Source organism: Herpailurus yagouaroundi, unplaced genomic scaffold (genome assembly GCF_014898765.1).
Source record: "Herpailurus yagouaroundi ecotype Mexico unplaced genomic scaffold, PumYag 184, whole genome shotgun sequence".
Classification (NCBI taxonomy): domain Eukaryota; kingdom Metazoa; phylum Chordata; class Mammalia; order Carnivora; family Felidae; genus Herpailurus; species Herpailurus yagouaroundi.
Window position 1 is genome coordinate 33,735,106 of NW_024412415.1, and position 141,954 is coordinate 33,877,059.

The 141,954-nt window shown below is 50.3% G+C and overlaps 1 protein-coding gene, 1 long non-coding RNA gene and 1 pseudogene across 5 annotated transcripts; 1 reads left to right on the forward strand and 2 right to left on the reverse strand.

Annotated features, from left to right (window-relative positions):
• Positions 1–28,976: 28,976 nt before the first annotated feature.
• NOX5 (NADPH oxidase 5) lies at positions 28,977–72,512 on the forward strand. 3 transcript variants are annotated; one of them, XM_040493100.1, is made up of 17 exons: positions 28,977–29,167; positions 34,527–34,650; positions 36,301–36,451; positions 40,998–41,208; positions 42,825–43,059; positions 44,819–44,972; positions 45,157–45,335; positions 46,272–46,454; positions 47,941–48,073; positions 51,539–51,675; positions 53,684–53,875; positions 55,979–56,023; positions 56,424–56,548; positions 56,823–56,907; positions 57,578–57,677; positions 61,205–61,371; positions 72,406–72,512. In XM_040493100.1, the coding sequence occupies exons 1-17, from the start codon at positions 29,118–29,120 to the stop codon at positions 72,463–72,465; spliced, it is 2,331 nt and encodes a 776-aa protein (XP_040349034.1). In that variant the 5' UTR covers positions 28,977–29,117; the 3' UTR covers positions 72,466–72,512. The 3 variants fall into 3 exon arrangements, with proteins under 3 accessions (XP_040349034.1, XP_040349035.1, XP_040349033.1); XM_040493099.1 differs by lacking the exon at positions 72,406–72,512 and adding an exon at positions 62,400–63,194 and having other exon boundaries at positions 28,979–29,167; XM_040493101.1 differs by lacking the exons at positions 34,527–34,650; positions 72,406–72,512 and adding an exon at positions 62,400–63,194 and having other exon boundaries at positions 28,978–29,167.
• Positions 67,353–78,098, reverse strand: LOC121041909 (uncharacterized). 2 transcript variants are annotated; one of them, XR_005795902.1, is made up of 5 exons: positions 77,234–78,098; positions 75,525–75,702; positions 69,687–69,751; positions 68,566–68,726; positions 67,353–68,002 (listed from the first exon to the last, which is right to left on the reverse strand). It is a non-coding gene; the product is annotated as an uncharacterized LOC121041909 (long non-coding RNA). The 2 variants fall into 2 exon arrangements; XR_005795903.1 differs by lacking the exons at positions 67,353–68,002; positions 68,566–68,726; positions 69,687–69,751 and adding an exon at positions 72,825–72,936.
• A 1,295-nt stretch (positions 78,099–79,393) lies between these two features.
• LOC121041423 (suppressor of cytokine signaling 5-like) lies at positions 79,394–102,639 on the reverse strand (annotated as a pseudogene).
• Positions 102,640–141,954: the final 39,315 nt, after the last annotated feature.

Sequence of the window (141,954 nt, forward strand, 5' to 3'; positions counted from 1 at the left end):
ATTTTAAGAAGCTTCTCATTCTCTTTTTTTGTGATTCTAACTAAAGATTGTCAATTTTATTGATCTTTTCAAAAAAACAATTTAGTTTTCATTGATTCTCTCTTTTGTCTTCCTATTCTCTATTTTATTTATCTCCACTCTGATATTTATTATTTCCTTCCTTCTGCTAGGTTTCAGGTTAATGTGCTCTTCTTTTTCTAGCTCCTTAAGGAGTGAAGTGGGTTATTTATTTAAGATATATATATATATATATATATATATATATATATATATATTTAGTTTTAGTTTTACTTATTTATTTTGAAAGAGAGAGTGAGAGAGAGCACATGCATGCATGAACAGGGGAGGGGCAGAAAGAAAGGGAGAGAGAATCCCAATCAGGTTCCACACTCAGTGTGGAGCTCAACATGGGAGCTGATTCCCACAAACCATGAGATCACGACCTGAATCAAAATCAAGACCCAGATGCTTAACTGACTGAGCCACCCAGGCACCCCAAGATAATTCCCTTTTTCTTTTTAATGTAGGCATTTACTGCTATAAATTTCCCTCTGAGCACTCTGAAATTCACTGCTATAAATTTCCCTTTTACTGCACCCAATAGTTTTGATATCTTGTGTTTCATTTTCACTCACCTCTAAGTATTTTCTAATTTCCTTTGTGATTTTTTATTTGACCCATGGTTGTTTTAGAGAGTATTGTTTAATTTCCACATATTTCTTACTTTTCTAGTTTTTGTTCTGTTATTGATTTCTACTTTTTTCCATTGTGTCTGGAGAGAATATTTTGAACCATTTCAATTTTTAAAAATTTATTGAGACTTTCTTGGAGCCTAACATATGATTTATGTTTTATGTACCCTTGAGAAGACTGTATTTTCTTGTTGTTGGGTACAATGTCCAATATGTCCGCTAGGTCTAGTTTGCTTACAGTGTTGTTCAATTGTCTAAATATTTAAAATACAAAAACATTTATAAATCAAGTTTTGAAAAGTTAAATTTGTCCTCCTACCTCAAAAAATATATATAGAAGGTTAAGATTTAGAATTTTCTAAGACTCCTTGGAATCCACTCTGGAGTATGGTGGCCCTGCTCTATGGGTAAGGGCCTGGAAGAAGAATAGGTCTAAGGACAGTACTGGCCACTGTTGATGTCAGGCCTCATTTAGATAATCTAGCAGACTATTAATGCTACCCCCCGCACCCCCTCCAGGGCTTAAGCCATCATATTAAGTCCTGAATCTTGGGTGAGTGCACTGAAGTCAGTAAACTCAGTTGCTTCTAGGGATATGTTAGGACCAATGGGGTTCTCTGGTCATGTGCCCATTGTCATACTTCCTTCACCATAAAATGGGTACCTTAGTCCAAGGCGATGTAACACGGGATCCCATGAGCAGGCATTCTGTAAGCCCTCAGATGGCAGTGTTGGCATAAGTGCTGTGGGCAGAAAAGAAAATCCCCATATATAAAGAAGAGGAAGAATAAATAACTTCCCCCTCCATGATGAAGGGGTTCAATGTAGTTAGCTGCTTGTTTTTTCAAGAGATGGTACCACATTGACTGCTCAGGTTCAGTCTATGTTGTTGTACAGTCAGGCAGTCAGCAGTAGCAGTAACTAGATCAGCCTTAGTGAAAAGGAGGTTATGCTGTTGGGCCAACATATGGCCTTACTCCTTCAACTGTGGCTGTTCCATTCATGGGATCATTTTGCAAGCACTGAGGTAGCCAAAGACAGAGACTAGCTTACCTGCACTTGATGAATCATCGTTTTCACTGGGTTTCACAGTGCTCCTCTGAAGAGATACTCTCAGGTAGGCATTGATTGAGAGTCAAAGTTCCACACACTCATGCCCCCCCATATGGATCATCTATCTGTCTCTTTCCCAGAGCCGCTAATCTCCATTCTTTCTCCCTTCAGGCCATTTGTCACTATGCAGACACCCCCGTATATCTTTAAGTCATTTCTCCCTCCCCAAACTATTGTGTTCTCAAAGCTGTTCTCACTGAGAGGATTCCCCACCACCTATACTTTCTTTGGGTACACTCCTAACGGGGGATGTGCTGCAGCAGGCAGTCCTTCCTGCTTTATACCAACATACCAAGCTAACCCATCTATGAATCAGATCCGAGTTATTTCTCCTTCCTTTATCTGATTGTAGGGAACCCCTCCCCAAGGTTCAAGGTGAGGTGTTGCTGTGGGAATCTTGAATGTTTGGATCTCCTGTTCATGTATTGTTGCTGCGGGAATCTTGGATGTTTGGGTCTCCTGTTCATGTGAATTATCTGTGCCTTCCACGCCCACGTGAGCCCAATCCTGATTATGCCATTTCCGTGAGACAATGGATTACCGCTATCTATCCATCTTTTGAGGTGGTAAATATAATGATAAACACCTTATGACGGGTGTTTCACAGTCACTTGATATGCTATGGTTATGTGCTCAGTCTCTACTAAGATTCACCTCAAGACCTCTTTTCCAAGCAGAAAGAGTTTTTTTGTTTATTTTGGTTTGTTTTGTTTTTCTGCAGAAGGCCTGGCTTTGCTCCAAACCCTATAGGTCAGAATCATACGTTTCCTATCAGGCCTTGCCAGAGACTCCTCATTGTGTATTTATCTACTCTGTTTATCTCTAGTGCCTTGGATAGGCTGGGTCGTATGGCCCAAATGTCAGTGCTGTTCACATCCTAGAGCCAACAGAGCCCTCTCTTATTCTGGGCCTCACTCAAAATTGATAACCTGCTGAGTTACCCGATAAATGAATGGAAGCAATACCAAATGAAGTATACATTGTCTCCAAAATCCAGAGACCCATCACGTGCTGTGTCTCTTTCTTAAAGATACAGGGAAAAGAGGTACAAAAAATTGATATTATGAAAGGATGAACTGGCATGGCCAGACTATTCACTGATATGACACGCTTCCAAATTTTGGTAGGGTTCACCTCCTACCCTCTGGCACATTTCCCTAGAACTTCCTACTTCTTGTTTACTGAAACAGATTAACATGATGTTTTATCAATACAGTGGACCAGCACGATATTCTGTGAAATGCCAAAATTATCAAAATCCCTGAGGACTGTCTTGTGACAGAGAACAGGAGTGTTTAATATAGCTCTGGGTCAAGACAATGAATGCGTACATCTGCCTTTTTCATGTAAATATTATCCTCATTTGCTCTTTATTGATGGAGATTGAAAATACTGCATTTGCCAAAACATTAGTCACATACTAAGTATTAGATCTGTTGTAGCAAACCTGTAACACCTGGCCCAGCAGCTGTAATTAGAGCTACCACTTGGCTTAATTTTTGGTTGTACATCACGTGATGCCACAGTCTGTCTGGTTTTTGCAGGGGCCATAAAAGTGGATTGAATGGGGGATGTGATGGGGATTACCACCCAGCATCCTTTAAATTTTTGAGAGTGACACTCAGCAAATGCATAAAGATTCATTATTTCTACTGATTTGCCATCTTGGTTGTTGGGGGGGGCACTAAATTAGGAGCTTTCACTTGCCCTTCCTATATAATGACCCAAATGCTACAGGTCAGGAAGACAACGCAAGGACTAGTTGCTGCTAAGAAACTCTGCCTCAATATACTCAGGGACAGTGAAATAGCCAGAGGGTGGTGTATGGAGCCTTTGGAAGCAGTGTAAAACAAATATGAGCAAAGAATCAATTGACCACCTGGGGTCCTAAATCCCCACTCTAACCAGGAGCCAGGATGCCAGGCCAGGATGAGGGTGACCAAGTGGAGGCACCTAAAGTGCAGATTTCAAGGAAACACTCTCAGATGCCAACCCCGCACTTGCACAACCCTGCGAATATGTACCTCCTTGGATGCTGTGCCCAGACATCTAACTTGCTTCACCTTAGTCTTGGCCCTCTGTGATGGCCTCACACCGAGTGTAGAGCTTTTGCGTGTAGTACTTCCCCTCCCTCTTTTAACCACCTGCCAACTCACCGCACGGGATACTCTTAGTAGTTCTGAAGCTTCAACATACCAGGGGGCGCAACTGCCCCACTTACTACCAGCAATGAGAAGCGTGCTGCCATCTGACTTAATGACCCAGTTCCAGAATCTCATCCCAAGGGGACTCCTTTCTAGGGCCATTCCTGGCACCCATTACGTTCCTTTGGCTCCTCCCAGATAACAGAGTTTGGGACAAAGATGTGGACACAGGAAGTTTATTTGCCAGATGATCCAAGAGAGCAGGGATAAAGGCGTTTGAAGAGAAAGACAGCAAATGCAAAGGGTATTTTTGAGCTGGTGTTTCTGCGAGCAACCGGGGTTTAATCTCTCTGGGGACCCTCTAACAAATCATGACGTATATACCTCAGGCATGTGCCCCCAGAGGAAGTGTGGCCGTCTTTTAACTCTTACACGGCCGTCTCCCAAGTGTGGAGGGCAGCTCTCCGACAGGTCCAAGCTGGGTGTTCCTTCCATGCAGGCTGAGCACGTTCTTCTGGTGCAGGGGAAATGCCTGAGGCAAAAGGGTGGTGAGAACAAGGGAGGTATCTGACGCTGAAATCAGAGATGGGCCCAGAGAAGGTAGCCAGAGAGCACTTCTGATTTCCACCACAGCACTCAGGTGATAATTTGAGCATTTATGATACCACTATACTCTGTGGATTGTCTGCTTCGCCCCTTCTCCCAAGCAAGGAGTATATATCCTTGTGCTCCACAAATATGTGAGCACTCTCACCCTGGAATCCCATTCTGAGGGGCTTTCTGGGGGCCACATTCCATACCACTCAGGGAATCAGAGGGCCCTCTCAAATTAGGTGATTTTAGGAGAGTTAGTAAAGAAACTTTTACAAAGGTACGGGCAGGGATACCACGAAGAAGAGTGCGGCGTCCCAGGGCAAGTGACAGCGGGGACACCATTATTTCCCTCAGCCCAGAATGGGGAGGAGAAGGAGACTTACCAGAACCCGGGGACAGAGCATGCTGTGTGAGAGAGCTCCTAATAGGAGCTGTGACCTTAGATAGTAATACCTGTGACCTTAGAAGTAAAAGGTGGTCCGCTTTTCGTTATCATCATGCATGAGCAATTCCAAACAACACCAGTGATACGATACACCGTGCTCCACCATGACGGCCTGGCAGCCTTGCACGTATCCACATAGGCCATGCAGGCCATGGCTTGAGCCGCTAATCTGAGCCTTGAAAGAGTGTAACGCTCTGTACCTGGGCAAGGCCTGGGTTAGGTTTGGTTCTCAGTAAATGAGTCGTGAGTCGCCCCCAGCCCCGTGGGGACCTCCTCTCCCAGGACTCAGGGCTTTGCCTTCTCCGTGTTCTCTGTTCCTTCTCCTCTGTTCGCCTCAGCTCAAGCCAGGCTGGGCATTCCTCGCTTGCTCCTGACTTCCAGACCCATCTCCCTTATCCTTCCAGACCCATCTCCCTTATCCTTGTCCTCTTGCTTGCAAAACCTTAGCTGCGGTTTCAACTTCCCTTTTGCTTTCTTTTTAATTTTTTTAAATGTTTATTCATTTTTTGAGAGACAGAGACAGAGTGCGAGCAGGGGAGGGGCAGAGAGCAAGGCAGACACAGAATCCGAAGCAGGCTTCAGGCTCCGAGCTGTCAGCACAGAGCCCGATGCGGGGCTCGGACTCACAAACTGAGAGATCATGACCTGAGCCGAAGTCGGCCACTTAACCAACTGGCACCCCGCTTTTAACCTTTCTACTGGAGTCTTTCTGGTGCTCTCATTCTAGCAGTGTCCCTATCTGCTGGTTAGTCTTCTTTGGCAGTCCTGGGCGGGGACCCCTGCCTGAACACACAAGCTGTCTGCTAATCTTAGCTGCCATCTGAGGGTGGGAGTCTATATATCTGTCTTCCTTTATTAAAAGCATGCAGTTTCCCACCTCCCAGGGCATCCTGTCATATTTCTTGTCTCAAGTCAAAATCACACCCTTCGAAACAACCTCTTTCAATTTGACTTCCTTAATGACCTCACGGCATTCTATCAGCATGGTCTTGGTTGGTAGGATCTAATCCAAACTGCCGAAGGATTGAACCTGCTACTGGAGCCAAAAGCTAACAGTCAGGGAGCTATGGCAGGGCTTGTGCCTGGAACACCTTGGAAAGGTCTCCAGCAGGTCTGCTCTGGGAAAGAGCTTGAGGGCCAGGAACCAACAGTGTCCAAGCAGGGAGACAGCTGTCCTGGTGTGCCTGGCCAGGGGTTTTGCAGGACACAGGACTTTTAGGGCTAAACTGAAAAAGCCCCGATCACTCTAGTCTGGGACAGCTCAAGAGGCCAGAAGGGGGGTCGTTTCAGTTCCTATGTAGCACCAAGTCTCCTCCATTGATTTTGCTCAACAGATGCAAGTGTGAGCAGGGGTTTTGCCCGAGCCCAAGTGCTCTGTCCCTATCCAGGTAAGTGGTGACAAGAGACGGGCCCAGGCAAGCCCATGCTGGCCCTCAGCATCCCACCTGAGCACGTGGGGGAGGGAGACTCATACACAGGGAGAATGGAAGAAGTGCCATGTTGGTTTTAGCTATAGTGGCAAGGCCCCACCAAGACAAAAGAAACCCTAGTAAATAATGATATAGCCCATTATCAGGTCAGTTTGCTGTTGCCCAATGACACCCGTGTAGGAGGTCCAGAAGAAGGTACAAAACAGACCTTGTGTTTTCTTTTGTAAAAGTGAGGTTTTTTTTTTTTAAGTTTATTTATTTAGTTTTGAGAGAGACAGAGAATGAGCAGGGGAGGGGCAGAGCCGAATACAGGGCTCAAATTCATGAACTGTGAGATCATGACCAAGAGTCAGATGTTGAACCAACTAGGCCCTGCAGGCGCTCCCAAAACAGACCTTTTTCTCAGGTGGATACAGTGGGGAAAGGATCTGGAAATGCATCCTGGACGATTTAATGCATCTGTTCCACTCAATGCGCCTACGGCCCCTCCCTCCTCCCCCCCTACATATCCTCATCTCCGTGACCTTCGCCGCTCCTCTGTTTCAAACCGCAGCCCTCTCCTGGGCTTCCAGATGCACAAAGGGGCACTGAGACTCTTGGGTGATGGCTTTCCGTCCTGATAGCCTCCCCAGTCTCACAGACGTCTTGATGTCACCCTTTTATGACTGGGGGGTGCATCTCCCACTGCATCTCCCACTGAAGGGGTGGACTAAAGCATCGGTGTGATTCGTGTGTGCAGGCTGGAGGCCAGTTCAGATGAAAGTTAAAGCCTCCTTAAACGGTGAGGCCTGACAGAAAGCCAATGACAAAGCCACTCTTCTGTGCCGACCAAAGAGGCCCTCTGGGTGCCCACCAGGGGAAGGGGGCTCACTCAAGGACCTGCACGCAACATAGCATGGAGCTCTGGGGTCAAACGGTTTCCGGTCCTGGCTGTGTCCCTTACTGATCTGTGGCCTGGATAAATTGCTTGATGTCTCAGGGCTGTTTGGAAAGGCACAGGATAATGTCTACAGGCCTGTGGCACATGGCCTAGCAGTGTGATAAAAACGTATTAGGCATGCATCAGTGCATTACCCATGCCTTCTTCTTTTCCTTTTTTTCTTAATGTTTGTTTATTTTTAAAGGAGAGAGAGACAGAGCGTGAGCGGGTGAGGGGCAGGCGAGGAGACAGAATCTGAACCGGGCTCCAGGCTCTGAGCTGTCAGCACAGAGCCTGACATGGGGCTCGAACTCACGAACCGTGAGATCATGACCTGAGCAGAAGTCTGACGCTTAACCGACTGAGCCACCCGGGTGCCTCTACGTCTCCTTATTTTCTAAATTTAATCTTTGACATCTGGGGCCTTGCTGCCCCTAAAGGAACTGCCCCTCCCCGGGTGAGCTAATTGCTGGAGACAGCAAATAACTCACATATATGAGTGTACCTTTCAGAAAGATTGGGCACATTCAGGTGGTGTGGCCGTAGTGTGAGAGCACTTTTCAGTGCAAACCAGCCACTCTGGAGCCCCCACCCCACCAACCCCCTCCTCTTTGTGCTCTTGCACTTTGGGAAACTACTCACCTCAGGGCCAGGTGCCGGACAACTAGGGACAGACAGCCCCTATGTCCCAGAGCCTGCTAAAAGTATTCAAACTAGCCAATCCTGAGCCTGCTCACCCTGCCTTACCCACCCTTCCCATGGAAATGACCACAAGTCTCCTGCCCACCACTTCCCCTCTTCCCTCCACCTCCCCACTGATGCTGGTGCTTACCCATGTGGCCCTGAGAGGCATGGCATGCCTCCTGTTTCTGGGAATCTGCAGGTACAGGTACACTTCACTTGATTGCACTCCACTTTATTATGCTTTGCAAATATTGCTTCTTCTTTTTTTTTTTTTTTTTTTTACACATTAAAGGTTTGTGACAGCTCTGCATCGAGCAAGCGTAGGGGCACCATTTTCCCAGTGGCATTCACTCACTTTGTGTCTCTGTGTCACATTTTGGTAATCCTTGCAATACTTGGAACCTTTTCCTTGTTATTGTTATATCTCCTATGGTGACCTGTGATCAGAGATCTTTGAGGTTACCGTTGTAATTGTTGAGGCTCCACAAACCACACCCATATGAGATGGCAAACTTAATTGATACATATCTCATGTGTCTCTGCTGCTCCTCAGACCGGCCATTTCTCTGTGTCTCTCCCTCTCCGGCCTCCCTGTTTCTTGGGACACAGCAATATCACAATTGGGCCAATTAATGACCTGCAATGGCCTCTACGTGTTCAAGTGAAACCAAGAGTCACACATCTCTCATTTTAAATCAGAAGTTAGAAGAGACTAAGCTAGTAAGGAAGACATGTTGAAGGCACAGATAAGCCAGAAGCTTGGCCTCTCGTGCCAAACAGTTAGCCAAGTTGCGAATGTAAAGGAAAAGCTCTTGAAGGAAATTAAAAGCACCACTCCAGTGAACACATGAGTGATAAGAAAGCAAAATGACCTTATTGCTGATACGGAGAAAGCTTTAGTGATCTGAAAGAAAGATAGGGGCGTCTGGGTGGCTCAGTCGGTTAAGCAGCCGACTTCGGCTCAGGTCATGATCTCACGGTCCGTGAGTTCGAGCCCCGCGTCAGGCTCTGTGCTGACAGCTCGGAGCCTGGAGCCTGTTTCGGATTCTGTGTCTCCCTCTCTCTGACCCTCCCCCGTTCATGCTCTGTCTCTCTCTGCCTCAAAAATAAATAAATGTTAAAAAAAAATTAAAAAAAAAAAAGCAAGATAAACCAGCCACATTTCCTTAAGCCAAAGCCTAATCCAGAGCAAGGCCCTAACCCTCTTCAATTCTACATAGGCTGAGAGGTGAGGAGGCTGCTGAAGAAAATTGGGAAGTTAGCAGAGATTGGCTCATGAGGTTTAAGGACAGAAACCGATGGATTTGAAGGTCCCTGGGTCTACCCCTGCTTAGAAATCTCCGTCCAGAGATTCCCCACCCTTCATCCATTCCCCACCCTTCATCTGTCAGTTGAGGTTTTATGTTATAAGTAACTTCCGCAGTACTTGATTAGGCTATCAGGGTGTTCACAGATTGATGGAGAAGTTGAAAAGCCAGGGTCAGAGTGTTCACACACCTAAAGGAAGCTGGTAGACAGAAACACAGCCAAGTCACCTTCAGGAACAGTGTGATCTGGACACCACTTGGCACCCTTGTCCCTGGATTCCACCTCCGTGTTGCTATGTCCTTCTGACACTGATTGAGGATCGCAAGTCACTTTGGGGGACGATGAGTATACTTGCTGTTCAATGCGATGATGGTGTTATGGGTTATATGCATGTGCCAAAACCTCAAATTGCACACCTGAAATAGTTGTGGTTTATTGCGTGCAATCATACCTCAGTAGTGCTATTTAAATAATACAGTCTGGAGAGTTTGTGCCTGGAGCTGGGGGCCTACAGGGAGGGAAGTGGAGAACATAAGGGAGAGTGGAGGGCAAACAAAGCCCAGCTTCGTGTTTGGTACTGGCTGCACTGGCCCAGAGGCAGACTGCAACTTTTCTTCCTGGGCCTCTCGCTAGGCTGCAATTATCAACAGCAAGTTACATGATGTTAGTTTTTGCTACAGCCACCTTTCCCCCTTCCCTCTGCAGCCAGTCCCTGCTCTCAGCTCCTTTTCTTTTTCTTTTTCTAAAGATTTTATTTAAATTCCAGTTGGTTGGGGCGCCTGGGTGGCGCAGTCTGTTAAGCGTCCGACTTCAGCCAGGTCACGATCTCGCGGTCCGGGAGTTCGAGCCCCGCGTCAGGCTCTGGGCTGATGGCTCAGAGCCTGGAGCCTGTTTCCGATTCCGTGTCTCCCTCTCTCTCTGCCCCTCCCCTGTTCATGCTCTGTCTCTCTCTGTCCCAAAAATAAATAAACGTTGAAAAAATAAAATAAAATAAATTCCAGTTGGTTAACATACACTGTGATATTAGTTTCAGGTGGACAATATAGCGATTCAGCACTTCCATACATCAGCCAGTGCCCATCCCAACAAAGGCACGCCTTGATCCCCATCACCTATTTCACCCCTCCACCAAAAACCTCCCCTCTGGTAACTGTTTGTTCTCTATGGTTAAGAGTCTGTTTCTTGGTTTGCCTCTCTCTCTCCCTCCCCTATGATTATTTGCTTTGTTTCTTTTTAAAATTAAATTAAATTTTAATTTAACGTTTATTTTTGAGAGAGAGGGAGAGAGAGAGAGAGCAGGGGAGGGGCAAACAGAGAGGGAGACATAGAATCTGAAGTAGGCTCCAGGCTCTGAGCTGTCTGCCCAGAGCCCAACAGGGGACTCGAATTCATGAACCTCGAGATCATGACTTGAGCCAAAGTCGGACGCTTAACCGACTTAAGCCACCCAGGCGCCTTTGTTTTGTTTCTTAAATTCCACATCTGAGTGAAATCATGTGGTATTTGTCTTTCTCTGTCTTTTTTCACTTAGCATAATATTCTCTAGCTCCACCCATAATCGTTGCAAATGGCAAAGTTTCATTGCTTTTTATGGCTGAGTAATATTCCATTGTCTATATCTACCACATCTTCTTTATCCATTCATCAGTCAATGGACACTTGGGCTCTTTCCATAGTTTGACTATTGTTTATAATGCCTTTATAAACATTGGGATGCATGTATTCCTTTGAATTAGTATTTTTGTTTAGTTTATTTTTGCTTTTGTTTCTCTTGCCTCAGGAGACATATCTAGAAAAAAGTTGCTATGGCCAATGTCAGAGAAATTATTGCCTGTGCTTTCTTTAAGGATTTTTCTCTTTTCAGATCTAATATTTAGGTCTTTAATCCATTTCAAGTTTATTTTTGTGTATGGTGAAAAAGAATGGTGTAGTTTCATTCTTTTGCATGTGGCTGTCCAGTTTTCCTGACACCATTTTGTTGAAGAGATGGTCTTTTTCCCATTGGATAGTCTTTATTTCTTTGTTGAAGATTAATTAACCATATAATTGTAGGTTTCTTTCTGGGCTTCCTATTATTCTGTTTTATTGATGTATGTGTCTATTTTTTGTGCCAGTACCATACTGTTTTAATCACTATAACTTTGAAATATAAGTTGAAGTCTGAAATTGTGATGCCTGTAGGTTTACTTTTCTTTTTCTTTTTCTTTTTTTAATTTTTTTTTAACATTTTTATTTATTTTTGAGACAGAGAGAGACAGAGCATGAATGGGGGAGGGGCAGAGAGAGAAGGAGACACAGAATGGGAAGCAGGCTCCAGGCTCTGAGCCATCAGCCCAGAGCCCGTCGCGGGGCTCAAACCCACAGACCGCGAGATCGTGACCTGAGCTGAAGTCGGACGCTTAACCGACTGAGCCACCCAGGCGCCCCTTACTTTTCTTTTTCAACATTGCTTTGGCTATTCTGGATCTTTTGTGGTTTCATAAAAATTTTAGGATTGTTTGTTTAGCTGTGTGAAAAATGCTGCTGGTATTTTGATAGGGATTGCATTGAATGTGTAGATTGCTTCGGGTAGTATGGACATTTTAACAATATTTGTTCTTGCAATCCTTGAGCATGGAATATCTTTTCATTTCTTTGTGTCATTTTTAATTTCTTTCATTAGTGTTTTATAGTTTTCAGAGTACAGGTCTTTTACTTCTTGGGGCAGATCTATTCCTAGGTATCTTATTGGCTTTGGTGCAATTGTAAATGGGATTGATTCCTGAATTTCACTTTCTGCTGCTTCGTTATTGGTGTATATAAATGCAACAGATTTCTATATGTTGATTTTGTATCCTGTGACTTTACTGAATTCGTGTATCAGCTCTAGCAATTTTTTGGTGGAATCCTTTGGGTTTTCTATATATAGTATCATGTCATCTGTGCATAAGGAAAGTTTGACTTCTTCCTTACTAATTAGGATGCCTTTTATTTCTTTTCTGGTCTGATGGCTGAGGCTCGGACTTCCAGTACTATGTTCAATAACAATGATGAGAGTGGACATCCCTGTCTTCTTCCCGACAGTAGAGGGAAACATCTCAGTTTTTCCCCATTGAGGATGATATTATCTGTATGTTTTCCATATATGGCCTTTCTTATGTCGAGTTATGTCCCCTCTATTCCTACTTTGTTGAGCGTTTTTATCATGAATGCATGTTGTACTTTGTTAAATGCTTTTTCTGCATCTACTGAGAGGATCATATGCTTCTTATCCTCTCTTTTATTAATGTGGTGTATAATGTGGTGTATCACATTGATTGATTTATGAATATTGAACCAAGCAATAAATCCCACTTGATCGTGGTAAATTATTTTTTTAATGTATTGTTGGATTTGGTTTGGCAGTATTTTGTGTAGGATTTCTGGGGCGCCTGGGTGGCGCAGTTGGTTGAGCGTCCGACTTCAGCCAGGTCACGATCTCGCGGTCCGTGAGTTCGAGCCCCGCGTCAGGCTCTGGGCTGATGGCTCAGAGCCTGGAGCCCGTTTCCGATTCTGTGTCTCCCTCTCTCTCTGCCCCTCCCCCGTTCATGCTCTGTCTCTCTCTGTCGCAAAAATAAATAAACGTTGAAAAAAAAAATTTAAAGTTGTGTAGGATTTCTGCATTCATGTTCATCAGAACATGGCCTTTTTTGTGTTGTGTCTTTATCTGGTTTTGATATCAGGGTAATGCTGTCTCCATACAATAACTTTGGAAATTTTCCTTCCTTTTCTATTTAGTTTGAGGAGAATAGGTATTCACTCTACCTTAAATGTTTGATAGAATTTACCTGTGAAGCCATCCAGCCGTGGACTTTTGTTTGTTGGCAGATTTTGATTACTCATTCAATTTCCTTGCTGGTTATCAGCCTGTTCAAATTTTCTATTTCTTCCTCCTCAGCTTTGGTAATGTACCTATTTCTAGGAACCTATTCATTTCTTCTGGGTTGTCCAGTTTATTGGCATATAATTTTTCTTATATTCTCTTATAATTGTATATCTGTGGTGTTAGTTGTTAATTCTTCTCTCTCATTAATGATTTTGTTTATTTGGGTCCTTTCTCTCTTCATTTTGAAGAGTCTGCTAGGAGGTTATCAATCTTATTAATTTTTTCAAAGAACCAGCTCCTAGTTCCATCCATCTGTTCTACTATTTTGTGGTTTTTCTTTTGTTTTGTTTGTTTTTTGTTTGTTGTTGTTTTTAGTTTCTATGTCATTTATTCCTGGTATAATCTATATTATTTCCTTCCTTCTGCTGGTTTTAGGCTTCATTTTTTCCTCTTTTTTATCTCCTTTAGGTATAATTTTAGGTGTTTTTTTTTTTTTTGAGAGTTTTCTTACTTCTTGAGGAGGACCTGTATTGCTATATACTTCCTTCTCATGACTGCTTTTTCAGCATCCCAATGGTTTTGGACCATTGTGTTTTCATTTTCCTTTGTTTACATGTACTTTTAAATTTCTTCTTGGAGTTCCTGGTTGACCCATTCATTGTTTAATAGTAGTATGTTATTTAACCTCTATGTATTTTGTCTTTCCAGATTTCTTCTTGTGGTTGACTTCTAGTTTCATAGCGTTGTGGTCAGAAAAGTTGCATGGTATGACTTCAATCTTCTGAATTTATTGAGGCCTGTTTTGTGGCCTAATATGTGATCTATTCTGGAGAATGATCCATGTACACTTGAAAAGAATATGTATTCTGTTGTATTAGGATGGAATGTTCTGAATTTATCTGTTGAGTCTATCTGATTCAGTGTGTTATTCAAAGCCTGTTCCCTTGTTGATTTTCTCTCAACTCCTTTTCTAACCATCTTGCCTGATTGCACCCTTGGAGGAACTCACCAAGCCTCAGTCTGAGAGGGGGACCCTCCATGATGACACCCACCCTTTAGGAGTAGCATTGAGACAAATCTCAATGGCTAGAACTTGTTTGAGGACAACATTGCTCAAATGAATTCCCCAGAAGCGGGTACTGAGATGTGAATTTGTAAGCAAATCATTTAATAAGCTCCCAGGGAACACTTGTAAGGGGATTGATTGGGAAGCAGAACAAGGAAGGGGAAATCCAAGCCAGTGCAGCCTCAGACAACAGGCCTCACCTATCTCTTGAGTGCCACCCAATCCCACAGGGAGAGTCCAGAGTGTATGTGACACCTCACATGTCCCAAGCTGGGGCCAGGGAGCTGGGCTCTCATGCTGCCCTGCCCAGCATTCTTGGCCTCAGCCGTTTTCTCAGAAGAGGTGAGGGTGCCTGTGGAATGTGAACAGGGGCACAGAAATGATGAAAAGGGGTCTGTGTGGAGCAGCAACACTATCCACTATAAGCCAGTATCTCCTCAAATCCTAGCAAGCCCGAGGCTTGGTCTACAGAGACTGTGGCAGCCTCATTTGAAGGAAGGTTGGAGCTTGGAACCCTGTCTTCACTATTACATTATTCTTTCACTTGGTTGTATACTTTCAGTCCATCGAGCAAACCAGGCCACCCTAAGACATAGCTGGCAAATTTCTGTTGCTCTTCACATCAGAGACTTTAAGAAAGATCATTCTTCAAGAAGTGCTACATCTTCCATTTTAATTTGGCTGGTGAGTTCATCACACTACTATTATGTTCTGCTGGGAAACTTAGTGGGTATCAGCCTATGGGGCCGGCAAGTGAGAGGGAGGGGGTGACGGTATGGGAGATCAGCAGTTAGGAGGAGAGTCAGCTGACTGGTTCCACAAGCAGGAGCACATGCTGACCAAACAGAATGGAATGTGGGGACTGGAAATGTGTGGGATGTGTGGCCACTGGAGATCATTCAGTCCATGGCCTCATTTCCCAGATGGGGACACTGAGGCCTAGAAATGAGACACCCCTTGCTTCTTCCGCTTATATTTACTGAGCACATCTCTGTGCCAGGGTTTGCACCAGAGCCAGGAATGGAATACTTGGATGCAGGAGATTCCAACCTTGTTGTCATGTTCACTTTTTTTTTTAAATAATTCTAGATCCCCAGGGAGTGGCCAATACGGCACAGAAAGGTCCCAGGTACCCTTCACCCAGTTTCCCCCAATAGTAAAAACATACCATGTAATATTAAAACCAAGAAGTTGATATTGGTACAACCCCACAGAGCTTTGTGTGTATGTGTGTGTGTGTGTACTTCTGTGTATTGTTGTCACATGTATAGATTTATGTGCTCATCACCACGATCCAGGTACAGAGCTGTTCAGTCGCCAAAAAGGAGCTCCCCGTGCCTCCCTTTCGTCGTTGTGCCCTACCTTCCATTCCTAACCCTTGGCTTTCCCTTCCAGACGTCGCCTTTGGTGGGGGGGTCAGCCTATGAGGGAGGGAGATGCAGATTACAAATCCTGGCAATATGTGGAATATTAAGCATAAATATATGTCGACAGAAATGCCTAGGTAAATGTAGAAATGAAATCATTCCAGGTGCAGCTAATGTAACATTCCCGAGAGTGTCTAAATCAAGGAAGTCCATTGAAACGGGACTGGAAATGGGATGCTTGCAGCCACTAAAAAGAACGAGGTGGTGCGTGCAGGTGGCTCTGTGATCATCCATTGTGTGCAAGTCCACAAACATAACACCACGAATGCTCTCACCCCTGGAAACTGAGACCAGGGGCTGAGGAGGGAGGGGGGCTCCTTTTCCCTTGTCTCCTCTCTCGTGCTGTTCCAGTTTTCATTATGTGCATGCATGCATGCCTCGTTTATTTATTTATTTTTCTTCATGCCTGGCTTTTGTTAAAAGGAAGTTAAATCCCATTTGGACCCTCCTTAAGCAAGGTTGAACAAAAGTTCCGTATTGTCATATCCTTGCTTTCTCCTCTCCCCGGGGTTTGCAAAAGCTCCCCCTCAGGATTTAGCAGTCTGAAAAGGGGGTCTGTAGCCTCTAGTTTCCATGGCAGCCATTGCTCCTGGTGACACAACATATAGGCCTGGCCTGTGTGCAGGGGGCTTGGACACCCCCTCCCCCCCGGGACAGTAGCATCCTCACACCAATCTGGGTCCCAAGTGTTCAAAAGATGCCTCTAGTAGCACTAGTGTGTGAGTGAGTCAGCAGTGTTATTTTAGGAGGACTCTGTATTCTGTGCTCTGTGCTGCACGGTGTACCTTCTCTGAAGACAAATGTTTCTCATCTAAAAGCACCTTTATGGGAACCTGGGTGGCTTAGTTGGTGAAGCGTCCGACTTCAGCTCAGGTCATGATCTCGCAGTTCGTGGGTTCGAGCCCCGCATCGGGCTCTGTGCTGACAGCTCAGAGCCTGGAGCCTGCTTCCGATTCTGTGTCTCCCTCTCCCTGCCCCTCCCGACTCACGCTCTGTCTCTGTCTCTCTCTCAAAAATAAATAAACATTAAAAAAAAAAAAAGAGTTTACCAGGTAAAGAAATGAGGAGGAGAGCTATCATATGTTTGGTGCTTAAACCAAGGGCCTGACTCTATCTAGAGTCTTCCCGAACTATCCTATGCTGCCACGACCCCAACCCTTCCACATCTCCAGGATTTAAGGAGCAGGTTCAGGTGAACTCTGAGTCTGGAGAGAGGCAATGCCCTCTTGTCATTGGCTAGGACATGTTTGGTCAACACGGAACCTGTAATATGCCAATATACCCCGAATCACCAGATGCTCCATTGCTTCTCTTGTGGAACCAGCATTCTGGGCACAGGCTGGGCCATTGCCTTAGAGTAAGGCCTTGCCATTCACGCTGTGGTTCCTATGGGTGCAAATTAAAGGGTTAAAGGAACACAAGAGAAGGGACAAAAGGAAGGACAAGGCAAGGTAGAGAAATGAGGCAAGGGGGAAGCGGGGGGGGGGGGGGCAGAGGGGAAGTCAAGGCAAGTCAGCTTTGGTGAAGATCTCAGGCCACAATTCACGGTGGGAACCAGGGATAGGCATTCTCCAAAGTCTAATATCTGAGCCACGCTTCCTTCCTCTGGCCTTCCCAAAGCCTAGTGGCTCTTAACAAAACCTCTTAATGACAAAAGGGAAGAATAATATTTTTATTTCTTCCGATAAAAAGTCTGAGTTTACAGCTGCTAGCCTTATTCCAAGAACCAATTCTTAGGGAACCGGATTAAGATACACATCTGCAGAGTTCCTGGATTAGCTGAAGATTCTTTTCTCATGTAAGCTGCAAGTACCCCATCCTGTCTCCCTCCTCCTTCTCAATGCTGAGACAAGCCTCAGTTTTGCAGGCACCTCCTCAGTGTTAAGGCTACTGGAAAGAATGCTGTGTTAGGGGACCAGGGATCTAGTCCCAGCCACATCAACTCCCGAGTTACCTCTAGGAAGCCACACCCACTCCTCGGGCTGGGCCTCACCTTCCCCTTCTAGAAAGGAAAGGTTGTACTAGATCTTTCATAGAAAAAAATCTGTATGCATTTTTTTTTTTTTTACTGAGGTCAGTTAAAACATGACCCAAGGAGCTAAAAATTAATATTAAGTGTTTGGAAGCCACTGGAATACGTCATCTCCAAGGCTGTATGCAGACATAATTTCTGTAAGTCTCTAGACTTCTCCAAGCTCATAAAGCAAGGAGGAAGGAGGGGGAAGGGGTCCCCACAAACACCCCTGCCCGCCCATTGCCTTCTTTTACCGATGGGAGTGTGCCTCACACTTGTCACCTGAGCTGAACAGTGGGGGCAGCTGCTGTTAGCTCTGGCCGCGTGTGTTTCTGAAGGCGGCTGGGGGTGGCCAAGGAGGTGGTGGGGGTGGCCAAGGAGAAGAGGCCCTCACCCAGCCTTGGAACCCTGCCCCACTCTCTCTAGAGAACAGACTCCTCCAGGAGGAGAAGCAACGGGGGACAGGAGCCAGCATGATCCAGTGCCACCTGCAGAGAAGTGTATTCGTGGTGGCATCTCAGCAGAGTCCGACAACCTCACGGCGGCAGGGCTGAGCAGCCCCTTTTTAACAGGCAAAGAAAACAAGGAATAGGGAAAGGAGCGTGTTGGCCTCAGACATCAAGGGGTGGACCCAAAGCACCCATTTTGTGGGTGGTAGGGTGAGCTGGAGCATCAGGACCGAGACCCCTGGGGCGGCAGTTGAGGTCACGTGCACTCAGCTCTTTCTGCTTCAAGAAGACCAACTAGGGTTCTTTTTCAGGAACTTGGTTGAAAATAATCAAAATGGTCTTCTGAATGAGTGAAAACGAATTGAGTGTCTGTTCTGGGCCAGGCGTTTGATCTAATCCTCCCAAGCACGGAGAATGGTGGGCAGAGCAGACAGAGCCCCACTACCGAGAGCTTAGCCTTCGGGGGGTCTCTTTCCACCCACACACTCCTGTGCACCAGAATTGCTCTCAACTGCCAGGCAGCGAAATGAGTCCTTCTCTTCGGCAGCAAACCCTACCTCGGTGGGATCCTCGGAGAAGACCACTGGGCTAGGAGAGCGACTACAGACCTCTAGGTGCCTCGGTTTCCCCCTCTATGCCAAGAAATGTTCCCTTGGTGAGCCTTAAGGCCTCTTCAGGGCCTGAGGGCTTTGACCCTTTTATGGGTGGGCCCCCAAAGTATCCCCGGAGCAGGACCCAGAAGGAATTCCTTTCTGGGGTTGTCACCTAGAAGGTGCCCCACACAGACCCTGTCTCTGTGGTCCTTCCTGCTTAGCTTTGACCAGACCAAAGGGACACACGGTGCTGGAACTCGCCGGCTAGAGGCTGTCCCCATGAACTCTTGCCTGCTGGTTATATAGCTGGATTATATTGAGTTGTGTGGGGATATAAGGAATAAATAGGGAAAAAAAACTCTGTGAGGGCAGGAACCGTGTCTCCCTTGATCACCAGTTTACCTCTTGAAGGAATGGATGAATGAAATAAACAATGAATGGAGATGGTTTCCGCCTCTCTAGAGCTGATGGGCTAGTGGGGAAGAGAAGAGGTACACACACACACACACACACACACACACACACACACAAAGGGAAATTATGACCCAAGGACTAAATTACCATACAAAGCAATGGTATGAGATGTTGCAAGACAGCACGTGTTCAGGCCAAGTTTGTGGTGCAGCCAGTAAGGACTGCAGGAACACAGGACACTCAGGGCTAGGGACAGCAGTCAGGGTCTCCAGGAGGCCAAAGTTGGGCCGGGCCTTGACAGATGAGCCTGGTTTGCAGTTTGCGGGGCGGAGAGCTCCAGGGGCTTGCCCAGAAGAGAGGCAGTTCCTGTAAGGGCTCCGCGTGGCAAGCGAGCAAGGCACACTCAGCACCCAGCCGAGGATACATCTCTGCCGAGAGGGAAGGAAGCCCGGGCAGGACTGGCAGGGCTCAGAGCATCCTGGTCCGGGCTCTGCCCCTTAGTTTGTCTGTCTGACAGAGGCTCAGAGTGTCTATGCCACTGGGGTCTTATTGGGACTTCCTGGGAAATGTTTGCACAAGCATGTTGCAGTCTGAGATGTGGACTGCTAATGCTAATGCCCCCCACGATCCTGGGGGTCCCTGCAAAAGCTGCCGGTCCAGGGGCAGTATTTGCTCTTTCCACGTTTTCCTCAAACTGCGGGACAGCAAGGCAGGGGCCCAACAGACCGACAGGGACCAAATCAGCAACCCCTGGTGGAGCTGCTACCTGCGGGCCGAGCCCTGTGGGGGATAAAGATAAGGAAGACCTGTCCCAGCCTTCCAGGTCCTACAAAGGAGCTAAGAAAAGCTGGTGAAATCATACCCTCTGAAATACCCTCTGAAATTGTATATATCAGTCAAAATCATAACAGAACTTTCTGGAATGGTGTTAGGTGACCTTAACTGCCCTGTTTTTCCATGGAAAGATCAAGGGGAGGAGTTGGGAAGGATACACCATATATATTTCACGTCACAGTGGAATGAACCCTACTTACAGCAGCAGGAAATGAACTTCTGCATATATTTTTTTTGACCCCAGGGGTGCCAATCTGGGGGACAGGCTTCCAGGAGGAGCATTATCCTCAGCAAATGGTCTGTAAACAGAGCCTTGTGAGCCTTTCTCCCAGATGTGAGTTGCATAATGAGGTCAACTTGTTTTGGCTTTAAAATACGCATTTCCGTACCCACTCTTACACTATGTCCTGATTTAGGGAGCACAAGAAAAAAAAACGTGTCCATTGAGCAGATGAGAGACTGAGTCCTGGAGAGGAGGTGGCTCTTCCAGGCCATGCAGAGAGTTAGCAGGCTGGGCGGAGGGGCCACTTCTCCTTACTAATGCCTGGAGCTGGGTGGCCCTCAGTTCCTGCTGACCCTCCTTAGAACCAGAGTGGGGCATTGGGAATGGTCAGCTGGAGTGGGGAGATTCCTCTACAGGGTACTCACAGCCCAGGTACTGTGCTAGTCTCTAGATTCATTTGCTAATAAAACAGATAAGTCCTCACACTCCTGGAGCTTACATTCTAGTTGGGGGGAAGGCAGACAAAAAACAAACATAAGGAAGTATATTTTTGTATAGTATGTTAGAAAATAATACATGCTGTGGAAAGAAGAGAGCAGAGCGATGAGAATTAGCAGTTTGGGGTAAGGTGACACCCAATTTAAAATAGGGTGCTCTGCGTAGACTTCCACTGAGAAGGTGTGAGGGAAGCAAAAGCTTGAAGGATGTGAGGCAGTTAGCCAGGTAGATGTCTGGGAGAAGAGTGTTCCAGGTAGAGGCAATAGTCAGTGCAAAGGCCCTGGGGCAGAAATGTGCCTGGTATGATCAAAAAATACTGAGGGGGTGTCTGGGTGGCTCAGTCAGGTAAGTACCTGACTCTTGATTTTAGCTCAGGTTATGATCTCAGGTTTGTGAGATAGAACCTTGTATCAGGCTCTGTGCTGAACATGGAGCCTGCTTGGGATTCTCTCTACCCCCCCCCTCCTCAAAATCTCTCAAAATAAATAAATAAACATTACAAAAAAAGAAAGAAATACTGAGGAGGCCAGTGTAGCTGGAGTTGAATGAGTGAGGGGGAGAGCCCAAGATGAGGGCACCAGGTCATGAGGCCATGTCATGGAGGGACAACAGGGGGGCCTTGCAGGACGAGAAACCACGCAAAGACTTTAAACAAGGGAGTGATTTCATCTAACTTACATTTGAACAGAATCTCCAGGGCGGCTGAGTAGAAAACAGGGGTGGAACAGGGAGGTGAATGAGGCTGTGAGAGTCGTCCAGGTGAGTGGTGATGGTGGCTTTGGCTGGGGTGATGGCCGCAGAGAGGCAGTCAGATTCTGGATCTATTTCCAATGTAGAAGCAATTTGCTTGTGGGTTGGATGTCCAGTGTGTGGAAGAAAAGAGTAGATGAATACTCCGTTGTTTATCGTCAGAAAAGCTAGGTAAAATGGAGAGGGGATCATTCACTGAGATCATTCACGCCGGGTGACTCAGAGTTAAGGACACCGCGAGTCCAATTTGGGAGGCATTCGGTCTGAGATGCACGTTGACATCTAAGTGGAGACACGGAGCAGGCACTTAAAAACCATACAGCTAGATGCACTTAGCAGGAAGCTAACCTATAGAGAAAAGAAAAGAGGTCTGAGGACTGAGCCCAACTTTCAAAGTCAGATGAAAGGACAGTATGTACCAATAGCAGGAGACCGAGAAGGAGACAGTGAGTTAGAAAGGACACCAGGAGAGGACGAGATCCTGGAAGTCAAATGAAGAGCGAGGTTGAAAAAGGAAAGGGCGCCCTCACCTTCACTGAAGGCTGCTAAGGACTGAGAATAACCCCTGGGCATAGCCATGGGCAGGTTATTGGTAATCTCATTAAGAAAGGCTTCTTTTGGGATAGAAGTCTGATTGGAGTGGGTTCCCACCCTCTCCAAAAAAAAAAAGGAAATGAGGAAGTAGAGACTGAGTATAGGCAACTCGTTCAGGAAGTTTTGCTATTAAGGAGAAATTGGGCAATAGCCGGAGACCTCGAGGGGGTAAGGAGATTCGGGCTCCAGGACACAGGTGGCAGACTAGCCACCCAGAGGAGCACAGGCCAGTGACCCACGGTCTCCCCTGCCCTCTGTGCACATCTCAGCGGCCTTCCCTGACTTTCCCTGGCAGAAGAAATGCCATAGCAGTGTCTCCATCCTCCAGCAAGCAGGGAAGTATCTATGGGCTACAGACTCGAGACTCAAAATCAGGCCCAAAAATCAGCTATCTGCCATAGGGATAGAATGAAAACATGTCATTGCCTTTTAAAAAAAAAAAAAAAAAAAGTAGGGAAAAAAAGGTACTTTATTCCCCCCCCCCCCAAAAAAAACCCCAAAAAACAAAAAAACCCACCAGTTGGGAACATGACTATAAAAAAGAAGCTCATGTCCCTTCTATGGTAAAATATGTGCCAATTCATCTGAGAAAAAAGAAAAAAGGTAAGAAAAAGAGCATTTTACAACTTTTCCTTCCATGATGACGTTTCACTTCTTCACTAATCAGACAAAGGCAAACAAAACCTGTAAGGTATCATTTTTTTGCCTGATTGACAAGTATTTTATTTTATTTTTAAGTTTATTTATTTTTGAGAGACAGAAAGAGACAGAGCATGAGTGGAGGAGGGGCAGAAAGAGACAGAGACACAGAATCTGAAACTGACTCCAGGCTCTGAGCTGTCAGCACAGAGCCCCACGCGGGGCTCAAACTCATGAACCCTGAGATCATGACCTGAGCCAAATTCAGATGCTTACTGACTGAGCCACCCAAGCGCCCCAGTGGTTGACAAGTATTTTAAAGAATAATCCCTATTATTCACAAGTATTTTGGTGAAGTAGGCATTCTCTTAAAACATGGGTGGGAGGGGTGTCTGGTGGCTCAGTCAACTAAGCATCCGACTTCGGCTCAGGTCATGATCTTGAGGTCCGTGAATTCGAGCCGTGCTGACAGCTCAGAGCCTGGAACCTGCTTCCGATTCTGTGTCTCCCTCTCTCTCTGCCCCTCTCTCCTGCCCCTCCCCCACCCACAGTCTGTCTCTCAAAAATAAACATTAAAAAATTTTTTTAATAATAAAAAAATAAAACATAGGTGGGAGAGAAAACTGGCCCAAGGTTTGGGGGAAGCAATTTGGCTCTTTGGCTTCATCAAAAGGCTTTGTAAAGTTTATTCCTTTTACCCTCAGCAATCCCTTTTTGGGGAATGGAGAGAAACCATTGAAAACTTGGGCAAAGATTAATCACAAGATTTCTCAGAAACTTGTTTACAGTATTGGAATATATATGGAAAAATCAAATGTCTAGACATTGAACACTAGCTTACAACATTTGGACACTTTCATATCTGCCAATAATGAGAAATGCTTAGAATATGTTGGTAAGTGAAAAAAAGCTATAGAAGTATGACAAATGAATGATTCCATGCTATCTTAGGGACTGTATATTCCCTCTTCAACTAGGTCTAGTTTAAAAACATTATCCTATTTATTGAATTGTAATACCCATGTCATTCTCCCTATGTCTAGCTGGGTTTTCTTCACACCGGCTGAAACTGGTTTCCCTTCTGTCCATTTTTTATTTCTTTATTTCTTTTTTCTTTTCTTTTTTTTTTTTTCAACGTTTATTTATTTTTCGGACAGAGAGAAACAGAGCATGAACGGGGGAGGGGCAGAGAGAGAGGAAGACACAGAATCGGAAACAGGCTCCAGGCTCCGAGCCATCAGCCCAGAGCCCGACGCGGGGCTCAAACTCCCGGACCGCGAGATCGTGACCTGGCTGAAGTCGGACGCTTAACCGACTGCGCCACCCAGGTGCCCCTTTATTTCTTTTTTCTAATGGGTGTTTTTCTTTCTTTTCTCTCTTCAAGGAATCTACATAGGCTTAAAGTCTATGATTTTCACAACTTACAGAATGAATTCTCCCTGTTATTGGTTTGATTGGCTGTCTTCTTAGCATTCATTCTTTTGGGGACTTTTGGAATCCTAGCTTGTTGGCTCATCTTGAATGCCGTGTGTGTGTGTGTGTGTGTGTGTGTGTGTGTGTGTGTGTGTGTTCATGCTCAGTCTTCCTCTAGACGTTTCACTGTTGCTTCCATCCAGCTTTCTGCCTTCCCCTCCTCCCCAATTCAATACTGGTTTTACCTTGGTGGCCCAGAGCTCCCATCCATGGAGGTCTGAGGACACTGGGAGTGCAGTCACCAAACAGGCATTGGCCTGTCCAGGTCTGGGTGAGGAGACAATGTCAACTCCTCTTTTTCTCCCAAGTACAAAATAAGTAAATCCCAGGCAATGGTTGGTCACAGCTGTTTTCAGCCCTGATCCATCAGTCGGGAGACTCGCATCCTACCCCAGGAGCAGAGTTCTTAGAAGCCTCTGCTCCCAGACGTGAGCGAGACGAGAGATTCCATTTTACAGCCATTGTGTGTTTCTGTTTCATCTCTGGCCGACAGGGATATTTATCCTATTTTTGAGAGCAGCCGGTCTTTTACATTTTTTAAAGTATTTTATCTGTCATTGCTTTGTGTGTGGTATAGACGAGGGGTCCTCCAGGGGCTGACTTCGGGCCACCTTAACCAGGAGCCCCAAGTTGCATCTTCTGACTTTTCTGACCCCAGCTTGCAGGTATGAAGGAAGTCACATTAGCTTTCATGCCCACCTTTTTCTCACTGTGGATCTTGGCCTCCCTACTCGACTTCCAACTTCCCCCAGGGGTTTCTCCCGTGGGCCTTTGCTGTCGCTTGTGCTCACAAGCCAGCCTGCTCAAATCCCTGCCACCCTGGTGCTCCCGGAGCTGTCCACCACCAGCCAGCCATTTGAGGACATCTCCTCCACTGCTCAGCCACTGAGGTCCTCTGAAACTTCAAGACTCCCTGAGCCCACACCGTACCCGGGCCACCTGCATTCCCTGCAAAAGCGGGAAGAGCATCTGATCTGCTTTCCGAGAGCTCAGACCAGAGGTCAAGGGTAGAACAGACCCATGCTTTCCTCCTCCTCTTCCCAGGTGCCACCCCAAGCCTTTCCCACAAGGTTGTCGGCTCAGAAAAGAGGCTGCGCTAAAATAAAATACCAAACAAAATATTTGAGCCAACTCGCTAAAATAAATAATAAAATAAAACAAAAGCATATATTTGTGCTCTCAGAATTGCAATTCAGGGAAACAAAGGTAGGCAGTGACCCAAAGGGTGCCCTCCCAGGGAACACAAGCCAAGGGCTTTTAAAGACAAAAGGGAATGCTTGTATAAGTTGTTTACAAAGAATTTCTGTTGGTGGCAGAAAACCAGTGTTGGCTGAATCTAATTGGTTGCTAGGGCTATCACTAAGCAAAGTCTCTTTGTGTAGCAAGTTGCAGGTGTTCAGGCTGGATCCTTAGAATATTTGTGGTTTGGCCCGGTTCAGAAGTTCACGGTCTACCTGGTGAAGTGTGCAGGCCCACCTCCTTAATGGCCTCCCAGCTCCATTGTAAAACCCCATGGGGTAAAACCCCATGTCCTAAGCCATCCCATTCCATTTCACCTTTCAAAAGGCAAACCAGCTCATACAAATGGGTTCCTCAGAAACTATTCCACTCCGAATCCCATGCTGGGCTATCTTCTGAATGTGACTAGAAAGGAACCCTTCATTGTAGCAGAGACTTTACCTGGGTGGGTGGGTTTACAGTGATTTTTTTTAAATCTGTGTGTGTGTGTGCGCGCTTTTGTGTATTTTTTTTCTATAATTAATGTTTATCATTTTTGTGATCACGCAAAAACGTAACCAGGGAAAAAAGTCTATCCTCCCCAAATGTTTGTGAAAAGGAAGGCATGTTTAAAAATACATTTCACAATGTTTATTATCCTCCCTTTAAAAATTTGCATTTTGCCCAGATACTAGTATATAAATTAGACTTTTATGTGCCAGAACGTTGGCAAGTATCGGATCACATTGCTCCATTGCGTTATATTTTTTACTGGCACCCCACATCCCAGGGTAGGGTCCTAGCTCTTTAGCTTGCCTCGTACAAGACCCTTCATGATCTGACTCCTGCTCCTGGCTCTGGGTCCGTTTTCAGGCTCGTCCTTCCCCATGTCGCTGTTTAGTTACACCTGCACTGCTTCTGGCTTCCTGAACACACAGTATGCATTTCCGCCTTCGTGCCTCTGTGTTCGATCTTCCAGCTGCTCGGAATGTCCTTTTTGTTCTCCAGCTGGCAAACTCCTATTCATACTCTAAAACCCATCTCAGGTCAGTCACTTCCACTGGGGAGTCCTCCTGATACTCTCTTCTTGGCCCTTCTGTATCTGCCTTTACCGTGCTGGATTCTTTTACTCATCTCCGTAGACCCAGACGGTGCATGGCACATGGTATTTCATAAATACTTGTCAAATTGAGGCAGGTTTATTCATTCCACAAATACACCTGGAGTGCCCACCATGTGTTGGGCACTGTGCTAGTTTCCTGGGATTCAAAATTAATGAGCCAAAGGGGCGCCTGGGTGACCCAGTCGGTTAAGCATCTGACTTCAGCTCAGGTCATGATCTCACAGTTTGTGGGTTCGAGCCCCGTGTCAGGCTCCGTGCTGACAGCTCAGAGCCCGGAGCCTGCTTTGGATTCTGTGTCTCCTTCTCTCTCGGTCCCTCCCCCGTTCATGCTCTGTCTCTGTCTCACAAATAAATAAACATTAAAAAAATTCAAAATTAATGAGCCAGAGTCCTTGCCTTTAGGAGCTCACAGTGCAGTGAGAGTAGACAGAGAATCATCCACGGGTAATCACAGTGACGCCAGGACAGGGGCAGCTCTGTCTCACCTCTTCTTAGTCCTCCTTTTCTTCCCTAACTGGTTACCACCTGAAAGCATAATTCATACTAACTGTTTTGCCTATTTCTTCAAAAGAATTTTCCATTTCCTACACATAGTTTCTAAAATCACTTAATGGAAGTTTCTATTTCTCTCTTCACTCTAGAACAGAGGAACACTATTTGAATACTCAAAATAGCCCCCCATTTGCTGCTTCCCAAGCAAGTGATCCCCCTGTGACTGGGGGTGTGCAAAGTCAGGGCTGACGACCACCAAGTATGGTTGGGGAATGACGGAAGAGAGACTTAAGCTAAAAAAAGGTTGGTTAAGCTCTACGACCTTGAAGGTCTTTCTAATCCTGAGTCAAAGGAAAGCACATGAAGCCTAAACCAAGATCATGGTGATGAAATTATGAAATTTGGAAGTTTGGGGTTCATGAAAGAATGGCTAAGAAAGAATTCTTGAGATGTTTTTGGTGCAAAAAGGTGATTTTATTATGGCACAGGGACAGGACCCGTGGGCAGAAGGAGCCGTGCTGGGATTGTGAGGAGTGACTGATTATATACTTTTTAATTGGGGGGGTTAGAGAGAGCATAAGTCTCTAAGGAATTTGGAAGCAGGGCTTTCAGGATCTTGAGAAGCTAGCTGCTGTTAAGTAACTAAAGTTACTTTTAGTCTTTAATAATATCAGACATAAATATTAAGGCACTAAGGCAGCCATGAGTTCCTGGAGGAAGGTCACGTTCTGTATGTCTCAGGTGTCTCTCAATGGGCTGCAAGCTGTAAGGAGATTTAACGTAAACTACACGTTCCTTGGGGCACCTAGGTGGCTCAGTTGGTTAAGTGTCCGCCTCTTGATTTCCCCCTCATGATCTCCTAGTTCGTGAGTTCTAGCCGAGCGTCCACTGCCAACGCGGAGCCTGATGGGGATTCTCCCTCCCCTTTCTCTCTCTGCCCCTCTCCTGCTCTCTGTCTCTCACAATAAATAAACCAAACAATTATTATTGCCCTCATTTTGGAAATTAACCAGAGACCTCTAAAATCACCAGTCAGGGGTCCTAATCTGCCACAGATGTTCAGCCTCAGCTGATCTCTTGCCAGGCAGGACAAAAAGTAAAAAGCACTTCAAATTTTAGTTGTGGCATGGCTTTGTGTTTGTATAATCTCTCTTAGGTTTTTAGCAAATAGAGCTCACAGACCTCCCTCCCTCCCCAGGTCCCTTGAACTGGCAACCTCTTCACAGGACTGTTCCAATATGTTTTTACTCAGTACTTTGGGACTGAGCTTTGCTCCCTGGGTAGTTAAATACAGTGTCCACGGGCGCCTGGGGGGCTCAGAAGGTTCAGCTTCCAACCTCGGCTCAGGTCCACAATCTCACAGCTCGAGAGTTGGAGCCCTGTGTTGGGCTCTGTGCTGACTGCTCAGAGCCTGGAGCCTGGTTCAGATTCTGTGTCTCTGTATCTCTGCCCCTCTCCCCCTCCCCTCCCTCAAAAATAAATGAACATTAAAATAAAAACACAGTCTCCGGAGTTAGCCTACCATGGTTGAATGCCTGCCTGCCACGCCATCTGGACATGTTATTTCACATCTCAGAGCCCCACTTTCCTCTTCAGTGGCTTAATGATGATAATGCCCACCAGACAGGACTGTGTTATATATTTACCTGAATGCTGTGTATATAGTCCTTAGCACACTGTATGGCTCAGAGTGAGTACTTCAACATTTCTGTTGGTAATCAATGCTATTGGGATCAATGAAGTCTCAGTTGGCTCATTAGGTGTTGAGTAGGGCCTACTCTGACTTATTGGTGATTTATTATTATTATTATTGCATGGTGCATTTCTAGATCTCCTACCTATTGATCTCCTTGAGGGAGGGGAAATGCAAGATATCGGGCCAGATGGAAGACAGCCAACATCTTTCCAGATAAATCCTTGCCCCACCCTCGCAATAGGCTCCTTGTTGGAATTTCTCAGGAGAAAGTTGTCCAGTGGCCAGCACGTGGGTGACCGAGGGGCTGTGGGTGTGAGCAGGGCTTTAGAAGACTCAGGAAGAGGAGGAGCTGGAGAGAAGTGAACTGTGGGTTCCTCGATGCAGGCTGCCATACAGACCACAGCCTCTCTGGGACCTGTGGTCTAGAAAACAGGAGAAAGGATGAGCACACCGGGAGACCCAGCCCAACCAGACCTTGAAAGTTGCAGAGGGTAAGTGGCTCATTTGTCTAGCTTTCCATGCCAGCGACAAGGGAAAGGCAAGGGTTCTTTGCCTTTGGAGATGGGGTGAGCTACAAAGGATGACTGTCTGCCCGGGACAGAAGTGAGGAGACCCGAGCCTGGTCTTGCCTGGTCATTAGCAAGCTGTGCAATCTTGGGCAAGTCACCAGTCCTCTCTGGGCCTGTTTTCACATCTGTAAAATCAGGCATCGGCATCGTCAGACTAACGACGATATCTGGCATTTGTACAGTGTTTGCCAGTTGCACTTTCCCAAATGGCACCTCGTGTGATCCCTGCGGCAGCTCCTGTTGGAAGAATGCTTGTCACATTTTACAGATGAGGAAACTAGAGTGCATGGGGCCAGTTATTATTCAGTTAGGGCCAAGCAAGCCCGGACCCAAAATCCTGGTCTCCTGAGGAAAATTCTGGCCTCTGGTGAGCATACTGTTCCCCTGGAGCTGTGAAATCTGGATTCCTCGCTCGTTGTCGAGGACTTCTGTCTCCTTCTTTTCCCCCATGCCCTCCCTCCTTCCTTCCTGCCAGCTGTTCCAGCCTCTTCTCCACCAGCCTTCCAGAATTTCTTCTCATTCTGCAGGCCCAAAACACTCATATTTCTGAGAAGGGGGCGGTGAACATCAGAAACCCATCCCCACCCTCCCTGGGTTAGCACCTGCATGCAATGCAGCCTGTTTTCCAGAATTCTCTCTGCTTTGTGGAATGCCTTCCTCTAGGTCCCGAGAGGTGAAGTAAGTGGGGCTTTAACCTTCAGGGCAGCAGGTCTCCAGGTGTGAGCCTAGACCACTCACTGTGGGTCGCAAACTTCCAGGGTGCTTGGTTACATGTGCGGATTCCCAGCCCCTCCGCGCCAAAGTTGGTGAGTCAGAATGGGCATCTTAGCAAAGCCCTCCCTGTTTCTGACAGGCATGTATCACAGTTTGGGAATCACTACTCCTCCCATACTGCACTACTGGCCAGCAGAGGGCACTTCATAGATTACTTAACAGTGAACTATCCTTGTATTTCTGGGAAAAGTCCTTCGTGATAAAGGTGGATTGTTTTTTTTAAATTTTTTTTAATGTTTATTTTTTTGAGAGAGAGATTGACAGAGTGTGAGAAGGGGAGGGGCAGAGAGAGAGAGAGAAAGATATAGAAACTGAATCAGGCTCCAGGCTCTGAGCTGTCAGCACAGAGCCCGAAATGGGGCTCGAACCTACGAACTGTGAGGTCATGACCTGAGCTGAAGTTGGACGCTCAACGGACTGAGCCACCCAGGCGCCCCTATTATTTTTTAAGTAAACCCCAGGGTTTAGCTTGGTTGTATTTTAGTTGGAGTTTTGCATCTCTACAAGTTACATTTGTCTAGAATTTTCTATCTATCCATCTATCTTGCTTGCTTGCTTGCTTGCTTTTTTGTATGCTATCTTTATCGGGATTGGGTAATGGTGGCTTTGTAAAGTAAATTGGGAGTCTTACCATTGTTTTTTACCGTCTGAGATGATTTGGCATTGGACTTATTCTTTGAAGATTGGATAGGACTCAGCTGTAACAACGAGCTGGGCCTGATATTATTGTAAAGGGTTAACATTTCACTGCCTTTCTCCTTTCTTGAATGATTTTTGGTCTGTTCAGGTTGTTACTTCTTGAAATCGATTCATTTCCCTGAATTCACCAACAATCTACACACAATACTCTTCCATTTCTGTAGCACCTCCATTTTTATTGCCCTTCTCAATATTAATGTATTTCTTTCACTTTTTTTTCTTTAATCGTGTTTTTCTATTCAGGCTTTTCCAAGACCCAACTTCTTTTTTCGCTGAGTTGAAGCGTAATTGACAAAACACAAACCGCATAGTTAAAGCGAACAGTTTGATGAGCTTTTAGCATAGGGATACATCTGTGAAATCATTGCCCTAATCAAAATAAATTTATTATTTTGACTTTATTCAGTTTTCTAGTTCCTGAATTTCAGACTTTCTACTTAATAGTCAATCCTTCTATTTATTGTGTGTGTATTTTATTTTTTTCCCAGTTCCTTAAGTGAAAGTTAGCTTGTTTATTTTTAAATTTAATATATAAATACAGTTGATTCTCATTATTCATGGCAGTTGTGTCCTATAAAGTCATTGAAAACAATGAATTAGGGAATTCTGAGCCATTGCTCCTAGGGAAAATACAGGGTTAAGTCCTTGCTAACATCTGGGTGCAACGTTTTTGTCAAAAAATCAATGTATAGCCTTGGGTTTTTTTTTTTTTTTAAGTTTACTTATTTATAATCTCTACACCCAATGTGGAGCTCAAACTCATGACCCCCAGATCAAGAGTCACACACTCCAGGGTGCCTGGGTAGCTCAGTCGGTTAAGTGTCTGACTTTGGCTCAGATCATGATCTCATGGTTCGTGAGTTCGAGCCCCACATGGGACGTGATTCGTGGGTTCAAGCCCCGTGTCAGGCTCTGTGCTGACAGCTCAGAGCCTGGAGTCTGCTTCAGATCCTCTGCCCCCCTCTCTCTCTGCCCCTCCTCTGCTCTCTCTCTCTCTCTCAAAAAATAAATAAATAAAACTTAGAAAAAAAAAGTCATACACTCTACCAACTGAGCCAGCCAGGCACCCCTCAATGTATAACCCTGTTTTATGTGTGCTTGTAGTTAAAGCCTCCTTTAAGAATGTAAGTTGTTGAGGGGCGCCTGAGTGGCTCAGTCGGTTAAGCATCCAACTTCGGCTCAGGTCATGTTCTCACGGTTTGTGAGTTTGAGCCCCACGTCCAGCTCAGTTCTGACAGCTCAGAGCCTGAAGCCTACTTCAGATTCTGTGTCTTCCTTTCGCTCTGCCCCTCCCCCATTTGTGCTCACTCTCTCTCAAAATAAATAAAATGTAAAAAAAAAAAAAAGAATGTAAGTTGTTGATTTGTTAATGTAGAACTCACAGTCTACAGTGCTAAAACTCATGTCTGAACAAAGCTTACCTAATACACATATTTTTTCCATAAGGCATATCACAGCCTTTTTGTGCTGAGGAGTGCTAGCCAGCATTTCAGCATCACTCTTGGGGCCATTTTAAAGAGCAAAATCCCTGGTACAACACAGGGAATGTATTCAATGACATTGTAATCATGTTACATGGTGACAGATGGTAGTTAACACTCGCTGTGAGCACAGCATAGCATGTAGAGATACATTATACACCTGAAAACTGATGTAACATTGTGTGTCCCCTGTAAGAAAAAAAAAATTAAGAATTTTTTTATGTTCATTTATTTTTGAGAGAGAGAGTGCGCATGCACAAGCAGAGTAGGGGCAGAGACAGAGAAAGGGAGACACACAATCTGAAGCAGGCTTCAGGCTCCAAGCTGTCAGCACAGAGCCCCACTCTGGGCTCGAACCCACAAACCGTGAGATCATAGCCTGAGCCAAAGTCAGACACTTAACTGACTGAGCCATCCAGGTGCCCCTAAAAATTTTTTTTATTATTATTATTTTTAATTTTTATTTATTTTTGAGAGAGAGGGAGAGCACGAATAGGGGAGGGGCAGAGAGACAGAGGGAGACACAGAATCCGAAGCAGGTTCCAGGCTCTGAGCTGTCAGCCCAGAGCCCGATGCAGGGCTCGAACCCATGAACCTTGAGATCATTACTTGAGCCAAAGTCAGACACTTAATCGGCTGAGCCACCCAGGCATCCAAAAAAAAATGTTTTTTTAAATTTTTTTGTACATGTATTTATTTTTGAGAGATAGAGCACAAGTGGGTGAGGGGCAGAGAGAGAATGAGACACAGAATCCAAAGCAGGCTCCAGGCTCTGAGTGGTCAGCACAGAGCCCGACATGGAGCTTGAACTCACAAACTGGGAGATCATGACCTGAGCTAAAGTCAGATGCTCAACCGACTGAGCCACCCACGCGTCCCCCCAATTTTTTTTAAGAATGAAAAAAATGGGGCACCTGGGTGGCTTAGCAAGTTAAGCATCTGACTTCGGCTCAGGTCATGATCTCACGGTTTGTGAGTTCAAGTCTGACAGGTGAACTTGAGCCCACGCTTCAGGTGAGCACGAACCCTGCTTCTGGTGAACACAATCCCCACGTTGGGTGAGCCCCACTTCTCTCTCTCTGTCTGTCTCTGTCTTTCTGTTTCCGCCCTTGCTCACTTGAGACCTCTCTCTCTCAAAAAAAAAAAAACAAAAAAAAACAAAAAAAAACACACAAAGCAAGATCACCAACAAAAAGCACAAAAATTCAACCCTTGCAGTACTCAGTAGATCATGAGAAGGACACTTGTTCATAATATGAGAGCTGAAACAAGAAACAAGAAGGCAGAGCATCACTTTGTTCAACCCCAGCTGGGAACGTGTACCTTGGGCAGCTCAAGTTTATCACTGTTCTGCTCAAGTCCACAATGTCTGCAAAAATGCCACAAGCATTGATTTAGGGGTCACAGGTAAAGTGTAACAGATAGGCGAATTCACAAATACGGAATCTGCAAATAATGAGGATCAATTGTAGCTAAATCATTTAAGGTTATATTGCACTCATGGGATACAGACAAAGCCATTCTCTCAGAGGGAGGTTGATAGCAACAGGATGTTATATATCCTCAGTCACAGTCTCAATTCTGGTTTGTCGGATTCTGATGCCACAGAAAGTGGTGTCCTCATTTATCACTAACCTCTGTCAGGTCATTGTATAGCTAGCTCATCTGGGAGGGTGTCTGCCCACTGATACCCTTGGAACATCATAGAATATGCCCTGGACCCAGAGAGTCAAGACCCGAGGCCTGAGTCCTGGCATGGCGTGTACTAGAAATATTCAAGCAAAGGGTGGAGGCTCTGGGGCATGATGGGAAACACGCCAGCCTTGGATTTGAGTGCTCACTTTCCCTCTCTCTCTCTCTCTCTCTCTCTCTCCCTGTCTCACTGGCTGAATAAATTTTGCTAAAGTACTCATCTGCTCGGAATCTATTTCTTCCTTATAAAATGTCGTGACCGACCAGATGGTGATAGAGACCAAATGAAGTGGTGGGTGGGAGGTATTTGGAAAACACTAAAGAGCTGTGTAAATGTGAGGTGGGGGAGGATTGTCACCATGTTAATGGCATTCCCAGAGTGTGCTACTCTCTGACCTTATGCCCACAATCTGGACTCCATCTCACTGGGACCCTATCATTCCGAAACCTAAGGAGACACGAGCCCAGGCTGGCTGATGCCAGATGGAAGGGAGAGACAGGGACTCAGCAGTCCGGGGGAGGCTGATCCAGCCCATGGAAGGCCCGAGGCCCTTGTTAGAAGAAGGCACAGGGCCTGGAACCACCCGGAGCCCTTGGCCACCCCAAGGCCATAAACCTGTCTCCTTTGTCTCAAGCACCATGAGTGCCGAGGAGGACGCCAAGTGGCTTCAGTGGGTGACACACCAGTTTGAGACCATTGCGGGAGAAGACCGGGAGATCAACCTGCAAGAATTCAAAACAGCCTTGAATGTGAAAGAGGCAAGTGTCCGCTCCCGAAGTAGGGCCCCGCGTTCATAAGGGAAGAGCCATCCGGCTCTCAGGGACACAGTACGTCACAAGGAGGGAAAGATCGCTCCCCGGGCATCCTCGGGGCTCAAGGCCCCACCTCTAAGCAGGATCGGAGGACGTTTCTGTCTCTGCTACCAATGCCCGTCCGTCCCTTTGGTAGCCATGGCCTCCTGGGGTCTTCAAAACAACATGTGAAGTTGGGTATCAGCAGCTTGCCAAATCTTAAGAAGTATTTTTGGCCTCATATTTTCCACCGGCCTCACGGGCAGAGTTGATGCTATCGTGTACGTAAGCCTCCTTCCAAGAAATAATGTTTTCCAATGGTTTGTATCCGTGAGACACCCACACTGTCCCCGGTCCTCTCCCAGTTGATAGGGTCTCTGCCCATCCCTGGAACAGCCTGCATGCCGGGCAGACTGGGGAGACATCCACAGAGAGACAGGGGGAGTGAGCCGGCAAATGTCAACCTCTCCCCACCTGTTTTGTGGGCTGGCATCTGGTGGTGGCCTGTGTCCTTGATAGGGGCGCGCCAGGGACCATCTACATGTCCCCGTTTGGACCAGAGGGCCCCTCACTTGCTGGTAGCAGAGATGCTGCTAAGAGCTCTAAATGCCATGCCTCCTTCTATATAGAGAACATGGGGAAGGAAAAAAAACCTGCCTGGCAGAACATTACACTCTCAACAGGAGGCTGCAAAATACCTTAAGATAAAGACCATTCAAGATGGTGGAGACTGATTAAGGTCTTACCCAGTGATCTAGGGAAGAAAGAGGAGAGCCAAGGCAGGGCTGACTGTCTACAGCCGACTTTGGCCCCCACTTGGCGCTTGTAAACTCCTCACGGTCCCTTTAGGTGAGACCTGAACCCTACGAACCCCTCCCCCTGCCCCGAGGGGAGCATCTGCGCTTGGTATATCTGGGGCTCTGACCCAGTGTGTCTTAATTTCTGTGTTGAGTGTCTATCACCAGGCCCGGCAGGCAGGAGCTGTGCGGGACATGGCTGCCGAATGAATGAATGAATGAATGAATGAATGAATGAATGAATAGAGTGAGTGAACTGGCGCTTAAGAACAAGCCTGAAGTGTAGGCTACCGGCAGCTTAAACAGTTAGTACAGGCGAGATACAGGTGTTCAAGCACCATCCTCCAAGACAGTCCTGGTTCACTTATCCCTCGTGTTCACCCCAAGTGGATGAGACAGGACCTGGGAGGAGCCTGCAGGGGACCTTCTGTCTGACCCTTTTTGCAGGTTGAGGGGTCTGAACTGCAAGGCTGATGGGGGCGATGGCAGGTAGGAGACAGACAGTCCATACAAATGACCAGGCTGCAGTGCCGGCAGAGGGCCTGAGGCCCAGACACAAGTCCATCCTCCCTGCAGGGATCTGAATAGTTCTTCCACCGGGAGTCCGAACTTGCCCTAGGCAGGCAGGATGGGCCATGGACACCGCCCCCTAGTGTGGCCAAGCGGACAGATCACACCCTGCGATCACACCCCACGCACCGGACGGAGTCCTGCCGGAATCCCACCACCCCACGGCGCATGCGTGCGCGCACACCACGCGACTTCAAAGCGCAGGCCCCGAGTCCACGCTGTGCCTTTTCCCGTCCTTCTCTGGCCACAGTCCTTCTTTGCCGAGAGATTCTTCGCCCTGTTTGACTCCGATGGAAGTGGCACCATCACGCTCCAGGAGCTGCTGGAGGCGCTGACCCTGCTCATCCACGGCAACCCCATGGACAAACTCAAATTCCTCTTCCAGGTGTACGACGTTGACGGTAAGGGCTCTTGGGGGGCGGGGGTGGCCTCAGTGGGAGGGGACAAAAGGAATCGACCCATCTCAGCGTCTCTGGGGCAGAACAGGATTGTTTTCTCCAGGCCAGGCTGATGGCTGTCTCCCTCGGCGTGACCCCGACCCGTCTCTCTGTCTGATCTCTGCCTCCCTTTTGTGGAAGGTGGCGAGAAGGGACCATTCTAGCCCAGGAGACCAATGCCTTTGATTCAACTCACCAGAATCCAGAACTTTCTTTTGTTCTTTTCTATGTTTGAAAAAAGAAATTGCTTTATTGCTTTTTCCATATTACAATAAGAACGTTAAGTCCACTGTGAACATTTTAGATGATACAGAATGGTTTTAAGAAGAAAGCAAAAATCACCCATTTTTCTCTACTGCTTTCTAATTGATCTCTGTCACACACTCACACACACACACACATTTTTAAAATTAAAAAATGGGATTATACTATGCATACTGCCTTTTCTTACTAAACAATATAAACACTTGTTTATGCAAGACTGTATTGCTTTGTAACATCATTTTTATTGTAGCAGAATATATATAACATTAAATTTACCACTTTCACCATTTTAAAAATGTTTTTATTTATTTTTGAGAGAGAGAGAGAGAGAGAGACAGAGTGCAAGGGGGGAGGGGCAGAGACAGAGAGAGACACAGAATCCAAAGCAGGCCCCAGGCTCTGAGCTGTCAGCACAGAGCCCAAACGCGGGGCTCGAACCCATGATCTGTGAGATCATGACCTGAGCCCAAGTCTGACGCTTAACTGACTGAGCCACCCAGGCGCCCCCACTTTCACCATTTTTTAAATGTCAGGTCAACAGCATTAAGTGCATTCACCTTGTTGAACGATCATTACCACCACCCATCTTCACAACTTTTTCATCATCCCAAACTCTATACCCATTAAACACTCACGAGCTTCTATTCCTCCCTCCCCAGCTCCTGGCAAACCACTTTTACTTTCTGTCTGTAAGAACTTGACTATTCTAGGGTATTTCATATGAGTGGAATCATAGAATACTTGTCCTTCTGTGACTGGCTTATGTCACTAGGCATAATGTCTTCAAGGTTCACCCATGTTGTTCTATGTGACAGGACTTAATTCTTTTTTAAGGCTGGACAATATTTCATTGTATGGATAGACCATGTTTTGTTTATACATCCATCAGCGGACCCTTGGGTTTCTTCCACCTCTCGACTATTGTGAATGATGCTCTTATGAATACAGGTATAGGTCTTCGAGACCCTGCTTTCCATCCTTTTGGGCATAGACCCAGAAGTAGAATTGCTGGATGAGATGGTAGTTCTATTTTTAGTCTTTTGAGGAACGCCATAGTCTTCCACAGAGGTTGTAACGCATGACATTCCCACCAGCCATGCACGAGGGCTCCAGTTTGTTCACATCTTGCCCACACTCGTTACTTTCTGTTGTTGTTGTTGTTGTTGTTGTTGTTGTTTTTCTAATTGTAGCCACCCTGGCTACTAAGTGGTAACTTAGTGTGGTTACAGCATTACTTCCTGTGGCCACATCATATTCCACTGTATGGCCCATGCAGCAGAGTCTAGGAGTTAAGATCTCTGACTCGGAGGTCAGGCTGCCTAAGTTCAAAATCAGCTCCATCACTTATTAATAATCATGGTGGGGGCGCCTGGGTGGCTCCGTCGGTTAAGCATTCGACCTCGGCTCAGGTCATGATCTCACGGTTCATGGGTTCAGACGCCACAACAGGTTCTCTACTGTCGGCACGGAGCCTGCTTCAAGTCCTCTGTCCCCCTCTCTCTGCCCCTCCCCTGCTCATGCTGATCTCTCTCTCTCAAACATAAATAAACATTAAAAAAAAAAATAATTATTATGGTGAGCCTTGGGCAAGATACTTAACTTCTTTGTGCTTCAGGGTTTTTTTTAACTATCACATGAGAATAATGGTTATAATAACAGTATGTACTCATGAGGTTGATAGGATTAAATTAGTTAACTTGTGTAAACTCAGAACAGTGCCCAGCACAGGATACACCCTTTATAGGTGTCAGCCACTATGTGTTACTGTTTACTCAAACTCCATTACCAAAATGGACAATTTGTCTGCCCCTTCCCGCCACTTTTTAAAAAAATATTTATTTATTTATTTATTTTTGAGAGAGAGAGAGAGAACACCAGCAGGGAAGGGGCAGAGAGAGAGGGGAAGAGAGAGAATCCCAAGCAGGCTCCATGCTGTCAGAACAGAGACAGATGTGGGACTCAAACTTAAACTGTGAGATCATGACCTGAGCCAAAATCAAGCATCAGATGCTCAACCGACTGAGCCGCCCCCATGAACATCCTGCTTTTAAATCTTTGGCAACTCTGAGGCGCCTGCTTGGTATTCTCTCTCTCTCTCTCTCTCTCTCTCTCTCTCTCTCTGCCCCTCCCCTGCTTGTCTTCTCTGTCTCTCTCGAAAATAAAATAAATAAACTTGAAAAAAAAATACACTTAAACATTTGGCAACTCCGTGGCAGCAAGCATCTCTGAAGGCCTGGAATCATCAGAGGAAGGGATACTGCAGTGAGAAAGAGGCACCCAGTGAGACTGGGATGGTTGGGGAGGCCAGACTGTGCGGGCCTCGGTGGCCAAGGTTTGGAGTCTCAGTACAATTAGCAACGGGGAGTCATTGAAGAGTGTTGAGCAGGGAAGTCACTGGGCTGGATTTGCATCCTGAAAAGCTCAACCTAGGTGCGGGCCTGCTGCTGGGCAGGGCCCTCTGGCCTATGGGGTTTCTCTAGCTCCCCGCTGCACCTGATTCAATCTAGCCAGACCTCATTCCTGGAACCCATTCCCCAAATCGACCCCCTTCCCCTAGTACGTGGGCAGTTGGTCATACCCACTTCCTGAACATCTTCCTCAGACCCCACCCAGTCTCCATGGGACAGTCCTCACTGACTGCTTTCTGAGCATCAAGCTTTGCTCGCTCCTGAGGTTTACCGATGACCTCAGATGGAGAGGTCGGTTTGTGATGGGAGGAGTGGCACACTCACGTTCTCCTAGCAGGCAGTGGCGGGGAGGAAGGCAGGGCAGGGCAGGTGGAAGGAGATTTTATGGCAGGAACTAGAGGGCATTCCCTTCCAGTGGCTTCTGCTTTCTCTGAGATCCAGCGAGGGACTGGATGGCCATGGAGGTGAGAAGTGGTCCTTGCAGAGAGCAGAAAAGTGACCACACTAGAGAAGCAGGAGAGGGTTGCAGGGCAAGTTGAAGGCCTTGCTCTGGCTGGGGATAAAGCTTCCTGCCCTCTTGGGTGCTTTTCTTCGGGAGTGTCCTATTAGCTGCCCTGGTGCAGGAAGGGAGAGAGCAGGTGGCTAGATTCCCTCAGAGATGGGATATTTTTAGGTCATTGGAATAGAAGGACAGCAGGACAAGGAAGAAGAACGTGTGTCTGAGAATAATTATGAAGGAGGACCCTAGATTTGAAATTAGCCAAGGAGAGAATAAAGTTGGATGGATGACAGGGTGTGAAGGGGACAGGGGAGGGACTGGAGCTCCAGATGTGGTTAGAAACCTGTTGCATGGTGGCTCTTGACTAGGAAAGCCAGGGACAGGAGTGTGATTGGAGAGGGGTACTTTAGACTCTGCCCTGGCATGTGATTTGAGACTTTGGCTTTGGGTCTTCCTGATGATCACAATACCAGTAAAGACTTTCCATTTATATGCAACTACTTTTTTCCAGATACTGCAGTGCTATATAATGATCTCTCATCCTTGAACCAGTTCTGAAAGGGAGGAATTATGATCCCCATTTTATAGATGAGCAAAGTAAGTTTCACTACTCAGAAGGACTTACAGCCCCCCAGCAGTTAGTAAGGGGCAGAAATCCAAAGCTACCTCAAGCGTGTCTACATCCCACCAGGCCAAGAACTCATTAATCACAGGCCCCGCTGCTCATGAAGAATGGAAATACACACAGAAAAAAATATGCCTCTAATTCTCATCGCGGTGGAGAGATTTGGCTTCTTTTTCCCATCACACTCTCAGTCACCCATATTCATGTAAAGTCATGTGACTGGACTTGAGTGCCCAGCTGTGGCCTCTCAGGACAACATGGAAGAGGAAGGTCTGCTTCAAGTGAGAGAGCAACAGGGAACTTTCCCTCACCACCACCCCACGTACAATTTGCTTCCAGATAATTAATACTCTAAGCAGAGTAATCCTTACAAATTAAGCAAGCAAGCGCATCTTCTGTGCAGATGGTCTTGGAAGCTCAGTACTTAGGAGGCTGCAGATTCTCGAGAAAGACATGCACTGAGGCTAAGAGTTTATTTGTCCTGAACTGGGCAGTAGGGAGCCATAGAAGGTTTCTGAGAGGAGGGTGATACTGTGTATTTTTTGATTGCCTGGTCTATACCCCGAAAGGGAGTTGGTTCGCAGAAAACTGGAGGTGGACGATTAGGGAACGTTCGCCACTCGATGCAATGGCTGTGTATGGGAAGGGGAGTCTGCGGGTACAGAGTGGGGTCCCGGGCAGGCCCCCACTCGTCTTCATCCCCACTTGGGACAGGCAGCGGCTCCATCGACGCGGATGAGCTGCGCACCGTGCTGCAATCGTGCATGCGCGAGAGCGCCATCTCGCTGCCAGACGAGAAACTGGACCAGCTGACGCTGGCGCTCTTCGAGTCGGCAGACAAGGACAACAACGGCGCCATCACCTTCGACGAGCTCCGGAACGAGCTGCAGCGCTTCCCCGGGGTCATGGAAAACCTGACCATCAGGTGCGGCTCTGTCTCCAGCGTGGGCACTGCCCGCTTAGCGGTTACCCTTCAGGTGCGCAGAGGGGCCCGACGCCCCGGGGATCCCTCAGCTCCGCCCCCAGCCCGGCCAGCCCGGCTCAATCCTGCTCCAGCCCCGCCCTAGGCCCACCCCAGCCCCGCCCCACCACGCCCTACCCTACCTAGGCCCGCCCCATCGGTGGCCCGCTCCAGCCCCGCCCCGCCACGCCCTACCCTGCCTAGGCCCGCCCCACCGGTGGCCCGCTCTAGCCCCGCCCAGCCCCGCTCTAGCCCCGCCCGGGCCCGGCCCACCGGTGACACCCCCCCCCCCCCCTCTTCAGCCCCGCCACGCCCCGCCCCACCCTGCCTAGGCCCGCCCCACCGGTAGCTCGCTCTGGCCCCGCCTAGCCCCGCCCAACCCCACTCCAGCCGCTCCCTAGCCGCGCTCCGGCCCCGCCCCGCCACGCCCGACCCCGCCCAGACCCGTCCTACCGGTGACGCGCTCCAGCCCCGCCCGGGCCCAGCCCCACCACGCCCTACCCCGCCCAGGCCCGTCCCACCGGTGACCAGCTCCAGCCCCGCCCAGCCCCGCTCCACCCCAATCCAGCCCAACCTGCCTAGGCCCGCCCCACCCGTGGCCCGCTCCAGTCCTGCCCGCCCCCGCCCCCGCCCCGCCCCAGGCCGGTCCTTCCCAGCCCAGTCCCAGCCCCACCATGGTCCAGTCCCACCTCGCCGCACCCTGCCCAGCCCCACCACTCCGCACCCTGCCTAGTCCCGGCTCGCCCAACCCCGCCCAGCTGCATTCTGCCTAGCCCCTCCAAGTCCGGCCTTTGCCCTCTTTTTCATAGGGGACAAAGGTCTTGTACTGCGGGGCAGCTATGGTCTTGCCTCCGTTTTCTACAGTGTCTTTTCAGAATCAACCTCACAGTATTAAGCACCTACTGTGGGCTGGGCATTTATACAAATATACCAGTGCATGTTATAGCAACGTCCCAAAGGAAATTAGTTACCTCACCTGAAGTAACTTACCTGGGGTCACACAAATAATTAGCAAAGGCAGTCATTTATTCAATTTGATGGAGCAGGCACCGTTAATTTATATGTAATTGATACCAATAAACAAATGCATAAACTAGGGAAGTACTAAATTGGTAAGGGCTGCGGAGGAAATAAAATAGACGTGGTGTAACAACACACCAAGTTTGACTCCGAGCTCTGAAAAGTGCCGGTTTTGTAATTCATTCTTTTCGTGTATTAACTTACTTGTGGGTTATTCACCACAACACGTCTCAGATTCTTCCATCCTTTTCGATTCCCTTCCCCTACCCCCCGCCCCCCCAATTGGCAAGTAAGGGAGGTATTGAAAATAGCCATGGTGGATGCGGCATCGGACAGATGGGAGTTCCATCTCGGCTTCACCTAACTGTGTGACTGTGAGCAAGTCGCTTGACCTCTCTGTTTCCTGGTGTCAAGGGAAGCCGGCCCACTTGCCACGAGGCTCCAGAGACTTGGTCGGTTACAAGGGTCGGGGGGGGGGGGGGTCTCTAGGTTCCGACTTCGGTGGTGCCCGCCGCAGCCCGCCTGGCCGAGTCCCCCTGAGCCGAGCCCCTTTCCCACAGCGCCGCCCACTGGCTGACGCCCCCTGCCGCCCGGCCGCGCAGTCGCCGTCCTCGCCCTCTGACCTCCGCCTACTGGCACAACCACCGCAGCCACCTGCTCTGCCTGGCCGCCTACGCGGGCCTCCACGTGCTGCTCTTCACTCTGGCGGCCTGCGCGCACCGGGCCCTGGGCGCCAGCGTCATGGTGGCCAAGGGCTGCGGCCAGTGCCTCAACTTTGACTGCAGCTTCATCGTGGTAACACTCCGCCGTCCCAGGGCAGGGAAGCGGGCGGGAGGACTGATGATGTAGGTTCCTCATAGACCGACAGGTGGACACCTGGGGTGCCTCAGGGCAGGATGGCACCTCAGACGTCAGTTGGGGCAATACGCGGTGGACATGAGGCCCAGAGAGGGGCAGTGACGTGTCCATAGTCACGCAGCACGTAAAACACAGCTGGCGTTTTTATTTTATTAAAAAAAAATTTTTTTTTAAGTTTGTTCTCGAGAGGGAGAGAGAGAGAGCGTGAGCGGGGTAGGGGACAGAGAGAGATGGAGATGCAGAATCCGAAGCAGGCTCTAGGCTCTGAGCTGTCAGCACAGAGACTGACACGCTAAGGGAGGGGGCGGGGGGGGGGGCAAACTCACAAACCGGCTGAGCCACCCAGGTGCCCAACACAGCTGGCATTTTTGTGCACTTACTTTGTACAGTCACCGGGCTAAGCACTTTCCGTTTGATGTTCACAATAGCCTTATGGTGGACCCTGGAGGAGGTGGGGCTGGCTCTTGTGCAGGGCTCCAAGCAGAGAGCACGCTGTAAGAGCCCTTGAATGCCAGGCTAATGAGTCAGAATATGATACTCTGGGCCAGGGAGTGAGGTCTCCAAGTGGTTTCGATTCTGCTCCTACAATTAAAACAAAAATCCCTTCCAATAACCCAATTCATGCTCATTTACTTGTAATTATGTGCATGCCCTATTATCATTAGCTATTAGACTTACGGCACACTAACTATATGGCAAGAGTTATCCTTAATGATCAGGGATGTACAGCTTTAGTTCAAATACTCTTCTTGATAATATCAGCTTCTTATGTGGGTTTTTTTTTTTAATGTTTATTTTGAGAGAGAGAGAGAGAGAGAGAGAGAGAGAGAGAGCAGGGGAGGGACAGAGAGAGAGGAAGAGAGAGAATCCCAAGCAGGCTCTATGCTGCCAGTGCAGAGCCCGACTCGGCACTCGAACCCAACTGAACAGTTGAGCTCATGACCTGAGATGAAATCAAGAGTCGGATGCTCAACAACTGAGCCACCCAGGTGCCCCGTGGGTTTTATTTTTATCCTCAGAACTGGCTATGTGTGGGAGTTGGAGACCCATGACTTATTTTCTTGGTCACTTGCTCTTGCATTATTAACATTGCTTTCAATCAGCACTTTCTCTGCAGGGAATCTTTTTAAGCTACTTGTCCTTTCTGTGAGAGGTACTTTAGCTTTGTTAGAATCAGACAATGTAATCTACAAGACCACATATCTGGGCACACGTACATTGAAAGCAAATGAGCAAGGAGGGAGCCCTTGTCAAAAGCCCCTTGGAAAAGCCAGTCTTTCTCCTCCAGGACACCTTGAGAACTAGACATAACATGTGACGTCTGACGTAAAGACTAAATGAGGGCACCATGTCAACACAGATATTAAATGTTACCAAAAAGCTTATGTACTCCTCCTGTGTTTAGATCAAAGTAATACCAGCAGTCATTCTGCAACATTTTCTGTTCCTGCCCCAACTCTGGAGACGCTGCTTTGGACACCCTAGCTGTGGACCTAGGGGGGCAGTGAAGGCCTGGGGACAGGGGAGATGGGGAAGCGGCCGGTGCAGGAAACACAGCTCAGAAAGAGGCTGGGAGTTGGCTGCCGGGGAAAAGAGAACGGGGCCGAGAGAGAGAAAGAGAGAGAGAGAGAGAGAGAGAGAGAACGAGCGCGCGCGAGCGCACCAGCTGGGGCTCTCCGCCACTTTGCCCGGCCAGGTGCTGATGCTCAGACGCTGCCTCACTTGGCTGCGGGCCACGTGGCTGGCTCAGGTCCTGCCGCTGGACCAGAACATCCAGTTCCACCAGCTCATGGGCTGGGTGGTGGTTGGGCTCTCCCTTGTGCACACCGTGGCCCACGTTGCGAACTTCGGTGAGTCGCCTGGGGGCCGGGAGCCCGGTGGGCCACCCACAAACCACTCATTATCAGCCCTGTGTGCCCTGCATGCCCGGTGGGTGGAGAAGGGGTCTCTGCCTGGATGGGTGCCTGATGGGGAAGGGTGGGGACCCCAAGGGAAAGGTGGAGAGGGAACAACTTGTCTTGTGCTTGTCTCCAGCGCTCCAGGCTCAGTCCGGGGCCAGCCCCTTCCGGTTTTGGGAACTGCTGCTCACCACGAGGCCCGGCATTGGCTGGGTCCGTGGCTCCGCCTCCCCGACCGGAGTGGCGTTGCTGCTTTTGCTGCTGCTTATGTTTGTCTGCTCCAGCTCCTGCATCCGAAGGAGCGGCCACTTTGAGGTGCCAGGCCCTTGCCCCTTTGCTCTCCCAGGCTGGCCTCCCAACTTCGTTTCATGCCGTGTCCCCTCTCACTTACTCCAGAGCCCAGGAAGTGCCCAGGCTGCTCTGCATGTTATGTGCCCGCGACTTGGGTTCTTCCCCTGGGCTGCAGTTCATGTCTGCAAAGCGAAAAATGTTCTGCTCTGGAAGATTCTGCCTGTTTGCTGGCATGCCCCCTGCCCTAATGGGATTAAGCTAGGAAGGGGAAGGGACACAGGCTCACTCAGCTTCCCCATCTATAAAATGGCCCTATAATTCTCTACCTATGAATTTATGTTAGGAATTAAATGGGATACTATATGTGAAGCCGCTAAGTATACACCTGGCACGTCGATGCTCCAACGGAGGAGCGTTAGTTCTGCGCAGGAGGTCACAGATTTGGTTTGGAGCCCCAAACCAAACCACATCAGGTAGACAGAGAGAGAGCACCAGCAGCAATCCTTTGAAGTCGGAATCTGCATCTTCGCTTGACCCACAAGGAATCTGATGCTCAGACAAGTAATTTCCTAGCCCACGCTCCCACAGCCAGTAGTAGAGCAGGCATTCCAGCTCGGTGCTCTGCCCTTTTCTTCTCCATGCTCAGGAAATGGCTGTCTTCATGTCCCCCTGAGAAAGGGTCAATGTGATGGGGACCGTGATGCTCATGAGCCCTTTGGGGGCACTCCACTCTGCCCAGAACATCCCCAGGCAGAGGTTTCGGATGTTTGGTGTGAGCTCCAGGAACCCTTATACGATCCCTGGGCCAACGGCCCAGAATAAATAAGCCCCAAAGCTTCCCAGCCCCAGCCCCTGTCCCCAGGAGAGCAGTGCATGACCAAGGCTCTGGGGGCTTCCCTGTTCCACCCCCAGGACTTGAGCTCTGGAAGCTTACTGCCCCCTCCCTCCTCACCCTTGCAGGTGTTCTATTGGACTCATCTGTGCTACCTCCCCATGTGGATCCTGCTCATTGTGCACGGGCCCAGCTTCTGGAAGTGGCTTCTGGTCCCTGGCATCTTGTTCTTCCTGGAGAAGGCCATCGGGCTAGCAGTGTCCCACATGGCAGCCCTGTGCATCGTGGAAGTCAATCTCCTTCCCTCCAAGGTGTGAAGGGGGCCTGAGGTGCCTAGGGGCGTTGCGGATGGTAGGGCGCAGCAGCTGGGTACCCTGCTAGACCCGCAAGGAAGCAGGGAATAGCGTAGCTATGGCCCCTGCACAGCAGAGGAGACAAGCAAAGTGTGGGATCTGGTCTAGCCTTCAGGAGGGACATTTTAGGAAGCGGCATGACAGGTAGGCAGGATACCATGAAAGATCAGTCTTAAGAGCCTGCAAACTGCCAGGCCCTATGCCAGGTCACAAAGACGGCTTGGGCACTGTCCTGCTTTGCCCTTTAGTTACAGTGCAGGGCTGTATGGGTGAGAGCAGAGTGTCAGGAGGTAGGAAACTATCTTTGAGAGGTCAGAGAAAGCTTCAGAATGCGGAAGGAGATGCCCCATCGGGGTTTTGAGACATGAGCAGGAGTTTGTTGCGTAGACAAGATAAGGAAGGGTACTCCTGGGAGAAGGAACGGGCTGAGCAAAGGCACCGAGTTGTGGTAGGGGTGCTGTCCTTGGGGACTATGGGTAATTTAGCACAGCTACAGCCAAGGTGCCAGGGAGAGGGGTGGGCGGGGCCTGGTGGAACGCCTGATCAGGGGGAGGGGGATGGGGGTAGTAAGCCAGTTTATTTTCCAGCTAGATTTCTGCAGTGGCTCTGTGGAAGACGGTCCAGTGAGGACCATTTGGGGGCTGTTGCACAATATGCAGACGAGAGCTCATGAGGGCCTTGACCCTAAACAGGGGCAGTGGCTGTGGGATGGGAAAGGGGTGGAATATCACAGAAAGACTCAAGAGGTAACTGGCTGCATTTGGGGGCGGGGAGAGGAAGGAGCCTAGGACATCTCCTGGGTGGCTGAGTGACCGGGCCATTTATGGAGAAAGGGAAGGCAGTTCTCGGTGGCTCAGCTCTGGACAGCCTCCGCCGTGATTAGCTGCGGATCCCGTGGTTTCCTAGCTGGTGGCCTTGAGCAAACTCCTTAACCATTCTGAGCCTTAGCGTCTCATCTGTAAAGCGGAGAAAGAATGGCATCCGTCTCAGAGAACTGCCATGAGGACCAGAGATGACACTTTTAAGTGCCTCGCGCGGGTCTGGCACGCTGTGGGTGCCCAATAAACAGAAGCTGTTGTCCAGGGGGATATTGTTCTCCTGGGGGAGATGCCCATTAGTGGTTGGATGCCAGCCAAATACTACAGCAGTTGCAAGAAACGGGCTACAGCAGTCAGGGGGCTTCACCGAGAAAGGCCACTGCCAGCAGTGTTCACCCCATAAGAAGTGGGATCAAACCAGGATCAAACCCTACTGTCCCTTTCTCTGATCATCACCTACCGCCTGGCTGGCAGAGGTGCCACAGGCCAAGCCCCACTCACAGGCCGGAGGGTCTCACATCCAGGGCTGGCCTGGTGTGTGACAGAGGAGGATGACCCAGCCTCTGCCCTCTTGCCCGGGGGCCCCTGAGCCTGCATGGATGACCCCGATCTTCCTCTCTTCCCAGGTCACCCATCTGCTCATCAAGCGGCCCCCTCTGTTCCACTATAGGCCGGGCGACTACCTGTATCTGAACGTCCCCACCATTGCGCGTTACGAGTGGCACCCGTTCACCATCAGCAGCGCGCCAGAGCAGAAAGGTACGCCAGCCCCGCTGCTCGCTCGGCGGGCATTTACCGAGTTCTGCCTGGTGCCAAGCGCGGGCTGGGAACTGGGGACCCGGACGTGAGCAAGGCCAGGGCCACAAAGTCAACCTCCAAAAGCTCCAGGAAGCTTACTAGACAGAGAAGGAGATGAGGGAGGAGACAGAGCAAAAGACGTAAGGAACAACATGGAAAGCTGGGAACACAGGGCAATTTAATGTAGTCGGCGCTACATCGGGGGGGTGGGGCGGGGAGGGAAGAAGGGAAGGACAGGGCGGGGAGGCAGGAGAGAGGGTCAGAGAAGAGGTGAAAGGCAGACGAGGTGGCTGGCAAAGCTGGCTAGGGCCCGGGTGGGCCCGAGGGGGGACTCTGAATGGGGATGGCCGGTGCCAGCACTTGGGAGCCCGCAGGGGTCTGAGGCAGAGGAGGAGTGAACTCAGAGGAGCCAGGGAGTTCTCAAGGGCGCTGTGGCGGGAAGCCAGGCTTCCCCCATCTCTGTGGAGCCCCAAGGCAGCAGAATCCCTCCAATCCTTCTTCCCCATCCCCGGACCACTCCCATCTCTCTCCGAGCCACTGGCACGCCCGTGGAACTGCTCAGCTGACCCTCCCTTCACCCAGTGGACCTCTGGCCTCCACCCGCGTACGTGCCATCCTTCTGGTCCTGGACCAGAAGGTTGTTGAGCCGGCACCCAGACCTGTGCCCTCTTCCTAGGCCAGAGGTCGGCCTTTCCACCTCAAGTGGTCATTCTGGTGGCAAATGCCTCGCCTGACCCTTGCTCGGCTTCATGAGGGATGAAGGGTCCCGGTGGCCGTTTCCTCTGACCCATCCCTATTAAAAACTTCACTTCCATTTAGGATGCCTCCCAGCGCCGGCCCAGCAGGACCCGTGGCCCAGCCCCCACAGTTCAGACCCAAGGCAAGGGTTCCTCATGTGAGGCTACGGACCACCTGCCCTGGAGTCACCTGAGTGGTGGCTCGGACGTACAACGGGGCAAAGGTGGGGGCGGAGGCAGGAGGGGGAAGGTTCTTTTCTCCCTATTTTTCTTTCCCGTTCTGTTTCTCCAGAAGAGATCTGCTCTCAGAAAATTCACACCGTATAGGAATATGCACAGAAGAAAATTAAAATCCCTCAAACAGTGCCATCCAGAGAAAGCCCTTGTCAGTCTTCTGGTGAACAGTCTTCCAGATCTGTCTTTATATACCCACGTAGTTCTATAGATGCAGAGATGGTTTTGCCTCTTCACACTGTTTTGCAGCCCGCCTTTTCTCTGTGAGCAGTATGTCATAAAAGTCTTTGCATGTCAGTTCTTTAAAAAAAAAAACAACAAACTTTCTAAGGGGCGCCTGGGTGGGCCAGTCGGTTGAGTGTCCAGTTTCAGCTCAGGTCATGACCTCACAGTTCGTGAGTTCAAGACCCGCCTCGGGCTCTGGGCTGACAGCTCAGAGCCTGGAGCCTGCTTCGGATTCTGTGTCTCCCTCTCTCTCTCCCCCTCCCTGGCTCATGCTCTGTTTCTCTGTCTCTCAAAAATGAATAAATGTTAAAAAAATTTTCTAATAAATAAATAACCATTTTTAAAAATACAAAAAAAATAAATAAATAAGAACTTCCCTTTGCATGGCTGCATAGTATTCCAGTATAGTGATACCAGTATGATTAAAATGACCACATGCACTAGATGGGTGTGCCATTGACTTGGCCGATTCTCAAATGGGGTTTCTTCAGGGCGTTTGCTTGGAACCTGCCTGTCTCTCGGGCCCTGAGCCTCCTGTGGTGGGCTGAGTGAGTCCGTATGAGGGCTGGTACATACTCCGAGTTGGTTTATGGAGCTGGCTCACAGAAATCAGGAGTGGACTCAGGTCGCCAGTAGTAACTGATTGCATTCTCCCAGCGTTTAGGGAGGCCCCCCCCCACATGCACTCACTGTGTGGGGCGCCTCAGAGTGTGTTGTGTAAACAAGTCACAGCCCAGCCCCCCTGGCACTTGTAGGGTCAAGGGAGAGGAAGCCTTGGGGAATTAACTGAACCTTAGCATCTTCTTCGATTGTGAATGCCCACAGCCAGCCACAGAAGCATTAACAATACCTGTGACTCTTTCAAAATAAAAATCACAAGGTTCTTTGAGATCGCATTGTCATGGTTGCCGGCACCTCGGGATATCCTTTATGCTCATCAACGACTTCAGGTTTCTGTGGCCACGCAATTCTGGTGGGACCTCGTAGTCCTGTGTTGGCAAAGAAGCAGACGTATTCTTTAATCACACATTTGGGGGGGAGTGCTTGTTTTTTGGCTTTTTGGTTTTTTGGCAAACAAATACATGCTGTTTCATTTGTGATTTCCATGTGTGTGACTTTGTGTATTTAAAAAACCTTGCTCTTGGGGCGCCTGGGTGGTGCAGTCGGTTAAGCGTCCAACTTCAGCCAGGTCACGATCTCGCGGTCCGTGAGTTCGAGCCCCGCGTCGGGCTCTGGGCTGATGGCTCAGAGCCTGGAGCCTGTTTCCGATTCTGTGTCTCCCTCTCTCTCTCTGCCCCTCCCCTGTTCATGCTCTGTCTCTCTCTGTCCCAAAAATAAATAAATGTTGAAAAAAAATTAAAAAAAAAAAATAAAAAACCTTGCTCTGAGAAGGAGTCTCTCCGTTATATCCACGGGACTGCCAAGAGAGTCCATGGTTTAAAATGTTTTTTAAGTTTATTTCTTTATTTTGAGAGAGACAGAGAAAGTGCAAGCAAGAGAGAGAGGGAGAGAGAGAGAGAATCCCAAGCAGTCTCTGCAGGGTCAGCACAGAGCCCGATGTGGGGCTCAAACTCATGAACAGTGAGATCATGACCTGAGCTGAAATCAAATCGGACGCTTAACCCACTGAGCCACCCAGGCGCCCCCATGGTTTAAAGAGATTGTTTAAAGGGTAAGAATGCCTGAGCATGAGATCTCTTGGGGGGGGGGTCCTCCTTGTTCAAATGTTGTGGATTCTCTCTGGTACCCTTCAGCAGAGGGGTGGCCACCCACACCACCTTTCTGCCGGTCACCCCTCAGCAGAGAAGCTACATCCCAGGTACTGGGCACAATGAAAGCCATTGTTCGTGCCACAGGCTGAACACCTACTGCGTGCAGAGCCGTTGACAAGCACCTGGTTGAATGTGGGAGGGAGTGGTCGCCACCTTGGTGAGACCCTGGCCTGATCAAGGAGGCAGGAGCTTCTAGCGTGCTCAGGGCCGCTCTGACCCTGGTCTTGGCAAAGCAGACGGCTTAAGTTGACTTCATGGAGGAAGACTACAATATCTGCACCAGAAAGATGAGATTTCCAAGTCCCAGGGCTGGGACTGCTAGTTTGGGCCTGCGGAAGGACATTCAGTCTGGAGCTTGAGCAGTAGATGCCCAGCCCCAGTCCCTCAGGTGAGACGGGCCTGCTCCCTGCTGGAGGCCGGCGCTGACCCCCTCTCCCCCTGCCCTGTCTCTTGCTCAGACACCATCTGGCTACACGTCCGGTCCCAAGGGCAGTGGACAAACAGGCTGTATGAGTCCTTCAAGACATCAGACCCTGTGGACTCCAAACGGCTGTCAAGGAGTTTGAGGATGAGAAGGAGCCAGAGGAAGCCCCAGGTAGGTTGCTTCAGGGGAGGAAGGGTCCACTGTGGAGTCAAACCCAGTGGGGACCGAGTTGCTGATGTTCTCAATGGTGAACATCAATCATTGAGCAACGGCTGTATACACTGGCTGGACGGCAGCACAGGGGGCGAGGCAACTGTGGACAGTGTGATCCAACAGCCCACCCGCCCCAGGACCTCCCGAGTCCCAAGTCCTCCGTTAGAAGCCAGGTGGACAATGGAAAGAGAGGGGAGATTGAGATCGGAAAACCCCGCCTCCACGTCCCTGCTCCAGCACCTTGTGACTGTACGGCCTTGTATGTCCCTTCGCTTACTCGAGCTTTAGCTTAGTCATCAATGGACTAACTGCAGGTGGTTCCCGTCCTTGGCCTCCCTTTCTCACGTGATGCTTTTTAAGGGCCAATGATGGAATGAATGCAGGGAAAGCCCTGAGCTAACGGGACAGCACGGTCCACGTGGACCATTCACCATCAGCGTCAGCAGCATCAGCGGCAGCACTGTTATCTTTTGAGCCCTGATGAACCCACGAAGCTGACAAGTTGCCAGTGTCTGGAACGAATACTGACTCGGGGAGGTTTTGGAGGAGGGCAGTGAGATGACAGTGAGAACGGACAAAGGAGGCTAAGGCGCCCGAACCCACACCTAGTAGGCTGTACGGCTCAGTTGGGAGACATGTTAATGTGGGGAAGCCCCTGCTGAAGGTCAAAGGAAAAGCAGCCCCGGGCCTGGCTCAGCCCTGTCGTGCCCCTGTGGAATTTAAACTCCGAGGGGAGAAAAACCAGGCGGAATCCTGCCAGGCCAGATCACGAAGCCCTCTAGAAAGATGAAGGGGTCAGTAGAAACAAGCAGAACGTTCTCTGGTCTTAATCAGGGGAACCTTTCTGAAGGAGGAAGCTGGCTTTGAAAACCGGGAGAGTCATGCACACCAGGAATCTGTGGGTAGATACTTAAAGACTGTGTTTCTTTAGGACCTTAAGGTACCACCGCCATAGAATAGATTGGCATAATCTTTCTGGCAGGCAGTCTGGCCACATGCGTCAACATTTTAAATATGTGTACCCACAGGCCCAGCCATTCCATTTTTAGGGATTTGTCCTAAAAAGCTAATTGGGTAGCTGCACAGGAAGTACATTAATCACCTTGTTCCTTCATTCATTTAGCAAATATTTACTGAGCACAGCACCTACTGTTTTCCAAGTGCTATTCTAGATGCTGGAGATAAATCCGTAAGCAACAGCGATGCAGTGCCTGCTTCCATTCCAGAGGGAGAGGTAGACAATAAACAAACAAAATACAGACATAATGTGTCAGGTGATAATACGTGCCATGAAGAAAAATAAATCAGGGTAAAGGGATAGAGATGGGAAAGATGTTATCTTCTATATGGTGGTTGTTAATTAACACTAATGAGAAAATGGGGATAATCAAAATTGTCCAACACTAGGGATGTAGCTAAATAAATTACTGATCACCCTTATCACGGAATAGTAAGTTCCTTAAAAAAGATTATGTAAATGTATATGCATTAGCATGGAAAGCTAGTCAAGATGTAGTGAGTGGAAAAGGCAGGTTACAAAGCAATATGTTTCATTTATGTAAAAGAGAGAGAGAGAGTAAAAGTCTGGAAGGACATAGAAAAAAGTGTTTAGAGAAGTGATTCCACTTTATTCAGGGTACTTTTTCACCTTATTCTTTATAGTTCTGTAACATGTGAATCTTTAAAAACTAACATGTATTGATTTCATGATTTAAATTTTTTTAAATGTTTATTTATTTTGAGAGAAAGAGCTTGAGCAGGGGAGGGGCAGAGAGAGAGGGCAAGAGAATCCCAAGCAGCCTCCACACTGTCAGCACAGAGCCTGACGTGGGGCTCGAACTCACGAACCCACGAGATCATGATCTGAGCCGAAATCAAGAGTTGGATGCTCAACCACCTGAGCCACCCAGGCACCCTAGTTTCATGATTTAAATAATAAAGCCATTTCCACTTCGAAACCAAACAGAGTTTTCAGTGCCAGCCCGTCCAGTCCGGAGCCGCGGTGCAGGGAGCCGTGGCCTCCAGCAAGGATGTCATCGTGGAGCTGACATCCTACAGGCCCAGGGGGACTCCACAGCATGGGGACCCAGGCCCGGTGCCCACAGGGACAGAGGAATCGGCTCAGGCACAGCGGAGAACCACGTCTGAGTGGGGTCTGGTAAGGCTCAGGAAGCTGGGGCTGGAGGCGGGAGAGCCGGCCTTTGTGTCCCCAGGGGTGGTGGATCCATGGGACTCAGGAGAGAGGTCCTTAAGGGCAGCCACACGCACGAAGCCGTGCATATTATGTGGTGCTCCTGCAGCCAGGCATGTGCACACTGCCTTCCTAACTTCTGCCATGTTTGCTCCTCACTGGGAATATTTCCTACCTGGTCTCTCTCCTCACACCCCAACATGACTTTAAACTTACTTGTATTTAAAAAAAATTTTTTTCTTTAATGTTTATTTAGTTTTGAGGGAGAGAGAGACTGAGTGTGATCAGGGGAGGGTCAGAGAGAGGGAGACACAGAATCCGAAGCAGGCTCCAGGCTCTGAGCTGTCAGCACAGAGCCCGACGCGGGGCTCGCACCCACAAGTGGTGAGATCATGACCTGAGCTGAAGTAGGACGCTTAACCAACTGAGCCACCCAGGTGTCCCTATAAACTTACTTGCATTTAAAAGGACGCTGTAGATTGCTATCTTGAATGGTAAACTAGTATCGTGTGCCCTAATCAGAAGGTAACTCTCAAAGTAAAATCAAGGAGCGCCTGGGTGGCTCAGTCGGTTGAGCGTCCGACTTCATCTCAGGTATGATCTCACAGTTCGTGGGTTTGAGCCCCGCGACGGCCTCTGTGCTGACAGCTCAGAGCCTGGAGCCTGCTTCGGATTCTGTGTCTCCCTCTCTCTGCCCCTTCCCCACTCACACTCTGTTGTCTCTCTCAAAAAAACAAAAACATTAAGGGGGAAAAAAAATTAGGAAAAAAAAAGTAAAATCAATAAAAGCCAATCTTAATCAATTCTGGCCAGATGTTCCTGCCTGCTGACGCTCTGAGCCTGAAGCCACACTCTGCTGCTCCTTCTCCTTCTCTCTCTCTCTCTCTCTCTCATGCTCTTTCTCTTTCTTGCTTTAGTACAAGAAAAAGAAAGAGGTGGGCTTGGTAAGCGTAGCACGTTAAAGATTACTAAGCGTGATGTGGGCTTTCTCCTTGCAATTGGAAGGTTTAAAGACCACGGAAAGGAGAGTAGCCCTTGTCCAGGGTACCTCCTACACAAGTAGTTGAAGTCTGACACCGTGGGGGACACAGCATTCAGTGGCCCCCGGACAAAGAAGCAGCATGCTGTAGTGTGACGGGCACTGGACGGTCAGCAGGAGACCCAGGCTCTCCCCTGAGCTTGTTCCCACTCTTAGACTGGGCTCCTTTTCTGTCAAGTGAGGGACTGCTCTGGGTAATTGTGAAGGTCACTCCTAACTCTGCCCTCCAGCAGCAGACAGGGAACTATCACAGGCCCCTATAGCCTGTTTTGGGGTGGGGGGGTGGGGGGGTTCTACTTCCTTCACCTTGTGGGAGGAAGTGCGCTGACCTCCCAAATCCGGTCTGTCATGTGCTCAGGCCTGGAGGAATCAGGCAGAGCAGACAGAAGAGGCCTCCTCCCTGCCCCCAGTGGCTCCCATCAGCAAGCCCAGGACAGGGTCCCAAGGGCAGAGTGGAGCCATGAGCCAGGCCAGCCACTGGCTTTTCTGCCTGGCGAAGCCGGGCAGAACTTCAAGAAGGAGCAGCTACTTTAGATGAGCTGGACTCTGGAAGATGCATAGGAATTTGCCAGCTGGGGAAGAGGAAAGGGTGTTGTTCTCAGCTGAGGGAAAAGAATGGTCAAGGCCAGGGGGTGTGTTTGGAGACGCGAAAGGTATAGTAGTGGCTGGAGATAGGGGGAGGGAGTGTTCTCCAGTCACCCACTGGAGCTGATTTGTATTGGATCACAAGAGCCAGCTGTTAGATTTTCAGGAGCTTTGAGAGCCGGTCCTTAGACACAGTCATGATGGTGGCCGCCGTGATGGCAGTGTTTCTACCAGAAATCTCCAGACGCTACCAGTCAGGAGCGTGTTGTTGTTTTCTTTTCCTGAAGAGCCGGGTTACCGGCACACTCCATGCTCCCTGCCATGCTTGGGGCAGAAAAAGCAATTCCCCTTTTGTGAAGGTGCCCAGACTGGCAGAGGCCAGGATGCCTCTGAGAATTGCCTGACCCCTCCACTCCCAGAGACCCACAACTCTCTGCTCATCGCAGGTCTCCGAGATGTCCTCTGAGAACCATCTGTTTTGCAACATCAAGGTAGGAGGCTCCAGCAGGTGGACATGACCGAGAATCCCTGCCGCAACCAGAGAATATGAAGCCTCTGCCTGCAGGGAGGGCTTGCCGTGGCCCCGGGTACCCCAGTCCCTCCAGTCCCCAGGGCCTGACTTCCCGGTATCCAGAGAAGGGGATCGAACCCGTCCCCTTGCAGGTGCACACAGGGATGCTGGCTGGGTCCCACTCTCACCAGTTCTGCCTTCTAATATTCCAGGGCTCTCCCCGATTTGGGCTCCAGGCAGTGCAGTGGGAGCCACTTAGATCGGGGCTCCAGCCCGGGAGGTGACTGCCTGCATGTAAAAGGGAGATGCTGAAGCCTTGGGGTTCAGCTCTCCCCCATGCCTCCAGCCCTCCCCTCGAACGCCCTCCTGTTTGTTCACAGTGCTATATCGACGGCCCTTACGGAACCCCCACCCGCAGGATCTTTGCCTCTGAGCATGCGGTGCTCATCGGAGCAGGCATCGGCATCACCCCCTTCGCTTCCATCCTGCAGAGCATCATGTACAGGTGGGCGGGTGGGCCGCATCCCGGGACAGAGTCCAGAGACACTCTCCTCTCTCCTCTCTTCCCTCCCCCTTCCGCTCCCTCATCTCCTTTCACCCTTTTTTCTCTTTCCTCCCCTGCTCCCCCTCCCTCTCTCTTTTGGCTCTCATCCCTCCGCTTCTTCACAGGCTGGGCCCTGCCACCCCACCCTTTTCCCCTGCCCCCTGCACTGTTCTTTGGGGTCCTGAGAAGTCTTATACTCACCCCAAATTCAAAATCCCTCATCACCTCCCCCCAGGCACCAGAAGAGGAAGCACATCTGCCCCAGCTGCCAGCACTCCTGGATGGACGACGTCCAGGATGAGGACATGAAGCTCCACAAGGTGAGCGCCACCTCCTCCAGGCAGGCCTCTGGGCCCTGTCTCCCGGAAACCTCCCTGAACCACAGTGGGCTTTCTGCTGCAGATGAGGGGAAGGGACAGATGGCTCTCTCCCCTGCTTGGATCCACTGTTCCCTATGGTGCCTCCCGAGCGTCCAGGCCTTCCCCTGTCACTTCTGAGAGGCATTGCGGGCCCTGAAGATGGAATCCCACTAAAGACCTGGGAGCCCGAAAGTCAGGCACCTGGGATCCAGTTACAGCCATGATGTGTTTACCATTGCCTGGTGGTGATTTTAAAAATGAAAACGTTTGCCTTTTGAAAATTCATTATTTTCTATAGACCACTGAAAAGAGTTTCTAAAAAATAATTAACTAATGTTCTGTTGGCTTCTTCCTAAGCTTCCTATTTCAGAACCCTGCTTGCTATAAACAAATAGATCATTACAGAAAACCCCAAGCCGGCAGTCAGGAACCTGGGTCCTGATCCCACGCTGCCCTGTGACCTGGGCAAGGTTCCTACCTCTGCAAGCCTCAGTTTCCCCCTCCATTAAATGGGGGTGATAATGTGTGCCCTGCTGACCCCCAGGTGGTCATCCCGCGGTGGGGACCACAGGTGTGAGCGTGCTGTGAGCAAGGCAGCACCAGCTCTGAGCAGAAGGGCCCCTCCCCCTAGGTGGACTTCATCTGGATCAATCGAGACCAGCGGTCTTTCGAGTGGTTTGTGAGCCTGCTGACCAAACTGGAGCTGGACCAGGCCGAGGAGACACGAGAGGGTAGGAGAAGGACGGGGCTGAGGAGCGTGGCAGCAGGGTGGCGGTTCAGGCTCAGGGTCTTTTTAAGAGCGTGTCTAGATTATTCCATTTCTATGCAAAATGGGGGAGAATGGGGGAGGATGACTCCCCCCCCCCCGACTAAAATGTAACATTTGTGAAACCAAAAAAAGAGGAGAAAAATGTATTCATAATCCCATCAGGCTATGCAAACGGTCTTTAAAAAAAGGACCTCCTGGGGCGCCTGGGTGGCTCAGTCCTTAAGCGTCCGACTTTGGCTCAGGTCATGATCTCATGGTTCGGGGGTTCAAGCTCAGAGCCTGGAGCCTGCTTCAGATTCTGTGTCTCCCTCTCCCTGCCCCTCCCCCACTCGCGTTCGGTCTGTCTCTCTCTCTCTCAAAAATAAACATTAAAAAAATATATTTAGAAAAATTTAAAAAGGACCCCCTGATATATTTTCTTATATTTTTAAAAGGTATATATTTGTATGTTTGTTTGTTTATTTTGAGAAAGAGAGAGCGTGAACGGGGTAGGGGCAGAGAGAGAGGGAGAGAAAGAGAATCCCAAGCAGGCTCCGCGCTGTCAGTGCAAAGCCTGACGGTTTCGTTTTCCTTATGGAATAACTAACATGAGGAGGAATACCTTTAGATATGTTTCTAACTTTAGAAAACTGGCGGGTTTTTCTTACACTGGTTGAGGTCAGTGGAACCAGATTTTATTTGGCTGTTTAATTATCCTAGAGCTGCCATGAGCAAATTCAAATTCCTATGAAAAACGGTTTATAAGTTCAAGTACTCAGATGCAGTTTTCTATAAGAAATGTTTAAACAGACGAAGCTTACTGCAACAAATATTCAAAGCCATAAAGCACAAGTCAACAGTGTTTGCCATGGAATCGGCAAACTTTAGAATGTTACAGTAAAGCTCTTCGCTCTTTCTTGTAAATAACAATTATAGCAAATATTTATAGAGCCTCGACTTTGCTCTAAATGCTTTTATGTATATTAATTCATTAGAAACTCACTTTTATGATGACGAGCTAGGGGGAAAGTTTAGATTTCATTTAAGTTTCCTGGTTACTGGTATATAAATATTTGCCGTTTGCTTCTTCGTAATCTGTATAAACAAAGGGTAACAGCCAACCTGGTGCTTTGCGTTCTCGAAGCCCCTTGAGTCAACAACTTTATTACCTCACATTTCTTCCAAGGCTTCTCATTAACGGCAGCTGAAGCCCGCGACTTCTGATTTCGTCTTTAATTATTTACCAAGGTTTGAGTCCTAGAATTTGTGGTTCATCGTGTTCAGTTTCTGTAGCTTCGGCTTCGAACATTCTGTTTGGGTTTAATTTTTATTCTATCCTGTAATCGCTGTAGAAACCTGGGCATAGTATTGCCTTGCTTACTTTTCTCATGTGAAAAACAAAAAACAAAAAAAAAAAACATGGATACAACTAGCGCCTACCCCATAGGGCTGCTGGGAGGATAAAAAAGGAAAACTCGGGCCAAGCTGGCTATGTGCATACGTGACATCCCTCATGACCTTGTAACCTGAGACCACTTAATCAGACTGCGCGTTTGTACGTTACCAGATACGGGAGACAAAGAAGTAGCAAGTACATAAAAAACCACGCCCCATGGCGTTCGGGGCTCAGGTGCAAACCCAAGTGAGCTGTGCCGGCACGAGTAAAGTTACCTCCTGGAAAGAAAAGCCTCAGCGTCACCACTAACAGCAGCATTTAATGGCTGTGTAATGAATGATCCAGTTAACGGTTTGCCATGCTTCGACTACTAGACACTATATTTATTCCTGATGCTCCACTATATATATATATACACACACACACACACACACACATATATACATATATATGTATATATGTATATGTATATATGTGTGTGTGTGTGTGTGTGTGTGTGTGTGTGTATATATATATAGCTGCAATTAATATGTATGTGCACATAGTTCAAGTCTTTCCTTAAGAGAGTATCCCAGAAACGGACTGACTGTCTCCCACACGACTGTTTGGAGAGGATGAAAACCATGTCAGGTCATTCTCCAGAGCCCCTTCTTCTCCCTCCCACCGTGGTGTCGCTCCCCCTTACCCCTCGCAGGGGGATGGGGAGTCTCAGGGAGGGGGGAAGAAGGGTCGGGGCTCTCTCAGATGAGCGTCCCCTATGGTACATCTTCTTCCCTCCCACACCACCCAGCCCTACTCAACTGGAGTGATATGTGAAATAAAATGTGGAATCTCTCCTAGGGCCATTTGCATTTTAACAGTGACTGAGACCTTGAGCCGAAGGAAAAGCAGGCTAATGGTATATCTCGCAAGACAGTAGAGAGCCAGCCGGCATGGCGTGAATCCTTTAGTCTTGGGAGAGAAGGATGAAGTGATCATCAGCTTATGGACCCAGCGTCCTAAATCGGGGCCTGTCATTAGCTTGGACTAACGCACAGGTGGAAGGCATCATTCGCCAGCCTTTTCCCCATCGTGGCACTCTTGGGAAACGAGAACAGTTGTATGCCATGTCAGGGGAAACGGAGGAAGGTGCTTGAGCCCAGAGGTGCCCACCAGGGAGCTCCAGTTGCCCTGAGAGCTCAAGGGATCGGTGTCTCAGCAAACCTGTCCTGTTGCAGGCACTGAGCTGTGGGCACTCACCAGTGTCCAGGCAGGTCCAGGCCAAACTCTGCCCTGTCCCTCCTGTCCTCTGGCTCCCCTTTCTGGGGTGCTGTTCTCATCCCATCATGCCCTGCTCCAACACCCACTCCCTTCCCCCTTTTGCTGGCTGGGAATTCAAGCCCCTTCACGTTCTGGTCTCAGTGGGTGCCCAGTCCCATCTCGCGTTTGCTCCCATTCAAGGATCCTGTGTTCCAGGCAGGCAGTCACATCATGCCCCACAAACACCACATCTGTTCGGGCCTCTCATCCTCGGTTCACCTGGTCCCCCTTCTTAGGATGCCCTCTATTCATCCCCTCCCCCCACCTTGGAATCTTGGTCCTCTCTCAAGACCTATCCCAGCCCCCCACCGCCCTGCCCAGCCCTCTCAGGAAGCGGCTCAGTCTGCCCCATCCATTTCCTGTAGACCAGTAGCATTTGCCACTCATATAACCCTTGACCTTTTGTTCTCAGTTACATTTCCAGGTGTGCCTGGCCTGTGTCCCCAAGCAGACTGAGCAGACACCATGAGGCAGGAAAGGGCATGAGCTCAGAGCCCAAGGACTGCTGTGTTGTGCTGTCCTGGGATTCATTTCCCCGTCTACTCCTGGGGTGGCTGTGGGGCGCACATCAGAGAGTGGATGGACAGTCACTTGTGTATGCCATGCACAGAGTAGGCTCCACTCCAGCAGTGGACCACCTTTCCTTTCTAAAGCGCTGGTCCCTTGGAGGTCATGGGCGAGCGCAGTGGGCTGAAGGTGTGAGTTCAGAGCACTCTTGGTCTCTATCCAAGCCCCAGGACTAGGGGCTGGCATCCTACCCTGTCCTCATCACGGGCGCGAGCTCCTCAGTGCCACCTTCTCCCCTCGCCACACAGGCCCCTTCCTGGAGCTGCATATGTACATGACCTCTGCACTGGGCAAGAATGACATGAAGGCCATTGGCCTGCAGATGGCCCTCGACCTCCTGGCCAAGAAGGAGAAGAAGGACTCCATCACGGGCCTCCAGACACGCACCCAGCCTGGGCGGCCTGACTGGAGGAAGGTAAAGGCCAGCGAGGGCCCCACAGCCTGCAGGGCCCAGTGGGGCTGAGAGCCTAAGACAGTGGCTGGGAGATTAGGGCCAGGAAGCTAGGGACCAAGCATGAGGCCAGCATTCAGAGTCCAACCGGGATCCCAGAGCCACAAAGGGAGGCAGGGGACCTACGTTCTGGTGCCATCACTAGCTTACCTTGTCGTATTATTGGCCTCACTTACCCCATCCGTTCAGAGACGTTAGCCTATATGACCTCCTAGGCCTCCCCCAGCCCTAACTCCCTATGAAGGGAGGCTCAGAAGGCCTGAGAAGACAAGGGTCTTGGGGAAGTAGCACCATGTCTTATTGTTTCTGGTACAAATGGAAAAGACTGAGACCCAAAGGCACAGAAATTTACGGTCTTTCTATTTGATTTCTCAGATTGGTTTTCAGATCATTTTTCCTGCTGAGTACTTCCCAATCAGGTGCAGAGTTTGCATGAGGTGCCAGAAGGCACTGCCTTTCAAAGTGCTGGAGACAGTTGTCCCCAGTGAGGGAGCAGGACGCTGCCGTTGGTTGGCCACCAAAAAGGACTTTCAGCAGTGGCCTCCTTAAGCAGAACGTGGGGTGGGGAAGCGTCCTCACTGGGGGAAAAGCTGGACTTTAGGAAAGAGACATTTCAATGGAGGCATGTGACCCGGGGGAGGACTAGTGTGAGGTCTGAGCAGTCGGGGTTCAGCATGCTCTGGGATTGCCCTCCAGTCCCTGCCCTGCAGTCTCCCCACAGGCACGCTCTGGGAGTGGAAGAACTGGGTCGTTCCGGCCCAGCCCCTTCCTGGGGTCTGGGTCAGGCTGGGGGGTGAGCAAATGGCCCCAAATTAATGGCTGCACGTTGGACTCTGCTCTGAAGCCACGTGGCTGTGCCTTGGATTTCCTCGTGGGGACAGAGGCCATCCCGCCCCCCCCCCATTATGTTGTCAGCTCCAGGTGGGTGGGTACCTGAGCAGGTCCACAGGCCTACTCCCCCTCCCTCTCTCCTAACCCCGTGTGGGCTCCAGGTGTTCCAGAAAGTGGCTGCTGAGAAGAAGGGCAAGGTGCAGGTCTTCTTCTGTGGCTCCCCAGCTCTGGCCAAGGTGCTCAAGGGCCATTGTGAGCACTTCAGCTTCAGATTCTTCCAAGAGAACTTCTAGCCTCACCTCTGCCAAACCCACCCTGCCAGCCGATTTGATCACATTGCTTCTGTGCCCCGCAGGGGCCAGCCTCAGAGGGCCTGCCTAGTCCTGCTCCACACCCGGCACAGGAGGGCCCAGGGGCAGATGGACTTCCTTCAGGACCCAGGGGACAGGGCAGTGGCCTGCGCGGGGGCCTCTGTGTATTCTGGGATTGCTGAGAAACTGATCAGACCCAAGGCGCCACGGAGAGGGGTGCAGAGGGCGCTTGCCAGGCGACTGCTCCTCCCAAAGTCCTTGGAGGAAGCCTTCCCCTACAACAGTGGTCCCAGACCTGCCTAATCAGCACAGTCATTCAGGATCTTATCCCAACATTTTCTTATGAAAATTTTCAAACATCAGACAGCTAAACGGATCGTACAGTGAATGGGGTTACCCACTTGCTGGATTCCTCCGTTAACATGCCGCTGTATTTGCTTTACTGCATATTATCCGTCTGCCCCGTTCTGTCTCCACCCATCAATGCATCTTGTCTTTCGGATGCACTTCAAAGCACGCTTTGCTGCTCAGAGGAGCTTTCTTTCCACGCAGACTCCTGGGCCCCACTCCCAGAAATTCTGATTGCGACGTTCTGGGGATGAGACCTGGAAGGCATATTTTATTACAAATCCATTCATTCCCTTAGGAAGAGATAAGCAGCTTATTTCCACTTCTCTCTAGGTCACTGTCTCCCCATCTGTGTCCCTTTGCCATCCCCCGCCTTTCTCTCCCTGCCTCTCTCTACCTCTCCCCTGCGTGTGTCCCTCTGTGCCCCTCCCTTGTTCCACATGTCAGTTTCTCCCTTCTCTCCATGCATGGAGTCATTAGAGAAATACCAAGGTGACAGTCTGGGGGGGGGGGCGGGGGACATGGCAAGGCTGTGTGCCTGGACACTGGGTAGGTGGCTCCCAGAAGCTCAGTTCAGACATGGCCTAGCGGTGTAGCCCTGGGAACCCCTCTGAGTCGGATTCTTCATCTGAAAAATGGCGCCCCCGGTCACAGTTGCTGTGAGAGTAAGAGGAGACATCACCATCTGTACCGTCCGTACTCAGGACACGTGTCTTCCCTCCCTGCCCGTCTCTTTATCTCGGCATCTTCTCGTGGCCCCTTCTGTCACTGTGTGGCCACAGTACCTGACAGAAACAGCAAATGCCAAAGTTCTCCTAGAAGACACTTTGTGGAAGGGAGGCCCTGGGCTGAGGGCAAGGGAAGGTGGGCTGGCCTCACCTCCTCGGATCTGAGCTGTTTTCCGCCTGCCCCGCACAGCAAGCCCCCGTGAACCACACAGTTCCTGGGAGTCCTCCGTGTTGCGGCCTGCCCTTCTAGTTCTCTCCCTTCAGTGAGAGCCTAAAACCCTCCTCCCCAGAGCTGCCTTCCAGGGGTCCGGCACGTTCCCATGGAAAGTGCTTTTCTTTCGTGTGGGTCGGAAGACCCCGAGGGAGAACAGGTAAAGGAGCTGGGTGACACCCGTGACGATGATGACACCCCTTATAAAAGGTCTGGGCATCCAGGGAGGGAGCTGGGACACAGGTGGGGGGGTGGGTTGTGCAGCAGCTGAGCGGAGAGGACGATGGAGGCATCACATGGGTGACAAGGAAACAAAGCAGGTGGGAAAAGTTCTCTTCACAAAGCAGCCACAAGAGAAGGGGATGGTGGCTGAAGGAGTTGAAGGGCCCACTGGGGGAGAGGGCAGTATGCTCCGGACTGAGGCAGACAGGAGGTGAGGGGTATGACCCCGGAAGCAGGAGGCAGGAGGCACAAGAGGAAGAGGAGGCGAGGAGGAGGGACCAAGCACCTGCAGGGAAGGAAGGCAACCGCATTGGGAGGGAAGGTGGGGAGGAGGGGAGCCTCACTGAGCCCCTCTCTGGCTGGGAGCCCCCACAGCTGGGAGACCTGGTGTTGGGGGCCCCTCCACATGTGGCCAGGTTTAATTTCCAACACGCTTGGGGTACACACACAGCTCACACGGAGAAACTCGGATCTGGAGGAGTTGTGTTATTTCACTGAGGTCGCACAGTCTTGGAACCCATTTCCCCCTGCTGGTTTAGGGTTTCCCCCCCAAGTTTCATCAAACTTGCGAAGGCTTGGGGGGGAAACGGGCACTATCTGGAGTTAGAAGTTAACTAAGAGGGTGTCCTGACTTAGGGCTGGGGGATGAAAGAAGAATGGACCAAAGTCATTTGGAAAATTGGCACAGCAGAGTCTGTTTAGCATGGGACTTTCCCTTCTCCACTCCTCCATACAAACAGCCAACTGTCCTTTTAGAATTTTCTCTCAGGCAGAGGGCGGGGAGCAGGTGGAGGAACTTGCATATAGATTCTAAAATCCAGTAATGACCTACCACGTGGAGTCCTAAGACTTTCTCTGCAGACATACTCCCGTTACCCACTGGAGGGCGCTGCAGAATCAGAGATCGCAGAGGTTTTGTTTGCCGGGAAGGAGACCGGTTCCGGAGTGGCAGTGAATCAAAGGCCGGGGGAGACCGCGCCCCACCCCGAAGCTCGGGCTCCAGTCTTCAGACCCAGACTTGGGCAGTTCTGTGAAGTCAGGAGAATTCAGTTTCAGGATCAGAGTTCCTCTAGCTGCCAGCCCCTAACCCCAACACTCGAATGCATACACAGACCCTCCTTCCCCTGCCACACCCCCCACGTAGCGCTCCCTTCCTGGTCCTTGCTGTCCAGGTTCTGGGCTCCCCACTTTTCCATCTGTAAGTGGAGAGAGCCTGTAGGCCCTGAGGCTCTGCCACCTTCTATCACTGTAGGTGGCAGGATCGATGGGTAGCGTGTCCATCTGGATGTTGCCGGACGTCCAGATGGGGGCCATCCTGCTATCAACAAGAAACGAATGTGTCCATATGGCTGGCTGACTGTTCTCCATAGACACATCTGGGTCTCAGAGGGCTAAGGCAGACACACACAAAGAGAACAGAGGGAACACAGGCGAACTGCGGTAAAGGGCAGATTATATATAGGTGTGTGCTGTCCTCCTCCAACAACCTGTGAGCTCCCCAAGGTCAGGCCTGTGGCCCCAGAATCTAGCACAGAGGGAGGGGCAAAAGGCCTACCCCGCATGGCAGCTCCCACAAGGCCAAGGGCTTACTGAACTGGAATTATCCTTGGGAAGAAGGGTCCTCTGCATATAACCTGTCATTTGTAGTCTGGGAAACAAAAGCCCACTGAATGAATCACTTTGTCAGGCTCCATGAGGCCACTCTGCACTGAGGACAGCTCTGACAGAGACGGCAGGCGTTCGTGAAGTGATTAGACAGGCCCACCCGGACGAGAGGCACAAGTGCAGTCTATTAATACACCGAGAGCCAACAGGCGCTCACGGGAGGGGACGGTGACACGGGCAATATTGAGAGGTGTCACCAGCCTTGCACACAAAGTCAAGATTAGGGAGGGATTAGAGACACCAGGAGAGACTGGCTCTGGGCAAACACCTTGGAGACGTGCAGTGAAAGGACCTCCGCCCACCACAGTCAGGACATTGGTTTCCACATTTGCCTCTGTCCCAGTCGGCTGTGTGACCTTGGATAAGCCCTGTGACCTCTCTGAGCTGTCACTTCCTCGTCTATAAAATGGACACAGTAAGGGGGCGCCTGGGTGGCGCAGTCAGTTAAGCGTCCGACCTCAGCCAGGTCACGATCTCGCGGTCCGTGAGTTCGAGCCCCGCGTCGGGCTCTGGGCTGATGGCTCAGAGCCTGGAGCCTGTTTCTGATTCTGTGTCTCCCTCTCTCTCTGCCCCTCCCCCGTTCATGCTCTGTCTCTTTCTGTCCCCAAAAAATAAATAAACGTTAAAAATAAATAAATAAATAAATAAAAATAAAATGGACACAGTAAGGATGAATATATTTTTAAAAATTACTTTGAGAGAGAGAGAGCTGGAGCAGGGGAGAAGGGCAGAGGGAGAGAGAGAATCTCAAGCAGGCTTCAGACTCAGCGCTGAGCCCGACATGGGGCTAAGCCCATGACCCTGGGGTCATGATTTTGACCTGAGCCGAAATCAGGAGTCAGACGCTCAGCTGCATGAGCCAGCTAGGCACCCCAGAATGAATGTGAATATTTTTAAATACTGGTGTATACATAAAATATATTTCTTTAAAAGATGCACATATATATGTGCATATATGTACATATATATATGTATTTGTATCTGCTTTGGGGAGTAGGAATGAGGAACAGGAAGGATTTTCTTTTTTTTATGATTTTTTTTTACTTTTCATCTTTTTTTTTTTTTACGTTTTATCTTTTTTAAAAAACTTTTACCCTCCATAAAGTTTGAAGTTTCTATGATAAATGTCTGTAGGTTTTATTCTTTTTTTTTTTATTTTTTTTAACGTTTTATTTATTTTAGAGACAGGGAGACACAGAGCATGAACAGGGGAGGGTCAGAGAGAGGGAGACACAGAATCTGAAACGGGCTCCAGGCTCTGAGCGGTCAGCCCAGAGCCCGATGCGGGGCTCGAACTCACGGACTGTGAGATCATGACCTGAGCCGAAGCCCGCCGCTCAACCGACTGAGTCACCCAGGCGCCCCTTCTATGTTTATTTTTGAGAGACAGAGACAGAACGCGAGTGAAGGAGGGGCAGAGAGAGGGGGACATAGGATCTGAAGAGGGCTCTGTGCTGACAGCAGAGAGCCCCATGCAGGGCTTGAACTCACTGTGAGATCATGACCTGAACTGAAGTCGGACGCTTAACCAACAGAGCCACCCAAGTGCCCCTAACCGGTTTACTTTTTAATCTATGACCTGAGGTTAAGGCCTATATGATCTTTTTTTTTTTTTTTTTTTTTTTTTTCCCAAGTGTAAACAAAATGGAGAGATTGTCTGGAGTATCGTTAAGATCCCAAAGACCATTAGCTCCCGAATGAAAGTGTCTGGGACATGTCTGGGCAGTGGGACTGGCCCCTCCAGTGGGGGGCGCTCCAGGCCTCTTCTGAAAAGTTAGGCTGCCACAATATGCCAACCTGGGCACCCTAGCCAGGCCCCTTCCGGGACTGGGGCTGGTCCGCAAAGACTGCAGAGGCCTGGGGCACTCAGGAGAAGTTGCCCGCATGGGGCTGGACCCAGCAATAGCCCAGCCTCTCGGGCCAGATGTCTGGGGTGGGGATGGGGCACACTGTTTCTGCTAAACAAATACTCATAGTAACCAGCCTTCCTGACAGATTGATGCATCTTTTTATGATCTGTCTTTACAATATGACGACTCCCTCCTTTGAAAAATAAGATTAATTCAGACGAGACATTTATTTTATGGGGAAATCCTTCCCAGGGGGAGAAATACTCAAGCTGAATGGCAGAGATGGCTGGAAGGAGACTTGACTCTCAAGGAAACTTCCAGCCTCCCAACCGTAGCCATGCGGCAAATGGCCCCAAACAGGCTCCCTGATCGTGCCCGCGGACATTTGGGGCCATACTCGAACCATCCCAGTTGTGTGCGTGCAGCCTGCTGGAGAAAACAAAATAAAGAGAAATAGGCAGTGAGTTTCTGTGTGGCAGAGGAGCAAAGGGCACATTTTTTGGTAAAAGAAAGAAGCTATTTCCTCCCCCCATTGGAGCATCCTCCCCCACCTTTAGACTGAGGCTTCGGAAGAGCTCATCACCCGCCCATCTGTGAAGACTGCCTTGCTGGTCCCTCTTGTCACAGAATAAATAGTCTCCTCCATATGCTTGCACAGGACTTACTTCCACTAGACCATGTACCGCAGGTGTCGTGCTTACCTGTGTACTAGCCCGCGAACCCCTTGGGGGCAGGAATAGAATCGGTTTGTCTGTCTTTCTGGAGCTCGCACATGGCAGGTGGCCAGTGAAGGTGTTGGTAAGCTGACAGGACCCACTTGAACCCCCATCTCTCCTTCCTACCTTCTTTGCTGCTCCCCTTTGAGGGTGAGAAAACCCTAACATTCCCCGCAAGCGTGTCAGGAGACCTTGCATGTGAATAGAGCAGGCGGCTGCCTTCAAGGTGGGGCTTCAGCGGTCCAGAAAGGCCTCTCCCTCCCCCACCTCCCTTACCTCCCACACTGGCTTTTCTCCCACGGGCAGAGGTCAGGTGTAATAGAGACATCCTAGTGGGAGAGGTGCCGTTGTCTCGGGTGCAGTCGGTGACAGGAGGAGGCGGGGCTCCTGGCCCCTCGCACCTGTGACTCCTCCTCCTCCTCTTCCTCATTCTTCCTCTGACTCAAAAAAGATGAATGACTTAGAAAGAACAAATGAATCCGAAATAGGGAGAGCAAAAAGAGTAATTTTGCCAAGTTATTATTCAAAAGGAGCTCTCTGGGACCCAGAGCGAGAGCAGCCCCATCAATCGCCCCGCAGAGCTGCGTGGGCAGATGGGGGAAGAGGCCAGGCTGTCTGTAGATGGCTCCGCGTGAGTGAGCAGGTGCATGAGTGTGCAGCCAGGCCAGGAGCCTGGAGCCCTCTGCCAGCTATCACAGAGGGAGGGGGGAGGACAGAGGGACACAGAAAGGGGTCAGCTAGCCCCAAGGCCTGGGACAAGGTCCACTGACTTGCTTTTCTCGGCAGACCAGAACCCTTTAGGCTGCACTTGAGGCTGGGCCAGCTCTGGGGAAAGGTCCCCTCAGAGCAGAGAGAAGAGAGATGTGGGGGGCAGGCCTCTGGCCTGGAGCCCGCTCTCCTCAGCTGCTGGCCCCAGGCCTTTGCTACCCTTCACTGCCTCCTCCCACTGGAAGCGGGACCTAAGTCAGTCTCATCTCTGCATCCCAGGGCTGAACCCACTGAATGCTCCTTGAGTGAGTGAACGAATGAATGAATGAATGAACGAACGAATGAGAAAATTATTACAGCACATTGTTTGCTTCTCTTTGTGATTTTTGTTACTTTGCCATGGTTTTTCTGCATAGGTTATCCCTGATTTAAATTGTAATTATAATCTACTCGGGAGCCAAACCTAAATCTGATTTCTCTCTTTGTGAAAGTGCTGCATATAAGTGGCCTTGAAAAATAAGTGTGGATGAAAAGAGGGCAGGAGGCAGGGGCAGACCTCTTGAATGGCATCAGGGCCTCAGTCCGTTTCCCAGGTCCCACTGGGCCATCATCCGGGAGGTTGTTGGCCCCTGAGCTCCCCATTAGAGCACATCATGGTGCCGTTAAACAGACGAGTGTTGAATTCCTACCATTCTGGGTGCTGGAGTTCAACAGTGGACAGAAGGGTCAAGGTCTCTGTTCTCGGTTTCCTCATCTGTAAAATGGGCACAATCATAATAATGGTACCTATTAGATAGGACAGTGGTAAGGACTAAATGAGGTAATGTGTGAGAGCTGCTTAAAACAGTCCTCTGCATGTAGTACATTTCAATAACTGTTGGTTGTTTGAGCTGCTGTAACAAAACAGCACGGACTGGGGGCTTATAAACCACATGATTTATTTCTTGCAGTTCTGGAGGCTAGGGGTCCAAGGACAGGGTGCCAGCACTGTTGGGTTCTAGGGAGGACACTCTTCCGGCACTGCTGTCAGGAAGCACCTGTAGTCCTTGTCTTTAAGTCCTTTATGACTGGCCACCTTTGGAGGGCTAATAAACACCCTCCCATCCCAGGGAGGGCCACCAGGCTCCCAGGGGTCAGCAAACGCCACCGCCCCACCCCCCATGTCCTGGGGGGTGCCCTGGCCAGGCCGTGTGCATGCTGGTGCGGCAGACAGCGCCCCTCCCTGCGTCCCGTCCCACACCCAGCAGTCCTGGGCTGTAGGAGGCAGGACAAGATCAGATCATAGCTCCTCTAGCTCATTAGCGGTTCATTGTGAATTCCAGGAATAATGTATGTTCTTTTCTCCCCTGATTGCTTCTGAAACCTCCTGCCTGTTTATCAAATCTGAGCCACACTTTGCAGCCTCTGCCCTTCGGCTCTGTGCTCCTCTTCTCCAGAAGACGAACACAGCAAAATTCTCCTGGGGGTTTCAATTCAGTGTTGAGGACAAGAAGGCCAGTTTCAAATAGCCTGTCCCCATGTCCCCAGATGAGCAGGGAGATGGGGTGGGCTTTAGGAGGCAAGAGGGCCTCAAAAAGAACCTGGCAAGGGGCGCCTGGGTGCCTCAGTCAGTTAAGTGTCCGACTCTTGATTTCAGCTCGGGCCCTAATCTCACAGTTCGTGAGTTCGAGCCTTGCGTTGGGCTCTGTGCTGACAATGCAAAGCCTGCTTGGGATCCTCTCTCCCTCTCTCTGCCCCTCCCTCACTTGTGCTCTCTCTCTCTCTCTCTCTCTCAAAAATAAAGAAAGAAAGAAAGAAACAAAAAAGAACCTGGCTGTCCACCCAGGCTAGACTGAGGCTACTCTCCCAGGGAGGAAAACCCCCTCCTCGTGCCCTCTTCCCCCAACAAAACCCTATCGAATCATCTGAGGCCTGCTGGCTCACCATTTGAAAATCATTCATTCATTCATTCATTCATTCATTCTAGAAGCATTTGTTGAATGCCTGCCTTGTGCCAGGTGACAAGGACAGCAAGTGTGGTCCCAATACAATGAAGTAGATACCAGGGGAGGTCCTCATAAAGTGCTGTGATGGCCAGAGGAGGGAACCAAGGTCAGGGTGGGGTGAGATGAACCCAGGCCTTGGTCTTGAAGGAGGAGTGGGAAACGGGGGTGGAGGGAAGTGGATATTCATGCATACAGGTCCAAGTATGTGCACAGGCTTCCCCATGGGACTTTGTGTCTCAGGGTGGTGGAGGGCGGCGGGGGGGAGGGGTTGGGGGGGTAGCTGGCAGAGCAGGAGGGCAGCGGTGGAGCTGGGTCCACAAGGCCGAGCCGTGAGGAGCCACTCAAAGACTTAGAGCAAGGGCATGCCAGGGTCATGTTAGAAAGATCACTGTCCACATGCGGAAATGAAATGGAGGCAGGAGAGCCAATGCAGGGAGACCAGCTGGGGGAAGAGAATCCGGAGCAAGGTGGAGGCGGGGGATAGATTGGGAAGCAAGTAGGAGGTGGGTGAAGGGGTGAGGGGTGAGGGGTGAAGGGTAAAGGGTGGAGGCCAAGCCTTCCCACACCAATGGCATTCAAGGCGAGACACAAAACCTACTCAAACCAGCCCTAGTAAAAGGGAAGTTGATGGTCAGGATGGAACCAGAGAGGATGGACCCAAGTCAGGAGTGAGAGGCCTCAGCTCTCTGCTCCCTTCAGGCCCCATCTGGTATCAGGACCTCTTGCACAGGGGCTGTTGTCTCTGTGTCCCTTACTTGAGATAGAGAGAGAGAGAGAGAGAGAGAGAGAGAGAGAGAAAGTATCTGAGTGGCTGGGCTCGCCTCCTTGCCGCCAGCCAGGGGATCCGCTGCCTTTGACTCAAGGCCCATGTGTGGTCCCCACAGCCGTGGGCAGCGGTGGGAGGGGCCTGCGTGGGGTGGGGAGGGGCCTGCTGGGGGTGGGGAGGGGCCTGCGTGTCTCAGGACTCCCCATTAAGAGCTGTGAGCAGAATGTGTTCTCCAGGAGGGGTGTGGGCAGGGAGGGCCATGAGGGTGCCTCATGCGATGATGGCCTTTACCTGGACCTCTGTTCGATATCTGTGCATTGAGATCCCACCAAAGCCTTTTCATTCTCTCACGGGCGTAGGCTGTTTCATGTGCCTGTCATCTCCAGCTGGTCTGAACATTCCCTGAGGCTGGAGCCTTTCATCCCCCTTCACACATCCTGAAGAGCGCTCGCCAAAGAGCTCAGTAAACAGCAGTAAATGAGTAAAGCCTTTTTGCTTCATCTGGGGTTGTATCTAATGCCACTTTTAACTTGTTTCCCTATTTACTTAAGATTTGACCAGAGAGTGTTTACCTTGTCGGTGGCTGCCGACCCCCAAGAGCCACGGGGGGAACAAGACAGCCTGACCCCAATGTTCTTTCCCCCTTTTCTTTTGCAGACTAAACCCCGACTTTGTTCTGGGCAACCCCAGGTGATAAATGACAACCAGATTAACTAGTCATGAAAAATCTGAGGTAGCCGCACGCTGCCCCAGGGTCTCCCCAGTGATGATGGTAAGCAAGAATCTGCTGGGGGTTCCGGGAAAGCTTGTGTCCTTCTGGTAGAGGGAACAGGGATGGCTGGTCACCTCTGTCTCCTGCTTCCTGTCTCCACTGAGATTCCTGGACATCCCAAGCCACCTGTTGACCACGAGGCAGAAGCCAATACAAGGGGGGACTGGAGGAGAAAGGTGCCCGGAGTAATCAAGGCAAAGTCAAGCCCCTGCCCTCACAGGAGCTACCTTCTTGCTCCGGAACAGGAAGTTCGCTTTTCTCTGCTCTCTCCCCAGCTCCTACAACAGTGCCTGGCATGGGGTCACCTCTCAGTAGTTCTTTGTGGATTGGGGGAATATCTTTATCGCTCAGGGCACAGTTCGTTGGGCGCTGTATTCCTCACAGCTAAGCAGGCTCCTAACCGATTCACTCCATGCCTATAAAAATTAATAACAGTGAATACTGAAGTTATCAATGGAGTAAGCTGGGTGGACCCACAAGTTCAGGTGCCACCCTACAATTTGAGAAGACGTGGCGGGGTAAGCTGCCTGGCCCCTGACCCCGTCAGCCTTTCCGTGCCTAGAGCAGGGACCATGTGCCCCTCTCCCTACAACTTGCACTTGGGCCCCTGTTTCCTCAAGGGAAGGGCAGAATCGCTCATTTTCTTAGGAGTTGATGTTTCTTGGGGCTAGCCATCACCTTCTGGCCCTGACTCCTGGAGCCGGGGAGACAAACATGACCCAGATCTTCCCAGGTAGGAGAGGTCAAAACCCCACCAAACACGGAGGGGAAGGAAGGGATTTTAAAGTCATTTCCTGCCCTGGCTCCAGCCTCACGTTAGCCCTGAAGTGAGCCATTAACTGTTAATTACCTGTTAACTAACGTGTTAATTACCAACCAGTTCGCTCTGGTGGCTGCTGCTTCCACAGATTGAAGTCTTCCCCTCCTCTTCAGCCACACGGAGCCCCCTCCCTCAGCTTCACTTCCCGCCCCCCACATGCCATCCTGGGAGGAGACCTGTGCACCCCCTGAGCCTCCTCCAGGGGGTGCTGAAGAGTCCCCAAGAGACTGCAGTGGCAAGCGCGAGCATGTGTAATTCTGCAGCGAAGGATGCTGCCATTCACAAGTTATATTTTTACCAAATGGGATGGAGAAAGTAAAGCTCGTGAAATAACCAGCTTTTTCTGAGGCTCCCACAGGCCTAGCTTGGCAAGATCCCCTTTCCGCCCCCCTTATTTTTTTTTTTAATTTTTATTTATTTTTGAGAGAGAGATAGAGAGACAGAGAGACAGAGCATGAACAGGGGAGGGGCAGAGAGAGAGGGACACACAGAATCCGAAGCCGGCTCCAGGCTCTGAGCTGTCAGCACAGAGCCCAACTCGGGGCTCAAACTCACAGACTGCGAGATCATGACCAGAGCCGAAGTGGGATGCTTAACCAACTGAGCCACCCAGGCTCCCCAGCCCCCTTCTTTTTATACCCAGCTAACACCAAACTTAAAGTTTCTCAACTCCTCCTCCCCAGGGTCCTAATTTCCCCACCATGCTGCTGTCAATGCCTTACCCTTCATTCTCTGAGACATCTTCTCAGGTCATCTGCTCTTTCCTTCAAACCCAGCTCAAAACTCCTTTTCTCTAGGAGGTATTCCTGCCTCACCCTCCCAACACCATCATCAACAGTCCGTGCATCCCGCTTCTAAGCACACCCTTGAGTGTGGATTAATAACAGTCTCAAATCTTCATCCTTGCCCGTGTGCAACCTCCTTGCCCAAACCAAGCTCCCAAGGGCGGTGCCTGTGTACCTCTCATAATGAGCGTCCATGGTTTGTCACATAGCGATAACTCCAAGATCCCACTAACTGCTTCTTTATCTATTGCTGTATATAATACACAGAATTTAATGGCTTAAGACAACTGTTTTATTGTCTCTCGTGAGACTGTGGGGTGATTGGGATCTGCTTGGCAGTTCCGTTGCCCACGATGTCGGCTGGGACCGCAGTCATGTGGGGGCTGGACTGGGCTAGAGTATCTGGATTGGGTCACTCACACGGCTGGTGCCTCAGAGCCGTGGCTGGAGGGCTGGGCTCCGTGGCACACGGGAGTGGCTGGGCCTTTCTCCCACTGTCCGTCTGTCTCTCCCTCTCTCCATATATTCTTAGGGTTTCTCCTTCTCCACGTGTTCTTTCTATATGGTCTCTCCAGCCCAGAGAGACTAAATTTCTTACATATTGGCTCCAGATCTCCCCAAAGCACAAAATTGTGACCTTCCATGGCTTCTTAAGGCTTAGGCCCAGAACTGCCTCCGCGTCACTTCTGCCACATTTTATTGGTTAAAGCAAATCACAGACCAGCCCACATGGGACGTGGAAGGAGGCCACACCAAGCAAGACTTTGGGGAGGACGGTCTTTGATACGGGCCCCCCCCCCCCCCCGGCAGCATTTGATAGAGGCTGGGGTCTGGTTTTCTAAAGTGCTGAGATTTCTACAAAGACTCTGGTCTCTCTCCCCCACACTGTTTTCATCAAGAAACACCCACCCACACCCACACCCACACCCACTCCCCTCCTGGAACACTGCCACCCCAACCTGTAAAAATGACCAAACCTCTAAGACGGTGAAGTATGTCACCTGTGTTATGAAGGAGGAATTACACACCATCCTTTTTTAGCTGCCTATTTATAAGGTGTCTTAAATATATTATCTGGTTCGATCCTGATTTCTGGCCCTATTTTAGAGCTGAAGAAACAGGCTAAGCCACGTGCCCACAGTGGTGAGCTAGGTCTGCCTAACCCCCAGACTCTTCCGTCATAGCAGAAGGAATGATTAGAGAAAGATGTAATGTTTCTGGTTTCAAGAAACGAGGCCCTGAAAGACCAACGTGCCCAGACTCCCACGACCAGAATCCTGATTCCCCCATGGAAGAAGGGAAGAGACGAAAAAGAAAGTACTGGGCCTGGCACATAGGAAGCATCAGTAAATCCGAGCCCCACCCCACCTCCCCAAGCCGTATTTCTTCCATAGCTCACCGTCATGGGCCGCAAGAACACAGCGTGCACTCTGAGATGGGCATAGTCTCGGGCACGACGGATTCCCTGTCTGCTCCGGCGGGAGGCTGGTGGGCGAACTAGAAGGGTGCTGTCACTCCACCTCGGCCTTCCCCACTCACGTGACCCACGAGTCATTTGCTTTTTGAGCAACCCATTCCTGGAAAGCAGAGGAGAGCAACAGATTGATGCATTGACTGTGTGGGGCTAAGTGATTTATTTTTAATGTGACTAAACAAGACACACACCTGCCTGTGGAAACGTAATCCCATTGAATCATCAGAGACTCAGATGGCCGTTTAGGCAAGGAAAAGACCCAGAGGGAGCTGAAGAGAGAAGAGAGGGAAGAGGGGGGTGCCTGGGTGGCTCAGTCGGTTGAGCGTCCGACTTCGGCTCAGGTCATGATCTCACGGTTCGTGGGTTCGAGCCCCGTGTTGGGCTCTGTGCTGCCAGCTCGGAGCCTGGAGCCTGCTTCCGATTCTGTGTCTCCCTCCCTCTCTCTCCGCCCCTCCCCTGCTCACACTCTGTTTCTGGAAAAATTAATAAACCTTAAAAAAAAAAAAAGGTAAAGAGAGGGAAGAAGATATTAAAGAAGAGAGGGGACAGGAGGTCAGGGCCGGCTCCCTAAAAATTACAATTTCGACAGCATCAGCGAAGCCCCTCCTAGCGGGCCAAGCACCCCCACCTAGCTTCACTGGTGCCCGAAATTTCATAGTTAGGCTTTTCACGTCTGTGGTCTAGTCAAGCACAGTATGTCCCCCACTAGAGTGTACGTGTAGCAGGAGAAGTGCATTAAACAATACCAGTCATTCTTATCTCGGTGAGAAAGAATTTATGAGATCTTTTATGAAAGCAGGTTCCCCCTCCCCCCCCCCCACCCCAGGGAGATGGGTATTAAAGTCTATGTAAGTTACCAGTGAGGGGACAAAAGGGCACAGAGAGGAAATGGGGGGGGGGGTGCTGGAGGCTTTCTTTTATAGCTTTTCTTAATTATTTTTTAAAGTTTATTTTGAGAGAAAGAAAACACATAAGCGGGGGAGAGGCAGAGAAAAAGAGAGACAGAATCCCAACCAGGCTCTGAGCCATGGCCATCAGCACAACGTGGGGCTTGAACCCCAACGTGGGGCTTGAACTCATGAACTGTGAGATCATGACCTGAGCCAAGATCAAGAGTCAGAGCCTTAACCGACTGAGCCACCCAGGCACCTATATAGCTTTTCTTCTTTATAACAGCTGCCTGTACCGAGGCTTTGCTGCCTCCAGGTGCTGTGGTCACAATCCGATGCTCATGTAACTTCATTTGGTCTTTGCAATGGCCCTGGGAGTTGTCCCCACCCTCCAGGTGAGGGGACTGCAGCCCAGCCTGGCTTATTGTCCCTCTTGGCCCTCCACAGCTGAGCTCCGGATACAGCAGTTTCTCGAGGGAAACTGCGCCTGGCGCTTAGCGGGCACTCAGGTACATGTCACCACAGACAAGCAGCAGAGATGGGACATGCAGGCGGGCAGTGTAACTCCATTTCTCTCTCATACAAAAGTCTAGGCTGGTAGGAAGTCCTGCAAAGAAGGGCGGCTCCATGAGGGGATCCAGGGATGGGTTCTTTCTACGTGTCACCCCACGATCTGCACAGGGAAGGAAGTATGCCAATAGCTTCCTTTAATTTAAGGGCACGACCCGAAGTTTCACACAATACCTCTCACTGGACAGGACTTCGTCGCACATCTCCACGTAGCAGCAATGGAGGTTGGGAGGTACATTCTCGAGCTGTGCCAGCTAAAAGTCAGGAGGTCCAGTGCTAAATGGAGAAAGAGAGACGATGGCTATTGGAGGACGATGAACGGTTTCTGCCACAAACAGGAATTGTCAAGATTCAAAGTGCATGTATCACTTGATCCAGTCGTTGAGTTCTAGAAATCTGTTCTAAGGATACCTTCGCATAAGTCCACACAGATCGTGCGTCAGGGCAGAACTGATGGTTTTAAAATATGTTCACAAATCCTTTGCACTCCTTCCTTCAAAAGTGCTGGACTTAGTGACTGGTTTCTGATGAACAGGATGTGGCAGAAGTGACAACATGTGACTCGTTTGTTGTTGTTGTTTTACAAGGAGAACACCAAACATACTTCATTAGCATAAGAACACAGATGGAACAAGGCGCAGCAAGCAGGAACCTAGGTTAGCCATCAAAGGGTTAGGGTTGCATACAAATAAAGCTTTTCTTTCCTGTAGCCTTGGCAATAGCCATCAGGATGTAAAAGAACTTTCTGTGGCAGCAGGTAAGGAAACCAAGGCGCACTCACCAGTGGTACAGAGCACGTGAACAAAAAGACACACGAATGGATTCGACTGGTGCGACGTGTCTAGGACAGAACTGTAAATGTAGTTCAATACTAAGAAGCAAACACTGGAACTTGGTATTACTTGCAAGATAGCCCCCTCGAGTAGTATGGCACGCTATTCTAGGTGACAAAAACGTGCTAAATAATTTACAAATATAATGGTTGCACAGTACCTTAAAAAAATTTTTTTTAATGTTTATTTTTGAGAAAGAGAAAGAGACAGGGCTTGAGCAGGGGAGGGGCAGAGAGAAAGGGAGACACAGAATCTGAAACAGGCTTCAGGCTCCGAGCTGTCAGCACAGAGCCCAATGTGGGGCTTGAACCCACGAGCTGTGAGATCATGACCTGAACCAAAGTCAGACACTCAACTGACTGAGCCACCCAGGTGCCCTTGTACAGTACCTTTTAAATCTACAATGTAAGTTTCAGATTTTCCATTAGAAATTAACTGCACTGAAATTCTACAAATTGTACTTAAGCAATTCAGCTATAAGAGTTTACAACAAAGAGATAAATCCAAATTGTTCATTACACTTTAACAATAATCACAACATCAGCAACCACTGTAGTTATTGTTGATCTGACCTGGTTGGGCATCTTCTAGTCTCATTTTCTTCATGGTTCACAAACTCATCATGGGCCCAGGAAAAGATGCAACTTTAATCAACGGTTAGACTACATGTATTAACCTGAAAAATCAGGGGCTCCTGGGTGGCTCAGTCCGTTAAGCATCTGACTTCGGCTCAGGTCATGATCTCACTGTTCATGGGTTCAAGCCCCGCATCAGGCTCTGTGCTGACAGCTCGGACCCTGGACCCTGCTTTGGATTCTGTGTCTCCCTGTCTCTCTGCCCCCCTACCCCGAGCTCACCCTCCAGCTCTCTCTCTCAAAAATAAAATAAAAATATTAAGAAATTTAAAAAATCACACACAGGACTACATTGCAGCTTTCCCCAGTGTGTTTTAAGTTAAAGCACTCATTTTTTAAAAAAGTTAATACATAGGGCCTTTAAATAAAATTCTATTGCCAAGTTTAGAAGCCTGAAAATTTAGAACAACTACTTAGAAAACCTGGTTTACTTAACAGTACCTTTTGCAGAAGAGACAGGGGACTGACTATAAACTATACCAATACGTAAGTGAAATGCACTATATGCCCTTGTGGCCAGAAAACTGCATTTTTTTTTTTTCCTCAAAGGAAGGCCGTCTTTATTTTTTGGACTTCCAAAGCTTGATTTATAGTCACTACAAACATCATTACTTTTGGAAGCTCACAGAAAAAGTCTGAAAAAAAAAATAACGATTTTAAACATTAGTCACACTGTTGAAACACTCATCCAATATTAATAATTTGTTCTTTAGTAATAAATAGAATTCTTCACGGCAAATGCCCCGGAGTTGCCTCACTCAATTACTACAGTTTGCAAAAACCAAACTGTTAGCTCAATGGACAAAATGTGTTTGTAGCCTTCCTGAATACCTGTAGCCCTGTCCTCTGTTGTCTCCATAGGCACCACGTTTATCTGAGTAAGTAACAGCAGATTGCCTCTGATGGATACTAAGCCTACATCCTGTACTGAAAAAACCTAACACTGATGCATACAGTACTTGCTATAGGTGTATTGTCTGATGCACATAAAAGCAGATTTAGTTAACGCCCTTTGAGGGCAGGAGAGTTTCCTTTGCCTTCACTGGTTCTCATTCTAACCAGCGAACTCTACCTTTTTGCCTATAACGATACTCTTTCAAAAAAAGTCCTGCAACGCTGATGGTAAAGGGAGCCCATCAATTCCATCATATTAGTGCGTCTGCAGATTACGGCATGGCAGATATACTGCAGGCTAAAAGGGAAAGTCCTGCTTGGTGAGATAGTAAGCGATGGTTCAAAAAAAAAAAACCATGCCAGCACTGGGACCTTTATAATGTTCCGAAAGTCCTGTGGCAGCGGAGGAGTGAAACACACATGGTCGTGGGCGTCAGAACTAACGTTGTGGTTCCACTGTTCAGTCGGGGCACACAGGGATCTGTTGTAGTGCCGGGAGCTCATAGAGAAGAGGTAGACCTTTTGCTCAGAGTCCCTGAGCGAGAATGTGCCTTCAGGTTTCCCTTCAAGGAGGCTTATGCTTCGTAACGGTCCATCACTCCCCAGCAACAGGGATTCCCTGTAATCTGAAGCAAATCAGGCACGAAGCGGGGGATGTAATCAATCTGTGTATGGACTTTCCAAGCTCCCTGTCTGCTAACCTGTGAGCATAGGCTGTCTCCAGACACCTGCTGTTGCTTCTGCCTACTTGACCTCAGACACAGGGTGGTAGTATCCCCTGCTGAGTCACATCAGCCTATGGAATTGCAGGATTGTCCCCACTTCAGTCATTCCCGGTTAACGTCGGTCCCACTTTAAAATGGATTGACCAGGGCGCCTGGGTGGCGCAGTCGGTTAAGTGTCCGACTTCAGCCAGGTCACGATCTCGCGGTCTGTGAGTTCGAGCCCCGCGTCAGGCTCTGGGCTGATGGCTCAGAGCCTGGAGCCTGTTTCCGATTCTGTGTCTCCCTCTCTCTCTGCCCCTCCCCCATTCATGCTCTGTCTCTCTCTGTCCCAAAAATAAATAAAAAAAACGTTGAAAAAAAATTAAAAAAAAAATAAAATGGATTGACCTGTGTGGTCTGCTTCAGATGTACATATGTGTGCGTTGGGAGGGGGGGTCAACCCCTTCTTCAATACTTTGCTGCTTTCTTTTTTTTTTATGTTTATTTATTGAGAGAGAGAGAGACAGAGTGTGAGTGGGGGAGGGAGGGGGGCAGAGAGAGAGGGAGACACAGAATCCAAAGCAGGCTCCAGGCTCTGAGCTGTCAGCACAGAGCCCGACGCGGGGCTCGAACTCATGAACCATGAGATCATGACCTGAGCCGAAGTCGGAGGCTTAACCAACTGAGCCACCCAGGCGCCCTGCTGCTTTCTTTTCCAAAGCTGATCTCCTCCATCTTTCCTAGAAACCGAGGATCTATCAAATGTATCAAAAAACGTTGAGTGTAGGCTCACAGGGGCTATATGCCATGTAATAAGTGCCGTTTGGGGGCTAAATCTGAGCTAGCAGGAAAAGGGCATTTCTCAAGCACTAATTCAGAAAGGTGTATTTTTCCTTTTTTAGAAGAGGGATTTTGGCCGCTTGGTGTAAGTCCTCATGGGAAAACACAGGCCCACAGTTTCCCGCAACCTCTGTGTCAGAGAGCGACTTCCTACAGTTCTGTTGGACCCTCTGTCCGTCTTGTGCACAGAGCTTACGCCATACCTCTCTTCTTTGGAGTCCAATTCGAGCTCTCCCAAACCTTTTATCAGTATCCGATGAACTGTGTCTTTGGAGAACAAGAAAGTTTTTTTCTTCCACTCCACGGAACGTGCCCAGAGTAGGAATCCCTTGTTGCGAGTCATGTTTCTCCCGAGGGGCTGCTTTGTTGCTGAGGAGCTGAGTCACCTATCCTGATGTTTCTCTCTTTCGCACACAAGTAACTGTTGGGAGTTCACGTCCACGCGTTCACTGTGGCTTCCTCCGTCATGACCGAAGAGATTCTGGCACCTGCGTTTGAAATTATCCCCCGTCTGCCCCGCGTAACCCGTTGATGATGAGATCTGTCGGCGGGGGCGAGGCGGCCTCAATCAGGGGCACCTGTGACCCTGGACGGGTCCAGACGGCGCAGGCGCGGTGGAGAGGTCGCTGAGAGTCCGCCGGCTCCCTGGCTGATGTGGTCCAGTCCCCTCCAATGGAAGGCAGTCTAGCTTCTTCCGGACTGCCCGTCCCCAGCCAGCACACACACCCCCCCCCCCGCCCCCCCCCCCCCCCAGCCCCCACTGGAATGGAAAAATACCTCCTACTGACCACGTGTGACCTTTGAACTGAGGTTTAACAGGCATTGCTGCGTCTGCTTTGCTCGCTCTTGAATAACTCCTTCTGGGGGAAACCAGCCACCATGTTGTGAGAGTGCCCAGTGGAGAGGCCCACATGGGGAGAAACGAAGGCTCGCCGCCATCAACTGAGACCCACTTGCCAGCCCTGTGAGCGAGGGGACCCTCCAGCCCCCGCCCCCCACAACCCAGTGACTGCAGCCTCGTGAAAAATGCGGAGGCAGACGCCACCTGACTGCGCGGCTCCCAGATCAATGCCTGGCAAAAACCGTGAGTGATAATAAACACGTATTATGGTTTTAAGCCACCGAGTTTTGGGGTGATGTGCTAGGCAGCGACAGATAACTGATCATAACAGTCGTCACTTCCTTGTTTGTGATACCACAACAAACCTTTGAAACCCCAGAACTGTCCATAAGGAGAGGTTAAAAAACCTGCAGAAATCTGCAGATTGGAACGTGCAGCTGTTAGGACGAGACAGGGCTCCGTGTAGACCTGTGTGTTCTGTGATTGACGGTTCCCCCAAACACATCACACGCAAATAGCAAGTTGCAGAACACTTATGGTATGGCCTCGATTACATCAAAGCATCGCAAAAGTTATACGTACGTACATGTACACGTAGGCATATAGGTAAGAAGGCCGTATTTGTATATACTGGGCAGACGTGTGTACTCACATATGTGTAAATGCAGGAACTTCTCCCAGCTACGGGGATGAGATGTGCATACCAAACTCTGGCAGTGATTCCACCTGGGAGGAAGAAAGGGGGATTGTGGGGGAGGTGGAGGCACGGTAGGGTGCTGACGCTTTGCTTTGTAATCTCAATCATGTATGGTCTCAACGTCTTAACCTGAAAATGCGGTTGTGTATCCCGTGTGTGATGGAACAAGGAAAATCATGAAAAGATAAAGAGGCAGGCAGACAGGACATGGAAGGAAGCGGAGGAGAGGGAGAGGCATTTCACAACTGACTGAGTCTTCACTACAGGCACCTGACCTGAAAACAGGAAGGAAGCCTCTCTGTGGCCTTGCCCTTGCTGGGCGCCGTCCCGCAGTGGTGCTCAGGGTGGTCTGTTGAGGAGAAGGAGGATGGTAATTACCTGATTTGATCCCTCCTTGTCCCTGGACCCCGTGCTCCCCTTGTGGGGTTTGAGGTACAGAGGGGGTGCAGGGGTGGGGTAGGGTGTCTACACCCAAAGGGCAGGCTGCAGGCCACGCAGAGTGGCTGAGGGACATTAGGGGAGAAGGTGGAAAGGGGTGCGGTGGTGAGCCTGGAGCAGGGTGGGGTGTGGGGTGTTCTCGGTCCCCTGGGCGTGCTGTACTGCTTGCCCTGCAGGGACAGCGGCTGCCCCAGAGTCCCCAGGCTCAGGAAGTCCACGAAGATTCTGCATAAAGGCCTGGGGAAGACTCAGTTGGGCCCTTCCTTGGGCACAAACCAGAGACTGGAGGAGGGGGCACAGAGAGGCTTGAGCCGGTTTGCAGCCCTACAAGGTGCAAGGGAGGGAGCTGGCCTCCAGCTCTGGGATCTGGCCTCTTGGCCGCAGTGCTTGTCCCCACCCTGCTTAGGCCTCTGCAAGAGAAGGGGACATGGAGGGGGCTCTGGACCTGGCGTCGGACAGGGGACTGCAGACCTGAGGCATCTGCGGATGTCAGACACGCCAAGTACGGAGTTCCTCCTCCGCCTTCCTCCCTGCAGGCTGGGTCCCCATCTCAGCAGCCTTACTGAACCAACTTCCCTGGGCACCTGAGATGAAACGAAGAGTACGCTGGGCTATGATTTGCTACTCCCTCCCCTGCGTAAACCCTTCAAAAGCTCCAGTTAGCCTTAAGGAGCTCACAATCAGAGCTTTCTCCATCACAGGACTTACTGCACTGGAGGGTAATGTTGGGGTCTTCACGTTTGTGTCCCCTCCCCCTGACCCCCCACCAATTCATGTTTTGGAGCCCTAACCATGTGGCTATAATCGGAATTAAGAAGTAAATTAACATTAAGTGAGGCCGTAGGGTGGCCTCCGATCCAATAGGACTAGTGTCCTTCTAAGAAGAGACACCAGGGGCACCTGGGTGGCTCAGTCAGTTAAGCATCCAACTCTTGATTTCAGCTCAGGTCAGGATCGCATGGTGGTGGGATCGAGCCCCGCATCAGGCTGTGTGCTGAGTGTGGAGCCTGCTTGGGATTTTCTCTCTCCCTATCTCTGTCCCTCCCCTGCTCACTCACTCTCTCTCAAAATAAATCTATAAGCAAAACATGAAAAATAAAGAAGAGACACCAGACGGCTTTTTTCTTTTACGTGTACCAAGGAAAGGCCATATGAGAACACGGTGAGAAGGTGGCCATTTTGTGCTCAAATAAATACATCAATATTTGAAATTAGCCTTTTGTGCATATAGAACAGATAGTACCCAATAAAAATGCAGAGTTCGTTCTGGCCTATGCAATTAATTAATCATTCCTTCACATTATTCAGCTTGTCAGCATTTATTGAGCTCCTCCTATGTGCCAGACAGGTAACGCTCAATACAAGTTAGCCTCCTTCATGCTAAAATGAACTTGGTATCCACCTACCTTTGCTGGAACCCTAAAGGAAACCAATTATCCTGCCCTTTCCCCGGGTGTCTGATTGAACTCGGCGCGTCCATCATAGCCATAGAAATATCACTAACAGGCAATGCCAGCAGGATTAGATCTGCAAAGTGTTTAAAGTTTAGCAAGAAAGCTTTCTGCAAATGTCAACACTACTGTTTGTTCCCTGCAAACCAGCATTCTAATCAGCACGGCTGCCGTTTCCAGCTCATTGAGCAATGACATAAACCAGTCCGGACACAATCAGTTCTCTAGAAGAAAAACACTGGAAGGCAGAGGGAGGTAATAACAACCAGAACTGCCTACTATGTGCAAGGTTTGGTACTTGCTGCTTCAGTCCCGGCACTGCTCATTCTGTTTGTTTTTTTTGTTTTTTTTGTTTTTAACATTTTATTTATTTTTGAGAGAAAGAGAGAGTGAGAGAGGGAGCACAAGCAAAGGAGGTGCAGAGAAAGAGGGGGACAGAGGATCTGAAGCAGACTCCGGGCTGACAGCAGCGAGCCTGATATGGGGCTCAAACTCACGAACCGTAAGATCATGACCCGAGCAGAAGTCAGACGCTCAACCGACTGAGCCACGCAGACGCCCCCGCACCCCTGATTCTCTCAATAATACCGACAGATGGAGTAACTGAGGCTCACAGATGTCACCCAGCTCCAGCCAAGGCCAGTTGGGGAGCTTTCCTGCAAGTTCATGTCAGGGTGGGAGTGATTTCAGAGGCGAGTCGTAAGAAAAGAGAATAGCTAGGCTCCTCTCACCTGGATGTCCTGGGACCCCAATCTTTTCCCTCTTCAATCCCCCTCAGAGGCCAGGTGTAGGGATATGATAATTTTGTAAATTTTGATCTGAAAAGGAAAACATTTTGTTTTCTTTCTTTTTTTTTTTTTAAGAGGGAGTTGTTAGGGTGTTTATATATTGGGTTCTTGGCATAGAACCTGGTAGACTTGATGGGATTTCAAAATGGAGTCACTAATGGAAATTCTACACCGGGGACTTTCCAAAGAAATTGCTAACGGAAAGCAACCTGTGCTCGGGGACTGGACTGTCCTCCAGGCAGTCACAGCTGTGCACAGAAGGCATTAGAGCCTGACTGAAATGTTATGGTAGGGGTCACCTCCCAGACTTGGCTTTGTACAGGAAGCATAGCCAAGGAGGAGCCGAAGCAAAAGTATAAAAGCAGATGCGAAGGCACAGTACTCCAGCTGGCCATCAGTCTGTCCCTGGGTGTAGATCTGAAGACATTTAGCCTTGGACACGGGCGGGCAGGTGGGTGTAAGAGCCTAATCGTGACTCCTGGGCAGGAGTGGATAGCCTGGGAGGAGCGAGCTCCTAATTCCGATCTCCAAACATCCCTGAGACTGCAACAGCCCTCCATTCTCAACCCCGGCAGTTCACTAGCATTACCTGGTGAGCTTTTATTTTATTTTATTTTTAATTTTTTTAATGTTTATTTATTTTTGAGACAGAGAGAGACAGAGCATGAATGGGGGAGGGTCAGAGAGAGGGAGACACAGAATCTGAAACAGGCTCCAGGCTCTGAGCTGTCAGCACAGAGCCTGACGCGGGGCTCAAACTCACGGACCGCGAGATCATGACCTGAGCCGAAGTCAGCCGCTTAACAGACTGAGCCACCCAGGCGCCCCATGATGAGCTTTTAAATAAATACAAAAGCTCAGGGCTCCCCCAGATGGATTAAATCACAATCTTTAGGGGAGGGACCCAGCTGTGGTACACATGAAAGCGTTTCATGTGATTCTATCATGAACTTGCAGCCCAAGTTCAAAACCTCTAATACAGCCCAGGCAGCCAGTGATCACAAGAATCAACTGAAACATACTTTCAAATAATTTCGCCAAGTCTCTCCCCTGGAGATCTCCAGTCAGTGTATTATCATCATTATAACCACCACTTCTGACATGTCATATTTTTACTTGTGCGTATGTTCCTGTTTCATACCCATCACTAGATTGTAAGCTTTGCAGGGAGGAGACTTGGTCTTATTTTGTTGGGGTGTTTTCAGTATGGAACCAAGGGCAGACAGATCATCATGGGGGCTCCATGGACGCTCCGTGGATGTTTCTTGAATGAGTGAACATGTTCTTTTGCACTTTGTCACTTCTACCTTGTGACCCAAGTCAAGGATGAGGTGGAGATGCTGCAATAGAAATATATATATATTTTTCACCTTTATTTCACTTTTCTTTATAGATCAAAAGTCCTACTGTTAGAAACATAAAGATGTATTTGATATGGAACTTGATTTCATTCTATAATCAAGTTTGGGTTATTTGGAGACCTGAAAGACCTAGAGAAAACCAGTCATATTCGGGGGGAAAAAATACTTTCAGAAGTTTTCAAGAGAAAATCCCTTAACCCCACCCGATTTTTTTTTCCTGAAAATTTCTGCTTCCTTGTGGAATTTATTTACCATGTAACTACTGTTAGCCGTGGGACGAGACAGTTACAGTTCAGAGTGATAACATGTGCCTTCTGTTGTAGGATGTGCCATTCATTTAGGGCCCACCAACAAGCTTGCTTCGGATAAAACTAGGACACGCTGTGGATTGTAAGACCCGTTCTAATTTCAGACATACAAATGTAGAGAGGGAAACGTGCATTTTAGAATTAGTAAAATACGTGAAGTGGTGAGAGGTACATTCAGATCCAAAGGGCTAGCCCCGTGGAGGGTTCTGGAGTGTGGCTGGGCACAGAGAGCTGGGGGCTGAGTGGGGAGGCTGGAGAGGGCCGCAAGGGTCAGGTCGTGACCACCCGCGTAGGTGGGCGACTTTAGTCTCAGGTTACACATGTAGCACCGACCCCCGTCCCACCTCAACGCTGCCCTGTTGCGCAATAAATTCTATGGTCGCCCTACGGCTAAGCCATCTGGAGATGGATGTACACTCGTTATCCTAACGGCAAGGAGAGCCATTCAGAGGTTTTCAGGGAGCGGAGTAAATAACACGATCAGATTGGTAAATGTGCATGCGTTATGTGTGCTGGGGGCTTTTGGGATTTGCCGGATGAGAATATTTCTTGAAGAGCTACTATGTTCATGCAAGTCAACATTCTTAAAAGGCAGAAAAGTGGAAATTCTCCCTTCCATCCCTGCCCTCTTCCCACCCCCCCACCCCACCCCCCCCAGAGGCAAACCATCCGATCAATTTCTTGTGTGATCTTTCAGAAGTAGTTCGCGCACATACAAACAGCTCTTTTTTTTGTCCTTCGTACCTACTGTCTCCCAGCCGATCCATTTCTGTAATTTGTACTCCTCTGGCTATTTTTCACTGTGTTTTTAACAGAATTTATGGTCGCTTTTACTCCTTCAGATTTTAGACTTTATTTTAAGAATGAAGTTTGGATGGTTGTCTTTTTTTCTGAGCACTACGGCTCGGGATCCATTTCCTCCTACTGTTTCATGACCTCTTCCGGGATCTCTAAGGTCTGTATTTTTCTTCACGGAGGCGATTGCTTCCCTATGTTCTCTTCATTTTGCGGTTAGAGTTTTCATCTGCTCTGTGGCAACATTTTTTGGTGTATCTTCTTTGCCTGCTGTTTGTTTCTCCCCCCACCCCTCCTTTTTTTCTTGTCATTGTTTTGTATAGATTTCTTGTCACTGAAGCAGGTGATTTTTTTTTTCTCCTTTCCCATTGCGCCTCCTCTATGACAGTGGACAAGGTTGTCTTCCAGGTGGGCTAAATTTTCCTTATGACCGGGGGGCAATATAAGGGCACTTAGCCTTGAATTCTTTTCACCAATGGCGAGGCTCTTCCCAGCGTGCAAAGTCGCTCCTCCCCTGTTGCCACAGAGACAAACCACTTCCTACAAGTATGGTTAGTCCCGGTCCAGCAGAACCCATGTCACCAGCACGTGCACCTGCTTCCAGCTGTTCCAAAGAGGGCTCTCTGCGTTGCTCATCCAGGTGCGCCCCTCTCTCTCCGCCTCCTCCTACGAGCGCCTCTGCTGAAGATCCATCGTTTGGGGGTCACTCTTCCGCCTGTTTTGTGTCTTAGGTTCTACTTTTACTAAAAACGGAGTTAGTGCTTTGCCTTCAGTTCCTTTTTGGTTTTGGATTATTTCCAGTAACAGAAGGGGGCATTGTTACCTTTACACCATCTTGGAAACAGAAGTCCAACGATCACGTTGGCTGTGGCACGGGGAATAGACCCACGGCAGAAAGACTGGAGGTGGGTGGGCCAGTGAGGCGATCATCTCGACTTTGGGGAGCTGGTGTTGGAGAGGAAGAGAAGTGGATCCAAGACAGACTTTGGAGGCAGTGTGGATGACTTTCACTGGCTGACTGCATGTTTGAGTGGGTGTGGGGGACCATTTCGGGGCTGGCTACCAGAAGCCGCTTGTGATGTAGCAGGGAGCTAGCTTCCTCTTCCGCGGCTTCCCGCCCAGTTCCAGGCCACATCTGGTCAGGCTGGGCCCTCTGGGAAGACCACAGAGGAATCCTAATGGGGCAGTGAGCAGCCCATCACTTCCCTGGAAGGTCCCCTGCAGATATCTGGATGAAACTCGGGACTGCTAGACCCATCTGGGAAGACCTAAGGCAGTCAGAGTTCCTTGTCATACCCCCAAATTTCTGTCCTATTAACCAAGTCTCCTGGATGACGAGACCTGAAAATAGGTTTGCAAAATTAAAAAAAAAAAGGCAAAAATTACTCCTGACATCCTAGGATTTACTGCCAAGTCTTGGTGGGGGTGGATGTGACACATACTGGAGGTCATACAGTCCACCCCCCTGCCTTCAGAAAGGCATTCTAGGGTATGTAAGCCGCACAAACTGAACAGAGAGCTTTGGCTTTCCCTAGGGTTCTGTGGGGGCAGATCTGATTTTTATTTTTAATCAGACTGTGATTAAGTCCTGGGCATTTTCTTTGGGTTTGTGTTTTGTTTTTTTTCTTCCCATCCCCCCCCCCCCCCCCGCCCAATGTTCAGTCAGCATTGAGAACTGAGGGCTACCTAGTCTCAGAGATGGTCAGAGCTTGAAATTAAGAATCTGCTGCTCCTACGCCTGTTCATTCCCATCCAGGAATACAGCTGTCTGCCTGTGTCCAAGATGAAATGTCACTGATTCTACTCCTGGGGGACGGTTGATGGCTGCTGCCACAATCACCCAGGTTGAGTACCTTTTGTGTCTGTTTGGTTTTGTTGTCGTTTTGTTAATACTTTTACCTTGGCCCCTCCTAGGATATGATTCTTGACCCAGCTCACTCGGGTTACAGCAGGGCTGGCCTCAAGCTGTCTTGCACACAGCTCTGATATCCTGGAACAGCCTTTCCAACTTAACGTAAGCTGTTCCCTGTTAGTGATTTCTCTGGAAAGTCTCCAGCAATTCCCAAGCTAGTTATTAGGGCTCTTAAGGATTTACTTTAGCAACAATGATCCTGGGATGTTGACTTTCTGCCCCTAAAAAGCCCAGGCTCTGTTCTACGATGGAATGTTACACAATGGTTTTAAATGGTGCTTATGTAAGACAGGGTGTTTGGGGAATTTTTTTTTTTAATGGGGGGACAGTGTTTATCACATGGTGAAAAAAAGCAAAATACAAAATTGTGTATTTTCAAGTAGGTTAAAAATATGTGTGTGATAGACTGAAAGGGCGACTTTTCGCCCCACCCATCCCCCCCACCCCACACCCACCCCAGTTTCCTTTCCGAGCAATTAAAGCAATATGCTTTTTTGTCAAATTAATGAAGGATATCTTGTCATCTAACCTTGACAGAGAGGAGGTAAATGTTCTGTCGAGCTAATAAGGTCAGGCAGTTTGCTCACAGGAAATAGCGTTACGAGTATAGTAATAGGAAGAATATTAATTTCTTATGTGTGTCAAATATTATTTGTATGGTTGTGGGTATTTTTGTTCCTGGAAGAATTAGTCTTGAGCTCGTGAGACATGTTGTATTATAGGTACATTGTTGGGTGAAGCGGCTATGATTTGGAGGAAGGACCCTCCACCCGCCCCCCTCTGTCCCTGCACTTCAGAGAACAGGGCTCCTCCCTCATCCCCTGCACCCCCCTGCAGAGGCCCCCTTGTCTTCCAGACAGGAGCAGCTGTGGCAGCAGTGGAGACGAGCCGTGGTCATTCGGAGCTGGGAGCGTGGGAGGTACAGGAGTGGATTTAAGAGTCTCTGGTTTGTTTCAGGGAGAGAGGTTGTTCCAGAAGGGGATGAGCTGGATTTCTGAGCAGGAAGAGGTGCGGCGTCAGAGGGGCAACAGGAAAGAGAGGAGAGGAGAAAGATGTCCAAGCAGGAGGGCTCCTGGGCTGGGGGGGGGGGGGGGGGAGGCGCGGAATATCATGAGATACCTACACCACCTTCCCACCCCCTCCAAATAGGACTCCCATTCTGTAAGACTTGGAGACGGTCTTCTGCTGTCATCCAGTACGGAACTGAAATGTTCCTTAAGGTCCCAGGACCGCTGCCGAGAAAGGTTGCTCAACCTTCTCCCTGGTGGCATGGGCCAAAGCAACACGGTGCATGGCCAGCAACCCCCTACTGGGGATACCTGGAGGTCCTAAGTGAATCTCCAGACGCCCCCTCCCCAGAAGACCCCAGAAAGAAGCCTCTCACAGGAGTTACAAATATATATGCTTAGAAAGACTAGAAGGACATAGGCTAAAAGGTCAACCGTGGTTCCTCCTGGATACCTGGGTTAGGGGTATCATAGTTTCCTGCTTCTTTATGTTTTTCTGAGACTGTCAACTTTTTAATAATAAGAGGCATGTGCTATTTTTATAATCAGGAGGCACAAAAATTCCATGGCCACTTGCCCAGGGAGGTCTCAAATCTGGAGGTTTCAGAGAAAGAGGCAGATTTGCCGGGGTGGGGGTGTGGCAGTTGCGGATAAATGGGACTGGTAGCAACCCCGAGGGGCCATCCAGTCCCCCCCCCCCCCCCCCCCCCCCCCCGCCTCTGAGACGAAGTACCTGAACAAGACGCAATATCTGAACTCCTTCCCTACGCTGGAAACCACCCCTTGCCCTCCTCACCCTTCCACCCCCAGCAGAACCCCGAAAGACGCTCAGCTTCATACCAAGTGTCCCTGTTGCTCCTGTGGTGGCCCCAGCATTGTGCAGAACAGAAACCAGGGCACCGATAGGTAGATGGAAAATAGGGCAAGATCCTCCTGCAAGGTCTCTGCTCCGAGGTGGCCCTTAGAAAACCCAGGCACCCAAGGGGAGAGAGAAGTCAAGCTGAGCCCCAGGTGAGCAGGAGGGAAGAGAGAGGGAGGCCCGCTGGGCTGCAGAGAAGCAACCGGCTCCCTTTCTTCCAGCCCCCTTCCTTTCTTTTCTCTCTGACAGCAGGTGGTACCACAACAGGCATATTGGGTACAAAACAACAAAAGCTGAAACTTCCAGGAGCTTAGAGCCTGGTCAGGGAGTAAGGTCCAGCTGGGAGAGTTAATTTCTTAGCCCAAGAGCTTGATTTCCAGAAGTTGTCCCTGTGCCAGATGGGAGGGGGGTTTGTTGGGGCGAGAAAGAAACAAACACGGTGATGTGCCAGCCCTTGAAGAATAAGGGCACCCCCCCCTTTTTTTTACACTTATTTATTTATTTTTGAGAGACAGAGACAGAGCACAAGTGGGGGAGGGCAGAGAGAGAGAAGGAGACACAGAATCTGAAGCCGGCTCCAGGCTCTGAGCTGTCAGCACAGAGCCCGATGCGGGGTTCGAACTCACAAACCGTGAGATCATGACCTGAGCCGAAGTCAGACCCTTAACCTACTGAGCCACCCAGGTGCCCCAGGCTTCCCCTTTTAGATGGGGTTGGAAGAAGAGGTCTGCACTGAGGCTTAGGTCACACTGCATGTAGAAAGTTCTAGAGTGCCAGAGGTGATGGAGGGGTGGCTATGCTTTGGAGTAATACTACCAACCCTTCTTCCCACCCCTCCTCCGCCCGCCAAAAGATGTCCATGTCCTTATCCCTGGACATAGTCACAATTTACATAGCAAAGGGGTCTTTGCCAATGTGATTAAAGATTTTGAGATGGGGAGATTATCCTGGATTATCTGGATGGGCCCAGTGTAATCACAGGGATCCTTCTAAGAGGAATCAGGAGGCTCAAATAGAGAGGAAGGATGTAAGGATAGAAACAGCCAGGGAGGAGAGGACTCTATGGTGCTGGCTTGGGGGGAGGGGCCGGAAATCAAGCGGCGGGGTGGGGGGGGGGGGCCTAGAAGCTGGAAGAGGCAAAGAGATAGGTTCTCCCCCAGAGCCTCCCGGAGGAACGTAGCCCCGCGACCCACTTCAGACTGCCAACCTCAGACGGTAAATTCGACCGGCTTTAAGCCACCAGAGTTGTGGTAATTTCTTACGGCAGCAGTAGAAAACAAATACAGCCCCTTCCTGCCCTCCTCCTGGTCCTTATGAAGCAATCATTTGAGCTACCTCTAGGAACAAGAAATGCGAACATGTGTTTGAGATTATACAGTGAAAAATGAGGACAATGTATTTGTAACACCTAAAATTGACCGAAAACTGACTTCTGTAAGTTCTAAGAGTTTGATGGGGAAAAAGACCCCAAACCAGGTTTTTCAAACGAGCAAAGAAAATGAACACCATGTGCTCAGGAAAAAGAAGGTGGATGGTCTGGTGCTAAAGTGGGAAGATCCTCTCAGATGTGGTACAGAGTGAAAAAGAACAAGGTAAAGAAAGAACATCTCAGGGGTATCATGTGACCCTACTCCTGTCACAAACAAAATACAGTCCCTACGCGTATGTGTTCCTTTTTGCTGAAGGAATCACAAGAAAATGTTAGCAAAGATTGCCTTTGGGGGAGAGAGAGAGAAGGTAATAGTACTTAACTTTAAAAATGTTCCTGCTGTTTGAATTTCCTAAATTTATACTTAGGTTTTCCGCCCCCAGTTTTATGGAGATATAATTGACAGGTAACATTATGTAAGTTTTAGGCGTACAACATGACGATCTGATACATGTGTATTTTGTGAAATGATACCACAATAAGTTTAGTGTCCACAAAGTCTAACCTGACCAGGGAGCTTAATGGCTCACTTTGGGTTTTCTTCTTGGAATCTCTCCATATTAAAAAGAAAAAGAGGGGCGCCTGCGTGGCTCAGTTGGTTAAGTATCTAACTCTTGGTTTCAGTTCAGGTTGTGATCTCGTGGTTTGTGGGATCGAGCCCCACGTTGGGCTCTGCTCTGATGGTGTGGAGCCTGCTTGGGATTCTCTGTCTCCCTCTCTCTGACCCTCTCCTGCTGCTCTCTCTTGCTCACTTTCTGTCTCTCAAAAGAAATAAATAAATATTTTAAAAAAGCAAAAGAAAAAGTTTTAAGCAGCGTAATATAAGGCGAGCCTCATATGGAGAAATCAGGCAGAGACTCTATCATGGTACGCATGTATTATTTTCTTGCAAACATGAAACCTGGACTGTTCTGTAAAGTTTACCACTCAGGCTTCTCCTCGGGAGCCAGAGCCAAAGGCAGTTTGAACCCCCCACCCCCAACCCGTCCCCTGTGCTTCTGACATGTGTGATGCAGGTTACAGAGACCCTAAAATCTAACCATGGCCGTGTAATCAGCCTGGTGACGAGGTCTATAGGAAAAACAGATTTGCACGCAGGGCGCAGTATTGACACTCGCCAACCCCTCAGCCTCTGACAATCGGGGGCCTTCTCTGGGCCTTTGTCTCTTCCTCTATAAAAAGGAGGAAGGTGAAGATGTTTGTTTTCAAGGTTACCGTGAGGTTTAAATAAGATCATGCTCGGGAGGTGTCCGTGGAAACTGGCCCAGGCAGGAACACGACAAAACAGAGTCTTCTCCTTCCTTTCCCTTTTGTTCCGAGCCTGCCGAGGGCAGAAGGAGGCCCCTGTTCAGCAGGAGAGAGGTAAGCGCGAGTCTTTGTCTAGAAAAGTACAGAGACCTCATAGAGAAAACCAAAGTCGCGGAGCCACACGTCTGTTTCCACATCCGTGTGTTTGCCACCAGCTTACCGTCTCTGCCAAGTCACAGGAGGTTAATAAAGTTGGTGAGCTTTTTACAGCCCAGCAGGCCCATTTTGCCTTCTCCTCGATACACGTTTTCATGTCACCGCAGGAGCCGAAATCCTAGGTGTCATTAACCCACATGCCCGGCACCCGTGACCGTGACCCGGGTGGGGGAAGAACAAGCACGCTTTGTTCCCAGAGCCCCTGGCCTCGAGAGGCTCGTTTTCTGATGAATTCAAACAAGAAACGGGGCGATTCAGCTTTTAACTGCTCCCATGGTCATTGGGCCTCACCGCACCGAGCCTGAGGGGATCCCAGGATCTGGAGACCCAGAGGACCTTCAGAGTCCTCTGCCCTACTGGCCGCCTCACAGGGCCTCACAGATGCTGACTCTTTTTCCCAGGAGGGAGTCCCTTTTTCTTTTCTCTCTCGTCCATTCGTCCGTGTGTTCAATCCACGCAGTCCTGGGGAGATCTTTAAGCACCAGGCACCGTCCCGGGCTCTGCTCAGGCAGCAGTTACGACACTACAGACCCTGCCCTCGTGGCAAGGCCATTGTGGCGGCTGCGGGAGCGCTGAGCTGATTGTGCGGAATAGGGGGTGTGGCCTTGGCTGAATCAGAAGCCATCGGTCACCCCGTGCTTCCCGAGCACCTAACATGAGCTGGGCAGTGGGGCTGGAAAGAGGTAGATGGATTCCCCAGAGATTTATAGTTGGGGCTTGGTTATATCTGGGGGGGGAGAGGGAGGAAGGGTCAAGGCTGACCGGGTTTCAGAGCAGTTTTGGAGCGGGTGGTTTGGGGGGTGGGGGTGAGAATGAGTCAGGTTTTAGGGATGTTGGGTTTCAGGCCCCAGCAGGTCCAGCAGGCGGTTGGACTCGTGGTCTCATGTCACAGGGTGAGACCTGGACGGGAGGTGTGGATTCAGGAGCCAACAACTGGGTGGGTAGGGGACGTGGAAGAGGGAGAGAGAAGGCCCAAGACAGCACTGTGAGGACCCTCATACCTCAAGGATGGGAGCCGAGAAGGATCCCCAGTTTCTAAGAGGAGTGGTCACAGAAGCTAAGGACATAGGGAGAACCAATGTCATGGTGGCCTGTGTCCATATGCTACTTCTGAGGGCAGTTTCCTTCAGGAAATCACCCTTCCTCTCCTGTCATTCTTTCATGTGTTTTGAGTGAGGAGGGTCCGTCCTTGGGCAATTGTGTCTCCCAGCCCCTACCGCACGGCTCAGTTTAGGGAGGGCCGTATAAGCTCTCAAGGCCAATGGAAAGCAAGGAGGCATGGACTGAGTGAGGGGAGGAGAGGGCGGCTGTTCTTAGAGGAATACTTCTCCCAGAAGAGAGACCCCACACACATACAGCACCCATCCGGCCTTGGAAAGAGTAAAGTAAGGATGTGAATCAGGCACCAGTGCAGCCATTCATAATTGTGAGGAGGAAGCCTGGGGTGGCTGGAGATTGTCTAAGGCCTGAGGAGGAAGTCTAAATTGCAGATAGCAGGACAGAGAGCAGCCAATACTCCGATGACACTGTTTGAGCCACTAGATCAAGCTTCACCTGAAGCCAGCTACCTCTAGGCTTTTCAGTTATGCAAGTCAGTAACTTCCCTTTACTGCCCAGCCCCATTTGAGCAAAGGTTTTGTTTGCTTTGCTGCTTGCAACCCAGAGTCCTAATTAATGCACAAGCTGAAGGGGAGGTCTCCTCGGGCCGGTGGGTAGAACATACGATGGGAGGAAAAGTGTCAGGATTTCGGAAAGTTTGACACTTCTGTGTCCCTGAATCATTGTCACCTGCAGAGCCACACTTGCAATCTCTTTACGGGTTTTTGTTGTTGTTGTTGTTGTTGTTGTTGTTTCTCCTGTTGTATCACTTCCCTGACTGTACAGTTAACATTCTAAAGTTGCTTACTCGCTTACAAATGAGATGTTGCTGGAAAATAGGTTAGACTCCCTTTCTCCTTATGTTGCCTGTTCAGATGCCGAAGCGCCGTCCTCATACACCAGGGTCAGCGGCAGGTAACAACACGCCCTGAGTCTCTCTCCACTCAGATCCATCTTCCACACTGCAACGGAGTGGGCTCTCTGAAACGCTCGTTCCTACTGATAAAACGCTGGTACTTCCCTTGGCCTGCAGGGAGAAATCGCAAACCCGCTGGCATGGTGCATGTGATCCCATATGTGCTCTAGGTCCTGGGTCACTCTCCTGCGTCCGATACCATCCCCTGAGCCCTGTGCTGCACCAGCTGTTGGTGATCCAACTATCTGAGCGTGCCGTGCCCCTCCGCGCCTCTGTTCCACTTCCCACTCTGCCTGGAGAGGTAATTAATAACAATAGCTAATGTTTATCGGGCACTTTCGTGCGCCAGGCGCTGTACTAAGCGCTGCACGTGAATTGTCTCATTTAATCCTTACAAATCCCCCATGAATAGTGCCATCCCTCCTCCTCCCCCGGTGTCACCCCGGTCAGTGCCCCAGCAGGTGGCGGAAGATGCTGGAAAGCAGATATGGATCCCGGCTGGAAGTCAACCACCGTAGTTAGACAAAAATATGATAGTTCAGAGGCCAGGAGTTTGAACATAAATTGGGGACCTCTAGGTGAGGAACGGAGGAGGTGGCCACGAGGGTGGGAAACTCCACCTTAGCTGACATTGAGAATCCCCCTCAACTCAAGCAAGGGTCTCCGGGGGCCTTACGGAATATGCACTGTTGAGGCTAGGTACTCCAGTCTCTGTTCCGCTGTGGATGCCACAGGTAATAGCTATGCCCAAATTTCCTAGACCCCAAAGACTAGAAGCTCCATGGTGTCCCTGCCAAGCATCTGTGTGTATGAAGGATTGTTTGCATCTTTGACAGTGTTGGAAGCCTGTGTGATGGGGCTGACCACTCCCCCTCTAAGGTCCCCCAGCACACCCTCCCCACCTCCCAAGCCTGACCCTTTTCTGGTTGGGAGACACTCCCAATTCTCTCCTCCAGCTGTTTCCCCCACGCCCACTCCCTCCAAGCCCCGCATCCCTCAGACAATGCAGCATAATTCCCCTGAAAACATGTTTTCACAAAACAAAAGCCAGGACGGGGAGGGATGTCTTCAGGGTGCTTGGCAACAGCAGCCTATGGCTGGCTCCCCCTGCAGCACAGAGGCCTCTGGGAACAGAACTCACAGACACTGGGCCCCCTCCCATGCCGGGGGCATATCTGCTGCAGAGGGAGCCAAGGAAGCACACGTGAGCCCCTCCCCTCCCACCTCCGGTTGCGATTGCATAGTCATTTGATGAATGACCGTCTCCGGTGTTCGCCAGTTGACCATAAATAGGCTGCACGAGGGCAAGGTTTTGTGCCTCTTTTCTTCACTTTGGCCCTAGCACAGGCCTAGCACACAGTAGGGCTCAGTGTTCTGGAAGGGAGAGAGAGAGGGAAGAGAGAGAGAAAGGAGGGAGGGAGGGAGGCAGGAGAGCAGGTAACATACAGCCTGAGAGAGAGCCCTTGATTTCCCCTTTATCCCCTCCTCTTTTCCTGGAGCCCCGCCTACCGGCTTCGTATTCCCACACCTGGCAGGGAGAAGCGCGCTGCCTGCTGGGAACACCTTGGTAAACTGCTCTCTGCAGTGTGTGTGTGTGGGGGGGGGGGGGGTGGGGACGACTAGATAGGGGGGGCCCTAATCAGAAGCTGTGCAGCTTCGCGGGAAGCACACAGACTTCAGAGTCCGGCAGAGCTGAGGACGAATTACAGCCTTGTGACCATGGGCAAATTATTTATTCTCATCTGCAAACTGGAGGTGCTTCTTTGTAGGACAGGAGCTGCTGGTAAGTAAATGTGCCTGGCGAAGGGCAGGCGCTCAAGAAACGGTGCCATTGTCATTTACGTGCCATTTTGAGCTTCATTCATTCAACCCACACTAATGAGCACCCCCCAGGCCCTCCCCTCACTGGGCTTCCTCTCAGAAAGCCCCACAGGCCCCTTACTTTCTGCTGGGCAAACACAGAGCAACCCCTGTGCTAAGGGGCCAGGGATCTGGGGATGAAGAGGATAGAATCCTGTACATTGAGGGGGGGGGTCACATCTCCCCTCAAGACATTCTGGTCCCCAGGTCTTTCCTTCTCCTCCAATCCCCTTGGGCTCCAGTGTCCCCTGGACTCAGTCACTGTCTCTCTGGAAGAAGCCACTGCCAGGCATCCTGAGCCCGGGTGCTCCTGCTGTCCTTCCCCTGTCCTCTTGACAGTAGATGCTCACCACTAGTGCAGGCCCAGAAGGAGGGGGGAGGTCAAACTCTTCCCTCGGCTCCTCTCCCTGACTGTGAAAATTCCAGGTCTTTGCTGCTGGCTCTTCTGTGACTCCTCTTTTATATCTCAGCTTCTCCCAGCTGGAAGAAGACCGGTAGGAGGAAGGAAAATGCAGCCTCACCGAGGACGCCTCCTTTCTAGAAGGGCTTCCCAGGCTCAGAGAGGGAAGAAAGAAGTTTGGTACCATTCAGGTATTGGTGATGCTGGGCCTCATCGCTGCCTCATCCTCCTCCTTCCCACCGCCCCATCCCCCCACCCCTCTCTTGGGGATATTTGAATTTCAAAAAAGGAGCATGGGGATCTGACAGAGGACTTATATACAGAATATATAAAGAACTCCTACAAATCAATAAGGAAAAAAAAAAAAAAAAACAGTGAATATATAAGCAAAAGACTTAGAGCAGCGGCTTCACGCAGGAGGGTGTCCAGATAGCCAATACCCATGAAAAGATGCTCGGCTTCGTTGGCCTTCACGGAAACAGAATATAATTCTGAAATCAGAATTATACCACCATGGAAATTAAAAAGACAGGTCATGTCAAGTTTTGGTGAGGGTGCGGGGTAACTGGAGCCCTCATGAGCTACAGGTGAAAGAGGAAGGTGGCATAGCCCCTTTGGAAAACAGTTCAGAAATATCACTAAACATGGACATACTCAGACCGACCCCCCAAAACCCTGAGCCTGTGTATACACCTAACAGAAACTAGTTTCTAAAACACCGAAAGTCCTGTACAATCGTGTTCGCAGTAGAGTTATTTGTAATAGTCGCGAACTGGAAAGGACCCAAACTACTCTGGGCGGTGAATAAATGAATACAATATGGTAAATTTAGACACAGGAAATGTGTGTGGCAGTGACAATGGCCACCTGCAACACCGTGAATCGCATAAACGTAACACTGAGTAAAAGAAGACACATTCTTCTAAAGGTGACCACATTAGTTTAAGGGCCGAAGACCAGCAAACCTTAAATCTACCAATGGTGTTAGAAGTCAGGACGGTGGTTACCTTCAGGACGGAGACAGGCACGAAGAGATTCGAGCGAGGGTGCTAAAATTCTGCTTCCTGATCTGGGCAACGGTGACGGGCCGGGTTCACTTTGCAAGGATTTGAGTTGTCCATAATTTTTTTTTTTTTTCAGCGTTTATTTATTTTTGGGACAGAGAGAGACAGAGCATGAACGGGGGAGGGGCAGAGAGAGAGGGAGACACAGAATCGGAAACAGGCTCCAGGCTCCGAGCCATCAGCCCAGAGCCCGACGCGGGGCTCGAACTCACGGACCGCGAGATCGTGACCTGGCTGAAGTCGGACGCTTAACCGACTGCGCCACCCAGGCGCCCCGAGTTGTCCATAATTCAAAGAGCTTTGCACCCTTCTGTATGCATGTGGCACTTCAACAAAAAGGAAGGTTACTAGACAAAGAGGCGGGGTGGGAAAGAAGGTTGCAAGGGCACCGTTCAGGCTGAAGGCTCAGCCGCAGACTCAGATGGACGCGAGTGGTGACAAGAGCGGACCACTGGTTAGGGAGCCCCTGGGATCCGCAGCGGTGGGAGGGAGGGGAGGCAGAGGCAGAGGCAGAGGCAGAGGTCACAGTGCAGTACGGGCCCGCTGACAGCCCCAGCTGACCTCTCAGGGAAGTCCTGGGGCTAGGTCAGCCCCTCAGAGTTGTCTTGACTTGGGCCACAACGGCCAGACCCTTACCTTCTGGCACCGGTCGCTCCCTGAATGTGGGCTGCGGCGGGGGGGAAGCGGGGGGAGCTGGCATACAGCCCCCTCTGCAGCTAGGGCCATCCCGCAGGAGCTGACCGCTGAAGGCCACCTGCCACAGCCCTTCCAGCAAGCCCCCCCCCCGAAGAGGCATGTGGGCGGCCACCAAAGGCAGCCTGCCACCTGAGTGGAAAAGATCTTTCGGCCTGGAAAGGTTTTTCTGAGACCCCTCAGCCCAGCACTGGTCATCTGGTTAAACTCTCCCCGGGGCACGCCTCACTCACAGACCTGCCTCGCGTCGCAGCCCGCGGCCATCTCCCCACACGGAACCAGAGGCCCGGATGCACCATGGTGCTTTTGTAGTTTCCTTCCCACACCTGCGCAAAATCCTCCCCTCACCTGGATGCCCTCACCTCGGACTCACTCGGTGAAATCCGGCCAGCCTTTAAGACTCAGGAGGCACCTCTTCCAGGAAGCTCTCCCTGATCCTATACCTTTCCTAGGAAGGGTGGCCCTTCCTCTTCCGAGCCTCCTCCGAGCACCCTAGCCCCCCCACCTTTTGTAAAACTCTCATAGGGGCGCCTGGGTGGCACAGTCGGTTAAGCGTCCGACTTCAGCCAGGTCACGATCTCGCGGTCGGTGAGTTCGAGCCCCGCGTCAGGCCCTGGGCTGATGGTTCAGAGCCTGGAGCCTGCTTCCGATTCTGTGTCTCCCTCTCTCTCTGCCCCTCCCCCATTCATGCTCTGTCTCTCTCTGTCTCAAAAAAATAAAAATGTTAAAAAAAATTTTTTTTTGAATAAAAAAAAACCTCTCATTGCACTATTTGTTTATCTGACCATGTCTCTGACTGGTAAAGCCAATTTGATGGGGAGATGCCTTATTGATCCACTGCACAAATGGATGGCTGCCATTTGAGTTCCTCCGGGGAGCCTGGCACTGTGCTGTGCACTGGAGCCTGAATTCACATAATTCTAACGACCCTGCGAGGTGAGAGGGGAGCACCTGCCCGCCATCATGCCATCTCACCATCACTAAGCATCAGGGAGTCGGTGCGAAGCCTCCAAGTCCTCCGGAAATGGTGGACAGGGAGGGAGGGTTAGGGAAGGGAGGGAGGGAAAGGAAGAGGAGGACAGGGAGAAGGAAAGAGAGAAGAGAGGAAGGGAGCGAGCTAAAGAGGAGGACAGGAAGGAAGGAAGGAAGGAAGGAAGGAAGGAAGGAAGGAAGGAGGGCTCCTCTGTTCAGCCCCTATGGGCAGCCCATTCCACCTGCCGGCTCGCTGCTGGCGGCTGGTGAAGGGACTTGCTGGGTTGGGGGGGCAGCTCTCTCCCCTCCCCAAGCCCTGCCCATCACTTGTTCCCAGAAGCCCCTCATCCTGGCCTGGGGGAAATGCAGTTGCAAATCACTGCCTGTCTGTGGAGGAAGATCCCTGGGCCAGGGCTGAGCAGGGGCATGGTCAGTTCGAAGTTTTAATCCTGACATGTGCCTCCTTTCTTTCCACCCCCAGTGCTCCCTTTGAAGAACTGCCTCGGGGTTCACGTTGCAGCATCAAACAGGGACAGAAGGTGCATCTCGCCTTAGTAGTGGGAGCATCTACAGCTTAAGTCGCTGGAGGTGCGTGGCACACGGAGTGCTCCACTGAGTGAGTGCTCCACTGAGCCCAGAGCGTGAGGGGCGGGGGCTTCGCCCTTGGACTGGGAGCAGCAGGTGGACACACAGACCACGAGACAGACACACAGATACGGTCGTGCGTGCAGATGTGCCTGAGAGCATCCAGAAGCTCACGGACACAGGTGTGTGCCAGCCCCAGCGTGCGTCCAGAGAGCAGCGTCACGTGCACGTACGCACATGCACGCATACACGTGACACGCACGTAAACAGACGCGCACCGTCACACGCAGACGCACAGACACACACACCCAGAGGTTCCTGGCAAAGAACGTAATCTTGTCCTCAACGTCTTGCCCCCGAGGGTCTACTGATTCCCTCCCCGAATGTCTCACCTAACTGTCCCTCTTCCCCACCTCCCACGGCCCTGGCTCCCTTTACCCCCCACTTGGACCCCTGGACGACAGCCACAGGGTCCCCACCTCTCTTCCGGCCCTAGACACAAGAGCAGGGGCTGTGTGGGTATCGGGCAGATCTGATCCCATCACTCCCCTGCTTAAAACCCGTCTGCCGCCTCCCCATTCCCCCCAGATGCAGTTCAAATCCTCTGGCCTCCCAGAAAAGGCCCTTTGCGATCTGGCTTCAGCTCGTGGCATGAGCTGGCACGGAGCCCCACGCACCTGGCGCTCCAGCCGAGGGACTCCTGCAGGAAGCCGCCCTGCACCACACTTGCGCCCATACCGCGCGCGCCGCGGGAAGTTCCCTCCTCCCGGCTTCTGTCGTGGTTCCTTTGCTAAGCTACCACTCGGCCATCCCTCGAGGCCCAGTTCAGCTTCACCCCGATATTCAAGGCACGGCCGCCGTCCTGCCCCACCGCTTTCACAGGCGTTTGGTTGGCCCTCACCGGTGTCGCTGTCACCGGTGTGCACACCAGCCTCTCGCGGAGCTCCCAGCATGGCTGATACGAAGCCCAAAACGGACTGTGGGTGCCGGCCAGGGAATGAATTGGCCTGTATGATGTTCACCTCACACGAGGTGATCTCGCCCGGCTAGGTGATCCTCGGGCACGCACGTGACTTCTCTGAGCTCTGCCTCCACGCGGGTGAAGGGGCATCTTGCTGCAGTTACTGGTGGGGGCTGTCACCGGGATACATGTAAAGAGCTGGGCTGAGTGGCTAACGCATGGTGGGAACTCCATCAATAATAGCCAAGCTTGCTGTTGCCAGCGTCTATTTTTATTTCCACTGAGGTCTTCCCACCACTGTTTTCTGATTCTCGTCCCCCTCACTGCCTACTCAGTTTAGTGCCGGGCTTCCAGGACTGACTCACTGATGGTTCGCTGTGGGATTGATCAACTACACGGCTCTCTGAAGGCTTGTTTGCCGTCCGAGGATTCTGAGCTGAGCACCGCACCTTCTCCCTCCCAGCCTCCCCCGAGACTGGAAGGCGAGAGCCACGGAGAGTCCGGTCCCCCTCCCTTCTCCCCAAGCTCAACAGCTGCTCTGTTCTGAGTCCCGTGAACCGAGCCAAGTTGGGACCTGGGGGGACGGGAACAGCTGGGCCTTTTTGCCCCAAAGCGCAGAGTCATAGCCGCCAGCCCCCCAGCAGCTGCGCACCCCCTCCCCACTCCAGGATGCTGCACATGTGGCTGGGGTTCCCATAGCAACCTCTGTGGGGACCTGCCGCCTCCACCACTTCACTCCTCCTCCTCCTGGACTTGTGTGAGAGGTCGGGGCGAAGACTGGAGGGCAGAGGGCCGTCGTGCACTTTCACAGGCAAACACCTCCAGTCCGGCAAGGAACGCGCTGTTACTACCATTTTACTGGCAAGGAAACCGAGGCCCAAAGGCATCGGCCTCTAGCCCCAGTTCGCCCACCAGCCAACAAGAGCACTGATCTGCAGCCACATCCGTTTGCACTGATGCGGCCAGCGGCGGTCAACACCGGTCAGGGGCTCTGGCCGCCAGCAACTGAAACTGACCAGCCCCCACTACGGTGAACAAGGAAGCGTGGATGGAAGGGCGGTGGTGCAGCTCCAGAAAGAAACAAGTGAGACACATGACTGATAAGGACAGGAACAGGGCGGCTTTGAGGACCCGGGGTGGGGCAGGAACGAATGGACAGTCATTTCGTCGGAATGACTAAACTGTTTTGAAATCTTCCTGTCTCTCCGCGTAGGACTCGGGTTCAGGCCTGGGGCCAGTGCCACCTGTTGGCCGGGGGAGGGCAGACGCTGTGATCGACAGTCCTACCAAGCCCGTGTCTCATGGGGTCGGGAGAGGTCTCCAAATTAAACTCGGGATGCGGCTTCCAGAAGAAAGGGGAAAGAATGCCAGGCAGGCCAAAGCCCAAGTTCCCCTGACCATCCCGTGGTGATGGGCACACAGGGTGGGAGACTTCCTACGGGGAATGAAGAAGGGGAAAAGCTAGGGCCAGCAGCAGTGAGGAGACGGGCACCCAGAAGAAAGGTGTAAGCTGACCTGTCTGCTTTCATGGGAACAATATGCACCTAGGTCCACCCTGTTAACTGATCATCCTTCAGCACCCCAACACACACACATTCCTTTTCTCGTTAGCTTCTTACCCAATATTTAATTCCCAGGGTCGTGGACAAATGTTTAGCATCAGCCTTGGTTGACAGAAAAAGTCCAGTCACCTTCTAATATTCTATATAATTTACTTATTATAGTCATTGTTTATGGCCTGCCTCTCCTGTCCTTTCTAGAATATAAGCTCCAGGAGGGCAGGGATTCTCTCCTGTTTGTTCACTGCTGTATCCCTCATGCCTGAGGGAGTGCCTGGCACATAGTAGGTGCTCAATAAATGTTTGTTCAATGAGTGAGGAAGTACCAAGCACTCCGATAGGCGTGTGGGATACAACAGTGAACTAAAGGAAGGTCCTGACCTCATGGAGCTATAGTCTAGTGAGACCCAAACCACAGCAAAAATAGATAGCAAAAGAACAGAATGAAAATACTGAGAATTGTAATATATGCTTTGAAGGAAACAAGTATTTTTAAAAAAAGGAATAAGGAAGCGGGAAATCAAGATATGGCAGTCATAGGACAGAAGTCCTCTCTTCAGCAACATCTATTTAAAGGGAGAGCTAAAGGATAGGAAGGGGCTGACCACGAGAGGTGTGAAGGCAATTCTTCCCAGAAGTGTAAAGAGCATGTGCAAAGGCCCTGAGGCTGGAAAGAACTCAGTGTGTTTGGGAAATGGAATGACGAGACCAGTGTGGCTAGAGTTTAGTAGCCAAGGGCCAGAGGATACAGGTTGAGAACGGAGAGCGTGCCAGGCGCCAGGCCCCCGGGGGCCTCGTCAGCCATGGTGCTTGGATTGCATTGCGGGAAAGGTGGGAAGCTGTTAAGGCATTTTTCGCATGAGTGCTTGACCCTGTTTATGATGCAAGTTGATCACTCTGTTCTGGCTGCCAGGTGGAGAATACACTAAATCAGGGCACGGTGGACCGGTCACTAGGCACTTGTGGCAGTCCAGATTGAGCACAGGTGGTCCAAGGCAGGGGACAGTGGGCCACTCTCAGGTCACCTCTCAGTTAAATCAGCTTGGATGATATCACCCTCTGGGGGCCGTAAAGGTACCCCCCAGCCCCACTCTGCTACTCCCAGTCCATGGGTGATGGATGGACCCACTGATGATCTGGCTGGGCCCTGTGCCTAAGTGACGGGTGACAGATGGGGTTGGAACAGAATGCTCTGAGCCATGTGGCCAATGCACTGCTCCGAGGAGGACTTGGGAGCCAGGAGTTAATTTAAAGAAAGGAGTGGGGGAGCTCAAGATCGCTTCCTCCACTGCTCAATTAGCGGAGAGGGCTGTAGGGAGCTGGAGTTTTAAAGATCCCCTTAATCATCTTCTGTCTGCCTGGCAGTGTGCAGGAGTGTGGCAGGGATAATTGCACCTACCCATTAACAAATGCAATTAAGGCTCTGGGGCCTCCAGCACCCCCTTCTCCAATTAAACAGCAGATGAGGGGCCCATGGGGGTGGCCTTTGAGATGAATCACTTGAAGCTGAAAACATGGAGGCTGGAAGTCTGGACAGAGAGGCGATTACAGTCGATAAAATCGTGATGGGAAAGGAGAGGCTCTTATCTACTCCCAGCCTGCTCCAGCTTGAGGCCCTCCGGGCAGTTGGATGGCCATTCTTTAGGGCAAATTAGAATTTCTGCTTTACACAGAGGACAGCCAATATTTGGAACCCACCAACCAGGGCCTCAAGCCAGCCGCTTCCTCTCTGCCAAGCACACACTCACAGAGTGTCTAGATGCAAGAGAATTCCTAGGTAATTCTAGATGCAAGAGAATTCCTAGGTAATTCATGCTGTGAGAAACTAGGCTGTCTAGTGTATGGGGAGGGAGGGCATGGGGGTGGGGGGTTGGGCATGCTCCTAGCCTGTGAAGGGGGGGGGTGGAGGGAAGGGAACTTCCTTGGGCAGCTCCAGTGGGCCAAGCTGTGCTCCCTCCTTCCCTATGAGCCATGTTCTTTCTTTTTCTTTTTTAAAATATTTATTTAATTATTTTGAGAGTGGGGGAGGGGCAGCGAGAAAGGGGGAGAGAGACAGAGAATCCCAAGCAGGCCCCAGACTCGGGGATCGATCTCACGAACGGCGCGATCATGACCTGAGCCAAAATCAAGAGTTGGACGCTTAACCCACTGGGCCACCCAGGTGGCCCAGGCCATCTCCTTTCTTTCTTTTTAAATTATTTTTAACTTTTTTTTCAAACATTTATTCATTTTTGAGAGACATAGAGTGTGTGGGGGGGGAGGGGCAGAGAGAGACGGAGACACAGAATCTGAAGCAGGCTCCAGGCTCCGAACTGACAGCACAGAGCCTGACACGGGGCTCAAACGCATGAACCATGAGATCGTGACCTGAGCCGAAGTCGCAGGCTTAACCGACTGAGCCACCCAGGCGCTCCTCCTTTCTTTTAATCCAAATCCCAACAGCTTCAGAGGAGGGACATGAGCTCTGTTACAGATGATGGAACAGAAGCTTGGGGAATTCAAATGCTTTGTCTAAGATCACAGACCTAGCTGGGGTAGAGCCGGGATTTGAACCCTGGCCTGTCTGACATCCAGCTCTTCCCTCGCCTCTTTGAGATCACAGCTGCCAAGATGTTGCCCCTGTGCGCCATGGGGACGGGCTCCGGCAGACATTTCAAATGCTATTCCCAACTCTCTCCCACCTCCTCCCTGCCCCTGGCTGGATCCCAAAACTTCTGAAAGGAGCCTCTGTGGTTCCTGACACGGCCTGAGGTAGGACTTGACAGGCTGCTGAGTACTGAGGTGCCGACCACCACGCTCATCTCCGGTTGAGAACAGAAATCCCTACCTTCCCTGCCTCTCCCTAGTCTCTTGATGTGTCTCACCCATTACAAATGCTGTGAATCATTATGCGTGTGCTGATTGTCACTTTCACTTAGCGTCCCCACCAAATGCTCAAAGGCTCGGGTGCTGAAGTGCATAATTGGAGAGACACACCATTTGTTTGCAAAGAGGAGACCGGCACCACCTAAACATCACAAAGCGCAGGTCCCCCTGCAGAGGCCCTGACAGGGGCCTGGAGACACGGCCACATACTGCACCTGCCCAAGGACGCAGCCACCCCAGGCGAGTACTGAATCTAACTCTGCTTCCCCCCGAGGGAGCCCAGGGGGTGAGTAATGTTTCCTAGCCCCCACGTCCCCCCATCTTATTGCCCTGAGAATTTTGCTTTAGGTTTATGGTTTGGTTCTGTTTGTCTCTGGGGCTTTGCTGAGGAGTTGGCTCTGGAGAGCCAAGTTGTGGATTAAAATTGTATTAACAGGGGAGCCACCTGCCAGTCACCCCTTCCTTTGAGGCTCTCCTGAACTAACAGCAGAACACCTGCTGCTTCCTGTGGCCTAGATTCTTCCTGAGTTTGGAACTCTCCCACGTCTGCCTTATCTACTCTCGACTCTGTAAAAGCCCCAGTGAGATGGGAAGAGAAGGGAGCAGGGGTGACCGGCTGTGGCTTGGCCCAGATGGGAAGCCCGCTGCCTGCCTTCAACAGCAACCAGGGCTGACTTCTACAGTTCCCTCACCGGCGCCCCCCCCCCCCCAGGACTCTGCTGGGAGTTGAGAATGGCGGTCGAGTTCTCTCTCCTCGCCTCCCCCAAACAGTTACCAAATGTCCGCTGTGAGTCTGGCCAAGTTCCAGGGGCTGGGGACCAAGTGATAAATAAGCCCGTTCCCTGTAGGTAGGAGAGACACTGAAGTGAGGAACACATAACAACAAACACAACGCAAGGAGTTTCTCCGTAGAAGCAGGGGCAATGGCCTCCCTCTGGGAGCACGGAGGAGGGGATAATTGACTCTGTAGGAAGAAGCAGGAATTTACACTCAGTCCTAAGGGTAGCTGGGGCCCGGTTGGCACCAGCTTTCCAGGAAAAGGGAAAGCCTGAGCCAAGGCACAAAAGACACAACAGACGTGGCAGGTTTGGGGCCACCTGGACCCTGTGGCCTCCACAGCCCTTGAATCATCAGAGTTCCCCAGAGCCAGTCCCAAAGTGGAGGAATGACACAGGCCTCCCAGATGGCAGCCCCTGAGCCAGTAGGAGCATCAGAGGGCTCCGGTGCCTTCTCCTCCCTCTCTAGGTACATTGGAGTAGGGACAGGGAGGCTGCAGACACCTGCTCAGGGGGCCGGACTCCAGATTCGGGGAGAGCCCTCAGCCCACACACCTTGTGTGTCAACGGGCCTAGTCTGGCCAAGACTTCCCTAAGCCGGAGTGAACACACGCATGCGCACACGCCCCTCTCCCCGCCCCCTCCCGCACAGGGCTGCGGGCCTGGCTCCCTGGATCCTCTCGGAGCCGCCTGCTCGCCTCCCCTTCCGTGAGCAGGTCCCCCTTCACACCACGCTGAGCATCACCAGCCGCTTGATGCCAAACAGATGGCGGGAAAGAGTGCTTGCTTTGCGGGGGGGGGGGGGGGGGCGGTGCTGGTGGGCTGCAAGGTCACCGCTGACACGCGAGGGCTGGGCTGCAGGGCAGTGACACATTAATGAATGGCTTCACCTCGTGCTGATGCTCAGTCGGGGCCCTTTCTGGCCCAGCCACCCGTGCTCAGCTGAGGTGCGGTTGGGTTTGGAGCTGGGCAGCGGAACTCGTTCATCGGGTTACTGTCCCCGCACCCACCAGCACTGTTTCCTTCTCTGCCTCTTCTTTTCACTTCCTGAGCCGCACACCTTCCTCACTCTTAACTTCCCCTCTACTTTCCTTTACCGCTGGCTGGGAAGGAGGATGGATGGGAGGGTTTGGTCCGGGGAGAGAAAACAGTGGCGACCTGACATCCGGAAGCCGGCCTGACACGCGGAGCCAAGCCGGGCTAAGCTCCTATTAGATCAACACGGTTTCACAGAACGCCAACCTCGGACAAGTTTGCACTGAGACCAAGATGAAATGAGACGAAGCAAGGCCACGCCATCATTTTGTTTAAGCCCAGACAAAACGAGATCACTCTGCCACCCAGCAGTCAGTCACCCTCTTGGCCATGACGAGTGACTACCTCTTGACGATTTCAACTTTGTCTTCATTCCAGTCTCCCCTCCCCCTAGAGGAGCTCTATTGAGATATTCATAGCGTTGCCCCCCCCCCATCCAATCTAGAGCAACCCCCACTTCCTGAGATCCACCCCTCCCCCCAGCCCCATCCAAGTCACCCATCAAAGCCAAGTGCATTCACTTGCTTAACTACGGATGTGCTCCTGGTGCTCTTTGGCTGAAGAACATGGACAGAATTGGAGGTTTCACTGAGACTCAGCTGATACTCTCACCACCTTGGCCCAGGACCCTCCCTCAACTCAGTGACTGTGCATACATCTTTTAGGGCGTGGGCACTGGGTCCTGGTATTTTTGTTAAAGCTCCCTAGGTGATTAGAATATACATCCTGGGTTCTGAGGGACTTTGGGAGGCTGTGGAGGGGCCAGTAGGGCAATGCCTGTAAAGCACTGAGCTCGGGCCACGTGGTGCTCAGTTACTGTGAACTGGTTCGCTTCTACGCCTCGTTCACTTTGCTGTCCCTCCCAGTAAACATCCGTTGGATGAGCATTGATGTCACGGATGGGAGGTTGCGAATCACATCCGCCGTAATACATCTCGGATCACAACGCCGTTTTTCTCCCCAAATCATCTTTCCCTCTGACTCGGTGCTCTCCCAGTCACCAGGGGTGGAGTCTGGAGTCAGAGGCTCTGACTCATCCCAGTGCCCTGTCCCCTCACTCCACGTAGTATCTCTTGGCACCTCTTCTTTTCCTATCTCACTGACACCCCCAGTTCAGACCCCAAAGACCCCACGGTGGCTCGTGCTCTCAGTCTGCCCTCTGGTTTTCTTCTCTATGCCGTTTATAACATCCAGGACAGCTCTTTCCGGGGCTTGGCCTGACCGTGACACCCCCCCCCCCCCAGCTCAGACACCATCCATGGATCCTCATCACCTCCTAATGGAGTTATCTTGACATTCAAGGCCTACCATAAGCCCGCCCTGCCTCACACCTGGATCACACTCAAGTGTTCTGCTCATTAGCCCCACAGACACTCTCCATGCCTTCTAGTCACTGTGCTTTGCTTATGCTGACCCTGCTGCTTGCAACACCCTGCCCACCCTTATGTCTGTGTCATTCCCACATATCATTCAAATCCCAGCTCCCAGGCTACTTCCTCCATCCTTGCTCACCCCAACCAAAAGGGGCTACTACCCCCTTTATGATCTCTTAAAACCATCTTCCCTTTGGGACTCACTCGTGACCCTCTGTCAAACCCAGATCTGAATTGCGATTGTTTTTATTCACCCTGCGTCCATCCGTCCATCCATGATAGGAGGCACTTCAGACCAGAGGGTGAGGCCCCGGGCTTTGCCATCAGGAAACCCCGGAATTACAATGTGACTATCTCCTGCTGCTAGTTCGGTGACCTTGGGCAAGTTTCTTAACTTCCCCGAGCCTCAGCTTCTTCACACGCATAATGGGGGGAAGCTTCACAAGCATAAATGAGATAGCCATACATGTCGAATGCCTCACACAGAACCTGGCAGAAACCATGCTTATAATAACAACTCTTCTAATTACTAGGACGGATTCTAGAGCAGAGTGTCTCCTCTCTGGTGTGCACCCAGGTCACCCGGGGATCTTGCTAAAATCCAACTGTGATTCAGGAGGTCTGGGTGAGACCCGAGATTCTGCATTTCCAATAAGCCCCCAGGGGTGCCCATGCTGCTGGTCCAAGGGGCACACTTGGAGTAGCAAAGTCCTAGAGGGCCGGGCTCGTGTGTTGGGTAGCAATATCTCCTCCGCGGAACCTAGCATGGTTTCCTGCACAGAGTAGGGGCATCGTCATGTTTTAAAATGAATGCATCCTCATGGTGGTGTAGGAATGATATTGCACTCTCAGTGCCTTCCTTACTCAGAATATTACACACACACCCACCCCACACCAGCTAATCTAACCTTGCGTAGGACTGAGATTTCCCAGGGGCCCCACTGCTGTGTTTCAGAAATCAGTGCTCCCGAGATGGAACCGGCTGTGCTCTAACCTTATAGCCCTGATTAATTCCCTCCCTTTGTTTGCCTCATTATCGTGATTAGGTTCTGCCCGTAGCATAGCAACGGCTAATTGTAGGCTGGTTGCAGAGTGCATAATTCCCGCTATTAAAATTTTATCGAGGCTTAATTGTGCTTCTTTTTGCAGCAGCAAAGCTTCAAAGTTTCAGAAAAGAGGGGATGTGGTTAGTGGGAGTCGATGATTTTTTAATCTCAGCAAGCTCTGTAAAGCCCTGCTCTGCAATAGCGTTGACCTTGAGACGGTTTCCCGTGGCCAGAAAGAAGCCCATCATTTATTTATTAACCCTCCAGAAGGTCTGCAAACAATCCCCTGTGGCCAGGCAGAAAGCATATTATGGGTCAAATGCCATTACAAAAAACCCCAAAGGGCAGGCCTACCAAACACTTTGGCAGAGAGGGCATTTGGGCCGGAGAGCTGCAGTGTGCCCGCAGAAGTGGTTCGGTGTATGACTCGCAGAAGCCCCACAGCACTCAGTACCCCTCCAAAACCAGTGGGCTTCGAAAGTGGTTTTCTAAGAACTGGAGTGCCGGATTGCCCTCCCAACCCCATGCTTAGTGGTGGGTAGAAAGAGATGAGCCCATTAGCAGGTACTTTCTACAAGTGATCACGTCAGCGATCACTAGCATCCCCTGGGGAGCTTGTTAGAGGTGCACGCTTCCAGGCTCCAGCCCAGACCTGCTGATTCACGTGGGGATGGGGGCGAGCTGGGAACCAGTCCTCAGGTGGTACCGATGCTGAGCCACTTTGGGACTCACTAACCTGCTGCCACGAGGGACTCTGGAAAATATAAAAAAGGCAGCAGAGGGGCACCTGGGTGGCTCAGTTAAGCAAGCAACTTCTGGAGGGTTTTGTAATCGGGCTTTGACCGGAGACATCACGAAGGCGTTGGATCCTGGGTCCTGAATGCAAACGTGGTTGAATCCAGATGAATCCACTACCATTATTAAGTCAAGCAAGGGCTTTTAAGAGGAGGTGGGATTTTTGGCACTGCTTAAACAAAAAGGCAAGGCATTGTTTTTGTTGAGCTGTCCTCAAGCGGGGCAAGACTTCGGGCCCAGCACAACAACGGAGGAATTACGGTGAGTGAGTGAGTGGAAAATAACAATGAGCACATTTTACAGAGAGGAGATCAATTGTGGGGGTGAGGGGAGGAGGTATGGTGAAAGAGAGAAAATTCAGAATTAGTTTCAAGCAGGGGTTGCAACTCAAAAACTTTCAGAGGCCTGCCCCATAAAAGGAAGGAGTGAGGCAGGTAAGTCGAATTGGAATCCGTTGTGGGGAGCCTGGTGAGCTGGGGAGCCGTGGCCCTCCTGAAAAGGGAAGCCCCAACAGCCTGTTGTTGCCATGGAGGAAGGGGAGGCCAGAAATTCCTTGCTCTTTCCCATTTCCAAGGGAAGCTGCGAATCTGAATTCTCACGCGAAAGTTCCCAGTTTTTTAAGAAATCGAAGTAGAGTTGACAAACAATAGTATATTAGTTTCAAGTTTATGACCTAGCGATTCAACACTTAGATACATTACAGAAGGCTCACCACGGTAAGTGCACTTACCATCTGTCACCATATGATGTTATCACATTATTGTCTGTGTTCCCTATGCTGTCCTTTTCGTCCCTGGGACAAGTTTCTTTTCTAACTGGAAGGCTGTACATCTTAATCCCCCTCACCTGTGTTGCCCCTCACCCGCCAACCACTGGTGTGTTCACAGTATTTGAGTCTGTTTGTGTTTGTTTGAAATTTCCCTACTTTAAAAGAAATGAGCTCCAATCAAAACGTGTCTGTAGGTGGGGCACCTGGGTGGCTCAGCCGGTTAGGTTTCTGACTTCGGCTCAGGTCACGATCTCATGGTTCGTGAGTTGGAGCCTCGAGTGGGGCTCTATGCTGACAGCTCAGAACCTGGAGCCTGCTTTGGATTCTGTGTCTCCTTCTCTCTGTCTCTGCCCATCCGCCTTGTGCGCGCTCTCTCTCTCTCTCTCAGGAATGAATAAACATTAAAAAATACTTAATAAAAAAAACTCAGTTAAACAATTAAGGGAAAAAAAACATGTCTGTAGCCTATCAATTTATAACTCTAACGAGTTCAGGTCCTAATCCATAGATTCTAAGTCACGGAGCTGCTTTTGTGGAAACGTGGCACATTTTTTTGCCTTTTTGGGGGGTGAGGGTTAGTTGTAAGAAGAAAAGAGGAAGAAAGAAAAGAGGAAGAAAGGAAAGAAGGATGGAATCGTGGAAGACACTGTGAAAAGAAGGAATCTACTATCTGGAAGGCACCCGGGGGTTAATGTAGTCCTATCCTCTATGTAAAGAATATATTCTTTCCACAACGTTCCTGGTGTGGTAGACTATTAACCTGGTCGCACAGCGACTCTGGGTTTGGCTAGTAGGTCATTAACAAGCATAACGCAAGCAAAGGCTTGACAAGTCCTTGTAGATGGGAATGTTATCCTTGGGATCCAGCTGCCTTGTAAAAAGACATGTGGAAAGACCATAGAGAAAGGAGCCCCCGGTTTTCACCTGTGACTGCCAAGATGCCAATCAAGCACAACCACATGAGACCCCAAGAGAAACCAGCAGAAGAATCATCCAACAGAGCCTCATTATTTCACAAGAAAAAATAAAATGGTGGTTGTTAGGGAACGCCTGGGTGGCTCAGTCGGTTAAGCGTCTGACTTCAGCTCAGGTCTTGATCTCACAGTTCGTGGGTTCAAGCCCCACGTCGGGCTCTGTGCTGACAGCTCAGAGACTGGAGCCTGCTTCGGATTCTGTGTCTCCCTCTGTTTCTCTCTCAAAAATAAACATTAAAAAAAAAAAAAAAGGTGGTTGTTTTAAGCCACTAAGTTTTGGAGTACTGTGTTAGACAGTGAAGGGAAACACCTAGTAAGTAGCTGGCCTATGAACCCGATAGAATTCACTTGGTCTTTGTCTCTGGTTCCTAGCCCAGGAGCTCCTAAAACCCTTGGAATCTCTTGAATGATACCGTCTTTTATTTGCTAATGCAGTGACCAGTGACTGCTCCCCACCCCAGCTAGCTTCAGGCTGGAACCAGGAAGACCAAGGCTTGATTAGAGAGGAACTTTGAGCCCCATCTCACCTCCAGGTAGGGGAGAGGGGCTGGAGATTGAGTTCCATCATGAATGGCCTGTGATTTTGATCAAAAAGCCCCTGAACCGTTTCAGGTGCTTCCGGGTTGGTAAACTCCTGGAAATGCTGAAAGAGAGGGTTTGGTAGCTCCACAGGCACCCCCCAGACCTTGCCCTGGGCACCTCTTCCATTCGGCTGTTCCTGAGTTCTAGAGCTTTTATAATAAACCAGTAAACACAAGTAAAATTCTGTGAGCGGTTCTAGCAAATTAGCAAAACTGACGAGGGGACAGTGCCGCCCCCAATTTATATAGCTGGTTGATTAGCAGTATGGACGGCCCAGGACTCATGACTCGCATCGGAAGTGGGGGGCAGGTTTGTGAGGCTGAGTCTTTAACCCGTGGGGTCTGATGCTAACTCTGGGTAGACCATGTCAGAACTGAATTGTTGGACACCCAGTTGAGGATCTGAGTATTACAGAGGCCCCGATTGGCTGGAGGTAACAACATCTGATAAACAGTGACTCGTAGGAGGTTTATCAACTCCTGTAACAAAAGTCAACCTTTGTGTCTCCGATAAGGACAATCTGCCCCGGGGAGTAGGGAAGTGTGACTCACTGGGCACATTCACATCCTGACCCAAACTGGGGTTTTAACTAGTAAGGAGGAAGGAGGAATGGGTATATATTTTGCCGTGTCTGCCACAGCCAGCTTCTGCTAGAAAAAGAAACTTGTGTTTCTTCTCACAATTTTTTCCTTCCCTGCCAAATTTAGCCATAAAACCGCAGGCCCGGCATTGCCTACAGCCAGCACATACTTACCCCGCGCTCAGAGGAAGAAGTCTCTTGTCTCAGTTTATTTATTTTTTTTTTATTAAAAAAAAATTTTTTTTTCAACGTTTATTTATTTTTGGGACAGAGAGAGACAGAGCATGAACGGGGGAGGGGCAGAGAGAGAGGGAGACACAGAATCGGAAACAGGCTCCAAGCTCTGAGCCATCAGCCCAGAGCCCGACGCGAGGCTCCGGAACCCACGGACTGCGAGATCGTGACCTGGCTGAAGCCGGACGCTTAACCGACTGCGCCACCCAGGCGCCCCTCTTGTCTCAGTTTAAAGGCTCGACGTTTCATGTTCGTCTGTCTGCTGCTTCCATATTCATTTCATAAGAAGCCAATTGATCTCGAACTTGATTCAGCCCATTGGTATCATCACTACTGATAAAAGGTCTCCGGGCAATCAACTTGAAATCTGAAGCAAAAGAGATGAGCAAACATTCTCAAATGAGCGTACCTTCTGCAAACCTTCGCTGACTTCCAGGGTGTTTGGCACAAAGGAAGAGGCCATAGAAGGAGCTAAAGATAAAGCCTGTAGTTCACAGAGTTAGCCTGTGGCCGTTTCAGAAGTTAGAAGTGTCTTGATGGGAGGTGGGAGAGGAGCGATAAAAGAAAATGAGATTGAAATTAACTCATTTTCTTTCTTTTTAGCAACTTCTCGGAGGGAGGAAATGGAGATGAATGAGACATAAAATCACAGAGCTAGGATTTGGCCACGCTCATAGAAATAAATTATCCAACCTTTCACCCAGTTGCAAATAATAATAGCTAACATTTATTGAGTGTTTGGTACATGCCTAATGTTTTAGAAAATCGTTTATTCTCTTTAATTTTACTTTTACCGTATCTCTAAAAGTCAGCAAGATTTTATTTTATTTTTTTAATATTTATTTATTCTGAGAGAGAGAGAAAGAGAGCACAAGTGGTGGAGAGGCAGAGGGAGAGAGAGAGAATCCCAAGCAAGCTCCATGCTGTCAGTACAGAGCCCAAGGCAGGGCTCGATCTCACGACGGTGAGGTTATGACCTGAGCCAAAATCGGGACTCAGACGCTTAACCGACTGAGCCATCCAGGCGCCCCGAGGAAACGTGGTTTTAACGTCTGTATCATCTGGTCTGCCCACCGAAGCGGCACACAGGCCAATCCCTCTGCCTCTGACTGTCCTTCCAATATCCGCTCTCCACAATCGTGCGTTCTCTGAGCCTTACTCTTCGCCAGGCTGATTATCTACAGCGTGACCCTTCCAAGATGCTGTACCTCCTCCTCTGTGTGGACTGTTGTCAGACCGTGACTTCAGGCTTCTGCAGACGCCGGGCTAGTCACGGACACCAAAAGAGCAGGCCAACTGCAGTAAAATCTCGCGGCCGCCTCACTCCGCCATTGACCCGCTTTTCATGGAGACAGGAATACAAAGAAGTTTTTCTCTGCAAATTCAGTGATAAAAGGCAACCATCCCTCAGGCTCACCGTCAGAGACGACCGTGAGTGGCGGGCACTGTGCAAACGGGCAAGCAAATGCTTGGTCTGAAGGAAGCCGTTGCTGTTCGGATCCAGCCTGGAGTCGTCTCTGAGCGAGGCTGCCAGGTCTCCGAAGCTTTCCAACGCTGCTGGAAATCTGGGTTTCTATTTGAAATTTTTTGATTTTTATCAGATCCCTTTTTGTGAGTTTCGTTTTTTACGGCATCGTGTAAGCCAAACAAAATGTGCCTACGGGCTGGATCCAGCCCCTGGGCTGCGGGTTTACAACTGCTGCCGTTGTCGTTCACCCGCCGGACCCCAAACCCCAGTGAGGTCTGGCCAGTCCTGAGGAACTGGGGCGGGGGTGACTTCCCCTCCCCCTCCCCTCCCCTCCCCTCCCCTCCCCTCCCTTCCCTTCCCCTCCACACTACACTTCTAGGAATGCCGGCTACGTTTGCAATAGCTTTCCTCGCAGCTGTGTCCTTTTCTGCTTTAAGTTCCTATGGAATTTGTGGCCAAGTAACTTCAAGCCTTCATGTAAAGTGTTGTCCAGCCCGGCCTCTCCAGCCATCTTGTGCCATGATATTTTGAACCTCTCTGCGTGCCTTTGCACCCATCCCTGTTGGTCCCCATGCTGTCTTGGAGAGTTTTGTCTGTTTCTTCCTAACCCACTTCTGTGCACAGCTTTGAACAATGCCGCTTCCGTGAAATCACCCGTTGGGCCCGATACCCCGATGAACTCTGACCAGTTCAGAGGGCTTTAACGTTGGCTGGAAATATGGAATTCTAAGGCACCCCCAAATCTTACCAGTGCGCTAATAACACTCCTTGGCTTCAGGATGGAAGGCGACTAGCCTGCATTGGGCACGTACTGTGAGCTCAAGCCTGTTAACTCGCTCATCCCCAAGTCCCACCCACTGCAGAGACCCCTCCTGCAGCTCTGCGCAGTGACAGAGGAGACACCCCAGGCTTCACCCCCATCACTACATCTGAATTCTCAGCTCTGGATTGGAATTCCTAAATCGATTCCAGATCGGACGGTGCATTTGGCTCTAGATCCCTGGTTCACCTCCGGATGTATGCCTATATCCTGCAACTCAAGGATCAGTGTGGTCCCCGCCTACTGCCCATCCTAGGCACCTGGCCCCTTGCTTGTGGTCTTAGACTGAACAATTGCTTGTCCAGGAGGACACACACTGTGCCAGGCACTCTCCTTGGCACCACAGCACCCACTATCTCGCTTAACGGTGGCTAATCTACTTACTTCCACTGCCATCTGGCCCACGTTTTCCAATCGATCCTGTTTGATCACCAAGGAATTTGTATCGTGTTGTTCCTGCTTCGTTGGGAGTAATTGCGAGCAAGGCGCTGAGCTGCTCAGCAGCTTGTACAAAGCCAGCAGTGAGCAGCTTATCAGATTCTCTCTCTTTGGGGGAGCTTTTTTGTGCCTCGCTGTTCTCCTCTACAAAATGGGGTTGTCGCGACGGATCTGTTAACAGATGTTAAGCGTTCACGGCAGAGCTAGGCAGGCAGTGGGCACTCACGTGACGTTAGCTCGAAGGAGTAACAATTGGAGAACTCATTGTGGGCACCTCCCTGGCTGGTTCCCAGTAGCCAAAGAGGGGATGCTCCTTCTCCAAGGAAGTGCCACTACTCCCCTACCATCAATGAGCCCGGCAGCAGGGGCTCTGTCATTTTTCTAGTAAAGGGGAAGATTTGGCCTCTGGAAGACCCAGGCCTGACTCCAGCCTCTGCCCATTGCTTGTTGGGTAACTTTGGGCCCAACCATCTGCCCTCTCGGAGCGCAAGTTCCCCGTCTGTAAAATGAGGGTGCTGATATGGAGCTTATGGCACGATGGTGGGGGATCAGGTGAGACTTAGAGTAAAACACTTGGCACACGGAAGGCCCTGGATATGGCGACATTGATGAAGACACTGAAGGTCATCGGATCTTCCCAGGGGGCAAGAGCGTGAAGGTCATCGGATCTTCCCAGGGGGCAAGAGCATGAAGGTCATCGGATCTTCCCAGGGGGCAAGAGCAGCCTTCCTTTTATCCTGCCAGATTTGCAAAAATTAAATTGCAAATGTATTGCTTGGTTGTTGTAAAAAAAAAAAAAAATTCAAACAAACAATATAGGGATTTATAAAATAGAAAGTTGGAGTTCTCTGCGCTCCTAGCCTACTCTCCAGAGAGAGCCACTGTTGACTGGTTTGTGTCCTTGCTGATGTTTTCCTACATTGCCCCTCCCCAACACATTATTTTTATATATTTTTTTTAAGTTTATTTGTTTATTTTGAGACGGGGACGGGGTGAGAGACAGGACGAGAGAGAATCCCAAGCAGGCTCCGTGCTGTCAGCACAGAGCCCAATGTGGGGTTCTAACTCAAGAACCATGAGATCGTGACCCGAGCCGAAATCAAGAGTCGGAGGCTAGGGGCGCCTGGGTGGCTCAGTCGGTTAAACGTCTGACTTCGGCTCAGGTCATGATCTCGCGGTCCGTGAGTTCGAGCCCCACGTCGGGCTCTGTGCTGACAGCTCGGAGCCTGGAGCCTGCTTCCGATTCTGTGTCTCCCTCTCTCTGCCCCTCACCCACTTATGCTCTGTCTCTCACTGTCTATCAAAAATAAATAAAATGTAAAAAAAAAAAAAAAAGACCCTCTTGACCTCGGTTTTGTTCACACCGATCACCCCTGTCTATTCCAAAACCTTGGTATCATCAACCACCCACAGAAACACCCAAGGTTCGTGAGTGGAGAAAGCTCTCAGCCGACTGTGTAGTCCCTTCATGGTGAAGGTAAACTTGATTAGAACAAACAGCCATGCTACAAACAGAAGCATTGATTTTAATCTTTTAAGAGCATAAACAGATTTGAATCACATACAGTATACTGGACTTCGGGAGGAAATATTTCATGACAACCTGCCAATATCTTTGTTTTCTCGTCTTTCAGCAAATGGCAACGGCAGTTGAAAGCTGCAGAAATGAACAGAGGTTGGCAGCGTTGTTTTGATCTCAGCCGATGTGCCTGGCTGGGCTTTTATTTGGAAAGGAAAAGATCAGAAACGGGAACTGTCTTCTGTGGTGGAGATGAATTTGGGGGCGCCGTGGCCCAGGTCCTTCCCGGTGAGTGCAAGGGGGTTTCCCCAAACCGCCAGGAACTTTTTCTTCCTTCTTCTAGCTCTTACGCTTTTATACGTATGGGTGTGTCCAGAAGAGCTGACCGTTAAAAGGAGTCTATGGAAACAGAAGCCATGACCTATCAGCCACTTGGAGGATATATGCAGGAGGCGTGCTCATGCCCCATGGTGGTTGGGAAGGAAGGCTGGCTGGCAGTTGTGAGCGGTGATCTGTGAATCTGTCCGTCTCCCACCCGGGCCCGTGGGTGTCTGGGGAGCGGAACATCACATTCTTCTCTGGCCGCAGCCAAGCACAGGTCCTGGGCACAGATCCCTCTACTCTGTTTGTGCTGTCTCGCTGCTGAGACCGTCTCATCCAGCGTCATGATTTTAAATGCCATCTGGATGTTGACAATTCCCACGTTTATATCCTGAGCCTGGAACTCTCTCCTTTACCCTGGCATGTATATCCGTCTGCCTACCTGAATCTCCATCCGGGTGCCAAATTCTCATCTCCAGCTTAGAACGTTCAAGACTGAACTTCAGATCAGGGCGCCTGGGTGGCTCGGACAGTTAAGCGCCCAACTCAGCTCAGGTCACGATCTCACGGTTCGTGAGTTCGAGCCCCTCGTTGGGCTGTGTGCCAACAGTGTGGAGCCTGCTTGAGATTCTCCCTTTCTCTCTGCCCCTCCCCTGCTTGTACTCTCTCTTTATCTCTCAAAAATAAATAAATAAACTTAAAAAAAAAAAAAAAGACCTAACTTTGGATTGAACCCTCCCCCTAGTCTGAGCCACCTGCCACGTCTCTAATCTCATTGGTGGCAACTCTGACCTTCCAGGAGCTCAGCCAACACCTGTGCAGTCACTCTTGATACCTCAAGTCCTCTGGGCTCTCTCTTCCAAATATATTAAGAATCTTCTAAGACTTTCACTGCTACCATCCCGGCCCTAGCACACTGTAGCGGGTTGAATTATCCGCCAAAGATATGTGGAAGCTGTGACTGTGGCCTCATTTGGAAAAGGGGTCTTTGTAGATGTAATTAGGAATCTTCAGTTGAGGGGCACCTGGGTGGCTCAGTCGGTTGAGCCTCTGACTCTTGATTTCGGCTCAGGTCATGATCTCACAGTTGTGAGATGAAGCCCCACGCTGGGCTTCGTGCCGGGTGTGGAGCTCCCTTAAGATTCTCTCTCTCCCTCTCTCTCTGCCCTTCCCCAACTCACACGCTCTCTGTCTCTCAAAAAAAAAAAAATCTTGAGTTGAGATCTTCCTGCATTCAGGGTGAGCCCTAGATCTGTTGACCGGTGTCCTTGTAAGAGAGAGGCAGAGAGAGGTCAGAGACACAGGGACAGCAGGAGAAGGCCACGAGAAGACGAAGGTGGAGGTCGGAGTTTTGCAGTCCCGTGCCAGGAAATGCCTGGAGCCACCAGAAGCTGGCAAAAGCAAGGAGGAATTCTCTTCTGGAGCCTTCAGAGGGAGCATCGCCCTCTGATGACCCCTTAGCTTTGGGACTCCTGGACTCCAGAAGTGTTGGAGCATTAGTTTTCGTCTGTCTCAAGCCACCTAGCGTGTGTTGGTTTGTTAAGGCAGGCCCTAGGAAGCGAGTACCTCACTATCGTCTCGCACTTGGATTGTTGTAAGAGCCTCTGACTGGTCTCCTGTTTCCATCCTTCCCTCCTATAGTCCTTCCTCAACACACCAGGGCAATCCTGTTAAATCCTAAGCCAGATCTCTCCAATCTACTCAAAATCTCCAGTGATTCCAATTTCACTCAAAATAGAAGCTAAATTCTTTACAGTGGCCCCAAAGGCCCTATCTGTTCTGGCCCCTCCCCGCCCACCCCCTGCTGGACCCCCTCGCCTTCTCCTCTCCGTCTTGCCCACCCCACCCCAGTCCAGCCACCACCTCCTCTCTATTCCAAGCTATGCATTTGCCCCCTTTGAGCCCTGTCTGACCATTCCCTCCCGCTGGAAGGCTGTCCCCCCCGCCCTCCGCCCGTATCCTCTGCTCTCTCCTTGGCCTCCTTCTAGTCTATTCCGAACTCACCATCTCAGACCCCGCCCTGACCACCTTGTTAAATGTGGACGCCCAGCATTCCTCACTCTGCTTACCCTGCTTTCTTGCCCCCATAGCCTCTATCATCTCTAGTGTGCTAGATTCTTCGTTTATCATGTTTTTTATCACTTATTATGGTTTCTCGCCCACTGGAATGGAAGCCAAAGGGCAGGGATTGTTGCCTGTTTTGTTCACTGTTGAGCGCTCAGCACCTTGAAGACAGTCTGGCACGTAGCAGGGGTCCCACCAACACTTGTTTTGTGAAGGAATAAATAAATAGCTGTTAGTACACTTTTTCCGATTCTAATTATCATTTATTTTCCGAATATGTCATACGTTCACCTCTTTCAAAATTCAAAAGGCACAAGAAGATTTACAGCAAAAAGCCTTCCTCCAGCCCATGTCCATCCAGCCCCTCTTTACTTCCTTACCCCAGTACAATTGATATTTCTTTTCTATCCTACTAGACTTTATACCCCTTTCTCTGTCTTTTTATCTCTATCGACCTATCACCTATCTCTGGTTTGTTTGTTTGTTTGTTTGTTTGTTTGTTTGTTTGTTTGTTTTTTAGAGAGAAAGAATTTTAAGTAGGCTCCACATTCAACATGGAGCCCAGTGCGAGGTCTCGATCCCATGACCCTGGGATCATGACCGGAGCCGAAATCAAGAGTTCTGTGCTTAACCAACTGAGTCATCCAGGCATCCCATCTATTTCTAATTTTTAATTCACTCAAAGGTATTTGAAACGCAAAGGTATTCCACGCCAGCGCATAAGAACTTTTTCCTTTTTATAGTGGCATAGCATTTAATGGTATATAGAAAACTTTAAAAGGTTTAACCAGCCCTCAGTTAGTAGACATTTAGTTTGTTTCCCATTTCTTGATATTCCAGACAATGCCAGAATGTTGTATATAGATGATTTCCAGGCTTGTGAATATATCGCTGCAGCATAGTACATTTTGGAAATAAGTGAACTTTGATCATGACATTTTTAATACAGGAACGCTGGGCCCAATCCTATATTTATAAGGTTGGAGTTCTCCCCATGCCCCCGCTGGGCTTGCCATGCCCTGTGTGCTCTGCTTCTCTGGTCTCATTCTGGGTGGGGCTGGTCTTCAGAGCCGGCTAAGAGTCATTTGACATGATGCAAAGTACTTAATCCCGCTCAGTGCTCTGTCAGGGAGGGATTAGAATCCCTATTTATGGTTGAAAACACTGAGGCTCAGAGTGGCTGGGTAATTCAGTCACCCAGGTTTACACAGTGAGAACCAAAAGCAAGATTCTTTTCTAGAGGGTTCCTGGAGGGAGGTGGGATGGGGGAGGGGATGGGCTAAATGAGTGATGGGCATTAAGGAGGGCACTTGTTGGGATGAGCACTGGGTGTGATATGTAAGTGATGAATCACTAAATTCTACTCCTGAAACCAATCCTACACTATATGTTAACTAACTTGAATTTAAGATCTTAAAAAAAAAAAAAAAAAAGATTTTTTTCTAAAAGTTGGACCTATAATCAGTACAAGTACTTAACCTCTCTGGGCCTCCCATTCCTCAGTTATAACATGGAGATTACAATAGCGGCTATTTCATAAAGTCGTTTGGAGGGTGGGAGAGGGTGTTTTGCGGGTGTTTTTTTAAAGCAATAATTTTCAGTTTACTAGATAAGACAGATTTGCAACATAGGCTGCATGAATCCAAAATAAGCAAGCTATAGCAAATGATAAGGAAACTGGGCAGAAAAGAAAAAAGCATACATCGTGGGTGTGGGGGGAGATTCAAATAAAAAAAAAAAAACCACGTTATTATAAAAGACTTTATTATAAAAAAGGCAGCAAGGACTAGAGTGGATCAGAAACCATTGGGCAAAGAGTGGGAGGCAGGTCCCCGGGAATATTTAGGGATGAACAGTGTTTTTTAAATTGTCATCAACGGCTACCCACATTAGCATAACTTTGGGTGCTTATTTTCAGTGTGCGGATTCCAAGTCCTCTTCGTAGATTTCCCCAGGAGTGGAGATTGCATGTAACTCTATCCAGATAGCACTACCCTGACTCCATCTCAAACCTCTCTTCACCTTTCCTCCTCATGCCCCCCACACAAGTCATGCTTTCTTCATCACCAGCATAGCTAGTGATCTATCCAGAAGAGATTCCTGGATTCCAAACCCAGATATCTGTCTGTGGTTCTGATTTGTTTTTGCTGGGGGAAAAAAAAAATAGTGACAGACGACCCATGAATACATCAAGGTGTAGCCTGGTGTCTTACAGGTACAGGGATCCATCCAGTCTCGACTGTGAAGGTCACCCCCAATGCCCATGCACCCCACCCCCCCCATAGTCGCTCTAATCTCTGATCCCCTGAATCTCAGGGCTAGTTCCTTTAACCCAGTACCTTTTACAATCTAAGTAGGTGGTGAAAATTTAAGTAAACGGTATTCATTGATGTTACGATCGTGGGTGGCATTTTCTATCACTAAATGATCCTGGTACACAGATATTATTCACTTAAATAATCAATCACTGTCAACAAATTACAGGATGCAGAGAATGAAATTAACAAAGTGAACTATGGATATAAAATTCATTTGAAATTCAATTTAGTGACAACATTAGCTTTCAATTAGTCTGCCCAACTGTTTGAACATCTTCCTTTTGCACAGATTTAAAAAAAACAAATGTAATTAACCTTTTTACTGTTCACTTGCTGTTGGGTGCAATAACATCATTATTACATGGCCCCTATTATTGGAGCGTGAAATAATTAAATGATGACTTGGGATGAGGGCATCAGGGCAGTGCTGGGGCTGTTTTCTGGAGCCTCTACTCATGACTGAGGGGTCGGGGAGAAGAGGGGTCCAGGAGGTATAGATGGGAGTGCATCTGCTCTGAGGCTTCCCCAGTGAGCATCTGATATTGTTGGCACTGTCTCTGGATCCTCGGAGACACCTTCTCAGGACCCGTCTCACACTCCAGATTCCTTATTCCCTTTTCCACATCCGAGTTTCCTGCCAGATTCCCCTGAACACTTGGCTCCTTCTCCCACACCTCATTTCCTTCCGTGGTTCTAGGACACCTTTTATCTAGTCTCTCCAGCTGGAGAGCTGGAGTCTCATCAGACTCCTACCTCCCCTCAACTACACGGGCAGGGAGTCGCCTCACCCCGTCCGGTCTTTTCCCAATGGCACCTGCCACTCTCTCTTGCTGTCTGTGCCCGTGGCTGCCACGAGCAGTCTGGGCCCTCGTCTCCATTCACTTCTTGTGCCCCTGCATTGCTACATCCTCTCCTCGACCCCACAATCCGCCCTGTACACTTCTGCCAAGCTGTAACGGGCCACTCCCAGGCTCAAGACCCTGCCACGGCTCCCCTCTGCCCGTACAGTCAAGTCCAAGCCTCCCGGACACCTGTCCTGGCCGTCTTTCACCGCCTGCCCTGGCCTGGTAGGCACAACATCACCCACTTCCCCTGCCTCTTCTCCTGCCCGGACCCAGGCTGCCCTTTAAAAATTGGCCACCTGCTTGCCTCTGAACATGCCCTGCAGTTTCCCGCCCTCACACCTTTGCTCATGCCAGCCGCCCCATCTGGGGAAAGAACACAGACAAATGAAAAATCCTTTCCATTTGTCTCCTAGTAAAATCCTTCTTCCCAAGGCCAGCCCAAACCCCACACTTGCTGTTCAGCCTTCCCTGCTGCACCCCAGACTCCAGAGATCTGTCTCTGTCAAACGGTTCACACGCCTATTGTCTGGAACGTTCCTTCTGATCCTTAATAACATGCTTTGTGATTTTCCTCTGTGCTCTTGGCTGCACAGTACATTCTTTGAAAGCAGGGACATGCCTTGTGGTCTCCACATCTTGCAGACTGTCTTGTCTAAGGGGTGAAGCTGTTTCTAAGCCTCTCGTCCTCTCTTCACAAGGAACCGCAGGGAAAAGAGCCGCATCCAGACATCCTCTCCTTTTTTAGCAGCTCGGGATCAGAATTCTCCAGGAATCTGTGGAGAAGTTCCATGAACTCCTGGGATTCTTGTCCAAGAATCCTGAAGGGCTGGCAAGGGGCTGCCCTTGTCCCTTCTCGGGTCCGAGGGTACAAAGAAACAGCTGCCCTCCTAAGCTATAGCTCCCCTCCCTTCACTTCTGAAAGCCAAGCCATTTCTCTGTCAGCGGGCGACCATTCACTGAGCTGCCATTTTTGTGCCAAGGGCCCTACACGTTGGGTCTCCTTTAACTCCCACAGCAGCCCTGTGAAGAAAGGTTGTTCCCATTCTACAGATGGGAAGTCTGAGGCTGGGAGAAGTTAGTAATCACAGCTGGTAAGCAGAGCCAGGTGAGAAAGCACGCTGAGTCCCACACCCCCTTCCAGCCGCCACCCCGACCCAGCCGTTCTGAAACCCCGTCTCCTCCGAGAAGCTTCCCCGGCAAGCGGGGCGGATCAAGAGGCTGCCCCGGTTAGTCCCCCGCTTGTTTCTTGACATCCCGTTTAAAACGACGGCATCAGGTGCTCGTCCTGACGTGTGGGGTTACGCAACGCGTGGGTCTGGCGATCACCGTGCCACGTTCCCCGTGAGCGGACCCAGTATCGGGGCTGGAGTCAGGTTGTCCGCCTCCAAGGGCATGAAGCACGAAATGACAGCGTGGGTGGGTTTTCCGTGGCCACCGAAGCTACCATTTCCTCCCACCCACATACTCTTCGGAATACTCTTCGAGAGACAGCCAGCAAGGCAGGTTCTCCCCCACCCCCCCACTCCCTGCCCCCTCAAGCTGTTTCTTGGACTGAAGTTTTTGGCTCGACATGTGCTGGTCTTTGCCTTCCTGTGCCTGTGTCCTCCTCCAGAAAACGAAGGCAACATTCCCTACTTCACTGCTTGGGCCGTGAATGAAATAAAAGTATGTTAAACATCCTGACACCGCATCTCACATACTGTGGGTTTCCTACAAATTAGGACTTCCTTCAGACTCCAATTACATAACCCAGGGCCTAACCGTTCGAGGGAGAATAAAGTCTGGATAATGACCACATCTCAGGTCGTGCTGGCCGGATCTCCCGTGAGCAGGACCCAGGCACCTATCTCCGCTCGTGGCCCGGGCTCCCTCTGCCCTCACCCTTGTCTGGCCATCCACAGCTCTTCGTCTGCCCCAGCCTCGACAGAGTCCTTCCTGGGGAGGCAGAGAGAGAAACGGGTGAAGGAAGATAAGAATGGGCTCGCCCCCAACAGCTCCAAGGACACAGAGTCCTCCCAATCCAGGGGATACCCCTGCCTCTCCCTCCAGCTCATCTCTCGTACATACCTTCTCGTGCAAACACAGGTAACTTGGCACTTTGCAAGATTGGAGCCGTAACCAGAGGGCTGGTGGCGTCAAGGGAGGGCCTTTTAAATTTTTTTTTTTTTTCAACGTTTTATTTATTTTTGGGACAGAGAGAGACAGAGCATGAACGGGGGAAGGGCAGAGAGAGAGGGAGACACAGAATCGGAAACAGGCTCCAGGCTCTGAGCCATCAGCCCAGAGCCCGACGCGGGGCTCGAACTCACGGACCGTGAGATCGTGACCTGAGCCGAAGTCGGACGCTCAACTGACTGCGCCACCCAGGCGCCCCAAGGGAGGGCCTTTTAAAAGATGGAGGTTTTACTGATGGAAATGATCGAATAGAAGGATTGGTGGGAGAAGGAGCCTTCCGTGGAGTCAGTTTTATCTGGACTCCTTCATCCCCCTTAAATTTTGGGTCAAGCCTCTCTTTCTCACGTCGGTGACTCCTTTATGCTCCATAGACGGCATGGTCTGTCTAGTGGGAAGAGCTTTGGAACTTGGACTCAAACCCTGCTTCTTCCCCTTAGGGGCCGGGCGGCCTCCCTAGGACTCCATTTCCTCGTTCCTAAAATGGGAATAATCCTAATACTTCCCTGCTGAATTCGGTGTGAGGGTTAAAGGAACAGGCCAAAACAGTGTTTGGCCTGGAGCAGCCTTTAGTGAGAGCTCAGAAATGGCCATTGCTGTTGCTCACGTTATTTTTACCAAAAAGTTTCTTCCAAGTCTTGCTGAGATGCACTGAATCCCTCTGCTAGGAGGCACCCGTTTCTTCGGCATCAGCCGAGGTCTGGAATCCCGGATCCAGAGATTCGACTCTGTGATTGTGTATGCACGGAGAGAGAGGGAAAGGTAAATACAGATCTGGAGTTCCAATCTCGCTTTACACGTCTATCCAGCCGACCCCTCCTCACAAACACTGTTTGTTCTCAAGTTTGAAACTTCAGCCGGAAGCAGTCAGAAAAGCATAGCTGGTGCCCCCAGGCCCTTCTTTGCAGTGCCTCTGCTGGAAACTCCAGGATCACCAGGGATCCACTCTAGCTCTCCTCGAACCCTGGCTCATTCGCTGCAAAACAGGAGCAAGAAGCCTGTAAGAGCTTGCTAAGCTCTCTATTGGAGTGCACGGGAACTGTCTAGAACAGGGATGCCAAACTCTGTTACACTTGGAATCATCTGGGAAGTCCCCGCCCTGAATTCTGATTGACAGTCATGAGGCAGGGCATAGGGATTTCTGGAAGGTCTCCAGATGATTCCCAAGTGAACACCACCAGAAAAGGAGGTTCTCAAGCTTCCCAAATGGGACTATCTGCCTAACCTATGTCACGTCCAGACCAAGTGAGCCCCTAACGGGTCAGGAGACTGGTTGATTCATTTACTTATTCAAATGTTACAACTTCTTTTTTTTTTAATTTTTTTTTCAACGTTTATTTATTTATTTTTGGGACAGAGAGAGACAGAGCATGAACGGGGGAGGGGCAGAGAGAGAGGGAGACACAGAATCGGAAATAGGCTCCAGGTCTGAGCCATCAGCCCAGAGCCTGATGCGGGGCTCGAACTCACGGACCGCGAGATCGTGACCTGGCTGAAGTCGGACGCTTAACCGACTGTGCCACCCAGGCGCCCCTCAAGTGTTACAACTTCTAATGGTGTCTCCAGGGCACCTTCCCTGCCCTTAAGGGTGAGGGTCCTTCATATCACAACCCCAGTCCTTGTACTTAACCCTTCAGGGCCTTTGTCATGCTATGAATCTCTTGTTTTTCTTCTCCACATCCTGTGAACTTGTCTTCCTTTCTTACTACCCAGTGCCTAATATGTTTTGTTTGGTTGGTTTTTCAATGTTTATTTATGAGAGAGAGAGAGAGAGAGAGAGAGCATGAGCAGGGGAGGGGCAGAGAGAGAGGAAGATGTAGAATCCGAAGCAGGCTCCAGGCTCCGAGCTGTCAGCACAGAGCCCGACGCGGGGCTCGAACTCACAACCCATGAGATCATGACCTGAGCTAGAGTCGGACGCTTAACCGACGGAGCCCCCCAGGGGCCCCTAGGGCCTAATATGTTTAAGCGAGGGAATCCACGAATGCATGTATGACTGAAAGCAGCAGTGACCGGTGGGAATCCAGGCTCACACGGGATGCAGTGTAACAGAGAGCATGGGATCTGGAGAGGGAAGGTTTCTGCTCAGATCCCAGCTCTGCTGCTTACTAGCTGTGCTGCTTCAGGCCAGTTACTCAATCTCCCTGCACCCCACTTTCCCTACATGCAAAATGAGGACTGTAAAGTCCTGATAGTGTTATTGCAGGGAGTAAATGATAGGATCCATTTAATGTGCTTTACCCAGTGCCTGGAACTAGTAAATGCCCAATAAATGTTAGGCTCTTATTAGAATGGCCGGGGGCCGGTATTTGAGCCTGTATGGTCATTCAGACGCCGTCCTCATTACCTACCTCCTCTTGAACCTGGGTTTCCCACCCTCTTAAGGAGGGGGCAGCTGGGTGACCAGGAAGCCCTTCCCTGTGCCCTCCACGTGTCAGGCAGTGGGGCAGCTACCCCGACCCCCGGTGGAGGTGGAGTCCTCCGAGGGGAGCAGTTGCTCTGCCTTCTAAGCCCCTGACTCACCACCCCCCACCCCCCACCCCCACCCCCCCACCCCCACCCCCGCCCCCGTGACGCTTTGTGTTAATTGCTGGCCAGGTGGGGGCAGCTGCTGTGACTGGGCCACAGCTGCTGTGGCCTGTCAACCCCCTGTCAGATTCACCCTGAGGACAAATAGGGCTCCTGCTAATGAAAAGCTCACTGCAGCCTCTGGAGTGGCCCCACACCTGCTGTCCCGGTTTTTGCTCTTGTTTTCTTGTTGCGCTTGGGCACGGCCAGGGCCAGGGCCGGCCGAGGTTCCTTCCCCAAAGATCCAGTTACGCAGCACATTCTCTGGCTCCACCTTGAAGAACATCAAAGACTTGCGCCAAAGCAGCCTGCCTGGGGGAGAGGAGGCAGCTGCCTGCTTGGTGTGATTCCAGGGTCGCTGGAAAAATCCCTCAAGCCTCAACTAGTTTTCTGTTATAAGCCTGAACTCCACCATTAGACAGCCAAGCTTATGATTTGGGAGGTCTTAAAAGTGGGGTCCCCCCGCAGCAGCACCTGGGAGCTCATTCGAAACGCAAGTTCAAAGGCCCCTCCCCAGACCTCCTGCATTAGGATCTGGGGGGGAAGGGTATCTGTGTTTCACCCGCCCTGTTGGTGATTCCGAGGCACTGGTGACCCCACGGAAGGGATGATGATACCCAGAAGGATAAAACCCATCCGTGTGATAGTTCTGATGTATTGCTCAGCTTGATGGGCAGGGAGGAGGTTGGGACGGGGACAGGAGGCAGGGAGGGAAGGTCCTACCTGGCTCCTACAGCCAAACAAACATGGGACAGACTCCCAGCTCTGCCTTCCAGCAGCGTGACCCTGGGCAAATTACCTAATGTCTTCAATTTTGTATTGTAAAATTCAGATTGTGCAACCAATTCAAAGGGCTATCCCACAGGCCTGGACCAGGAAAGGAAGTCAGTGGAAGCAGATAGGAGGCCAAGAGAGCAGACAAGAGAATAAGGAGAAACCCTCAAACTGCAGCCTCAACACCGTCCTTCCCTGATGCAAGCATGCAGCGTGGGGCCGATTCTATGCTTCCTTCCCCCTGCTTTATTCTAATCTCTTTTGGGCGCATGACTTACAGGCCTCAAGGGTTCCTCTGGGGAGATGACTGGTGAAAATAGAGAAGCGGTGAGCTTTCCTGTAACTCTGGGTCCCTAGAGTTAAGAGGAGAGCCAACCGTTGTTGCGGAGGCCGCCGCGGAGATCTGCCTCTTGCCCAGACACTGCCAGGGTCTCCCAAGGAGGTTGAGGGCCTCCCAAGAGAGGCAAGTGAGCCCTGGAGAAGCAGATCGATGGCCCCACAGCAGCCCGCTTACCCTTTCCTTTAAAGCCTCTGAGGGGGGGCGCCTGGGTGGCGCAGTCGGTTAAGCGTCCGACTTCAGCCAGGTCACGATCTCGCGGTCCGTGAGTTCGAGCCCCGCGTCAGGCTCTGGGCTGATGGCTCGGAGCCTGGAGCCTGTTTCCGATTCTGTGTCTCCCTCTCTCTCTGCCCCTCCCCCGTTCATGCTCTGTCTCTCTCTGTCCCAAAAATAAATAAAAAAACGTTGAAAAAAAAAATTTTTAAAAAAAAAAGCCTCTGAGGGGAGAGCACATGAAGATCTCAGTCTCACGAGGCAGGCTCACATGATGTGATTCTGGGGTAATGACACCCCGATCTTCCTACCTCCCCACCGCCAGGAGTCCCAGAGTGCACATTTCATCATCAGTGTAAGGGTTTATCCCTAGTAGAATTCACATCTCCATTGAGCTGTGTTCTGGGCTTGGGCTACTCCGTCTGCCTGCATACCCCGGCCCTACCATTTGTTAGTTGTTACGTTCTGGGTTCAATATTCCACCTCTTCAAGCCTCACTTTCAGCCTTGGTGAAACGGGGACCGTGGTTATTTACGTGTACAGTGATAATATATTTTTTATAATCTATATACACACATACTTCTGGTTTCAAGGGTTCGAAATAGGCAGTGCTGTTTGGATTCCTAATGAACACATTTCTTCAAGGTTACAAAAAGAATGGAGGACAGGGACTGACGTGGAGGGCTGAGATCAGGGATTAGCTAACAGGTCTCCAGCAGGACGCTCGCTTGGGTGTGGTCTGGCGGGTGCCAGCGGGACGCCACCCTGCCGGGGCTGTGAAGGATTCCAAGGGCAACCCCAGCCTCGCCGGAGTGCGTGACGGGGTGGAAATGTCTGCTCCGCCCTGGGCAGGGGGCCTCGTAGCATCTCCAAACCACAGGTGCCGTCTGTGCTCTAGTTGACTCCCCCCTGAAGGCCAAAGACAAGCCGTGACCCTTGTCATTACCTGAAGGAGAATTATAGAAGCCATTGCCTGAGAACTTCAAAGGCTCACATGGAAGGAGCGACTCGGCCTCCTAACTGAACGCTCTCCGGACATCACTTTGGACCATCGGTGATGTCCCCAGTCACCACGCATTTCCCGTTGATCTTCATGATAAGCGTCCTTGATGTGGACTCGCAGGGAGAGAGAGCGAAGAATCTGTCTCTGTAGTGGCCCTAGTGACAGGTGTTTGGCGCACAGATCCGGAAGCTAGTTTCGGTGTGATGGAGTAGGAAGGATGGAGGGAGTACTAAGAGGTTAAGGGGGACCCAGTGGAACCCAAGCACCGGAGGGGAAGCTGAACTCCAGCCTCCTGGCTGCTTGGGGGATCAATTCTGGCTGTTGTGTGTTTCCCAGCTGGAGGCCTGTGAGGCACATGGGTATTTACATTATTAATCAGCTAGATCTTTCTTCTTCCTAATAATCTCCTCTCTCTCCACGTCATGGAAACACTTCAGAAAGTGGGCAGAGCGTTTAATGCCGGGCTGCAGGGCTGGCCCGCTGGTCCCTGAGGACAGCAGGCGCCGTGTCGGGGGCCCACGGGACTCTCGGGGGCCATGAAAAGGTTTTCAGCTTGTTGTAAAATCCGAAGGAAAAAAACGCGTATCATACTAATGAACACGGAATAACGAATCCGGCTGGGATTTTGTCTGTCTTCATACCAACACAATCCTAAAATATACTTTTTATGGTGGAAGGGGTCCATGAAGGCAAAAGTGCCTAGGGCTCAGGGAAATCGTATCTCAGTCCTGAGCAGGGGGTACGGAAGAGACTTGAACGGGCACTGGAGAGACAAAGCCATGGTCCTTCCTCAGACCTTTTAACCCTGTGACCTTGAGCAAATGATCCATTTTGTGGTTCAGAGTCCTGCAAGTACAGGGGACAGTCCAGGGCTTCTCTTCTTCCCTGCCTCTCACTCCATCTCTAAGGAGCTGTGAGCTGTGTAGAAACGTGGAAACAGGCACCAGGTAGTACGAGGTCAGAATGCTCATTACACGGACTGAAGGTGGAGACATGCATGCTCCAAGAACAGACGGATCCAGAGGACCAGTGAATTTTTTCTGGACGCCCTTACATCCACCAGGCAGCCGCTATCTGTCCCGTTCTTGGGCAAAAATAAGTTAGGGAGAAGCTGGATGAGTTACCTGGGCCTTTGATGGGTTGCGGGGGCTGCAGGGAGACAGAAGCCTTCGGAGAACCACACAACTCTGGCCAGAGGGCTGATCTGGCTTCTAGAATAACCCAGGGGAGCTGGGAGATGGAGAGACGAGAGGGAGGGCTTCCGGGGGCCAGAGGCGTGGCCAGCCTGCAGACCAGGGAGCGGTCCTGCTCCGTGGGGTTCTGAAGCCCCCACAAATTGAAGAGACCTTTCAAAACTAGGCTTTGGGAGAGTTAGGGGAGAGGAAAAAGGGGAGCATTTGATGAGGGTCTACTATGCTGGGGTGTGATGTGACCTGCTCCTTCCCTGCAAGAGAAGCCCATAAAATCAGCATTCCTCACCCCCGCTCTGGAGTTGAGTTGTATGCTTTGGTGACACCACTAAGTGCCAAACAAATCTGGGGTGTGTGTGTGTGTGTGTGTGTGTGTGTGTGTGTTTGTGTGTGTGTGTGTGAGTGAGGCACCCATCCGCCTCGCTGCCTTCTTGTTCTTTACTCTGTTCTCCTTCCCTCCTTGGTCCCCTCTATCTCCCTTTTCCTTTCTTCTCTCTTCCCCACTTCCCCTTTCTCCCCTCCCTCTCTCCCTCCCTCCCTGCTGGCCCCTGCTCCCCCCCTCCCTCCCTCCCCGAGGTCCCCATCCCCCTCCCCAGAAAGAGGGAAGCAAGCCCAGCAGAGGTCTGTGGGCACCCCAAGCAGAAGATCAGGAGGCCTCCCAGAGAGCAGGGAACCCCCCTTCTTTCTGATGAGTGGAGCTCTAAATGGCTCAGTCTGACTTGGAAGCTAACCCAGGTTTGGTCAGTGCCATTACTAATTTAAATGCCATTTCTTAAGCACCTTGGACAAATGGACTGGGCGTGGGGAAATGGAGGCTGGGCTTTCTCCTCAGGATGGGGAACAGGCGGCTCAGTGGGGAGGTCCCACCGCTGGACCTCACCCTGCCAGCAGGTCGGGGGGTCTGCAGCCTGGGGGGGCTCAGCAAAGGCAGCGCCTTCACCTGCAGGGACAAACTGAGACCCCAGCCTGGCCTCCAGAAGGAAAGCCCTTATTCCTTTCTCTCCCTGGGGGGAGGAAAAGGGGGGGGAGCTTAGAGGCCCAGGAAATGCAGGCTCTTGCAAGGGCTGTTGGGAGGTGGGGTGGGGAGAAGTGCCATCTGGGCCCTCACCTGTGCATCCTACCCACCCAGGGCTGCTCTCGGGCAGTTTCAAAGCTGCTGTAATTAAGGATCAAAGGAATGTACCTTCCCATAATCAAAGGCTATTTTAAAAACTTATCAGATGGGCAAATGGCAAAAGTTTTTGCAGGCTTTGCCTACTGAACAGGTGTTCTCAGATCCTACTGGAAAGGATCGCAAAAGCTTTCTGGAAGCACAATTTGAAAACACGGAGCCCAAAATACATTCTTTAACCCAGAGATGCCACTTCTAAGAATTTATCCTAGGAAAATCATGAGACACCATTTAAACGAAAGAGTTGCTTTCTGAACAGTATGTATCTTAGGATGCCACCTTTTACCGAAGGAATATGTTTGGGGGGCCTGGGGGACTCAGCGTCAGACTCCTGACTTCATGTCAGGTCACGCTTTCACGGGCGGTTTGAGAATTCGAGCCCCACTTTGGGCTCTGCACTGACCGCACAGAGCCTGCTTGGGTTTCTCCCTCTCTCCCTCTCTCTCTGCTCTCCCCATGCTCGCGCACTCTCTCTCTCAAAATAAATACTCTTAGTAAAATAAAAAATACATTTATAAGTGTGTTAGTTATCTATTGCTGTGTAACAAATGACTCCCCAAAACTTTGTGCCTTAAAACAGCGAATGTTTATTACCTCACGGTTTCTGCGCGCTGGGAATTCAGAAGTGGCTTCTGGCTCATGGCCGCTCATGAGGTTATGGTCAAAAGGCCAGGGGCAACCATGTCACCTGTAGTCTTGACAGGGCCAGAGGCTTGCTTCCGAGAGGACTCATTCATGTGGCTGTGAGGAGGCCTCCGTAGGACAGCTTGAGTGCCCTCACAACATGGCGGCTGGCTCACCAGAGGAAGTGATCCCGGAGAAGGGGACAAAGATCGCAGGGTCTGTCAGGACCTGCCTCAGAAGGGACACCTTGGCACCCCTGCTACATTCCTTTGATTATGCAAATCCGCCCTCTTCAGTGTGGGACTGCAGGAAGCGGCAGGAATCCTAGGAGGCAGGGGTCATTGGGGATCATCCTGGAGGCTGTCACCCCCAATGTACAGACATAAAACGACAAGGCGTCTGCTTTCCGGGGGCTCACCTTCTAGGGGAGGGGGAGGGGGGAGACCCTAAACCGCGGTCAGCGCCTGAAGGGACACATGAGGGAGTTGGTGTGAGAGAAGCAGGCAGGGCAGAGGACGAAGGCCCTCACAGGCCACGTGAAGGACTTAGATGTTATTCCAAGTGTGATACAAAGCTACTGGAGGGTTTGTTTTTTTTTTTTTTTTTTTTTATTTTTTTTTTTTTTATGTTTTTTTATTTTTTGGGACAGAGAGAGACAGAGCATGAATGGGGGAGGGGCAGAGAGAGAGGGAGACACAGAACCGGAAACAGGCTCCAGGCTCCGAGCCATCAGCCCAGAGCCTGACGCGGGGCTCGAACTCACGGACTGCGAGATCGTGACCTGGCTGAAGTCGGACGCTTAACCGACTGCGCCACCCAGGCGCCCCTACTGGAGGGTTTTAAGCAGAGCTGGTTTATATTTCTACGAGAGCACTCTGGTTCAGTGAACGAATGAATCCAGGGGTGAGAGTGGGAGCAGAGAGGCCAGGTACGAGTTTGGAAGGGCAGGGTAGCAATGGCTTGGATGATGGCACAAGTAGCCCCGTGGTGCGCAGGGACGAGGGGATTAAGGACAAGGACGCCTGGGGGGAGGGAGTGGGATTGGGAGGGGTGGGGGTGGGGTGATGGAACCAGCTTCCAGATGTGTCGGGGGAGGGAACCAGAGACAGAGCAGGTGCAGGAGGGAAGCGGCAGTGGTTGGGGGTTGAACTGCGTCCCCCTCCCACCACCCCCCCCCCCCCAGAGTCCTGTTGAGTCCTAACCCCTGGTACCTGTGACTGTGACCTTATTTGGAAATAGGGTCTTTGCCGATGTCATGAAGATGTAAATTAAGATGAAGTCCTACTGGAGTCCGGTGGGATTTTAATCCCAAAGGACAACGGGGCAGTCTTTGTGAGAGAGGAGGAGAGACTCAGACGAAAGGAGAGAGGACCGAGGCCACGTGAGGACAGCGGTAGGAATTGAAGAGATGTGGCTGCAAACCGAGGAACATGAAAGATTGCCAGCCACCCCCGGAAACTGGGGGGAGGCAAGGAAGGATTCTCACCTGCAGGCTTCAGAGGGAACACAGCCAACACCTTGATCTGGGCTTTCTAGGCTCCAGACCTGTGAGACAATATACTTCTGATGTTTTAAGCCACTTGGTGTGTGGTACTTTGTCACAAGAGCCCTGGGAAAGTAATACAGTGGCCAAGGAGGGATTTTTATTTTTAAAAATTTTTAAAGGGATTTTTATTTTAAAATTTTAAAAAAGATTTTATGGTTAAGAAATCTCTACACCGAACACGGGGCTCGAACCTACAGCCCCGAGATCAGGAGTCGCTCGCTCTACTGACTGAGCCAGTCAGATGCCCCGAGGAGGGGATTTTTTTTTTTAATTTTTTTTAATGTTTATTTTGCAGACAGAGAGAGAGCGTGAGCGGGGGAGGGGCAGAGAGAGAGAGAGTGAGACACGGAATTCTAAGCAGGCTCCAGGCTCCGAGCTGTCCGCACAGAGCCCGATGCCGGGCTCGAACTCGTCAACCGCGAGATCATGACCTGAGCCGAAGTCGGCCGCTTAACCGACTGAGCCACCCAGGCGCCCCCCAAGGAGGGGATTTTTAAACAGAGGAGATATTAGAGCAGGTTTGTATGCTACTGGGGATGATCCGGGGCATGAGACCCTGAGGATCACTGGGAGGAGAGAGAGGCCGGCATCCAGTGCCCCGGTGGGAAGCGGGGGGTTGGTTTTTGACACGCACAAAACCCACTTCCGTCACAATAGGTGGAACGACCAGGACATGTAAAGACGGAGGGGCATTCAAAGCCTGGTGACGAGAAGCTATTAAGGGCTCTGTTCTTTCAAAGAAACGCAAGACGAGAAGTGTCGGGGGAAGTGAATTTACCAAAGAAATTGAGCAGGATTTCATTTGGATAGAAACAAGTTTAGAAGAACGTATCTCAGAATCTCAATACCAGGTATGATGAAAAATGACATTTGGGGTGATTTTCCTTCTTTTTTTAAACAGTTTTTTAATGTTTATTTATTTTTGAGAGAGAGAGAGAGAGAGACAGAGCGTGAGCAGGCGAGGGGCAGAGACAGAGAAGGAGACCCAGGATCGGAAGCAGGCTCCAGGCTCTGAATTGTCAGCACAGAGCCCGACCCGGGGCTCGAAGCCACAAGCCACGTGATCATGACCTGAGCCGAAGTCGTAAACCCAATTCCCTCCTTGAGAGACGCAGCTCTTCTTGTTCCTGGAGGCTCTGGACAGGTGCACATGTCAAGGACTCCTCTCTGGTGGAGAAAAGGATGCTGTTTGAGCTCTATGGGGAGAGATCCAAATGCCCGTGGAAGCATCGTAAAAGTCAGAGAATTTCAGAGCCGGGAGGGGAACTCAGGGGGTCTTGAGATTCTCACAGTGCACTAGTTGAACGACCTCCCTCAGAAGGGCCAGGACCCAGGACCCTGTGTTATGAAGAAGCCTCCAGGTCGTTCTGTCGGCCAGTGGAGTTTGGGAAACGCTGCTCTGATCTGTTACACGGTTGGAGACCAGTTGTGGTTGAGACACTGGCTGCTTGGCGGAGGGTCACGGCCAACGTCCCAGGCCTCCTCGGGATCTTTCCACCACCGGCTGCCACCGCTTTCCTCACGCCCTTCCTCCCCAGCATCCCCCTTGCTCCTTTCTGCCCCTTCCTGTCCGGCTCATCCTGTGGGGCCTGGCTGATCACCCCCTCGTCACCAACCTTCCAGAACAACTGACCTCCCCATCCCTGCCAGACATAATCCCCCCGGGGATGAGAGCTTTGGGGATTTCAATCTTTTCTCCATAACAAAATTCGCCCATAAGGACAAGCATTATTTTACTTTCCTTCCCCCAACCCTGTGCCTAGCAGAGATAAGGAGGTGGGGGCGGGGGGCAAGTGAACAGAATACTGGACTAGCCGTCAGGAGACCACACCCACTGGGTGACAGCCCCTCACTCCAACTCTGTGCCTCAGTTTCCTCATCAGTAAAATGGGCCCAGTGAATGAGGTCGGTGGTTTGCCAACCCAGGGAAATGGCTTTGAGCCGCGGAACCCTTTCGTGCAATTGGAATCGGCACCCTAATGCATAAACCAAGTGGAAGAGAAGCGCTGTGGCTGAAGCAGGGGTGCGGCACACAGCCTCCCCCTGCTTGCCGGTTGCGTGATTTGAAACCCTGGCAGAGGACTCCTGGCTGACCTCTTACACGGCTTATGCTCCACATGCCAAGTGTTTCCTAAATACCCCTGATTGGCCAGTGTCTTTGATTTCTGCCAGCCCTTTCCTGCTGCCACGTTGAAATGTTCTGTTCCATGGCCCTCTGCCCGGCAGTGTCTGGACATTCCATTCCATTCTGTGTCTTGCACACCGGACTGCCCAGCTGGGCAGCTGGAGCGCCGCGCTGTCCCTCGTGGGGAGGGCGGCCTCAGCGTCTGGGCACGCCTGATAAGTTTTCATCCTATTTAACATGAGGCTCCGGGCTCCCTGGGGAGGAAGAAGCTGCTTTGAGATCCCCCCCACCCGTTGTGAGCTAACCGATGAGTGGCTGTTTTGCTCTAAGCTCCTCGGATGACAACCGTCAGGGGAGATTTCTTAGCTGAAATCTTTCACTCTCCAAAGCTGTGGCCCAGACGCTCCCACACCCTCCCGGCGACTCTGGCATCCTTTCTTCCCAGCCAAGTATGTCCCTTGTTAGCCTTGGGCCCTCAGGGAAATCTCCCCCCACTTTGAGCCTTGGCATCCTCATCTATAAAGTGGGGACATCACATCAGTGCCTACCTTGCAAGGCTTGTTACCCAGCCTGCACCCATAAGTGGAGGCGTTCCAGTTGTGAGAATGTTCGAATGCATCCATAGCGGTTGCTGAAGAGCCACTGCCCTGAGCCCCTGGGTTTCCTTCCGCTTCTAATATTCTAGCCACCCCCTTCCGGGACCCCAAGACATCCAGCCCGAGGCTCATGTCCCACCCAGCAGGAGCCTGCAGACATGGTTCCAGAGAGATGTTTCTGGCAGATTGATATCAGGTCTTCCTGGTTGTTAAATATGTTAGCATCACCCTTGGCTGTGATGATAGAAGATAGTGTATGCGCGGTGCCCAACACGTTAACTCCTGGGACACCAGAGAAATGGTGGTTTTTATAATCCTCGGACTACACAGCGTTGAGCCTCCCAAGTTTGTTTTCCTCAGTCAAAGCCCAGCCAAGATTTACCCTTGTTCACGTGCTCATATCACCCCTTGTTTCCTCCATCCAGAGCTGAGACATTGAGGTCGGTGTCTTGTTTATGTATCACCTTTTGAATTAAAAAAAAAAATTTTTTTTAATGTAAATTTCTTTTTGAGAGAGAGAGAGAGAGAGAGAGAGAGACAGAGCATGAGCAGGGAAGGGGCAGAGACAGAGGGAGACACAGAAACTGAAGCCGGTTCCAGGCTCTGAGCTGTCAGCACAGAGCCGGACATGGGGTTTGAACTCACGAGCCGTGAGATCATGACCTGAGCTGCGGTCAGACGCTTAACTGACTGAACCTCCCAGCCGCCTCCCCACCCCCCCACCCCCCGCCACATACTGCTTTATAAATATTCTTAGATCTCCTCCATGTGACTTTATGACTGTTTCCTTTGTGGGTTGATTTCAGATCAGATCAGGTAAAAAGAGGTGAACCTGTTTTGTAAGAGTAAAGTGGTACAGGAGGGGCTGTTCGTAACCTTTAGTCTATACTGGCACATGCACGGGGCTGGAGTGCACCTCACAGCACATTCAGCAGCCCAAGTGTGTTGGCCCACTTCGTAGACATCCACCCTGCGGACTGAAAGAGTCCATCTGACTCGTGGAGCCCTGTGGCTGAGCACACGCTTTGAGGCGATACATCACGTGCTTCTTGGTGCCCGTAGCTGGTTGAATGGTGGCCCCCAGAAGGTGATGTGTGACTCCAGCCCTTAGACTGTAAGCTGCACTGGGGCGGGGATCTTTGTCCTTCTTATTCACCGCTGTATTCCAAGTGCCCCCAAGAGTGCCGGGCACATGGTCGACGCTCGATACATATATATATATTTTTTGATTGAAGTTGGTTCAAGACTCTCTCTCCTGGCAGAAAGGGGGAGGAGCACAAAGGAGAACACACTTTCCAGTCTCTTCTCCAAATGATGGCCGAATAAAGGTTGCGCGATTCTAACAAGCCCCCGGGGTGGTTCCAACGTGTGTGGGAGGGTGGGGGGTGGGGACAGGAGCCCTGGAAAGAAAACCACATCAACGTCACCGTGTGTCTAAGACAAAAACTTCAGGGAAAGAATATTCTATTCAGTAGACGTCTCATGTTCCAGGTGAGGAAACTGAGAGGTAGGGAGGTGACGTGACGAACTGACTTGCCCCCCCCCCCCCCCCCCCCCCGACACCTCACAAGGCTGGTGAGCCTGATTCCGAATCGAGGCTTCCTCCCATCTCGCCAGGCCATTTCACCTCCTAAAAGATGGAGCCAGTGACAAGGGTGATGCTTGAAGCCAAGATTCTCGATGGCAGGACTTGCGCCATCAGCAGTATCCAGGAACTTGTTAGAAATGCAAATTATCAGGCCCCACGCCAGACCCGCCAGACCCGGGTGGGGCACAGTAATCTGTGTTTAACAGCCTGACGCTGTTGCAGGCTGAGGTTTGCTTTAGGCGAGGGAATGATCTGAGGCCAGAACTCAGGGAAGTTTTAGGGATATGTTTCCTGAGACTTGTCAAGTAGCCTGTCCTGCTCTCAGAGATCACTTTACGGGCCCAGCAAACGGAGGGAGCCAAAGGCAGGTGTCTTCTGCTGGGGAGGGGTGGTTTCTGGGGACTCAGGGAGGCCCACAGCTCAGGCCCAGGGCACTGGAGGTGGTTCAGGCAGGCATTGTGGCCAGGGACCAGCTGGTATCTAGTTTTCATCTCTTCAGCAACCCAGATGCCTACCCCTCTGGCCCCAGTGGTTGCCTGGGCTGCCCACAGATGTCCGCTACATTTTCTCCCAGGTTCTACAAACCAACTCCTTTCCTCTTCAGGCGTAAGTCTGACGATGTTCGCAGCACCTTTTTGTTTTCTGTTTCTTTTCCTCTTCGTCTTTAAAAAATGTATCTGAAGGGGAAAAAATCGCCACTCTGTCCTTTTTCACAAATATTAGCAACTAGAAATTAGAGATCCAGGAGGAAGGTGGCTTAACTTTGAGGGACGCCTCTTGGCAATTCCGATCATTGGAATTT

Coding starts and splice junctions, on each gene's coding strand:
- NOX5 (XM_040493099.1), top strand. CDS start 29,118: ATGAGCACACCGGGAGACCCAGCCCAACCAGACCTTGAAAGTTGCAGA. Junction 34,651..36,300: donor CAGCCTTGAATGTGAAAGAG/GCAAGTGTCCGC, acceptor CTCTGGCCACAG/TCCTTCTTTGCCGAGAGATT. Junction 57,678..61,204: donor GGCCGAGGAGACACGAGAGG/GTAGGAGAAGGA, acceptor CTCGCCACACAG/GCCCCTTCCTGGAGCTGCAT.